The 144,179-nt window shown below is 39.2% G+C and overlaps 2 protein-coding genes and 2 pseudogenes across 4 annotated transcripts; 2 read left to right on the forward strand and 2 right to left on the reverse strand.

Moving 5' to 3' along the window:
* Positions 1–20,918: 20,918 nt before the first annotated feature.
* Cep126 (centrosomal protein 126) lies at positions 20,919–74,256 on the reverse strand. 2 transcript variants are annotated; one of them, XM_021173292.3, is made up of 11 exons: positions 73,902–74,256; positions 70,240–70,359; positions 60,720–60,865; positions 56,657–56,768; positions 48,173–48,371; positions 44,166–46,269; positions 39,774–39,886; positions 36,427–36,499; positions 31,365–31,562; positions 23,912–23,976; positions 20,919–21,399 (listed from the first exon to the last, which is right to left on the reverse strand). In XM_021173292.3, exons 1-11 carry the CDS (start codon positions 74,012–74,014, stop codon positions 21,337–21,339), a joined length of 3,306 nt encoding a protein of 1,101 aa, XP_021028951.1. In that variant the 5' UTR covers positions 74,015–74,256; the 3' UTR covers positions 20,919–21,336. The 2 variants fall into 2 exon arrangements, with proteins under 2 accessions (XP_021028951.1, XP_085700525.1); XM_085844399.1 differs by having other exon boundaries at positions 20,919–22,785.
* LOC147001956 (uncharacterized) lies at positions 74,037–81,451 on the forward strand (annotated as a pseudogene). The gene is made up of 3 exons (XR_015048905.1): positions 74,037–74,361; positions 75,273–75,412; positions 81,371–81,451. The product of XR_015048905.1 is annotated as an uncharacterized LOC147001956 (transcript).
* Positions 81,452–82,075: 624 nt separating this feature from the next.
* Positions 82,076–116,760, forward strand: Angptl5 (angiopoietin like 5). The gene is given in 15 exon segments (XM_085844400.1): positions 82,076–82,183; positions 92,028–92,080; positions 92,082–92,146; positions 92,149–92,166; positions 96,595–96,698; positions 97,401–97,494; positions 108,099–108,131; positions 108,134–108,198; positions 109,652–109,771; position 111,135; positions 112,134–112,178; positions 112,181–112,314; positions 113,234–113,237; positions 116,452–116,713; positions 116,715–116,760. Coding segments are annotated over 15 exon segments (1,152 nt in total).
* On the reverse strand, positions 93,961–94,447 carry LOC110302505 (destrin pseudogene; annotated as a pseudogene).
* Positions 116,761–144,179: the final 27,419 nt, after the last annotated feature.

The following is a 144,179-nucleotide window of genomic DNA, read 5'->3' on the forward strand; positions in this document are numbered from 1 at the left end:
TTTTAGAAGGGCAGGGGATGCTGTCCTGAAATCCCAGGACTTGGGAGGTAAAGACAAGGGAATCAGAAGTTCGAGGTTATCCTTGGGTACTCAGAGAACTGGATGCCAGCTCTGGGTCACATGATACCTTACCTTAGGAAAAAAGTGAAAATAAAATAAAATAAGTTGGTCTTTGATTTTCAGGGAATACCTTTAAATAAATAACAGTCTATATATGTTTAACTTACAAAATACATTTAATTTTAAAAATTGTAGTTTTTATGTTTTATTTTATTTTATGTATGTATGTATTGAGACTTGTTGTATAGATCTGGCTGGCCTGGAGCTTGCTCTGTAGACCAGCCTGACCTCAAACTCACAGAGATCTACCTGCCTTGCTCTCTGGAGTGCTGGGGTTAACAGATATACCACCATGCTCAGCTAAATTGTATATTCTTATAGTTTAAAAAAAATACCATAGTATTTGGGTGATGTGTGTATGTGTATGCCATGGCATGCATATGGAAGTCAGAGAAAAACTTTGTGGACTCAGCTCTCTCCTTGCACATTTACAGTTCAGGGATTAAACTCAGGTGTTCAGGCCTTTACCCTCTGAGCCATCTCCTGGCCCTGACTTTAAAAAATTTCACGTTAACTCTGTAGGTAATGCATTAAGTATAAATTTACTTTATAGGCTGTAGTTAAATTTCTGATTTTAAGGTTCAGCCGATCTGCCTGCCTTTCTACCTAACTGATTACAGAGATTGTGACCAACAGGTTCTAAGTCTGTTTCCCCAAGAGAGTTTGTGTGTGTGTGGTATGTGTGTGTGGTGTATATGTGTCATGTGTGTATGTGTGTGGGGTGTGTGTATGGTGTATATGTGTCGTGTGTGTGTGTGTGTGGTGTATATATGGCATGTGTGTATGTGTGGTGTGTGGTATATATGTGTCATGTGTGTATGTGTGTGTATACACATATGCATGATTTCTGACAGAGCTTGGTGTCTAGTGCAGCATGAGTTGAGCATTGACATTATTACCGATTAGATTTGGTTAGTGAAGCCCCAGCCTGTTCATGGTGGAATGTATTTGTGGATAAAAGTTGGGGTTAAACCTGACTGCTTTCAGTTTTGGGAAGACAAATTTCCTGGGAGGAGTTAGGGCCCCAGAAAGATGTAAACAAGTAGAGGCTGGCTGGAACCTGTCTCTTCCTTGACAGGAATGCTGGCTGGCTTTCCTATCAGTTTCAAGCTCTGCAGGGCTGTCAAACAGAGTGGCTCTTTCAACTTCCTAATGGTTGGATATAACAGCTTACAGTGGCCTTTCTTTGGGTTCTATAAAAACTAGATTTAATTGCAGAATCCCAGCTTTTGGTTTACATTTGTTTAAACAGAGTTTACAAAATGATATAAAGCAAGGTGCCCAATATCCTGCTTATGCAAATTTCCAGCACTTTGGAGAGGGGCCGGGCCAGGGAATGTGTGACTAAGCAGGGCAAGGGACTATTGTTCCAGATGCACACACCAGGAGTTCTAGTCCTAGTGAACTCGGTGGGGAGATGGAGATAGTGAGCACAGGCATGGGTGAACACCAGAAGATAACTTTGGGAATCTGTCCTGGACTTTTCTCTTGTATCAGGCAGTAAGCGCCATTTCCTGCTGAGCCATCTTGCCAGTCCAGGTGGCTTTCCTCTTTCCTTTGTAGCAAGATCTCTTGCTCCACAGGCTAGCCTCGGGTACTCAGGTACGGAGCTGAGGATGTTTGAATTTCTGATTCTCTACCTACATCCTGAGTCCTTCAGTCAAGGGCATGAGCCTGTTTGCTAGGTTTTACATGGTCCTAGGGATTGACCATATGACTTTGTACATGCTAGATCATCAGGCTACCAACTAAGTACTAACTACACCACATGCCATCTCCAGCACATGATTTGTTTAGACTTTGTGTGTGTGTGTTGGGGGGGGGGGTGTCTCATGTCTCTCAGGTTGGCCTTGAACTCACAATGAGTTGAGCCAGTCATTAAACTCCTGATCTTCCTGCTCTGCTTCTCAAGTGTTAGCGTCACAGATGTGGGTCATCATGCCCAGTGGAAAGGTGACTCTTGATTGTTAGCTTTTCAATATGGATAAACTTAGAATATGTAGTTAACTCAGAAACTCTTTGTTAGTACTCAGAAGAAAAGAAACCAGCTTGCTTCTTCTATCAGCTAATACTCAAATGTCATGCCTTGCTCAGCCATCACCAGAGAAGCTTTTTCATTCAGACCTTGGAACACTCAGCTCTAAATGAGATGTCTCCATTAAATCCCTTCCCTCAGTGCTCAGGGAACCCTGTGGAAGAAGAGACTTTAAGAGTGTAAGAGCCAGAAGGGATGGAGGACACCAGGACAACAAGGCCCTCTGAATCAACAGGATCAATACACATATGAGCTCCCAGAGACTGAGACAGCATGCACAGGGCCTGCACAGGGTTACATCACATGGAGTCCTTGAGCTGAAAGAAGTAGACACATGCTCCCATCTCCAACCCAGTCGCTATCTCCAATTGATAACCACTTGCAAAAGGAAATTTAGTTTCCTCCAATGGAGTCCTTTTTTTTTTTTAGATTTATTATTTTATTTATTTATTTTACATGAGTACACGGTAGCTGTCTTCAGACACACCAGAAGAGGGCATCAGATCCCATCACAGATAGTTGTGAACCACCATGTGGCTTCTGGGAATTGAACTCAGGACCTTGGGAAGAGCAGTCAGTACTCTTAATTGCTGAGCCATCTTTCCAGCACCTCCAATGGAGTCTCACAGAGGAAACAAAATACTTTTTTTTAATTTATTTACTCATTTATGTACTTTATTTATTTATTTATTTATTTATTTATTTATTATATGTAAGTACACTGTAGCTGTCTTCAGACACTCCAGAAGAGAGCATCAGATTTTGTTACAGATGGTTGTGAGCCACCATGTGGTTGCTGGGATTTGAACTCAGAACCTTTGGAAGAGCAGTTGGCTCTCTTAACCACGAAGCCATCTCTCCAGGCCCCAACAAAATACTTTTAAGGGTAGACTGAATGTCCATCAGTGGATGTAAACAGACAATGAACTCAGTGGCATCTTGGGAGACTCCTTGTCTCACAATGTCACGTCTGAACTCTTCCTTTTCTAGAAATTAAAAAATCTATCTGTCTATCTATCTATCTATCTATCTATCGTCTCTCTTCCCTCTTTTTAAAAAATATATATCTTTTTACCCTACAGGTCATATATATATATATATGTATAATGTATATATATATATATATATACTCCCAGTTTAGTGTGGTTATGGGATTCCTGAGTGTATAAATAAGTGAGGCTCTTTTTCTGTGCCTCCTCTTGGACTTTTCCCTTTTGTTTGTTTAGTCTAATTGTAATGTATTAGTTTTATCATATCATATCATATTATATATCGTATTTCCATGGAGGCCTGTTTGGTTTTGTTTTGTTTTTGTTTTCTGAGACAGGGTTTCTGTGTAGCCCTGGCTGTCCTGGAACTCACTCTGTAGACCAGGCTGGCCTCGAACTCAGAATTTTGCCTGCCTCTGCCTCCCAAGTGTTGGGATTAAAGGCGTGTGCCACCACGCCTGGTGCACCTGTTTGTTTTCTAGTGAGAGATAGAAAAGGGGTGGATCCAGTTGGGAAGGAGGTGGGGAGAAGCTGGGAGATGTAAAGGAAGGGGAAATCATGATCAGAATGTATTACGTGAGGGGGAAAAATCTATCTTTTCAATAAAAGGAAAAAAAATAACTCTGCTAACTGAAAAAGGGAAAAGGGTGATTTGGGCTCAAGTTTTTATGCAAATTTAGAGCAAACAGCTCCATGGCTTTGCACTGTATATGAGGTCAGTGGCAGAGGGAGCTATTCACCACCCCAACTAGGAAGCAAAAAGCAAGAGACCTAGGCTCCATAACTCACTCTAAGGGCAGGCATCCCGTGGCCTATTGAGCCTCATTTCCAGAAGGTTCTCAACTGTGTGTCAACCCTGGGACTGAGCCTTTAAACATGTAGAGGGCAAGCATCAAAGCCAGACCAATAAGGATGAACTGGCTCGCAGTGTTTGGTTTAGTGGGATTTTTTGCTTATTTTGCTTTTTTTGTTTTTGTTTTGTTTTGTTTTTGTTTTTGTTTTTGGACAAGGTCTCATGTAACTCAGGCTGGCCTTGAATTTGTTGTATAACTGAGGATGACCTTAAATTCCTGATCTTCCTGCCTTCATCTTCTGAGTACTGACTGGGATTACAAGTTCATACCATCAAGTAGTCCACCAACTAGGCTACTTTGCCAGCTACTTTGCTAGGCTACTTTGACCTGTAGGGCACAAAGATATATATTTTTAAAAAAGAGGGAAGAGAGATGATAGATAGATAGATAGATAGATAGATAGAGATAGATTTTTTTTTTTTAATTTCTAGAAAAGGAAGAGTTCAGACGTGACATTGTGAGACAAGGAGTCTCCCAAGATGCCATTGAATTCATTTTCTGTTTAAAGCTGAGTTTGGTTAAAGCCCCATCTTGTTAATAGTGACAAGCTGCCTAAGCACATGCCTCTTGATCTCCATCCTTTAAAACACCAGGTGTTGTTTTCTCATTTGGAACTGTGACCATATCGCTAAAGCTCAGGTGTTGACTGTTCCCCAGGGCCTCCTGTATGTGTGATATTTATCTAGTTTCCTAGTCAAGAAGGTGCAGCTGCTTTCAGGCCACAGCAGAACAGGTTGAGAGGAGCCAACCAGACAAGTCTCTTTACAGATCCCAGATAACAAATTCTTGACATTTTAAAAGTTATTTATTTATTTATTTATTTTTCCAGAAAGGGAAGGGCTTTTGCTGGTATGTTTGAGAGATTGTTGTGTTGTGAAATAAAACGTTGTTTAGAAAGTTTGTTTTGTCAAATAAGCTCATGTAGGGTCCTAGAGATGAGTGTTTGGCTCATCTTTTTGGCTATATTTCTAAGCCTGTAGCTCACTGTCAATGTTACTTTAAATCCTTGTGTGGCAAAGATGCTAAGGAATAGGAAGCTGTATTTGGTATTATTTCTTTTCTCATCTGTTGCTTTCTCCCTGTACCCTTCTATCCACAAAGCTTTCTTTTCTTTTCTTTTCTTTTCTTTTCTTTTCTTTTCTTTTCTTTTCTTTTCTTTTCTTTCTTTCTTTCTTTCTTTCTTCCTTTCTTCCTTTCTTTCTTTCTTTCTTTCTTTCTTTCTTTCTTTCTTTCTTTTTAAGAGTTGAATAGAGTTTATTTAGGGCATGGAAAGGGGAGTTGAGAAGGGAGTAGAGACAGAGAGTGGGAGGGGGCAGGAAAAAGTGGAGAGAGAGGGGGAGGGGCAAGGGGAAAGAGGGAGAAAGGAGTCAGGGAGAGAAGAGAGTCAGGGAGAGAGAAGGGACAGAGCCAAAGATATAAGATGCTTGGGTAAATCCAGGCTCCTGTGATCTAAGTAAATCCATTGCCTCTAATTCAGCTAGCTAGTTGAGATGGTATGTTTTGAGGATTCATGAGTTGATAATACATGGAGTGTACTTAGATCAGTCTCAGCACATAGTAGGCACTCAAGTGCTAGCCATTATTGTTTACTGAGCCGTATTATTGTAAAGGAGACTGTTATTATCTGCAGAGTAGTCTTCTAAGAACTGATGCGATAGAAAGGAGATGGTGCACACACCACAGTGGGAGTTACCACTTACATAATAATCTTCGGGTTTGGGTGTGGCTCACTGTTTGAGTATAGTGTGTGTTTAGCAGGCACGAGACCCTGGGTTAAGTTCTGAAAACATTATCTTGCCTTCAGAACAAGCAGCAACAACAGAGTTGTTGTTATTTGTTGGTTTGTGTTTTGAGATAGGATCTTGTTATGTAGCCCAGACTGGCTTTGAACTTGTGGCAATTCCCTGCCTCAGTATCCTAAGTGATGGTATTATAGAAACCAGCTTTCACACCCAGCTGGGTGTATTAGAATTTTGAAATTATGCCAGGAAATTAGCACTTTGGCTTCTGCCCACCTCTTCATCCCGACCAGTGCTACACTGTCTTTCTTGTTCTGACTCTGATAACACTGGCTTCTTTCATTTCCCAGACTGCAAGCTCTGGGGAAAGGACACTTCCTTCTGTTTTTGCTCAGTGATGGAGCCTGGCCCCTTAAGGTGTCTGGCCTAGAGGCTGGAAGCAAAGCACAGACTTGAAGGACAAATTCAGACTTGGTTTTTGCTCTCTGACTTGAGTCATACATGCCTGCTTTGGCTGCTGCGACATCTGTTTCTCTCTCTGGCCTGAGCATGCCTCTTTTGTAGAGAAGCATTCCCTGATTGCCTCCTTTGAATTAACTGTCCCTTACATACTCCTCTACTACCAAGAACTAGAAAACTAGAACCTGAGGTGAGAAATTTAGGTTTCAGAAGCCCATACCATTACCACTCAGATCTCTCTCCCTTCTACCTGTGGATCAAGATCTAAGATTTTAGCCAGTGCTCCAGCATGCCTGCCTGCTTGCTGCCATGCTCCCCATCCTAATGGCCACAGACTATAACTTCTAGAACTGTGAGCCACCTCCCCCCAATCTCTTTTGTAAATTGTCTCTACACACCTACAGAAAAGTAACCAAGACACCATCAATAGGCTAATTTTTAAATCTGGGACTTCTATCTTTCATCTACCATTACCTTCTTACTATCTGGCATGGGTGTCTAGTCAGCGTCTCCATTTACATGGTCAACATTAGCTACCTTCCCCTTCTGCTTCTCCATCATTTCTCCAGTCCACCACTTTACAGTTTGAATCCAAAATGTAGGAAAGGGGAGCATGGCCTGTGTTGCAAGACCATGTCTCAAAACCAAATCAAACACCCAAAAAACTAGGCATACTGGCTTACACTTGTAATCCCAGTACTCAGAAGCCAGGAGCAAGATGCTCTGCAGAATGGAGGAGCCATGTCTAAAAAACAATAATACAACAATACAAAGCTGGGCATGGTGTCCCAAACCTGTGATTACAGCGTTTGGGAAGCAGAAGCAGGGGGATGACCAAAAGTTTTAGGCTAGTCTGATCTACACAGGGAGTGTTAGGCCAAGCAGAGCTACGCAGCACATTTGTATGTGTAGGGCTGGTTTGGTGGCTGGGCAGGTAAGGACTCCTGATGCTCTGATCACTAGGCATGTGCCATGACTTGAGTGCCCATACATGCCCACACTCATACACAAAACACAAATGGAACTTAAAGAAAGGAACAATGATAAGCACATAAAATAAACTGTTTCTATAACATTCTAAACCTCCTCCCTTCTCCTGTCTTCTCCCACTCTGATCTAGGACAAACCTAAGGTATTTCCTGCATGAAGGACGATCTGACTGACCTCTCAATCTACATTTATTTCATAGCCATCTCTCTGCTCAGAGCAGCCTCACATACCCACTAAAAGATCTTGTCACTCTGTTTAAAATTTCCTAAAGGATCATAGAACTAAACTATTTGAAAAAAGAAGCACGAGCTGGAGAGATGGCTCAGTGGTTAGAACATAGGTTGCTCTTCCAAAGGACCAGAGTTCAATTCCCAGCAACTCCATGGCAGCTCTCAACTGTCTGTAACTCCAGTTCCAGGGAATCTGACATCTTTTCACAGACAAAACACTAATGTACATGGAATAGATGTGTGATTAGAACAGATGCATCCGTGAAGATATAAAATGGTTGGGAAATAATCACATTAACAAGATCATTATAATTAGATATTAAGCCCCAAACCACTATGGGATCCTGTTGCTCCATTGTTTTATATTGTCCAGTAAATATTTGATCCAAATGTCAAGAAGAAAGGTGAGGAGCAGTGGCTTGGTAGTTTGAAAAGACACTCAGCCCAGAGGCTACATGGAAGGAAAACAGCATATAAAGAGAGCTGACACCTTTAGTCACCAGGGAAATGCCAATTAAAACAAATTTCATCATCACTTTGCTTACCGTTGGTCCAACTTTCCATCATTTCTGAACCGGACTATAAATCTACATTATCTCTCTTGGTTTTGTTCTCATTTATTTCCATTAATTAACTTATTTATTTTACATCCCAATCGCTGCCCCACCCCTGTCACACAGTCATCCCCACATCCCCTCTCCTTAGAGGGCATGGAAGCCACTCTTCTGTCCCCTCCAGGCACATCAAGTCTCTGAAGGCCTAGAAGTATCCTTTCCCACTAAGGCCAGACAGGCACCAGTTTTAGGGACAGCCTCCACTCTAGTTGTTGGGGGACCCACATGAAGCTGGAGCTGCACATCTGATATATATATATATATATATATATATATATATATATATATATTTATATATTGTATGTGTGTGTGTGTGTGTGTGACTAGGTCCAGCCCTTGTATGCTCTTTGGTTGGTGGCTCAGTCTCTGGGAGCCCCCCAGGGATCCAGATTAGTTAACTCTGTTGGTCTTCCTGTGGAGTTCCTATCTCCTCTGGGGCCTTTGATCCTTCCCCCAACTCTTCCATAAGGCTTTCCAAGCTCCATCCAATGTTTGGCAGTGGGCCTCTGTATTTGTTTTAATTACTGGATGGAGCATCTCAGAGGACAGTTATGCTAGGCTCCTGTCTGCAAGCATAACAGACTATCATTAATAGTGTCAGGGATTGGTGTTTGCCTTTGGGATGAGTCTCTAATTGGGCTAGTTATTGGTTATTCTCTTAGTCTGAACTCCATCTTTGTCCCTGCATTTTTTATAGATAGAACATATTTTGGGTTAAAAGTTTTGTGGGGTTGGTGTCCTTATTCTTCCACTGGGGTTCCTGCCTGGGTACAGGAGGTGGCCACTTCAGGTTCCATATCCCTACTGCTAGGAGTTTCAGCTAAAGCCACCCCATAGACTCCTGGTAGCCTCTCCCATCCCAGGTCTCTGCCAATTCCTAGAGATGCCTTCACCCCCACCAGCTGCTGATTATTTTTTTTCTAAAGATTTATTTTATATACAGTATATAAGTACACCGTAGCTGTCTTCAGACACACCAGAAGAGGCCATCAGATCTCATTACAGATGGTTGTGAGCCACCATGTGGTTGCTGGGGATTGAACTCAGGACCTCTGGAAGAGCAGTCATTGCTCTTTACCGCTGCAGCTGCTGATTATTATTTTTGTTTTCCTTTAGAAAGTATTTTATTATCTATTGTGTGTGTGTGTGTGTGTGTGTGTGTGTGTGTGTGTGATGTACTCAAATGTGGAGTTAGAGAACAACTTGTGGGAATTGGTTTTTATTTTACTGACTGGGTTCTAGGATTTGAACTCAGGTCAGGCTTGGTGGCAAGGGCTTTCATCAGCTGAGCAATGCTCCTCCCACCACCACCATTGTAGCCCAGGCTCACCTTGAATTCTCAGCTATCCCTCTGCCTCAGCCTCCTAAGTGTGAGGTTTTTCTTCTATTTTTGTGTTTATTATAACAGAGTTTCCTTATCACAGATACATGACCCTGTTAAAAGACCTTGTCACATCTCTAGTTGAAGTGTCTTACCAGACCCTAGGCTTAAATATAAATGCTAGGCAGTTCAGTGAAAAAAAAAAAAGATGTCTTTTCAAACGAATGGATTGATTAAATGTGAATAAATAATAGATAACTTTGAATCATATGTGTCATATACAAAACAAACTCAAAATATACTAGACTTAGATATAAAATCTAAAATTATGAAACTTCTGTAAAAAATATGTGAGAAAAATCTTTGAGTTAGCAAAAGTTTCTTAGATTAGGCCCCAAACCATAAACCACATAAAAAGAAAGGTTGTTCAAATTGACTTAATGAAAAGCTAACACTGTCTCTTTAGAAGACACTATCCAGTGATTTAAATTGAATATTCTTGGTTGGCAGTTTCCTTCCCAAGTGCTCCAAAATGGAAGCAATATTCAGTGTATGTTTGTATGCTTGTGCACATGTATAGTATTCAGGCAGAGGCCAGAGGTTGATCTTGAGTGTCTTTTTCACCTGTGCTTTATTGTATATATTTAGAGGCAGAATCTCTCATCTGAACCTACAGCTTGCCAATTCTGTTAGTCCAGGCATTCAGCTTGCTCTGAAGATCCCATATTTACCTTGTCAGTTCCTGGATTAGAGGTAGGTCATGACAGCCACTTGATCTACGTTGTCTTAGTCAGTGTTCTATTTCTGCACAAACATCATGACCAAGAAGCAAGTTGGGGAGGAAAGGGCTTATTCAGCTTACACTTCCACATTGCTGTTAATCACCAAAGGAAGTCAGGACTGGAACTCAGGCAGGTCATGAAGCAGGAGTTGATGCAGGGAGGGATGTTTCTTACTGGCTTGATTCTCCTGGCTTGCTCAGCTTGCTCTCTTATAGAACCCAAGACTACCAGCTCAAGGATGGCCCCACCCACAATAGGCCCTCCTGCCTTGATCACTAATTGAGAAATGCCTTACAGCTGGATCTCATGGAGGCATTTCCTCAAGGGAGGTTCCTTTCTCTATGACTCCAGCTTGTGTCAAGTTGACACACAACACCAGCCAATCTGTAAGTGGATCTGAACTCCAATTCTCATGCCTGCAGAACAGTTTGCTCCCTGAGACATCTCCTTAGTCCTCCACCTGGCTTACATACTGGCTAGACTGGCTTGCCAGGGATCTTACAGGCATCACCAAAATGTTCAGCCTTCTGTGTTGGCGCTGGAGGTTTAAAGTCAGGTTCTCCTGTGGGGAATTGCAGGCTGGTCTCCAGTTGAGCTGAGGTCTGAACCGCGTGAAGGGTGATAATTCACCTACATGACATGGTAGTCGTTCCCTCATGCTCCTGGAACTCTGGCTCCTGCCTAAGTTACCGCCCTCCACAGCCCTCACAAGAGAGGCATGGCTAGAAGTAATGTAGGCAATGGCCCAAGCTTCTGGCCTTCAGACTAAACTCCTCCCCAGTTACCTAGCAACAGTGAAGACCATAAAAAGGGCTGTTCAGACCCACTCGCTCTCTTATGCTCTTACTTCTCACTCTCTTACTTGTCTCCCTCTTACCCTTCACTCTCACCCTCTCTCCTCTTTGTCTTTTCTCCTCTTTTCCTCTTTCTTTCTCTTTAGCTCTCTCTCTCTCTCTTTCTCCTACCTTCTCTCTTTCCCCCTGCCTTTCTATAATAAAGCTCTAAAACCATAGAGAGTCTCTGCTCATCAAGATCCACTGCACTCACTCTGGTCAGTGTTGGGAACCTCTTCCCTCATCCCTCTCTCCTATAACCCTGGTGGCTTTAGCAAAGTAGCTCCAAGGTTTCCAGGTAGGGCTGCCCCTTGGCCACCCCCTGAAGAGCGGGTCAGAGGCTTGGATGCCCATCCAGGGATGAGTGGAAAGTGTATGGCAGCTCTCCCATGCCTGACAGACCAAAGAATAGGTGAAACTCTGGTGGTGTATGGGTCTCTCCTCCCCTCACTTCTCCAGGGCCCCCCTTTTAGTTCCCAACTTGTGAGGCAATCTACTAATTGAATGTACCTGATAGTTTATGTCAAGTTGACACAAGCGAGTCATCAGAGAGGAGGGAGCCTCAATAGAGAAAATACCTACATAAGATCAAGGTGTAGGGGCTGGTGAGATGGCTCAGTGGGTAAGAGCACCCGACTGCTCTTCCAAAGGTCTGGAGTTCAAATCCCAGCAACCACATGGTGGCTCACAACCATCCGTAAGGAGATCTGACTCCCTCTTCTGGAGTGTCTGAAGACAGCTACAGTGTACTTACATATAATAAATAAATAAATAAATCTTTAAAAAAAAATCAAGGTGTAGACAAGCCTGTGGGGGCATTTCCTTAATTAGTGATTCATTAGGGGGTGCCCAGCCCATTTTGGATGGGATCATTTCTGGGCTGATAGTCCTCAGGTCCTGCCTCAGGTCCCTGCTCTGTTTGGATTCCTGTCTTGACTTCATTTGCTGATGAACAACTATATGGAAGTGTAAGCCAAATAAACCCTTTCCTCCCTGAGTCGTGGTGTTTCATCATAGTGATAGTAACCCTAATAAGACACTGAGCCATCTCCCCTGCTCTCCTAGAGGACTTTTTATTTAAGCTCTATCCCACTCAACATTTTCATCAATGACTTGTATGAAGTTGAAGAACATATACTTATGGAACCAAATAGAAAGCAGTTTGCTCTTGTTTGGATACAGAATGTTCCTCGGGGGTCTATATGCTAAAGGTTTATTCACTAGGCTGGTTGCTAACAGTACATGGTGGGAGGCCTTCCAATTACTGAGGGCATATTCTCAAAGGAAACAGTGGGACCCCAGCTCCCCTCTTCCTCCCCTTCACACTCTGGCCATCAGGTGTACTGCTTTGTTGTATAATGTTCCTGCTGTGCTGCTAACCTGCCACCAGAGGCCTAATACAATGTGTTATCTGTAGTCATGGCCTGACACCTCAAAACTGTGAGCCACAATAAGCTTCAAACTAACACATACCTTAGTATCCTCAATACAAGGAAATGGTGAACCCCAAGAAATTCAGGAATAAATACTTTGAAAAATTATTTTTAGAAAGGATCTCATGTTGCCTAAGTTGGCTTCAAACTCATCATGTAGCCAAAGGTGATCTTGAACTTATAATCCTCCTGCCTCCTCCTTAGTTCTGGGATTCTAGGCAGGTGCCATCATATCCAATTTTGTTTGGTGCTGGGGATCGAGCATAAGACCTTGTGCTTACTAGGTAAGCATTTCACTAACCAAGACCCAGGCCAGGAATATACAACTTTGAATGATGAATGTGGTGGCTGGAGAGAGGTTTCTGTGGCTGCCTACTTGCTGCTCTTGCAGAGGACCCAGATTCAGTTCCCGGCACCCACATGGTGGCTCACAATCAACTGCTTGCTACTCCAGTTCTAGTGGACCCAATACCCTTTTTTTGGGGGGGGGGACTTTGGGGGGTAGTAGGTTATTGTTGGAATTTCCAACCCCAATAAGCCCATATAAAAATATATAATCCAGTTATTTTAAACTATAAGCCTAGATTGGGCAGATATAACACTATACCAACTTATTCCCCAGCTATAAGACCCCCCCCCCACTTGCAGTTTCTCCTGGTCATGTGGTTTTGGTCCATCATGGTTTCCTCTTCCTCTATCCTCTCTCCTTCCTCTCTTGTCCTCTTCTCTTTCTCTACCTGCTCCCACTCTCAAACCTCCAGTTCCATCTTTCACCTCCACTGCCTAATCATGGGCTCTAGCCTTTACTGACCAATTAAAATGGAGAGAAGGTTCACATGAGATCATTCTGAATTCACAATGGACTGCTTGGCAGAGCCAACCACTCTTGAGGATACAAAATTAACATCAAAATACAAACAATATCAAAACAACCCACAACAGTAGGCATCCATGTGATATATATATATATATATATACACACACACACATATATATATATATATATATATATATACACATATATATATACACACACATATATATATATATATATATATATGTATATATATATATACACATTGCCCTCAGGCAAAACACTCATACATGTTTAAAAAATTTGTATATTGATTGTTTTCCACAGTAATTCATTCTGGTGAGTCCTAGAGTGCCTAAGTAGACTCTTGAAGGAGTCAATGCATTGAAGATTTCATTTTCCTTATAACTCAACAGAAAAATTAAATAAAAGTGCTTCAATGTAAACATCTAAACTCCCAGGCTAACTCACCTCTATCCTTGTGGTTTGCTTCTCAGGCATAAGCTCCCTGCCCACCACCTCCGGTATACTGAAGTGTCGGTTTTCTAACCAGACCACAGGAACACTAAAGTCAAAAGAGCAGGACCTGATTTTCAGGAAGCCAGTGTGAACGCCAAATGAAAGAGTCCAGAAACAGATATTACCATTATCACTAGAAAGTGAAACTAGTGCAAAAAACCAGAAACTTTTCTGCTTTCTAAGCCTCCCTTCCCTTTCCAGGTCTTTTGCTCTGTGTTCCTGCAGTATGCACATAGTTTCTTACCTCTAACACCTTTCTTCAACCGCTGACTCTGCTGTTGTGTTGGTGCTCAAGATTTCTGTGCTGCCACCTCTTGTACTCTAGATTTTTCCCATCTTTTAATTCTTAAACTGGACTTTAACTGGACTTTGTGTCCTCGTCTTGGATTTTTTCTGAGGATGGTGTCAATGTAGGATGTCACTTCCGGATTTCTTCTGAGGATCACTGACTCACCGTGACTCTACTTCACTCAGATGACAAGCTCCAGAGATATAGAGACCATTGGCAAATGGCTGTTTTATGCTCTGGATCATTGCTATCAGTTGTCTTATTGTCTTTAAATAGACCCTTCTCTGAGGTACTGTGTGTACTGCCTCTCCATCATTTCCAAGTAGTTAAGACCTAAGAGGAGCTAGGGTGAGCTCTAAGAGGGGGTATGAGAGGCTAGACTCCCTGGTAGACAGATAAGTGGCCATAGTTTCCAAACAAATAACAAAAAACCAAAACCCAGAGAGACAAGGGAAATGATCTCTGATGACAAAGACTTGTTGGAATCTGGACTTATATTTTGCTTGAATAAAATGCCTGATCACTGGTTAAGAGTACTGGCTGTTCTTCCAGAGAGCCGGAGTTCAATTCCCAGCAACCACATAACCTTCTATAATGGAGATGGAGTCTGATGTCCTCTTCTATCATGTAGACATATAGGAAGACAGAATATTCATACACATAAACAAATAAACCTTTAAAAAATCCATAGTTGAACGGACACTATTCTTTCTAGAGACAAGAAAAATCAGTCTTTTCCTGGTTTATCCAATGGAAAATTATAAGTTCCAGGCAGTTCTTTTTTTTTGGTTTTTCGATACAGGGTTTCTCTGTGTAGCCCTGGCTGTCCTGGAACTCATTCTGTAGACCAGGCTGGCCTTGAACTCAGAAATCCACCTGTCTCTGCCTCCCAAGTGCTGGGATTAAAGGCATATGCCACCACCGCCCAGCCAGGCAGTTCTTGAAGGGACTGTAGATACACATGATTGCTTTCAAGTCCAGGTACCTTTCCAAATTCATTAAGTACTGGAACTGATGTTGGTATCCCAGAGAAGCTAGTGTTTCTGTGCTTGGCATTCCATTATTCATCAATTATTCATCTGAGATAAACAAAGCTAGACATGAATGTGGGGTTGAAGGTATATTTTCAGCTCCCCAAAATGAACTAAAGAGAACAGCATGGGTGAGACAGAGCAGTTTATAGTGGGAACATCGTAGAGCACGGGATTTCCACAGAGGCAACTCTCTTGACCCAAAGAGATGGCTCAGCAGGTGAAGTGTTTGCTACACAAGCCTGAGTTCCCTGGAGTTCACATAAAGGTTGAATGAGAGGGTGAAATTGTACAGATTGTCTTCTGACCTCTACACTGCTGCTAAGGTAAGAGTAGGCCATAAACCCATACACACACACACACACACACACACACACACACACACACACAAACGAGGGAGAGGAGAAGGGGGAGGGGGAAGGGGGGAGGGAGAGGGAGAGGGAGAGAGAGAGAGAGGGAGAGAGAGAAAAGCTCAGTATCTGGTTGATACTTCCTTTGCAGCTGTTGTATTTTTCATGTAGGATGCAAGATGAATGCTGTCTCCCAGAACAGCACCTTAGGCTTTGTATCTACAAAAGTATTTTTTAGGGAATTGAATGAAAAAGCTCCAGAAAGTTTAGAGTACTAAACTAGCTTATGCTTAAAAATGCAAACTATTATTATACTGCCATCATTGTCATCAGTGTCGCCTGGCTCCATTATTCCATCATTCTTTGTGTGCAAGCAGTACCTCTTCCATGGCAGGTCCAGGCCAGCGACTGGGGTGGAGGCATGGTGTCATGGGAATGTCACCATGTGAAATGGGAATGTTTCAGTCCAGGTCCGGGATAAAAACAATGCTAGGTCTATAGAGGACATGAACATCCTCTTTAGTTTTTTAAATCAAAGATTAAAAAAAAATCATTTATGTGAATCTCTGTGTATAAATGTTTCGGTGTATATCTGTGGAGGTCAGGAGAGGGCACAGATTTCCTGGAGCTGGAGGTACAGGCAGTTGTGAGCTACGCTGCACGGGGTTGAGAACTAGCCAGAAACTTAACTGTGTTCCATCTCTGGAGCATGCACTATGGACAGAGAGAACTGACTCCTGTGAGTTGTTCTCTGTCAGCATATGTGCTGTGGAAAGCTTTCTTTCTCTCCCTCCTTCCTTCCTGCTCCCTACCATAAAAGTGGAAATATGTAATAAGTTTCATTTCAAACTGCCTCATGTTTCATCTTCGAATTGCCCTTTCTAGACAAATAAATTAAATTAAATAAGATTAAAAAAGAGTTAATATGCTTCCCTTAGGCCTGTACTTCAAGAGGCCTTTCTGTTGGATCACAATATACACGAGCAAATAATGACCTCAGGTGTTCATTTAACTCCTGTAATAATGCACAAAGAGAACCCTAGAGTGTCTGAGAAAATCTCTACAAGCCTACAACTATATAAGGATGAAGAAATTGGCTTATGAATATGGATAGAGACCTTGGGCTTCAGCTCTGTTTCCAAATGACCAATTTGCAGCACCTCTTTCCTCTCCTAGAAAGACTAAGAAAACAATGCATGTTAAACAAGTTTGTCCAGGATTCAAGGCCAAAGTTCTATCTGCAGGGAGTGTAGATACTGTTGTTAGCAGAATTCAGTGGTAGAAGGGTCATTGAGAAGGCTCTGTGGGTAAAGCACCTGAAAGCAAAGGCCTGACAACCTGAGTTTAATCCCTGCATGCAGGTGTGAATCCAGATGCAGTGGGTGTGTGCATCTGTGATCTCAGACTTCCTATAGGGAGTTTCTTAGTTAGAGTTTCCATTGCAGGGAAGAGATACCATGACCAAGGTGACTTTTATAAAGGACAACATTTAATTGGAACTGGCTTACAGGTTCAGAGGTTCAAGCATCAAGGCAGGAAGCATGGCAGTGTCTAGGGAGTCATGATGTGAGAGGAGCCAAGAGTTCTACATTTTGATTGGAAGGCAGCCAGGAGAAGAAGGGCTCTCATGTGGCTAGGAGGAGGGTTTCTAAGTCCATCCCCACAGTGACACACTTCTTCTAAGGTCACACCTACTCCAACAAGGCCATACCTCCTAATAGTACCACTCTCTGGGCTCAAACCATCACAGGGAGACAGATGAGACAACCAGTGGAAGCCTGTGTGCAAGTTAGTTTGTTGGGAAGTAGGAGAAGCAACAGGACAGATTCTGTCTCAATAGGCAGGAGGTGAAGACCAGCTCTTGAACTGATCCTTTGACTTTGATGTGAACATCATCAGATTTGCATAATTGCATTCTCTCTCTCCCTCTTCCACTTTCATCTCTGCCTCTCACACACAGAAATAAGAATTTTAAAAATCTACTGGGAAAAAAAATTCCTTAGTAAAAGAAATATAGGGTGCAAGAGCAAGTACAATACAGCAACTTCCTCCCTTTTTCCCTCTCTCCCTCTTCTCCCTCTATTGATTCTTTGTGAATTTCACATCATGAAGCCCAATCCCATGCATCTCCCATTTCCTCATATCTGCCCTCTGCCCCAAAATAACAAAAACAACAAAAGCCATCTCGTCATGAAAGCTGCAGTGTGCCACAGTGTGTCCCACAGTACACACTTTGCCCAAACAGCTTTACTGACAAATGTTCATTGCAATGAGTCTTTGGTTTGAAGCCTCTGGGTTCTGCTACACTATCAATACTTCATTCTCACTGAGCTCTTTTGTCTCTATCCGAGTCCATAAGTCAATTTCTTCATCCCATTTTTCCCGTATCATGGAGATCCTGCAGCTTTGGATTTGCAGAACCAGCCCCTTCACTTGCTTCAGTAGTTCATAGTTGGGGTGGGACAACTCAGAGCCCTGGATCTGGGCCTGGGTGGAAGCTGAGTTGGTCTGCTTGCCAAGTCTCTCACTTTGCCCAGGGGCAAAGTGGGTGTGTGCATCTCAGGAGAGGCCAGCTTTCCTGAGTATGGTGGCCATCAATGGGCAGGGCCACCTCAGCACAGGGCTCAGGCAGCATCCCAGACCAGGGACATCCACATGGCCTCTGGTGGTAACATGGGTCTTGGATATCACCACAGACCCTGGTTGTGATAGAACCATGGACATGGCTCTCAGTGGCAGCCCAGGCCAGAATGTTATCATGGCTTCAGGTGGCAATACAGGCTACCCAGACCAGTCTGTGTTATCGTGTGTCCCCACTCCAATCTTGTTGAGTCAGCATGGCTCCCAGGGAGCAACATGGTCTCTGGCAGCAGCCCAGACCACTGATATCCAGATGGCCTTTGGTGGCAACCTGGGCCACAGACATCAGCACAGACCCCAGCTGTAGTATGGCCATGGACCCAGACATGGCCCTTTGTGGCAGCCCAGCCTGGACATCTCCACAGCCTCAGGTGGTTGCGTTCCATTAGCCACATCACCATGAGACAGCTAATAGGAAAATAAAAATGTCAGATCTGTTTTTGCTTTTTTAATCCCTACCTTCTGGCTCTCATATACTCCATCTCAGGACTTGAACCATTCACACAGCTAACCTGACCCTTCTAGACTAAAAAAAAAAAAAATGTTCTGTGTTTTTATTTGACCCAAATCTATAACTTTTACTAGGTCTCAAAGGCATTAGTCTACTATGTTGTCTTAGAGACACCTGATAACTACTTTTTCTAAAATATAGATTTCAATACAATGGGACTACTACTGTACATTCTTCTGAAAACTAAAATTCACATAAGCTTCAGGGAATCAAAAAGTTGTAGGATTTGGATCCACCTGCCACAAATCAAACGGATTCCAGATAAATATATTTGCCTGTTCTTAAAAATGGGATTTTCCCCTTGGTCTTGGGATTCCTTACTTTCCTCAATTGCTAGACAATTTTAACTTCTGTTCCTAGTCTACATTTGACTTAGCAGATTTTCACCTGGCTGACAGACTCCATCTAGGGATCACGTTTGGAACTGCTGAAATGCTCCATTGCCCAGCATTTTCAGCCTTCTTGGTCCCCTATGACAATATCCTAATGCTGTCCATTGTCCCGCCTAACAGGCTTTAATGCTAAGTCAAAAAGGAAACCTAGACCCATGCTGAAAAGGAATCTGTTTTGTGATCTTGACAACCCCAATGGCTATGAAAGAAGATGGGATCCAATCCTGGATTCATCACTCTCATCTGAAGCACCCCCACAAGCCCCAAACATCAGGATCTGGACCATCAATGGGTCATCACACAACATCTGCAGGACCTGTTTAAAAAAATCAGACTTTTACCAGACGCTGGAGACTAGTTTTCTCTTTTGTGTTGCCCCAGGCTGCTGAGGCACATGCTCCAGGACAACACATACGAACTTTGATTAGAACTACAATTGGGGCCTCATTATTAGTATTTCTGCCTATGGTCCCCCCACTCTCACCTTTGGCTTGTGTAAATTGTTTGGGCCAATATGGAACAGGCACCCAAAGACTGCAAGCATTGTGTTCCCTCATTCTCTAGGTCTTCTGGATATGGGATCCAGAGTATGGGAAAGAGTTTGGTTGCCCTTCAGGTATATGCTTGTCCCTCAGATGAAGACTGAGGATGGAAAACAGTTTGGCAACCCTTCCTTGTCCCTCTAATGAAGACCCCAACTGTAGGGGACAAGATGTGTACTTTTGTGCTTCACAGGGCTGTGAAACATTAGCTCCCTGGGCCACTGATAAGGATAATCATATTCAGTTACAGAGGATGGAGAGTCAGTCTAAAAAAAAAAAACCCTAAATAACCCAACCCCATTCAAACTGAGATAAAAAGTGGTGTAACTAATGTACTGGAAAGACTTGGAGACCCTGTCTTTATGCATCTGGTAGTGACCCTGGGATGATGTTCATCATCCAGGGATTCTAGGCTACCAGTAACAGGACCTTAGACACCATCGGTCCCAACAAAGAGTGAATCCGTCTCCCTGACCCAGGAAAGACAGCCCCTAAGCAAGAGCAAACCACCCGGCAATCTTTCTGCTATTGCCTGGCCAATAGGCCTCTCCCCAATCTTCGCCACTTTTCCCTCTACCCCATGAGTTCTTCCTTTCCCCTTGGGAACAGAGGAAACTGGGTACCTAGACTCTTTAGGTCATTATTGTACTTGTACATCTATCTCCTAAGTATGCTATTATTATGGTGAGGGAGGCTGGGAACACCTAGGGCTTCTGCACTGATACCAGATGGCCAGGGCAGCTCCAATACTAGTTTCTTCCCTAATACAATGGGCACAGCAGGGTCTTCTAATATGGGAGCAGCAGCATTTATTAAGGAAGATCAAATTTTTTTTGAAGATCAAATTTTTAAATACTTAAGTTTACAAATTGAACAAGATTCCTGGACCCTGACAGACAAGGTCTTACTATGTAGCTTTGATTGCCTAGAACTTCCTATGTAGACCAGGCTGGCCTCAAATTCACAGACACCCACCTGCCTCTGCCTCCAAAGTGCTGGATTAAAGCACCTGGTCCTGTCATACATAATTCTATAAATCCTTCTGATTTAGTTTTGCCTTTGTTTCAACTATCTATCTATCTATCTATCTATCTATCTATCTATCTATCTATCTATCTATGGGTTTTTTTTTGTTTGTTTGTTTGTTTTTCGAGACAGGGTTTCTCTGTGTAGCCCTGGCTGTCCTGGAACTCACTCTGTAGACCAGGCTGGCCTTGAACTCAGAGATCCACTTGCCTCTGCCTCCCAAATGCTGGGATTAAAGGTGTGCACCACCACACCCAGCTTCAGCAAGAACTCTTAAATGTCAAAAGGCATCTCTCTAGCCCCTACTTTGAATTTTTATGTCAGTTTTTTGGGAGACTAATAAATAAAATGAATATGCAATCTAGTAAGATTATGGTAACATAAAAAGCAGAGATCCTGTAAAATCTTAAACAAATAGCTTTATTATTTATGGGGATGTTATTAATAATAAGTTTCTTATATACTTGTACAAAATTTATTGGAACTTCAGAAAACAAAGATTCACTATCATCCCTAATACATAATTTGAATAATAAAATAGTCTCTTATTTTTAAATAGAGAAAATTTATATTCAATAGCATGCTTATTGAAAACAATGAAATATTTCATTCATTAAAAATGTATCAAGAAAATACATAATAAAGTATAATTTGTAGCATAAATATAAGCTAGTAAATTCATTTTCATTAAGTACATTATGATTTACTTTTATAAGCATAAAAGTCTAGTATTTTAAATCATTAATAAATGCAGAGGTACAGAACTTATTTACAGGAATTCTCAAACATAATGATTCCACTAATTGGTGACTATCACAGCTTATCAATATTTTCTTTGCACTGTGGATCCAACCTCAGGAGACAGACTTGCCCTTGGCTGGCTGCTCTGTAAGAGAGTTCAGAGGGTTCTCTTAACTGTCATGTCTGCAGATGTTCACAGGTCATTCTCTTTTCAGATCATGACTTTTAAGAAGACTAAAACTCAAATCAAAATTGTACATGCATCAATTTCAACGATGGTGTATCCTGCTCTTTGTAGGGCATCCTATGGACAGTAATAATTCACAATTTTCATATTTTACTATTGGTAATATGTGCCTTGAAGGAATTTCCTTTGAATGTGTGAGTGATGTGGTTCTGCATGGGCAGATGTGCTCGTCTGCATGTGCACTTGCAGGCTCCAACTTAATTATTATTATTCTTTTGAGACAGGGTCTTTCCACTGAAACGGAAGATCACCATTCTGGCTGACTGAGCAGTGGAGCCCTAAGGTCTGACTGTCTCTGAGCCTAAGGGATGATCCAGAGACCTTTTTATGTGGGTGCTAGGGATCTGAAGTCAGGCCCTCATGCTGCACAGCAGGACTTTACTACTGAGCCACTGAGCCACCTCTCCAGATCCTTCAGAGTAGCTTTCTGACGCCAGGTGTGGTGTGCACCCTATAATCTCAGCTCTTGGGAAGTGAGAGGCAGTGGTGTCTCAAAAACCACAATACAATGCAGAGGAACGCTTTTGTCATCTGTTCTTTCCTTCCTTGTTTGTTTATAGAAACACTCGAAAGTCATATAAAATTCTGGGGTTGTTTAACATATATTTTAGGCCGAAGAAATAACTTGCTTCTTAAAAATTCATTAAATTCATTTTATTTTAAAACTAAATAAGATACTCAAAAATGAAAATTCTAAGATTTGTAGGGTTTTTTTGTACTTCGATAATTTACACCTAAGCAATTGTAGGGCCTTGGTGGTCTCCTGACGACTCCGTTATATTGCACAGTTCACCTGCTGCCTCAGGAGCTCCCTTCTTTTTCTAGCTCTGCCCTACCAGAGTGCCAGATGCACAGAAGAGCCCGAGTTGGGAAGACTGCAGAGGGCCAACATGGAGAAGGCTTGGGCTGAAATAGCCTTTCCAGATGGAAGCTTGCAGTCATGTCCTGAAGAATAACCTGGAAAAAGGCAGGTAAGGTGGCAAGAGCAATGGAGACCCCAAAGAGTGCCAGGATAGAGGACAAGTTCTCAGGGAGCAACAGGGTGAAGCTGCAGAGACCAGAATGCCTCTTTCCGGCATTAAAACAAAATTACAATTTTGCCTGCTCTTGGGATGCTTCCTCTTATTAGGTTGCCTTGTCCAGCATTGGTGTGAAGGCCTTTGCCTTGTCTTATTGTATCTTCTTTTGTCGTGTTTGGTTGTTGTCTCTTGGAGATCTCATCTTTTCTGAAGGGAGACGGTTGGGGAATGGATCTGAGGGAGAGAGGAGGTGGGAGGGGAGGAGCTAGGAGAAGTGGAGGGAGGGGAAACCGTGGTCAGGATGTATGGTATGAGAAAATCATCTATTCTAAATGAAAAAAAAATCACATTAGTCACATGGTGGTTGCTCATGCCTTTAGTCCCAGCATTTTTGATTCAGAGGCAGGTAGATCTCTGAGTTCGAGGCCACCCTGGTCTACAGATCAAGTTTTAGGACAACCAGGGCTACACAGTGTAACCCTGTCTCGAAAAACAAAACAAAAAGACACTAAAACAACATTTGGAGCTAATGTAGCCAGATGGTTACCCATTGTTAGTGGATTGGACCCATCCGGATAGAACTATTGTTCACAGATCACTGCAGTTAAGCATGGGTAAATGCTAAAAACTTAAAGCATTTGTGTTACAGATTTGATCATTAGGTCATTAACTGACATTTCTCTATGGAGCCAGATCCTTTGAGGAAAAAAAAATGTATTTAAAATGTGATATAAACAAAGTCTCATAATGAAGGAGCCAAAGTAAAGATATTTAGAATTTTCAAATTTTGGATCCATTAAATTTTTATTAGGAAGGAAAAAATATCACTGGAAATATCAAATTAGGCAATTAAAAAAACTTAGGGAAAACACAAGCAAGTAGGGAACAATGGAATGCCAACAAGGCTGTTCCAGAGCTGTGCCTAGGTGGTGGTGGTGGTGGGGCATCGGCAGCTTCCTCTCCTCACTGTAGGCCTGGCTCAGAATGAGCACAGGCGCATTTTACACAAGAGGCAGTACTGAGAAATATAGACTTTGCACAACTTTATTCCTTTCTATCAAGATTTCAGAACCGAGGGCACTGTTATCTTTCAATGGTTCTTGCATGTGAAAAAGATTTATTTTTTGTATACGATGTGACTGAGTGTTTTGCCTGCACACATGTATGTGCACTCATGTTCCTGTGAGGTCAGAAGAGGGCATCTGATCCCCAGGAACTAGAGTTACTGATGATTGTGAACCACCATGTAGGTGCTAGGAGTTAAACTTTGGTCCTGTGCAAAAAGAAGTGTCCCTGACTGCTGAGCTACGTCTCCAGCCTGACTCTGAAGGTTCTTATTTCTATTAATATTCACATAAACCAACCAAAGAAAAAACTTAGGAAATACTTACCAGAAGTGGTATTAATTGTAAAGTATTTTTGATGGAAGGGTTTTTGCGAATTGCTTCTTGTACATCTGAAACATCATACCATGACACAAAAACAATTATTTATGCACAGAGAATCACTGAAGAATTAGTAATGAAATTCTGCTGAGTCAAATTATTGAAAACTGAATATATGACTCAAAATTAAGAGCAATTTGATTGGGAACAATTATATAAAACTGAAGGTGAGTTCAGTTCCCAAAAACCACATGGTGGATATCACAACCATGTAATGAGATCTGGAGCCCTCTTTTTGTGTATCCGAAGACAGCAACACTGTACCCATATACATAAAATAAATAATTCTTAAAAAAACCTAAATAATTTGTTCATATTTTTTTCTTTCTCCCCCTACCTCCCCCTCTCCTCCTCCTCCTCCTTCTTCTCTTCTCTCTCTCTCTCTCTCTCTCTCTCTCTCTCTCTCCTCCCCCTAGAGATAGGGTTTCTTGGTGTAGCCCTGGTTGTCCTGGAACTAACTCTGTAGACTAGGCTACCCTTGAATTCAAAGATCCACACCTGTCTCTACTTCCTGGGATTAAAGGCTTCTACCACCATGCCTGGGTTATATTCATATACTTCTCAAATACAGTAAAGTACAGAAATTGGTATCATTATAAATGATATGGTGATCTTGTATCCCTGGTCTCTCAGAGACCAGTCCACATAGGAGAGTGCACTCGCCATAGAAGCAACAGAGCCTCTTGGACAGGGTCCCTTCCAGCTTTCATCTTTAGCCACGAGGCAGAGCTGAGACCCAGACCTCTGTGCACCTTCCCCTCCAGAGGAGAATCAGCCTCCAGAGAGAGCTCTGACCCTGGGACTCAGGCAAGATTGCCATCTTGTATCCTGGGTCTGTCAGAGACTAGTCCATGCAGGAGAGCGTGCGGGCTGCAGAAGCAACAGAGCTTCTTGGACAGGGTCCCTTCGGGCCTTTATCTTCAGCCAGGAGTCAGATCTGAGCTCCAGACATCTGCCCACCTTTCCCACCAGAAGATAGCTTGCCTGCAAGCACTGGGACACTAGTGACCACTGGGACACTAGAGAGAGTTGGACTCCCAGGAGTGCTGACAGAGGGTAACAGAATCACAGGAGGAAAAAGATCCAGCCAGAGACAGCTAGAATATCTAACACCAGAGATTACCAGAGGGTGAAAGACATCTGTTTCTGTTAGTAAGAATCTTACTAACAGAAACCAAGACTACTCGGCATAATCAGAACCCAGTACGCCCATCACAGTGAGTCCTGGATACCCCAACACACCCAAAAAGCAAGATTTGGATTTAAAATATCTCATGATGCTGGTAGAGGATTTTAAGAAGGGCGTTAATAACTCACTTAAAGAACACTACTAAACAGGTAGAAGCCCTTAATGAGGAAGCACAAAAATCCCTTAAAGAATTACAGGAAAATACTGCTAAACAGGTAGAAGTCCTTAAAGAGGAACACAAAAATCCCTTAAAGAATTACAGGAAAACACAACCAAACAGGTGACAGAATTGAATAAAATCATCTAAGATCTAAAAATTGGAAGTGGAAACAATAAAGAAAACCCAAAGGGAGACAACTCTAGAGATAGAAATCCTAGGAAAAAAACCAGGAACCATAAATGAGAGCATCAGCAACAGAATACAAGAGATGGAAGAGAGAGTTCTAAGGTGCAGAAGATTCCATAGAAAACATGGACACACCATTAAAAAAAATGCAAAATGGAAAGATCCTAACTCAAAACATCCAGGAAATCCAGGACACAATGAGAAGACCAAACCTAAGGATACCTAATAGGTATAGATGAGAATGAAGATTTTCAACTTAAAGGGCCAGTAAATATCTTCAACAAAATTATAGAAGAAAACTTGTCTAACCTGAAGAAAGAGATGCTCAAGAAGCTTACAGAACTCCAAAAAGACTGGACTAGAAAAGAAATTCCTCCCGACACATAATAATCAGAACAACAAATGCACTAAATAAAGATAGAATATTAAAAGCAGTAAGGGAAAGAGGCCAAGTAAGATATAAAGGCAGACCTATCAGAATTACACCAGACTTCTTACCAGAGACTATGAAAGCCAGAAGATCCGGGACAGATGTTATACAGACCCTAAGAAAAAACAAATGCCAGCCCAGGCTATTATACCCAGCAAAACTCTCAATTATCATAGATGGAGAAACCAAAGTATTCCATGACAAAACCAAATTCACATAATATCTTTCCATGAATCTAGCCCTTCAAAGCATAATAAAGGGAAAACTCCATCACAAGCAGGGAATTGACATCGTAGAAAAAGCAAGAAAGTAATTCTTCAACAAACCTAAAAGAAGATAGCCCCAAGAACAGAATCGCAACTCTAACAACAAAAATAACAGGAAGCAACAATTACTTTTCCTTAATATCTCTTAATATCAATGGACTCAATTCCCCAATAAAAAGACATAGACTAACAGACTGGCTACATAAATAGGACCCAACATTTTGCTGTATTCAGATAACCCACCTCAGGGACAAAGACAGACACTACCTCAGAGTAAAAGGCTGGAAAACAATTTTCCAAGCAAATGGTCTGAAGAAACAGGCTGGAGTAGCCATTCTAATATCGAATAAAATTGACTTTTAACCCAAAGTTATCAAAACAGACAAGGAGGGGCAGTTCATACTCATCAAAGGTAAAATTTTCCAAGATGAACTCTCAATTCTGAATATCTATGCTCCAAATGCAAGGGCATCCACATTCATTAAAGAAACTATAGTAAAGCTCAAAGCACACACTGTACCTCACACAATAATAGTGGGAGACTTCAACACCCCACTCTCATCAATGGACAGATCCTGGAAACAGAAACTAAACAGAGACACAGTGAAACTAACAGAAGTTATGAAACAAATGGATTTAACAGATATGTACAGAACATTCTATCCTAAAACAAAAGGACATATCTTCTTCTCAGCACCTCATGGTACCTTCTCCAAAATTGACCATATATTTGGTCACAAAATAGGCCTCTACAGATATAAATATATTGAAATTTTCCCATGCATCCTATCAGATCACCATGGACTAAGGCTGATCTTCAATAACAACATAAATAATAGAAAGCCAAGCCGGGTGTGGTGGCGCACACTTTTAATCCCAGAGGCAGGGGGATATCTGAGTTTGAGGCCAGCTTGGTCTACAAAGTGAATTCCAGGACAGTCAGGGCTATACAGAAAAACCCTGTCTGGAAAAAAAACAAAACAAAAACAAAAAACCCAAAAACCAAAACAAAAAAAAAGAAAGCCAATATTCACATGGAAGCTGAACAACACTCTACTCAATGATAACTTGGTCAAGGAAGAAATAAATAAAGACTTTTTAGAGTTTAATGAAAATGAAGCCACAACATACCCAAACTTATGGGACACAATGAAAGCAGTCCTAAGAGGAAAACTCATAGGTCTGAGTGCCTCCAAAACTAGCAGTTTGACAGCACATATAAAAGCTCTAGAACAAAAGGAGGCAAATTCACCTAAGAGGAGTGGATAGCAGGAAGTAATCAAATTTAGGGCTGAAATCAACCAAGTGGAAACAAAAAGAACAAAACAAAGAAACAACTAAACAAGGAGCTGGTTCTTTGAGAAAATCAACAGAATAGATAATCCCTTAGCCAGATTAACTAGAGGGCACAGGGACAGAATCCTAATTAACAAAATCAGAAATGAAAAAGGAGACATAACAACAGAACCTGAGGAAATCCAAAACATTATCAGATACTACTACAAAAGGCTATAGTTAACAAAACTGGAAAAGCTGGATGAAATGGAAAATTTTCTAGACAGATACCAGGTACAAAAGTTAAATCAGGATCAGATTAACGATCTAAACAGTCCCATAACCCCTAAAGAAATAGAAGCAGTCATTAATAGTCTCCCAACAAAAAAGCCCAGTACCAGATAGGTTTAGTGCAGAGTTCTATCAGACCTTCAAAGAAGACCTAATTCCAGTTCTCCTCAAACTATTCCACAAAATAGAAACAGAAGGTACTCTACCCAATTCATTTTATGAAGCCACAATTACTCTGATACCTAAACCACATAAAGACCCAACAAAGAAGGAGAACGTCAGACCAATTTCCCTTATGAATATCGATGCAAAAATACTCAACATTCTTGCAAACCGAATCCAAGAACATATTAAAAAAATCATCCATCATGATCAAGTAGGCTTCATCCCAGGGATGCAGGGATGGTTTAATATACAGAAATCCATCAACATAATCCACTACAGAAACAAACTCAAAGACAAAAACCACATGATCATGTCATTAGATGCTGAGAAAGCATTTGACAAAATCCAACACCCATTCATGATAAAAGTCTTGGCTGTTTCTTTTTTTTTTTTTTTTAAAGATTTATTTATTTATTATATGCAAGTACATTGTAGCTGTCCTCAGACACTCCAGAAGAGGGTACCAGACCTCGTTACGGATGGTTGTGAGCCACCATGTGGTTGCTGGGATTTGAACTCTGGACCTCTGGAAGAGCAGTCGGGTGCTCTTACCCACTGAGCCATCTCACCAGCCCCCATGATAAAAGTCTTGGAAAGATCAGGAATTCAAAGCCCATCCTTAAACACAATAAAACCAATATACAGCAAACCAGTATCCAACATCAAACTAAATGGAGAGAAACTTGAAGTAATCCACTAAAATCAGGGACTAGACAAGACTGCCCACTCTCTCCCACCTATTCAATATAATACTTGAAGTCCTAGCCAGAGCGATTAGACAACAAAAGGGGATACAAATTGGAAAGGAAGAAGTCAAAATATCACTATTGGCAGATGATATGATAGTATATATAAGCAATCTTAAAAATTTCACCAGAGAACTCCTAAACCTGATAAACAGCTTCAGTGCAGTAGTTGGATATAAAATTAACTCAAACAAATCAGAGGCCTTTGTCTACACAAAGAATAAATAGGCTGAGAAAGAAATTAGGGAAACCACACTCTTCACAATAGTCACAAATAATACGAAATACCTTGGTGTGACTCTAACTAAGGAAGTGAAAGATCTGTATGATAAGAACTTCAAGTCTCTGAAGAAAGAAATCGAAGAAGACCTCCGAAGATGGAAAGTTCTTCTATGCTCATGGATTAGCAGGATTAATATAGTAAAAATGGCTATCTTGCCGAAAGCAATCTACAGATTCAATGTAATAACCATCAAAACTCTAACTCAATTCTTCACAGAGTTAGAAAGGGCAATTTGCAAATTCATCTGGAATAAAAAATGCAGAATACCAAAACTATTCTCAACAATAAAAGAACCTTTGGTGGAATCACCAATGCCTGATCTCAATCTGTACTACACAGCAATTGTGATAAAGACTGCATGGTGCTGGTACAGCAACAGAGTGGTAGATCAATAGAATTGAAGACCCAGAAATGAACACACACACCTATGGTCACTTGATCTTTGACAAAGGAGCTAAAGCCAACCAGTGGGAAAAAGACAGCATTTTCAACAAATGGTGCTGGTTCAACTGGCCGTTATAATGTAGAAGAATGTGAACTGATCCATTCTTATGTCCTTGTACAAAGCTGAAGTCTAAGTGGATCAAGGAACTACAAATAAAACCAGAGACACTGAAACTTATAAAGGAGAAAGTGGGGAAAAGACTTGAAGATAAGGGTACAGGGGAAAAATTCTGAATAGAATAGCAATGGCTTGTGCTGTTAGATCAAGAATCTTCAAATGGGACCTCATAAGATTGCAAAGCTTTTGTAAGGCAAAAGACAGTGTCAACAAGACAAAAAAGGCCACCAACAGATTGGGAAAGGATCTTTACCAATCCTAAATCTGATAGGGGGAAAATATCCAACATATACAAAGAACTCAAGAAGCTGGAGTCCAGAAAATCAAATAATCCTATTAAAAAATGGGGTACAGAGATAAAGAATTCTCACCTGAGGAATACTGAATGGCAGAGAAGCACCTGAAAAAATGTTCAAAATCCTTACTCTTCAGGGAAATGCAAGTCAAAACAACCCTGAGATTCCACCTCACACCAGTCAGAATGGCTAACATCAAAAATTCAGGTTACAGTAGATGCTGGTGAGGATGTGGAGAAAGAGGAACACTCCTCCATTGCTGGTGGGATTGCAAGCTGGTACAACCACTTTGGAAATCAGTCTGGTGGTTCCTCAGAAAATTGGGACATATTACTACCGGATGATCCAGCAATACCTCTCCTGGGCATATACCCAGAATATGTTCCAACTTGTAACAAGGACTCATGCTCCACTATGTTCATAGCAGCCTTATTTATAATAGCCAGAAGCTGGGAAAAACCCAGATGTCCCTCAGCAGAGGAATGGATACAGAAAACGTGGTACATTTACACAATGGAGTGCTACTCAGCAATTAAAAACAATGAATTTATGAAATTCTTAGGCAAATGGATGGATATGGAGGATATCATCCTGAGTGAGATAACACAATCACAAAAGCACACACATGATATGCACTCAATGATAAGTGGATATTAGCCCAGAAACTTAGAATACCCTAGATACAATTTGCAAAACACATGAAACTCAAGAAGAAGGAAGACCAAAGTATGGATACTTCGTTCCTTAGAATGGGGAAGAAAATACTCATGGAAGGAGTTGCAGAGACAAAGTTTAGAGCTGAGACAGAAGGAAGGACCATCCAGAGACTGCCCCACCCAGGGATCGATTCCATAAACAACCACCAAACCCAGACACTATTGCATATGCCATCAAGATTTTGCTGACAGGACCCTGATATAGGTATTTCTTGTGAGGCTATGCCAGTGGCTGTCAAATACAGAAGTGGATGCCCACAGTCATCTATTGGATGGAACACAGCGTCCCCAATGAAGGAGCTAGAAAAGTACCCAAGGAGCTGAAGGGTTCTGCAACCCTATAGGTGGAACAACAACATGAACTAACCAGTACCCACCAGAGCTCATGTCTCTAGTTGCATATGTAGCAGAGGATGGTCTAGTCAGCCATCATTGGGAGGACAGGCCCTTGTTCTTGGGAAGATTATATGCCCCAGTACAGGGGAATGCAAGGGCCTAGAAGTAGGAGTGGGTGGGTTGGGGAGCAGGGCAGGCTGAGGATATAGGGTACTTTCAGAGAGGAAACTAGGAAAGGGGATAGCATTTTAAATGTAAATGAAGAAAATATCTAATAAAAAATAAATGATATGGTACATCTGCAATAATCTGAAATATTAGCAATACTCTCACTTTTAGATGATTTATTAAGGTGGTAATTTAGATACATTTGTATTTTTACTTCAAAGTTTTAAACACTTAATAGTAAAATATTATAAATAGAAACATAATAATAATAGATATATATGCTAAGAATAAAGTACTATTTTCTTATAGGAGCTGCCCTTCCACACTTACAGTATAGCCGTTCATCGAGGTGATGGAGAGACTCCAGGATCTTCTGCTCTTCAGCTGATAGGGCACAGACATTGGTTGGTTGGGACAGATTTGGTTTCTGTAGCTGCTTGCTGTTTATGGCAGTCAGAATTTCATCTTCAGGCACTGAAGAATCCATGAGGTTTTCTGCCACCAAAAACTCAGAAGTACTATCTGAAACTATAGAAACCAATGGTTATTCTTCGACTACTTTGTATCTTTGGGACCAGTCCTAATATTGACTTAGTGGAATTACATCTATATGTATAATGTCACAAACAGAAGTCAGCAAATATTCTGTTACTGCTATTTAAGTATTTATTACCTTTTTTTCTAGGATTTAAACTTATTTTACTTTTTTAAAACTATTTTTTCTTTTCTTTCTTTTTTTGTAGAGATTTATTTTATGTATATGAGTACACTGAAGCTTTCTTCAGAAACACCAGAAGAGGGCATAAGGTATCTCATTACAGATGGTTGTAAGCCACCATGTGTTTGCTGGAAATTGAACTGAGGTCCTCTGGAAGAGCAGTCAGTGCTCTTAACCACTGAGCCATCTCTCCAGCCCTTATTTTACTTTTAAATTAAAATAAAATTGTATCATTTTCCTCCTTCACTTTCTTTCCTCCAATCCCTCCCATGCAGTGCCCTTATTTATGGCCTCTCTCTCCTCTTTCTCTCTCTCTCTCTCTCTCTCTGTCTCTCTCTCACACACACACACACCCACACACACACCCCCACACACCCACCCACCCACATTAATATAACCCTGTGAATCCACTTAAGTGCTGCTTTTCAGGGCTGACCACTTGGTATTGTAAAGTCAATTATGGACTCATGTTGAGGAAAGCATTTTATTTGCCCATTCTTTGTTTAGGGGTAGGGTGCTGTGAGATTTTCAGCCTTCCATGTTATCCTGTTTATTGGTGGTGTCCCTGTCCAAGTCTTAGGCAGCCATACTGTTGGCATAATATTTATTTTTTATGTATGTGATGGTTTGTATATTCCAGAACCAGGGAATGTCACCATCTGGAGGTGTGGCCTGGTTGGAATAGGTGTATCACTGTGGGTGTGGGCTTAAGACTCTCATCCTAGTTGCCTGGAAGTCAGTTTTCTACTATCAGCCTTTGGATGAAGATGTAGAACTCTCCTCTGCTTTGCCTGTGCCATGCCTGCCTGGATACTGCCATGCTCCCACCTTGATGATAATGGACTGAACCTCTGAACCTGTAAGCCAGCCCCAATTAAATGTTGTTTTTATAAGACTTTCCTTGGTCATGGTGTCTGTTCACAGCAGTAAAACCCTAACTAAGACAATGTGTATGAGCGTTTTGCCTGTATGTATATCTGTATACCACATTCATGCAGTGCTTGATGAGGCCAGAAGAGGGTGTTACATCTGATAGTGAGTGTCCATTTAGGTGCTAGAATTGAACCTGGATCCTCTGAAAGGGCAGCCAGAATTTCTAATCACTGAGTCATCTCTCTGGCCCAGTGCACATTTTAATTTTCAGGATTCTCTATATTTGGAATTTTCTACTCCAAGTGAAGAAAATATTGGCACATACTTTCAATTCCAGCACTCAGGAGGCAGAGGTAGGCAGATCTCTATGAGTTTGAGGCCTTCTTCTTGGTCTACAGTTTAAGTTCCAGATGTCACTGCCACTGCTGCCACCACCACCGCACCACCATTACCAAAATAACAGGAGTCAACAAACACTGCTATCTCTCAATATTAATGGTCTCAATTCTCCAATAAAAAGACACAGACTAACAAAATGGGTCCAAAAGCAGGATCCATCCATAGCATCCAAGAAACACACCTTAACATCAAAGACAAACATCAACTCAGGATAATGGATTTGAAAATGATATAACAAGCAAATGGGCCTAAGAAACAAGCTGTGTAGCCATTTTAATATCTAACAAAATAAGACTTCAAACCAAAACTAATCAGAAGAGATACAGAAAGATAGAACTTACTTATCAAGAGGACACCGAAACTCTTAACATTTATGCCCCAAATAAAAGGGTACCCAAGTTCATAAAAAAAGACCATTATAGCTTATAGCACATATTGACCCCCATACACTGAGAGTGGGAGACTTCAGTACCCAACTATTGCCAATGGACAGGTCATCCAGACAAAAACCAAATAGAGAGATGATAGCGCTAACAGATGTTATAAGCCAAGTAGGCCTAATATATTTATAGAATATTTCACTCAAAGACAAGAGAATATACCTTCTTAGTAGTAGAATACCATAGAACTTTTTCTAAAGTTGACCATATACTTGGACACAAAGCAAGTCTCAACAGATACAAGAAAACTGAAATAACATCCTATGTTCTACGTGACCACCATGGATTAAAACTGAATATCAAGAACAGAAACAATACAAAGCTTACGGTTCATGGCAACAGAACAACTCACTATTAAATGAGTCATGGCAGAAATCAAGAAAAAAATGAAAAACTCTTTAGAGTTAACATCAAAGACAAACATCAACTCAGGATAAAGGGTTGGAAAAAGATATTACAAGCAAATGGGTCTAAGAAACAAGCTGTGTTTCTTAGTCAAACTTATGAGGCATAAAAAAGGTGGTTCTAAGAGGCAAGTACACAGCACTAAGTGCCTACATAAAAATTTATACAAATCTCACATTAGTAAGTTAATAGCATGCCTGAAAGCTGTAGTACAAAAAGGAGACATCATACCCAAAGGGAGTAGATTGCAAAAAGTAGTCAAACTCATGGCTGAAATCAATAAAATAGAAAAACAAAACAAAACAATGCAAAGTATCAATGGGATGAGGTAGTTCTTTGAGAAAAATCATTAAGACTGACAAACCCTTATCCAATTAACTAAAAGGTGGAGAAAGAATATTCAAATGAACAAAACTAGAAGTGGAAAGGGGGGCTTAACAACAGAAAAAGGAGAAATGCAGAAAATCAAAAGGACAGACTTTAAAAACCTGTATTACACCAAATTGGAAAATCTAAAAGAAAGGGATGATTTGTCTTAATACATACCACTTAGCAATGTTAAATCACAATCAGATAAGCAATTTTAATTGTCCTATATCATCTAGCAAAATTAGAGTCAGTAATTAGCAAAAAAAAGCCTAGGGCCATGGTTTTTGTGCAACATTCTGTCAGACTTTCTTTTCTTCTTCTTTTTCTTAAGATTTATTTATTTTATGTATATGAGTACATTGTCACTGTCTTCAGACACACCAGAAGAGGGCACCAGATCCCATTACAGATGGTTGTGAGCCACCAAGTGGTGCTGGGAATTGAACTCAGGACCTCTGGAAGAACAGTCAAGTGTTCTTAATCTCTGAGCCACCTCTCCAGCCCCTGTCAGATTTTCAAAAGAGAGTTAATGCCAATAGTTCTCAAATTATTCTATAAAATAGAAACAGAAAGAACATTCTACAATTTGTTTAACAAGGCCAGAATTACTCTGATAGCCAGCATAAAGACCCAACAAAGGAAATTACAGACTAATTTACTTATGAACATAGATGCTAAAATTCTCAGTAAAATACATGGGAACAGAATCCAAGATCACATCAAAAAGGAGAAATTCACCATGGTCAGGTAGGCCTCATCCCAGAGATGGTTCAACATATGAAAATCAGTAAATGTGATCCATTGTATAAACAGACTGAAAGATAGAAATTACATGATCACATTAGGTGTGGATAAGGCTTCAGACATGTCTGACCCTTTATGATACAAGTCCTGGAGAGATTCAGGATACAAAGTGTATACTGCAGGATCATGAAGACAGTTTAGAGCAAGCTCACAGCCAACACACATAAAATATCTTGCAGTAACTCTAGCTAAGTAAGTGAGAATTGTATGATAAAAACTTTATGATATTGAGACATCAGAAGATGGATTGGTAAGATTAAAATAGCCCTTCTGTATGTATGTATGTATGTATGTATGTATGTATGTATGTATGTATGTATGTATGTATGTATGTGTCTTAGTCAGGGTTTCTATTCCTGCACAAAATGTCATGACCAAGAAGCAAGTTGGGGAGAAAAGGGTTTATTCAGCTTACACTTCCACACTGCTGTTTGTCACCAAAGGAAGTCAGGACTGGAACTCAAGCAGGTCAGGAAGCAGTAGCTGATGCAGAGGCCATGGAGGGATTTTACTTACTGGCTTGCTTCCCCTGGCTTGCTCAGCTTGTGTTCTTATAGAACCCAAGACTACCAGTCCAGGGATGGCACCACCCACAGTGGCCCCCAAACCTCTTGATCACTAATTGAGAAAATGCCTAACAGCTGGATCTCATGGAGGCACTTCCCCAACTGAAACTCCTTTTTCTGTGATAACTCCAGCTATGTCAAGTTGACACAAAACCAGCCAGTACAGTATGTATGTATGTATGTATGTATGTATGTATGTATGTATGCATGTATGCATGTATGCATGTATCCATCCATCCATCCATCCATCCATCCATCCATCCATCCATCCATCCACCCACCCACCCACCCATCTAGACCAGGCTGGCCTTGAACTCATAGATCTGCCTGACATTGTCTCCCAAGTGCTGGGATTAATGTCACCACCTCCTGGCAGACTTTTCCTTTTTCAAAAATTTATCATATTGCTTATATTTTATTTATATATTTTGTTTTCTTTTTAACCTATAGGTCATTGAGTATATATTTTGGTTTCTAGTGTTTTTTGGATTCTTGAGTTTGCACATGAGAGGGTCTCTGTTTCTTGCACCTTTTCTTAGGTTTTTCTTTGTTTGTTTTGTCCTATTCCAATGTGTTAGTTTTTGTTTTATCTTATTATTTTGTATTTTGTTACATTGTATTTTATTATTGTCCCTTTGAAGTCTGTTTGTTTCCTAATGTGACACAGAAAGGGGGTAGGTTCAGATGGGAGAGTAAGTTGGGAGGAACTGGGTGAAGTAGAGAGAGGGGACTGTAATCAGAAAATATTATGTGAGACAAAAATCTACTTATAATAAAAGGTGGGGGGGGGTAAAGGAAATGCATACAGTAAAACATACCTTCTTCAGTCTTGACACCTCTTGAAGCTTGTATTTGTTCAGTTGTACTTGGTGGGACATTTTGTCCAAAATGCTATAAAAATAGTTTAAATAAAATATAATTCCACATTTAAAATTCATTATATGTTCATGGTCTTTAAAGACTTTTAATTGTTGGTATTTTTAGTTATCACTGTTCATATAAGTTGGAACAGAAATCAAGACCTACTGGGTTATAGCCTTTTCATGGTGAGTAAATATTTTCAAATGTCTTATGTCAATATAAGATTTCAGCTTGTAGGGGGCTGGTGAGATGGCTCAGTGAGTAAGAGCACCCGACTGCTCTTCTGAAGGTCCAGAGTTCAAATCCCAGCAACCACATGGTGGCTCACAACCATCTGTAACGAGATCTGGCGCCCTCTTCTGGAGTGTCTGAAGACAGCTACAGTGTACTTACATATAATAAATAAATCTTTAAAAAAAAAAAAAAGATTTCAGCTTGTAGTGCTCTCTTGGATAGCAATAAGAGTAAAGAGCGCTGGGTAGCAATCAAGTGTCAGAAATAACGAACTGTTAAGAATCACACTGTACTGTACAGCTGAGCCATTGTTTTTAAGTGCCAACCCTTCTGAGTGTGGCTGATGCTGATGACAGTAGAGTCTCTACAGCCTGGAAGCAGAAGCAGCAGCTTTTATGCTGCAGAGAATCTGAGCCTACCATCAAAAAGTACGCCATCCCACACAACCTGGAAAGAACCTACCTGCCTGCTGAAAGCAGTCTGCTGAAAGCAGTCTGCATTGGAGTCTACCTGCAACTTGTGACTTACACTTAGCTTTTGTCTGAAGACTACATGACACAGATGGCTGCAACAGGCTCCCTGCCTGAGCTCCATTTTATGCTTGAGACAACTAGGACTGAAAAACCCACAGTAAATGGCAACTGTGATGTTTCAGTTTCATCTTTTTTTACATTCTTTGCACAAAGAGTTAGGCAAAGACGGGATGCTAAAACACATTTCCGAATACATGGTGACAAGGACCACTGCTATAGCAACTGCATATTTCATCAGTCTCTAGAATAAAGAACAAAACCAAACAAAATAATAACAATTTTCAATTTTAAACCAATTTTGATCCAGAACACTCATGTAGTGGAAGGGTGGCTAGACCATGTGAGGCGTCTAAGGCGTCTAAGGCGTAGTGACAGGCATGTGAAAGGGGAAGTGAAGCTTTGAGGATGGAGGAGAAAATAAACTTGCAAGACAGTAAGGTAGGATGTAAAAGGAAAGAAGGAATATAATAGCACCCAGAACAGTAAAAATAATCCAGAGGGTACTAACTTTAGGCATTTAAAATTTGTTCATTGCTTTGTAATTTTAACAACTATACATTATTTTTAAATTTGAGATTTTTCTTTCTTTTTGAGACAGCATCTCACTATGTAGCTCTAGCTGGACTGGAACTCACAGAAATCCACCTCCCTCTGCCTCCCGTGTACTAAGATTATAGGTGCGTGATACACCTAGCAAATCTGATATAGCTTAATAAAATTTTAAAAAGGATAATGTATTACCTTTATATATTTTGATATGATTAGTGGAATATGGAAGTTCAAAGAGAAAAGATTTACTAGTTGTTACATTTGTAATCTAGAAGGTATATTCATATTTATTACTAAGCTATAAGAATATATTGATAACAGGACCATAATTTACATAATGTAAACTAAATGGCTTGCTTTGCTGATAAGGCTAGATCATAGTTATTATCTATATTAATCACCTTATGCTTATGAAAATTAATACTTCTTAGGTTGTGGTGTGGTTCTGTGTTTGCCTTGCGTGTCAGAAGCTCTGAGTTGATCCCCAGCATTGGGAAGAAGTGTATAAAATACTCCCTATATGAATGGTAAGACCAGCAACTTCTGCCTCAAAATGTACATTCTTCACAGGGCACCTATTTCAGTTCTATAAAATAGTCAAGAAGCCTGGCAGTAGTTTACAGCTTTTTAAATTCTAGCACTAAGGAGGCAGAGGGATCTCTGAGTTTAAGGATAGCCTGGTGTACAGAGTGAGTTCCTAAACAGCCAAGGCCACACAGAGCAACCCTATCTCAAGAAAAACAACAACAACAAAAAAACCCCCAACCCCCCAAAAAAGAAGTGATATAGTAGAAGCTCCAAGTAAAATGCTTTTTACTTACTTGTTTCACATTTCTCAATATTCTAAAATCAATCCTTAATAAATCCCTAAAGTGTCATTTTAGACTATACTTATTCAACCCTAATTTAATTTCCATATCATATTCAAATTTTTGGCTTTTACTCAAGATCTCTGTTCCAAAAGCCATATTAGGTTTTGTTGAACTGTTCTTTGAGACAAAACATATGTAATTAAAAGTCTCTTATAAAAGGTACCTAGATGAAAAATGTCTTTTTTAAAAAAATATTATACTACACATAATATTACCATCCTGCCTATTTAATGCATATTTAAATAACTTTAAGGAATTTTGTTTCAAATGGCCTTTCTATAGAATTAAGTTAAATGATACTTTTTTTTTTTTTTTTTTTTTTGGTTTTTCGAGACAGGGTTTCTCTGTGTAGCCCCAGCTGTCCTGGCACTCACTATGTAGACCAGGCTGGCCTCGAACTCAGAAATCCGCCTGCCTCTGCCTCCCGAGTGCTGGGATTAAAGGCGTGCGCCACCACGCCCGGCTGATACTTTTTCTTATTTAGAAAAAAATGTGTATATTTTGTTTATGTGTGTGTATGTATGTATGTATGTATAGGTATTTTGCCCAAATGTATATCTGTGTACCACTTGTGTGCCTGGTGCCCCAATAGGCCAGAAGAGGGCTTTGGATCTTCTGAGACTGGAGTTAAAGATGGTTGTAAGCCACCATGTGGGTGCTGGGAATTGAACCTGGGTCCTCTGGTAGAACAGTCAGTGCTGTTGATAGCTCTCTTGCTCCAGCAATAACCACTTAAAGATGGTTAAAAGCCTTCATGGTAATTGATCATATGAATTCATTCAAATATAGCAAATGAGTATAACACGCTTCCAAGACTGTATCATGAATGGCTTTGGCTATATTCACATTTATGTTGGGTTACAGTTTACATTAAGAACATCTATCTTTTTTTTTTTAAGCTTTTATTTATTATTATACATAGGTACACTGTAACTGACTTTAGATCTCATTACGGGTGGTTGTGAGCCACCATGAGGTTGCTGAGATTTGAACTCAGGACCTTCGGAAGAGCAGTAAGTGCTCTTACCTGCTGAGCCATCTCTATGAGCCCAAGAACATCTATCTTTTAAGTAGTTTTCCACTACTAAACGAGAATTTTGCTAAGACCATACTTACAGTTATTTGCTCGGTGTACGTCATTCCTATAGATCCAGAGGTTTTCCTTTTCTGTTCTAACAGCCTTTTCCATTTATTTTCAACAATTTGCTTTCTTCTTCTAACAGTAGAATCTTAAACAAAAGTTAATATAAGAAATTATGAAAATTGAGTAGGTATTATGTATCTACTCAAAATTTCAAGTTACTGTCAAACAATGCAGAAAGTTCTGTGTGTGTGTATATATATATATATATATATATATATATATATATATATATATCCTCTATGTGGTCAGCTGAGTTTATTAAGCTTCTCTAAGTTCTATACATGAGACATTTGCAAGGATGCATTTATCACAGTTCCTGCTAAGGAGCAGAATATGAGGAATTCCATGAAGATACACAGACATGTTATTGGTATATAGGAAGAGCATTGTAGGATTCCAATTTACATTTTCAAAAAATCAGAAATGAAACTTTATTCATGGCACATTATTTGTCAGCAAGGCAGAGGTACACTGTATAGTAAATTCAATTACCTTGAAAGAAGTCCCCAGGGCAAGAGGTTGTCAATGGCACTGACCTTCATCTGCGCTCTTCCCGTTTTAGCAGTGCACTAGTGTGCCCAGGGAAGTGGATTTGTGCACCTCAAGTAGTACCTAAACAGGTTTTCATTTGTGATGTCTTAGCATTTGATGAGATGTGGGTACATGGGTGCTCCTCACATCCTATTTATGGTGAGGTGTTGGGGACATGGGACGTCATTTTCCTGTGCTTTTGTACGACTATTTAACCAAGACCTCATTCTTACAATGCCAATCCCCAAAGATGATGCAAATAATTTAAGGGCAGGAGAGTAAGAGTCATGATGAGTTGACACACCCCTCATTCTTGTACAGTTCCCTCACCAGTCTTGACAGTGCAATGTCACTGTGTCTACTTCAGATTTTGTGTCATAAATTTAGAAATTATAAAAAAGTAGAAGAGTGAACCTACCTTAAAGTATACCTTGCTATGAGATATGAGGTGATGATATTTTACTAAAATTCTCATAAATGGTAAGACAACGGAAAACTGTGCATTGAAACATGATTAATGAGAGCAAAAGCATGTTATAGTTCAAAATAAAATGATATTTACAATTATCTAAAATATATTGTGATGTAACTTTTATATACACATACACAATTTGTTGGTCTAGAATTGTTGGACCATAGGATCTACATATGCCCAATTTTTGTAGATATGAGAATTTTTAGTTCATATAAAATTGTACCAACCATTGGTAATGTGCCTAATTTTAGCTACTCAGATGTATGCAGCTATATCTTAAAGTCTAAGTGTACATTTGCATGTTTATTGTCCACTTGATGGCTTTTATTTATGAAAAGCTAATTCTAGTGTTTTGCTTTGTGGTTTTGTGTGTATGTGTGTATAGGTCAGAGGACAACTACATAAGGATTAAAAGTATATGATATCATACTTGTTGCATTAAACTTTTTAGAATTAGATTTATTCATTTTATTTTCTGGTGTTTTGCCTACATGTAAGTACCACCTGTGTACTTGGTGTCCATGGAGGTCAGAAAAGGATACTGGATCCTCAGCAACTTGAGGTTCAGGTGTTTGTGAACTACCATGTGGGTGCTGGGAATTAAACCCAGGTCCAATGCATTTAAAAAATTTTTTTAGATTTATTTATTTATTTTATGTACACTGTAGCTGTCTTCAGACACACCAGAAGAGGGAACTGAATCCAATTATAGATGGTCATGAGCTACCATGTAGTTGCTGAGAATTGAACTCAGGACCTCTGGAAGAGCAGTCAGTGCTCTTAACCACTGAGCCATCTCTCTAGCCCATACAACCAGTTCTTTTGATTGACAAGCCATCTCTCCAACCTTAATTTTTTATTAACATGGGTTCTAGGAAATGAAGTCAGGTCCTCAGGTTTGCAAGTCAAGTTCCTTACTGTATGCGTTATCTTCCTAGCCCAGTGATGATCTTTTTGATGAGCTATCTGTAGTCTGCACTTGTTTAAGTAAAGACCACTATTAATATTGCTGTGACAGTATTTTGTACATGAAGTTTCTTTGAGGCAGACAATCTAGATAATTATGGTGGGCTTTGATTCACTGTGGATACTGGTACTAGCTGCTGTGCAGTCATTTAGTTTGTTCTTATAACTTGTCCTACAAATGTCAGATTTGCTTAGCTGAGCTCCATATTAATTTAAATCAATGCTTTGAAACAGACCTCTTTATACCTTTTTCCTTGGTACAGATTCTCTAGCTTAGACCTGGATGATATTTTTACATTTATTATAGTCTTTTATACATTTTGCCTATGAGTCTTGATTAGTTCAGTGCATCACAAATATCTTTTCCTATTTGGTGTTGTGTCATTTCCACCTGCTGATTTTTTTTTTGAAGAAAATCTCCAATTTTAATGTACAAGTATCATTCTTAATAGTTTATAGTTTTTGCACAGAGTAAAAAAAACTCATATTATTCTAAAATATGTCTAGAGCTTTTTTATTTTTCAAATTTAAATCTACAATTTACATAGAATTTATTTTTTTATATGAGTGAATGAAGGGTAACTTTTACTGACTGTATATAGTAACCCAACTGAATGACAAAATGAACCCCCTTTCCCTGGTATGCATTGCCAACTTTGTTAAAAATCAAGCAATTAATTCTGTGAGCCCGTATTCTATTAATGATACTAATATCCTTCTGCAGTCACCACACTGTGTTAATTATTGTAGCTTTAGGTACAGAATCTAGTAATCAAAGTTTTAAACTTTGTTCTTGAGATTGTCTCAGCTATTTTTGGTATGTGCATTTAATAATGTAAATATTAGAGTATGGCAATTTTCACAGAGCCTGTTAGAACTACATGGCCTCAATATGTATGCATTTTCTTCTCCACTCCGATCTTTTTTCATTTCTCTTTATGGTATTTTTAGTCTTCTCTATAGGAGTCATTAAAGTCTTTACAGTCAATTATTCTCATAGGCTTATATTTTAAATGTTACTTAAGAGATACCATTATTAAAATTTCTAGGTCTGACCCTCTGAAACCCTAAAACATTTTGATTATTATTCTAATTTTGTTTAAATTGCTATTTCCACCCAGCTTTGTATTTAGTATGGGCTCCTGTCCTGTCTGTGGAGTAAAGCATGTTTATTTATCAGTAGCAGGCAACACTGTGTTCTCTGCCACTGTCTCTTCCCACTACGTTTCTTTTGGTTGACATCCTTTGCCCCTGAGGTTTAATTTTACCTTTATCTGAGCCCCTTCTAAGTAGGCTTATTCATTATAAATTTTTGTTCATGTTCAGATGAGGATAGATATAATTATTTCACGGTAAGGAATTAGCCTGTGCTTTGGAATATGATTCCATGTAATGTTTTTCAGTATATATTGCTCTTCTTGGCTTTATAACTTCCACAATCATTTTAATAATCTTTATCAGTGTTTTTCATTTCTCAGTCTCTCTTCATTATTCACAGCCTTCAGTCTTGCTTCCATACTCATTCTCCTAACACTCAATTGACAAAACAGAAGCCATGGCAGCCCTCCCAATTCTTTCCTAACCCACTTGCAAATCAATCTCTCTCCTCCTCCCCCCCTCTCACTTTTATCTCAAAAGAAAGAAGTGTGAACAATGTGCTGTTCACACTATCCATTTAGGCCCATGTGCAGAGGACAGAAATGATCTCAGTAGAATAGAAGCAAATGAAAAAATTCCCATAGAACAAAGATAACACCCTTTAATGTATAAGCCATTTGAACAACTCTTACTTTTCTTGATTACTGTAGAGTCTGATTTATCATATTTTCTTAACAACTGTTTATCATAGGGTTTTAGTTAAAAATGAAATACAGGATTTAGAGCCACTGAGATCTGAATTAAAATATCAATGATGGTTAAAGAGAATGTGAAAAAGAAATCCATCATTATTTATTTTATATTATCTAATTTGATACATTCAGTTTTTAGAGATATTGCAAAATTAATGTTAAACCACGAGAAACTTTCAGTGAAAGAAATTTAAAACCTAGATTTTTTTTTAGAGAAGTACTTCAGAGATTTAGGTTACATTCTTTACATTTGATTTTCTATCTACTAATATAGTTTGTATCCATCTAATTAATGAAAAGTCTTGGGGCTAGAGAGATGGTTCATTAGTTTAGAGCCCTTGTCTTTATTATAGAAGATTGGAGTTTGCTGGCATTTATGGTAGGTGGCTAACAAGAATCTGTAACTCAAGTTGCATGGGGATCTGACCCTCGCTTCTGTTCCAGGACAGCCAGAGATATACAGAGAAACCCTGTTTTAGAACTGCCTCCCGCTGCCAAAAAAAAAAAAAAAAAGAGGTATGAATTTTAAATTTTATCCTTACCAGTGGTCCTCTCATTTTGGTGTCCATTGATTTTTTTTCTCCATGGGAGAACTGATTCTTCTTCAGTATTCCTATGAGTCAAAGACTGGTAGCTTTCTTCACAAACAGGACTTCGATGGGTACAATATACTGCTCCGTCTTTCAGGAAAGCTGTGCCATTTGAATTGGCTTTTGCTAAGGTTTGGCACTCAGAAGAGTAAGGAGTTGGTAGAGCTGGACTCACAGCAGGGAGGTTAGAACAGGTGTCTGAGAACAGGAGACTACTTTCTTGAGTCCCCTGGTTCAAATGGTACTCTGTTGGAAGCACAGATGTTGAACTTAAACAGCTCTGTGTCATGACATTTTGAGAATGTTCAGGTATGGCTGATTGACATGGAGACACTTGCATATTTTTACCACTTTTAATGTTTGTTGGCGGTTTAGGTGGAGGATGAGTTATAATTAGTTTACCCTGAGTTTGGGCCACTGTGTTGGCTTTGCTTGAAGTTTGTGGCTGGCTGACAGTGGGTTTTCTGTTCTGTACAAGTCCTTTCTGGACCTTTGAAGACCCTGTTCTTCTAGTGCATTTTATTCCTCTCTGAGGCTTAGTCTTTTGAGTCTTAGAGTCACTCGCATGTACAGGGGCTTTGCTGTCTCCTCTTCTGCAGGCCGACCAGGCTTGTTTGGCAAAGCTAAAGCCTAAAGAAGAGTTCAAAGGCACACTGTCTATTTCATATCCTCCTAAATCAGTAGCATTTTCTGGGACAGAATCAGCCTTGGCTTTCTTTCCAGCAGCAGAATGTACAGGACACTCAGGAATACTTGTCAGGTTGTAGGTGCCACTGTTGGTGTGACAGCGCTGTAACCACCGTGGAGCCATTCCTGCTCTGTTCCTCACTGGGTGGCAACCATCTACACCATTTTCTAAGTTAGCACTTTCATCAAACCACCGCAGCTTTTTACTAGTCTTTGATATTTCTGCACCTTTCCCTTTCTGTTTTGTTAATTCAATACTATCTCTAACAGTTTCTGCCTTTTGGTGTCTAAACTTAAAACCTTGATTCATAACTAATGCTCTCAAATAATTATGTTCATATCTGGATTCTTTCTTTAATATACTCTTAAGCAGCCGCACCCCATTTTGTTCATGGACACTGTGTTTTATGCTGTGCTGGTCTGGCAAGTCACAGTCAGGAGCGCTGTTACCCAGTGGTGCTGATGGGCCACTCTCTTTTTGTTTTCTATCATTTGAATTAGAATTTTGAAGTGCACAGGGGGTCTGAAAATTGTGTGAATATAAATACTTTTCTTTATTACAGTTAAGATGGTTTATCTTTTCATGTTCCATATTTTTCAATTCATCTAACTTATCAGAGCACTGTACAGGGTCAATTTCTTTTATTTGTGTGTTGTTCTCTGCTAAAGGCCCACCTGACTGTAAATTAGGTGATAAAACTGTTACAGATGAAGCAGGAATTGAAGCGGTTCTGCTTTCCCAAGTTAACTCAGAAGGTCTCTCTTGGATGGAGAATGAAGCTGTTTCCTGGGTTAGAGATTCTGGAGTAGTCCAGGCTCGACTGACTTTAAATGTTGGGCTCTCCATTTGTGGCGGCCTCTCCCTTTGGACTGCTCCTTCAGTGGGATCACTTGTCCTCACAACATTGCTTTCAGCAGTGTTTTCTCCTTTTTTATCTAGTGCAACTACGGATGGACTGCACACAAAGACCACTGAGTCACTAGTAGTTCTTGTGGTTCTTCCCACAGTTCTGCTCAGAGCAGGTGGATTTTGTTCTTTACTATTTAAACATTCCCACGAGGGCAGAACATTAGATTTAATTAAAATATCTGAAAAAGATGCAACAGGCTGAGTATTTTGAGCATCTAAGTTTGTAAGCCAATTGTTTATATGCTGAGTTTTAGAGAATGACAGTTTATCTTCATCAAAGCAGTTTAAATGAGCTGCTTGTAGATTTGCTGACTTAAGGGGAACAGAGTTCTGCTGGGTTGACGTGGAAGGCTTCATACTAAGTGTGATGTATATTTCTTCACGCTCTCCAGCCTCAAGACTGTCTATACTTGAGAGAGTTTCAGAATTGGTTATCTGATTGACTTCATCACAAAATTTCTGAGGAAAAAAACAACAACAACACTGTTTTGTGTTGTAAACTCACACCATTATTACTGAGTTTAATCCTCCTTGACACAGCAAATGATGTGACTAAATAGTATAGGTATAATATAAGCTTCACCTTTGCAGCACACCTCATGGCAGAAAGTACAAAAGTAACAAGTAACACCTCCTTTCATTTCAACTCCCAAACTAACTGCTCAACTGTTCTGGCCACCAAGATAGCTTAGAAATAACTGCTATTCCATTTAGGGTATGAAGTTCCTTCATACTAAATTAATTCTGAAAAATACTTGTTTATAAATTATATATTCTTTCTGAAACCTTCATTAGACTTAAAGAGACTCTTAAAAATTCTTTGACACAGCAGCCATCAATTACCAGCAGCTCTTAGGCTAGAATGTGTCTTCATGAATCCTTCCCTCTTCCATGCTGAGATTGTGGTGATCCTGGAGAGACTACCCATAGTCCAGTTGGTCACTCTACACAGATGCCCACACAGGCCTCACTGAGTGCAATCAGTGGGTTTAAACAACAAAGCACGCCGGGTTGGGAGAGAAAAGTGGTGGTTGTTAGGAATAGGGGAGGAATTAGAAGGTCAGGATTATGAACACTTATTAAAGTCTCAAACAATAAAGAAGAATTAAAAAATAAAAAGAAAGAAAATGAACTTCTGTGACCCTAATGTGAACTTTCTGTTGGGAGGAAATATATACGGTTTATAAAGGTTTGGAGTAAAGTTTTCAATTCTGGTTTTATGTAGTAGACAAAGATCTTCGTAAAATAAATAAGGGTGGACCATCTAGAGACTGCCATATCCGGGGATCCATCCCATAATCAGCTTCCAAACGCTGACACCATCGCATACACTAGCAAGATTTTGCTGAAAGGACCCAGATACAGCTGTCTCTTGTGAGACTATGCTGGAGCCTAACAAACACAGAAGTGGGTGCTCACAGTCAGCTATTGGATGGATCACACAGCCCCCAATGGAGGAGCTAGAGAAAGTACCCAAGGAGCTAAAGGGATCTGCAACCCTATAGGTGGAACAACATGATGAACTAACCAGTACCCCCCAGAGCTCGTGTTTCTAGCTGCATATGTATCAAAAGATGGCCAAGTCGGCCATCAGTGGAAAGAGAGGCCCGTTGGTCGTGCAAACTTTATATGCCTCAGTACAGGGGAACGCCAGGGCCAAGAAGTGGGAGTGGATGGGTGGGGGAGTGAGTGGGGGACTTTTGGGATAGCATTGGAAATGTAAATGAAATAAATACCTAATTAAAAAAAATATGCTAGGGAAGTTCAGAAGTTTAAGGATAGACTTTTAAATAGTGAGTTTGAGGCCAGTCTGGGCTAAACAAGATCCCGTGTCAAAAGAAAATACCAACAAAATCTATGCCAGGGCCTTGATGTCTCAATTCCCAAATGAGGTCCATGGAGTGGTCTTAAACTTATTTTACATATTTTTATGGACGTATGTGAATTTATGTTAAAAAACTTTGATTTTAGGGGCTGGAGAGATGGCTCAGTAGTAAAGAGCACTTGCTGCTCTTTTAATTAATAACCTAATATCTATATGTGTTATAATTTTAGGTCATTTTAATAATATAATCTCAAATAATAATACTTATATTACACCATACCTTCAAACACTTGTTATGTTTGTCAGAAAATAACATCCACGAAGCATATATATATTTTTTAAATGCATGGAAAAAGAAGCAGCAGGAAGAAAAATGGGAAAAGGACAGGAAAAAAAATACCCAAGTTTTCTTTTAGCATCTGTGATGAAGTTGTGCTGACTCATCTGCAGTACTTTTTTTTTTTTTGCCTCCTTTTGGCGAACACTGAGAAGTAGGGCAGGGTGATTACTACAGACTAAAAGAGTTATAGTTCATACTTGCAAGTCACTTAAATGTTGATTCTCTAGGAGTTTCTGTGTCTCCTCCAGTTTAAGCTGGAACACATTTTTGTTAGTAGCTAGGTTTGCTATGTTGTTTTCCTTTATTTCTTTATTACGATTAATTCTGCGTACGAGATGTTTTTGAAGCTTGTGATCATTTTTTGACAATGTTGAAGGCAAGGAAGAATCTATAGCTCTGTGAAGAAGATATGAAAAGATTTAGTACATTTAATTGAAATTAACTTATTTCTTTAAGTATATAAATGATACAATTGTGTACTATGTAATGTGTCCAGATAATTACATATAAGGATATTGGAGAAATATATAGATATATTGTAATGGGACTTAAAGGCAATGAGACCAGAGTACCAGGAAAGAAGAACATCACATAAGGATACTCATTCATTCATGACTTTACTATATTCTTTTTTTTTTTTTTTTAATCACTTGGGCTGGGGTAGAAATCCTGAGAATTTGTAGCCAGTTTTCGTTTCTCTAGATTATATTTTAATATTACTAGCTTTTGTTCTTGGTGTGGTGGCCAGTGGGCACTACTATCCCTGAAAGAGCTGGCTGAGACTCAAGCACACAGAGACTATGAACGCTGCTTTGTCAGGTTAGGTATGAATGTTCTCCTTATATGGGAGAGTGGCACTTCCTCAACCATGAACATAAACCACTGTTTTCAGTTTGTTTCAGGAATATAATCAGAAATATAAATATATTTTTTTATGTTATAGAAGGAGTGTCTTCAATGTCATTTACTTTTAGTGTGTCTAATCAGGACTCTACCTTCTTAAACAATGTTATACTGCCAGGAAACTCAGGGCACCTCTTCTATTGGTTCCTTTGTGCTTCCTGGAAACTCATAGTTTGTTATATTTTAGTATGTACATCAAGTGAAAATCTAAGTCCTCCAAGGATAAGATGGTGATGAATGATAGAGAGAGTGACTCCTGTACTAGGGGCAGTTGTATGAATCCCAAGGACATTTATTACCAACTCAGTTATTTCTAAATAAATCAGGATAAACATTTTGGAGGTGGATATTGCCACATGTGATGTATAACTATCTCCAATACCATATCTATCTTTATTTAGACAGAGCAGAGTTGTTGAGGTCACTGACTACTACATTCCTGGTTATTCCTTTGTTATCAGCAGGAGCTCAGGGCGGTGAGAAGGCATTTAGTACACGTTCTTGAAGAGTGATGGCATGTTTGTCTTTTTTTTTTTTTTTAAATACTTTTCTACTTTTACATCATCTTTCCCCTTTAGTCACCCTTCCCAAACAAAATAACGAAAGGTCTAATAAACTGAATTTATTTACCTTTAAAGTTGTCGTCTCTCAACTTTTTCTTCTCTATTCCTTTCTTCTCTACTCCACTTTCTTCTCTCCTCTTCTCTACTTTCTTCCCCCAGTGAGGAGGATTGAAGGGATGGATAGGAATCAAAGGAGATGGGGAAGTAGAGATCGAGATAGAGTGAAGCATGGGAGGAAAGGAAGAAGAAATCATAAAAGAGGAGGAAGAAGGCACTGGAGAGGGAAAAGCCAGATAAGCTGGAGGCAAACAGGGAGAGGGATATGAATGCAAGGGAGAGGGCAAATGAGGGATAGATGAAACAGGTAAGGGAGGGGAGGTGGAAGGAGAAGGTGAAGAAGAAGGAGGTATGGATGAAGAGGAAGAGACTGCTCCCAAGGATGGAGAGGATGTGAAAGTAGAAGGTGACGACGGCAAAGAAGAGGATGGAGAATGACAGGGAGGTGGGTGGGAGAGAATCAAGGCAGGCAGATGGTCTACAAAGGCCTGGCACTGATTTGACAATGTGGCTTGTGGAACAGATTTCTGAACTGACTGACAAGTATCAAACCTGGAAGAATGTTCAGGCAAAGGAGTGATACAAGAGAGGGGTGGGGCTGGTTGACTTGGATGCCTGGATAAACTGGAAGGTTTCAAACCAGGGAGAGTTTCCAAGGGGCTTGGGGAAGCAACCAGTCGAGCTGGAAGGGAACGGCGTATAAGTGCGGGCATTAGAGTTGCTTGGGTAGAATGCTGTGCTGCAAGCAACTGTTTGGGTCTGAAAGTTTTATAAAATAACCTGTTCTGTGAGTCAGGATCAGGAATGTTGGGAGAACTTTGGGATGGGGGACATCGAAGGACAGGTGGCCCAGAAGGAATAGGGTCTGGTAGATTAGGGAAATTGTTAGAAAAGCTAGAAGTAACTGGGGTTGGAGGGTGAGGGAGATATCTGATAGGATAAGATAGTAATGGGGCTTGTAAAAAGGTCTTTGGAAGAGTAGAGGGGACAGATGGAAGGACACAGGTCTTGGGAGTGGGAAAAACAACTGGGTAGCTAGGAAGACTTTGGGGATGATGGGGTAGCAATGGGGCCCGTGAGGCAGACCGCTGGCCAGAGAAGTAGGGATCAGGATTGGAGATAGCTGGACAAGCAGGAATGGATCTGCATAGGTGGGAAAGTATTTGGACAGGCAAGTAGAAAGAACCTCATTAAGATTTAAAGAATCTTATTACTGGGCTGCCTGTAGGGTTTTGATTGATTTTATCCTTTGGGGTTCATGCTTGATCTTCCACTGGTCAGTCACATTCCTCACACTGACTAATAGAAACATGTATACAGATGCTTCAAGTTCACCTGTCCTCTCCTTTTCAAGTCTTGATGCACAGATATGAGCTGAAACATCTAGTTTAGACCTCTAGTGTGAGGAGCAAAGGCAGACATCTCAGATGTACTGGTGGTTCAGAAAGACTGTCTTATCACAAATACATGGATATTGGAGATAGGTATCTAACAAAATTGTTTTGTTAGTTTGTCCACCAGAAATGCCAAACAGATTAGCTTTGTGATAAGAAAATGGTTGTGATGGAAGGTTGATTATTTCTGATATTTTAAGTTAGTACCTTGTAAATATTTTTATATCTCATTATTACCTGAAGTAGTTCCTACAACTGAGTCTCATATTTAAATTGAGGCTTAAGCATTAGTCTCCACTTTTCCAAACAAATTTCAGTTTTTGATGACAACATTATCATCTTAAAATATTTTAATTTACAACTAGCATTTTCTATACTAGAACCACCTCTTGGGCTGAGACTATGACTAAGTGGCAGAGCTTGTGCAAAGGCCTACTCAGTACCCAGTACCACAACCACTGCTCTACCACACTTCTATCACTTTATTTCTGAACCCATTTTAGGTTTATATTCCATTGAAATGTATTTCTAACATGAAAATAGCTTAAAAATCTTTGTATAAACATTTGCAATAAATTTATTTACAAAAAGTCAACTAGTAATCACTAATAGTCTAAAATTTCATACTTATACATGGCATTTATAGTTTATAAAATACTTAATATATTTAATACTGGCAGTTATTTGGGGAGGACAATCCAACTTTTTATTAGTTAGCCATAGCATTTTCTCTCATAGATTATATTTATTTGCTTTTCAAATGAAGACATGCTATATATGTACACATACACACAGGTAATCATAAAGTCACAGTCAAAGTATATTATAAAAATACGAAAACTAGCTATTTTGATACAAAATAAAGATTATTTCTCAGAAAGATAATACTTAGTTATACTTATTTAGTACATAACTATTTAGGATATAATACTTAGTTATTTTAGTACAGATTTGCTAAAATAATAACATAATGCTTCAGAAAAATTGAAATTATTTTGACAGTTTAACCCTTCTAAGATTGTAAACAACTGCACATTGCTGAGCAAAAAAACCAACCATGCTTTCATTCATTGTACAAAAGAGGTGTTTTTAAGATGGAAAATATCTGATCAGCACAGAATACTAATTGAACACAGAGACAAACAAGCAAGCAAACTGGAAAGTGTAGTGTCTCTGTATAAAAATACTAGAAGTATTTAGAAGTCAAATTCCCTGTGAACCCAATTGCCTTGGCTGATAGATGTCATCTTTTGTCCAGACAAACTTTCCCATAATATTCTAAAGTCATACTGCCTTTATGTTTCCAACTTTGGTTCTTAACATATTTCTAGCTTGCTTCTCTTCAATGTGTTGCTTTGCTTATGATGAACAACTTAGCCCAATTACTGTAAAAGAGAAATGTGACCATTGTATTTAATGACTTTTGTTTTCTAGCTATCATCTTTTTATAGTTCTCTGGTTGTCCCTTTTCAGGCTCACTCTTTGTTTTTTTTTATTAGATATTTTCTTTATTTACATTTCAAATGTTATCCCCTTTCCTGATTTCCCCTCTGAAAACCCCCTATCCCTTCTCCCCTTCCCCTGCTCACCAACCCACCCATCCCACTTTCAGGCTCACTCTTGAGGCCAGCCTTTTTGAAGTTTTGAATTTGGAGACCTTCTTCCTACCCTACCAGAACTCCTCTTGTAATCTGTGTAAACTGATTGTGATATTCTATTTGTATACGCCTGCAAAGGGTTAACATTATCCTTTTATCCTTCTTAATGGGCTAGATCAGTATTGGGGGTACCTTTCAAAGTTGTTTCTTTGGGAAATGGTTCACCCACTGTAACTGCATTGCTCTACAGTGATGCTGTCATTTGTAGGAGGTATAGACTTAGCAAAGACTAGCTTTCAAATGCTTTGTAGCCTTCCAAGAGGATGTTCCTATCCAAGGACTCTGTCATGTTACCATATGGCATTCTGATTGATTGCTTAACTCAAGATCACCACTGATAAGATACTGACTAGTTTTATTTTTATCTGTGATGGCTGTCACATGTGTATTCATGACTTAGACTTTCTAAATACCCTATATTTAAAACTTATAGCATACCCTCCTGTGGTGGTTTGAATATTTTTGGTCCAGGGAGTAGTACTATTTGAAGGTGTGGCCATGTTGGAGAAGGAAGTGTGTCACTGTGGGCATGTACTTTAAGAGCCTGCCATGTTCTTGCCTTGATGATAATGAACTGAACCTCTGAACTTGTAAGCCAAACCCATCTACATGTTGTCCTTAAAAGAGTTGCCTTGGTCATGGTGTCTGTGCACAGCAGTGAAACCCTAAGTAAGACACCTATCTTCCTTTCAACTACTCTCTACCTAAACCTGTTGATTCTTCCTTCACAGCTATACTCTTCTTTTTGTGGCAAAATGCTTTACCTGAGATCTACCACCTTATCTTCATCCCTAAGTTTTAATAAATGGTTTTACCATCTCACTCTATTCACTGATGATGAAACCCTGTCTCTGGAACCATTCTTGAGTCTTCTCCATCTTCTATTTCCTTCCTTGGCAGCTCTGAAGAAGTCATTTTGATTAACTAGATTATCTTGATTTTCCACTATTAGTCTGCCCCTATTAATTTGGCAAAACTTCTAAACATATTGGGACCTTGCTCCAATTCTTTCACTACTTATTTCTAGAACATATTACTTATCAAAGCCTTTCCTGGTTTAACACTTGGCTTCCTTTCCTACCAATGTACTTCACTGTACATATGTATATACCTCACTGTACATACATATAAGACAAATTAATTACACTGTAAGAACTGCTTGTTTTTGTTGACTATCTTACTCATTTGTATAGCTTCAGGCCAAGTTCTGCCCTCAGAGAGTTTACTTTTATCTATGATATTTCCCCCTTATTTCTGGAATTCTTCTAACATGTACAGCACTATAGTTCAGTATACTGAACAAAACTATAATCTGGTTTGGGGAACAAAAATCCTCAAAAAAGTTAAGTAACAATAAAATCACAACCTTCAGGTTATCTCTTCCTAGTCCTCTTTGTCTCAATTTTGATTAAAAAAATTAACATTTATAATTGGACTCCTATCTTCTGATTAAAAAAGTTTAAGTAAAAAAATTTAAAATATTAACATATTCTCCTTTTCAGTGAAGTTCTTTGTAAAACCCTTGCAAATAAACATTACACGTCAAAATTAATCAAACATAGTCTATACAACTTTATGAACTTATATCCAGTTAGAATTGCCATTTGAAATGGAAATTGTGAAGCTTCACATTAAAACTTATATTTTTAGTATTGAATATTTTACACACATATCCACCACAAAACCAGAACTTTCATGATGAAATTAGCACTAGAAAACAATTAGTTTTATGATATCCTTTTCATAACTCATATCCATCCCTGCATTTACTCCTTTCTAATCACCTTATATTTAGCTGTTTTCTTTTCTTGTTATACCGTACCCACGGTATATTTGTTTACATATATGTATTATTGGTTAGAGAGACATATGAGAGAGGACATGTGGTTTATTTCTTTTTTTTTTCTTTTTTAAAATTAGGTATTTTCTTCATTTACATTTCCAATGCTATCCCAAAAGTTCCCCATACCCTCCACCCCCACACACTCCCCTACGCACCCACTCCCACTTCTTGGCCCTGGTGTTCCCCTATACTGAGGCATATAAAGTTTGCAAGACTGATGGGCCTCTCTTTCCAATGATGGCCGACTAGGCCATCTTCTGATACATATGCAGTTAGAGACACAAGCTCTAGGGGGTACTGGTTAGTTCATATTGTTGTGATTTATTTCTTTCTAAGAATGTGTGACCTCACTTGATAATGTACATGTCCATCCCTTTTCCTGTACATTTTAACTTCATTTTTCTTTAGAATTGAGTAGTATTCGTGTGTGTGTGTGTGTGTGTGTGTGTGTGTGTGTGTGTGTGTGTATTTTCCCCACTCATTTGTTGGACAACCACTCTGATTCCAATTCATTGCTTTAGTGAATAAAGGAGCAATAAACAAGGGCTAACCATATCTCTATGGTGGCATATGGTGTTGTCTGGGTATATGCCCAGGAGTGAAATAGCTGGTTTACATGGTAGTTCATTTTGTACTTTTTTTTGATAAGTCTCCAAACTTCTACTCAGCATATTCTCACCTTTACCTTGGCTATTTTTATTTTCTTTATGCTATTACACCAAACTTATAATGTATTTTTTTCATGAAATATTGTTTTCTTTCCTCCTTTTCTTCCTCTCTCCTTTATCCATTCTCTCATTATGCACAATAATCTATAATAATTATAAAAGTATGTTTAAAAATGATTTTGTTTATTTGCTTAAAATTCTCTTAAAACTTCAGAAATAAATGCATATTTTATTTGTTTTAAAATCACAAATTTTTTTTTTTTGTGTGTGTGTATACACACATACTAGAGAATGCATGTGGAAGTCAGATTATACTTTACCCTGAATATATATATCATTGCTTTGTTACATGTGATCACCATTCTGTCTAAAAGTGCCATTCACCATTTGTCCTGATTAACACATATTTTCTTCAAAGCTTGGCTGAAGCATTCCTTTTTAAATGAGATTCTTTAAAATAAAGAGTAGTTCTTTTCTAATAAATACTGAAAGGATTAAATTATGTTTTTGCTCTAATCAAGAGAATTACTGACCAGAGAAATTCTAAAAATGAAATAATATTTTGTATAGGTAAAATATTAACAAAATTTACAGCCTGAAATATTAACAACTTCCTAAGTATTCTGATTATTACTATTATTTTGATGTAAATCTATGTATTTTGTGTGGTGCTGGTGATCCATCCTGCATTACATGGTGAGGCAAATGCTCTCTACTGAGCTACACCCACAGTCTCAGAGCTTTCTACAATGCCATTTTACTTCTTTTTACGGTTATATACTACAGATTATATACGTATTTTAATTAAAAATGAGGTCTTTTTTTTTTTTAATTTCATATGCATTGGTGTTTTGCCTGCATATATATCTGTAAGAGGGCGTCAGATCCCCTGGAACTGAAGTTACAGAGAGTTGTGAGCTCATACAGTGCTGGGAATTGAACCTAGGTCCTCTGAAAGAATAGCTAGTGCTATTAGCCACAAAGACATCTCTCTGGCCCCAAGGAATTGCATGTTTTACAGTGTATTCCATACTGCTTTTCAATGCTTCATCTAGTTCTCTGCATATAACATAAAAAATATTTGGAAAAAATGAAAAATATATTTATTGGAGGAAGCCTAGTGATTGGCTAGCCCATGCTGCTCCTTTTAATAGTCTTTGCTTAGGAAATGCTGGAGAGAACCAGAAATAAAAAGTGTGGTTTTTATTGAGACAATAACAACAAAATTCTAAGTGAAGAAAAAAATACCACTACAACTGCAAAATCTTTTTTAAACTAAATTTGTATCAAAATAATCTAAACAATTGTATCTCTTTAGTATAGACAATAAACATCAACATATTAAAACAGTGTTGATATTTTTCGTAGAAAATGATTCATTATTAGCAGTATTTATACTACTAAAGTATAAGACACCAAATTACAATTCTGATTTAATATTTAATTTGTGAAAGAAAACAAAACAAATTCTAAGACAAAGATAAGATGCAACCAATGAAAAAGATGACAAATTCATCAAGTATAAAGCCGTATGGTTATTATATAAAAGAGCTAACAGCCTAACCACTTTAACATAGTTATAATAAATTACTCACCGCCAATTTGTTGCTGGCCTGTGGGAAAGAGGAATGTTTACTTCTGATTTTAAGTTGGACTCTTGAATTTGTTTTAGGGCCTCTTCTAATGGAGGAACTGGATTTTGAAAAACTAACAGAATAGTAAAAAACAAAGAAAAAACCAATAAAGAATCATTCTATCAACAATGGTTTCTTGCTATATAATTTTATTGGCCAATAAAATATTTCAAAGCTCTTTTACAATATACTTACAATAGGATATTTTAAATTTGACATGTTAAGTTGTAAAAAAGAAACTGTTACTTTGAGATTTTCATCATCAATTCTATAACAATATTTATTTAAAAATATGAAACTTTGAAAAATGTGTAGGCACACACATATATATAAAAACTCAGTATTTGCTTTCATGGTCTCAAAAATTTTATGACAAATGCTAAAATATTCACATGAATAAAATTTTAAAAATCAGCTACTATTTGAGCAGTTACAGAGCTTATTTTAAGGATGTTTTCAGTATGCTCATCCTGCCTGACACAGGTGCTGTTTTAAATTTTACAGTTGAGAAGCTAAGGTAGGAAGAAGGCAAGTGATGCCCTCCGAATCATCTGCTATATAGACACTACCCCACACTGCTTTGTATACCTTTCAACTATCTTGTTTTCTGTATACATCCACTTTCAAAGCCTTCAAGTATGCACTTTGGTACTCAACATATTCTCTTTTCCTTACTTTTAATGTTCCCCTCACTGTCTCTAAAGAATGCTGCCTCTCTGAGGCAGCCTATGGAGACATTATGTTGCACGTATCAAATGCTATACATAGTTCTTCAAGCCTCCAGGTAGAACAGATGATTTTCTAGCTCTAACTCTTCATGGAAACCTAACACTTAAAAAAAAAAAAAAACCTTTTTGGACTGGAGAGATGGCTTAGTGGTTAAGAGCACCAACTGCTCTTCCTAAAGGTCCTGAGTTCAAATCCCAGCAACCACATGGTGGCTCACAACCATCTGTAACAAGATCTGATGCCCCCTTCCGGAGTGTCTACAGTGTACTTACATATAATAATAAATAAATCTTTAAAAAAAAAAACCTTTTTACTTTAAAACATTCATGTCAACTACTTCCTCACTACTCTATTGTCTGTAATTTTTTCCAAAATGATTAAACAGAGCCAGTATACTATTACACAGGAGTTAATTCAAACTTGAACTCTAGACACAAGAGAAGGTAATGGGGTGAATATGATAATATATACATGTCTGAAAATATCAAAATAAATTAGTGACATATAATGAAAATATGCTAGTATACTACTCCATATCTAGCAGTATATTGCTATTTATTAATGTGTATTATGTGTGATGCTCTCTGCCAAGTTTCCAAGGCACTGTTTTCCTTATATCTTTTCTTCTCCTACATTTAATAATCCTATCAATTGTGATATCTGAATAGATTACTTCTTATGTCTATATACAGTTACTGCTCAAATGAGAAATTTAACACCTTTTCCCAACATTAAGTCTCCTCCTAGCCTTTTAACTTCAGTATGTTTCTGCTTCCACCCACATTCCATGTTGTCACTATAGTTACACTTCTTATAAGCATATCTCAATGTGAGAGGCCCCTCTATTTTATATATTTGTTAGGAGTAGAAACATACCCAACACTGAGAAAGTTCCAGTTTTCCTTACAAATAGAGTCAAACAGATAAAAACACATGAACGAGGCCTCTATTAAGGGGGATTCATTGGCATAACTTTATATTTTCCTCTTTTTTTTTTTTGGTCTAGAATATCAATCTTGTAGTTGGTGAACTAGCAGCTACCATTTCCACAAGAGTAAAGATAAAAACCATGTAGAAATTGGTAGCTGAACAAAATTAGAGTCTTTGTTCTGAAACTTTACAACCATGGAACCAGCTCTTGACCCTGACTTTAGGACTCACTCTAGGAGAGGAAACCATGTTTTGGTTTCTTTTGATTATGTCAGTGTTCTTTGCAGTTCCTGTTTATACTAAGATTCCTTACTGACACAGAAATGACTTACTTTCCAGTTAGAAAATGGCATTTTGTCTAGAGATGAGCTTTTTAGTATGGCATATAGAATTCTTCAGGAGTTGGCTCCAACTTACTTTTTTTAGTCTCAAGTTAATATTTTTCTCTTCTTACCACCCATCTGAAACAACTTATGTTTCAGATACACTGAAAGACACATTTCATTTGTATGAACTGTTCCTTCTGTCTGGACTACTCTTTACTGTTTTCTTTGCCTGGTAAGATAGTGATTCAAGAGTCATGTATGTTATTTTTCTAGAAACAATGACTTAGCACCTTGACATAGGTTTAGCATTCTTTCCTATGTTTCACAGTAGTTATACATTCGGTTATTGTACCAATGATACTGTTTAAGTTCTTATCCAAAATAGGTCATGGTTTTTAGTGTTAAGAGTACAATTACATATTTCTGTAGTTCAGTATAGCTGGAATCAGATTATAACACAGTACAGCATATGATAGCCGGGTATACAATGGTACTGTCAGCTCTCTTTGTTTAGTGAGCTTTGATATATTGTTAGTTCTGCCTTGCTACTTAAGGTCTAAAAACGTGGATGTGATATGAAACCATAAATCATATTTACACTTAAAATTCTTTTTAAAATATGGAATATATAAATAATAATTATTTAATATTAATAAGTGAAACATTAAGTTTAATATGCACATAATGAAAGAAAGAAATTGAATTCAAGGCCCATGATTCATATGGCTCATGATGACTAGTCAGAAGGTTTTACAGGCCTAAGACAGAGACCAGCCAGGCTGGCACAAAGGCTGTTAAGTCATTCCAGGGACTGGCTGGCCATAAAAGATAAGAGAGGCATGCAAGGACAATCTCCGGACAAGCCCAGTTGAGTAATGGGCCATCTGGTCTGGTCTCCTTATGATATGGCTTGAGTTTAACCAGATGCTCTGCCCACAAAGATAAGCACCCTCCCTCTAGAGTTGCTGTGGTCCTGACCCGAACTTACCGCTTGCTGATGTTTAAACTGTTCAATTGTGTGTAACTACGCCAATTTCCCCATCCCCCGACTTTTTTCCTATATAGACCCCTAACTTTCGAGCCTCAGGGTAGACTCCTCTGTCTCCTGCGTGAGATACATGTTGGCCTGGAGCTCTGTCATTAAACTGCCTCGTGTGTTTGCATCAAGCCAGTCTCTCGTGATTCCTTGGGTACGTGCACTGTCTCGGGACTTGAGTGGGGGTCTCCCCACTGGGGTCTTTCATGTATATGCATGCTCACGTGTGTAGGTATAGATGTGTGTGGGTGCAAGTGTGTAGGTATAGGTGTGTGTGTGCTAGATTGTGGGTGTAGAGGCTGGAGGTTGATATCTGCTTCACTCACTCTCCACTTTGTTTATTCAGGAAGGGTCTATGAATTGAATCCAGAGCTTACCAAGACTAGCTAGTAGCTTGCTCTAGGGAACCCCCGTCTGTGCTTCCTAAGTGCTGTGAGTATAGGCTGCTCCCACGGCTGCCTGTCTTTGACTTTTAAGTGGTTCTAGGTATGTAGACTCATGCCTCACAAATGCTTTCTTTATCTACTCAGCCATCTCCTTGGTCCAATTATATTTAAATTCTTAATTGGTTGTGGATCTTAGACTATTGAATTGTATTACTTTGTAGACTTTTTGTTTGCCAGTCTTTCAAATAAAAATTTGAAGCAGACTATGAGTAAAATGCCAGAATAACTATGCCACTCAATTCCTGTACCCAATTGCTAAATTTTCTGTTAAGTACTTACAAAATCAATTTTAAAAAGACAAAACATTGTGAACTAGTGTGAAGTTGAAAGAAATTTGTGAATAAATAGAGAACTTACCAATGGAGCCAACACAGTATTTGCCAAATTCAATTTAAATCAAATTCCTGTTTTTCATTTGGTTAAAATGCTTGTTACTCAAACAGCACACCAGGCTGTTCCTACTTTTTAAAAAAATGTAAAATGTCATTGTTTACTTGATCTAAATTTGATTACAACTTCCATTTTTATTCTTAGAATTATTCCAGAAATGAAGGTACCTGCTCTCCTTCTCTGAGAAACAGGAACGTGGGCACGCTGGAATTTTTCAGTAACTTCTTCAAACTTTTGCTTCCTCTGCTGCAGGATCCGTTCTCTAATTTGATATTCTCTTTCTTCTTGTTTTTGGCGTTTCTCTTCGAAAGCTCTAGATTTAACATATAAAGGACATGGAAGTGATAGACAGGCAGCTGAACAAACCAGAATGGATGTCTGAAATCACCACCATTAATGAAATATCAACATTTTCATTTGACTAAACACAGCAAATTTCAGATTTTTTAACAGGTCATTGGCTGAATTTCCATGTCCTTATAAAATGGAGTTTCAGACCATCATTCAGACTTCTTGTAACTAAAAGAAGGCCTTGTAGGGTGGCCTCATTCTGACTTCAGTCAGGCCTGCCAATATCCCCACCTGCTGTGGTAAAAGCCTTTTCTAAGAGCCACACTGTTTTTGGTATTCACTAGTGAGAGAAGCAGCCTTGCAAATTAGGGGGAAGGCAAGGAAATGACTTCTTCCCACTTTACATCAAAGTTTAAAATTGGCTGTCATGTAAGTCTTACCTGTGCTAAAAATACAATTTTTATTAAAAAGTTGGTTTTGGCTTCTTTTATAAATATGGAACCCAGAACTTTTCAGCAGACAAAGTTACAAACATCTGCGCTATAAATATCTAGTTTTAAAAATTATTGTTATTGTGTGTGTATGTAGGGGTGTGGAGGTCAGAGGCCATCTTTGTGGCGCTGGGTTTTACATTCATTCCACTGGGTTTTGGGAGGTCAAACTCAGGTTTTAGAGTTGTGAGACAAGCATCTTTACCTACTGAGCTAGCCTGCCTGCCCCAGGCCCCCACTTTTCTTAACTTTCCCCTTTATTTATAAGGCTCTTTATTATATTTTCTCTATTTTAGTTGTACTACTTTAAACAGTTAAATTTTGTTCTTGAAAAATGTGTTTGCATTATTCACAAAGTATTTGATAAGAAGCAGGACTGCAATGCCAGCCTGGCACAGGTAGGAAAGTTTTCAAAGGCACTACTTTGTTGTGTAGGAACTTGGGGGACAGCTGGTTGAACTCTTTTAAAGTTTTTTCTGTTCCAGATTACCACTGGCCACTATTAAAGGTCTACTTTGTCTATGTAACTGGTCATCTAGAGAACTACAGGATTGGGGGACAGCGCCTTAGGTTTCCAAGGGATGGTTTACAACCATTTACAATGGGATCTGATACCCTCTTCTGTCATGCAGGCATACATGCAAATAAAGCACTCATATATATATAAGTAAATAAGTCTTTAAAAATAGGTAAACATCTTAAAAAATACATTTCTATGCACATCATTATATAATGAACAGCCCCCCAAAAAATCACACACACACACACACACACACACACACACACACACACACATTTTAGGGATAAACACAACCAAAGAGGTAAAAATGTCTTATATATCAAGAACTACAAAATACAGATGAAAAAATTCCAAAGGAAGGCTAATCTACATTCATGGATTAGAAGATCTTATATCACTGAGATGTCAGTACTGCTATTTACAGATTCATAGCTGACAGACTGCTATGAGAGTGATTCTGTGTGACTTCTCAGGCTATATTTGAAATTTTACAGCATTTAACCTGCTGCTTGGGAACACTCACTTTAGGAAATACCAGGATGTAAACATTATTTTTGATGATCTTAAGATCACCATGTTGAGATGCAGCCGAGGCTAGCTAAAGAGACATAGCTAAAGGCAGAGAACTGTCTGATTAGCTTCCAGCAATATTGGCTAATCAAACCCTAGTACAAAGCAAGTGTCTGAAGAAGCATGATGAATTTCAAGTTCAACAGAACTTTAGATCTTCAGAATCAAAGATAAAATCTGAGTGCAACAGCATTATCAAAGGGAGAATCAACAGCTACATAGTCAACACAGATCATCGGAATATACTGTTTATGTTAGCAAGTTTTAGAGGGAGTTATACAGTAGCAAATGAGCCATGGAGTAAGTCCAAGCTGATTGTTTTAAAGCCATTTAGCTGTTATTTGACCAGGGGATAAAGATTATAATGTAAATTCCTTACTACCTTTGTTTCATTTGTTTTTGCTTTTGGAGAGATCTCACTATGCATCTTGGCTGGCCTGGAACTTGTTATGTGACCTGTCTGGATTAGAACTCAGAGTGATCTACTTACTGTACTTGGTCCTATTTACTTCTTTGTACATTTAAAAATGAAAACTCACACTCATTAGTTCTATGTGACATTCTGATTAAAACAAACAACACTAATTAGAAAGTCATATTTCATTTCTCCCTGGAGACATGACATTTAAGCTAGACAGGAGACAGTCATGAAAATTATGGAGAAAGGAAGCACTCTAGCAAAAGTAACAGCAAGCCAATGCTCAGTTAGGAAAAGAGACAAAAACAGACTTCCTGCACGAGAAAGCTGAGAAAACACAACCAACTTAGTAGTGAGGAATGGTAGATTCTTAAGGTAAGAGGTGGTATGCTCCTTGCTGAAATATAAAGTTATTCTAATAGCAAAAATACCATTTCTACTACTTTATATCATTCCACAGTGGTCCTGTTCTCTGTATTAAAATGTGCCCAGAAAAGAATTTCACATCCAAGACTATAGAAAATATAGTCTGAAGTAAATGTGTTAAATTAAAGCACTGACAGAATATCTAAGACCAGTAAGCCAATGCTTCTGCTCTTGATCTCTGTGGTAGGCCAGATGATAAAGTCTTAATAAGTCAGTGTAGCAATGCTTACACTACAGTTCTCTCCTTATTCCATCAGGAGTTGCGGAGTTTCATTTACTTGGTGATGTGTCAGGAACTCAGATAAATGCAGTGGGAATGAAGGAACAGATGGTGAAAGCAAGGAAGAAGACTTTGCTACCTCTGTAGAATTTAGACTCGGAAGAGTGTGTTATCATTACCCACTATCTCTGGGCTGAGCATTTTTCAGGAGACACAGAGTCTGCCTTGGTGTCTTCCATAGTGTCTGTTCAACATGTGCAGTTCTGTCTCATGAAATGTGTACAGCATCTTAGCTCAAAGTGAGCGACCTCATTAAGTACAGCCATATGCCCAGCTGTTTGTTTTGCTTTCCCACGAGTCTACCACTGAGTATCATTTACTCCTGCTGGAAGTATTCCTAGGAACAAATAACGCGCCATGGTAACCGTTTTCTGTAGCAACATAGTAAGCAGTACCAGTAAAAGTGCCTGAGGCCCCAAGAGATAGTATATGGAACTGGAGAGGTTGCCTTGTAATGCTTTTCTTTTTCAGACGGGGATAATTATACAGTTTAAACATGATACTTTAAAACTCTGCCATATTTTGAAGAGTTAGAAATGAAAAACTAGGGATGAAAATGAAATTGGAAAAAGTATTTTTTCTAGGATAAAATATATCAAATGCTGGTATTAACAGCCCATGAGGAAGAAAGTCAAAAAGCTATCCTGAGTTTCCTACGTGTGGAGAGCACATGTTTCACATTACTAGCCCTGTTCTTGGTAAGATTGAAAATTATTTGAATTCCTAAATCTGTACTGAAATTCCTATCTTTTCAATGGGTTTTCGTCCACTTGGCTAAAAATACAAACAAAAAAAGATATTGGTGGAGAAAACATTCAAATATAGAACACTCATATTCTGATTTATCAGAAAGAATAATGCATATAATACAAAGACAATGATTACTGCATTTTTCTAAAAGTTGTGATGTCAGCCAAAAATAAGAGTTTAACTATCAGTTAACTAAAGCTCATAGCTATTAATCCTAAGATTAAGATCCTTAAGTCCTAGTTACATTTATTCTTAGGCTCAATTCTAGCAAATATTTCCTATGCACTAGACCATAATGTATTAAAAAAGGGCAATGGCACTTCCATAGGAGACCTACTAACATTAGAGAGATGCTACTCTGGGCAGATAAGGCTTAGTTAAGCACTGATGTGAAGTCACCCAATGAAACACTTCTGAGAACATGCTTCTATTGTTGAGTGGTGCTCTACCTACCTTCCTACCCACCCACCCACCCACCTACATATCCATCCTCCCATCCATCCATCCATCCATCCATCCATCCATCCATCCATCCATTTATGTATTTATTTTACAAGAAGAGTCTGAAAGGTGAAGAAGAGGAAGTTGATTGGCTAGGACTTTGAGACCTGAAGAACAACATGGTGATATGTTCTAGAATATATAAAGAGCTTAAAAACTTATCAAAGCCCAAGTAACTCAGTAAAAAACTTCAGAAAATGATCTGACTATACACTTCACAAAATGTGGAGATAAATATCCAATAAATACATGAGAAAATGCTCAATATTATTAGCCATCAGGAGAATAGATGTCAAAGCTTCAAAGAAATGTCATCTTGCCCCAGTAGAAGAATAAATTATAACATGAACTGGTAATAGGACCAGGGTCTGTGATGTGAAATGAGGGGAGATGATGGAGGATCAGGGGAAGAGTAGAACTGTGACTGGTGGAGATGATGGAGAACAAAGGGGGATGTGCATGACCATTGCAAGCTGCATATGTGTGTGTGAAGAAACAAAACCCAATGTGACTAAATCAATATGCAAATAGATAATGGTTAAAAGAATTAGAGGAAAAAAAACATGAAAAGAACAGACACATGCAAACAAGTACCCAAAGTATACTCTACACCACTAGCCAGTCACTAGGCAGCTATCAACTTAAACCATGCTATACAGAATAGCTAACACAGAAACAGTGAGAGCAGCAAGTAAGGCTACATACAAAGTCTGGAAGCCACACTGCTGTGGTGGAAAAAGGCTATAAGTATGTAGAGGCCATACAGACGAGTCAGTGATGTACTCCTTGCCATATATTCCAGAGAAATAAAAATTATGTTTATATGAAAATTATACATGAATTTACAGTTTCTATCTACACCACCCCTAACAAAACTATCACACACACACACACAACACACACACACACACACACACACGCAAACTAAAACAACCAACCATCATCACTACCACCACCACCAGTAATAACAACCTCTTAACAATTTGAACCCATCATGTTTCTGGTACGAAATGCTACCCAGCAATACCAGTGAATACCACAGAACTGTTCTGAGAGGGAAAACATAAGTTCCCAAGGTTGCGTATTACAATTTTATTTGTTTAACAGTGTAAAAAATGAACAAAACTAAAGAAAACCGCAAATGAAGACCAATCGATAAGGGGGTAGGATGGGTTGTAGCTATGAAAGGGACACATGAGTGGCCTTTGTGAATTGGCCATGTGAATGTCACTTTTCTGTTTTTGATATCATACTATAATTTTGTAAAATGCTGTCATTGGAGGAAACTGGGTTAAAGACATATGGAAAACCCATAATTGCTAAAAAATTTGCAACTACTTCATAAGAAAGTATTGAGTACAAATTTAAGTATCTTGTATAGTTGTTATTGGCGAAGACAGATTGTATTTGGTATTTTAATTTTCCATTTCAGCATTTTTAATTACTGAAGCTAAAATTGTATTATTTCAGTTAAAAAAAAGAGTTGAATTTCTAAAAAGTTATTATAGTGAACAGTGGAGAAATTAGAAAATCTTCAATAGAAGAATTCACCAATGTGACCTGTCAGAGGCCACTTATTGTACACTGCTTGTGTGAATGAGGAAAAAAAAAAGGAATACATCAATATTGAAAAAGTTGATAATTAAAAGAGGACAGTAAAGCAGAATAGCTCAAGTACAATCAATACAGTAATATAGCAGCATAGGAGATGTCAAGCTATACCTGTGAGTCTAAGGTACAAGATCAAACTCCCTTTATTAATGTGTACAATGTGTATAAAAGCTTAAAGTGTGACATTATTCTAGAAAGATTTACATTAAAATATTAAAGAGTTTTCCTAATCGGTAAGAACTCTGAACACCTTCTTTGTAAGTGTCCCTGACTTCTGCCCCTCTCTGCTCAGCTCCAAGCCCTCATCCATGCTCATATGCCCACTCACTTGCCTAGAGTCTAATAGTTTTTCACCTGTTTTTTGGTCTGTTTTGCTTGCATCTGCTGCTTCTTTGGTATAATGAACTAAGATATAAATTTGATCATTGAGCATCTCTAACTTTGCTTTGTTGTTACAACCTAAAGATAATGTCTTTATAATCTAGCAAGGGCAAATTCTCTTTACTTTCTTTAGATTGCTATACATACTATCGCCTAGTTTATGAAATAAACTATCTCCTGTCATCTGATACTCATCCACATTTTCCCACATAACACTTACATACATCTTCTGTCACATTTTTTAATATTAGACTTTCCTTCTATTCTGCGTACATAAAGCACGGTTCCTCACCAGTCAGAATGACTAGGATCAAAAATTCAGGTGACAGCAGATGCTGGCGAGGATGTGGAGAAAGAGGAACACTCCTTCATTGTTGGTGGGATTGCTAGATTGTATAACCACTCTGGAAATCAGTCTGGCGGTTTCTCAGAAAACTGGACATAGTACTATCGGTAGATCCAGCAATACCTCTCCTGGGCATATACCCAGATGATGTTCCAACTGGTAATAAGGACACATGCTCCACTATGTTCATGGCAGCCTTATTTATAATAGCCAGAAGCTGGAAAGAACCCAGATGCCCCTCAACAGAGGAATGGATACAGAAAATGTAATACATTTACACAATGGAATACTACTCAGCTATTAAAAACAATGAATTTATGAAATTCTTGGGCAAATGGATGTATCTGGAGGATATCATCCTGAGTGAGGTAACCCAGTCACAAAAGAAGTCACTTGATATGCACTCACTCATATGTGGATATTAGCCCAGAAACCTAGAATACCCAAGATACAACTTCCAAAACACAGAAAATCAAGAAGGAAGACCAATGTGTGGATACTTCATTCCTCCCTAGAATAGGGAATAAAATACCCATGGAAGGAGTTGCAGAGACAAGGTTTGGAGCTAAGATAAAAGGATGGACCTTCCAAAGACTGCCCCACCTGGGGGTCCATCCCATAATCAGCCACCAGACGCAGACACTATAGCATATGCCAGCAAGATTTTGCTGAAAGGACCCTGATATAGCTGTCTCCTGTGAGGCTATGTCAGTGCCTGGCAAATTCAGAAGTGGATGCTCATAGTCTTCTATAGGATGGAACACAGGGCCCCCAATGGAGGAGCTAGAAAAAGTACCCAACGAACTGAAGAGGTCTGCAACCGTATAGGTGGAACAACAATATGAACTAATCAGTACCCCCAGAGCTCGTGTCTCTAGATGCATATGTAGCAGAAGATGGCCTAGTCGGACATCATTGGGAAGAGAGGCCCATTGGTCTACCAAACTTTATAAGCCCCAGTACAGGGGAAAGCCAGGGCCAAGAAGTGGGAGTGAGTGGGGAGGGGAGCAGGGCGGGGGGAGGATATAGGGGACACTTTTGGGATAGCATTTGAGAAGTAAATGAAGAAAATATCTCTCTCTATATATAAAAAAGCACGGTTTCTTTCATGTTCCTTGGCTAACATGTGGCTAACTATTCTTCCAAGAGCCCTTTCTTGTCCTATAGTCCATGAGATGTGCTTCTGTCTACTTCATAGAAGATTCAACCGAGTATTCAGTTATCTTTAATTATTATATTATTAATGACTTGATAGTAAGAATCATGCTTTTCCTTTTTCTTTCTTTCTCTCTTTCTTTTTAAAAAATTACTTGGCTATTTTATTTATTTACATTTCAAATGTTGTCCCCCTTCCTGGTCTCTCCTCTTCAAACTCCCTATCCCATCTCCCCTCCCCTTTGTCTCTAAGAGGGTGCTCTCCCACCCACCCACCATTCCCGTATCACCCTTCTAGCATTCCCCTATATGTCTTTTATTATTAATCCTCTAGAACAAGAGTTTTTAGAGATTCCCTAATCTATGACATGTTAAACAGTTAAAGATAACTTCCCAGCTTGATGCCCCAGTGTAGGGGAATGCCAGGACAGGGAAGAGTGAGTGGGTGGGTTAGGGGGGTTTTCAGAGGGGAAATGAGGAAAGGGGATAAAATTTGCAATGTAAATAAAGAAAACATCTAATAAAAAAAAAGAAAATTTATGTGGAAATGTATAGCCATTTGGAAATTTTAAGAAATTGGTAGCAATGATATTAAATAAGAATTTTTTTTTTAAAAGATAACTTCCCAAGATAACTGAAAAAAATGGTGGGTACTTAGCCTCTGTCCAAAGGAAAAAATGCTAAATACTAAAATCCTTTGATATCACCTTGAGCAAAACTAGATAAAATCTATAATCATCTTTACTAACTTTTGTCATGTGCCTTATAATGTCTTCAGGAGTCAGAAAGTAACAGAAAAACAGAAATATATGAACAAAACTAAAATAAACTTCATTAAATAATTTTAACATTGTTAGAGAAAGAAAGGATTAAGCTCAAGAGAAATACAACATAAGAAAAAAAAATTACAGGTAAACAATTTTGTATTCCCCAAGTGGGACTTGCAGCATATGCCCAATGATGAAGTTAATAAGCTCCAGGGATCTTCTACTATCATAGATTACAAGAATATGGATAAGGCTATAATAAAAAAATTAAATAATGGGTAACCACTCTGACTAACAAAGTTGAATAACAAAACGTTATTAGATCTAGATATGGCACAGTGGTCAAGACTAGGAGGCTAGGAGCTGAGGCTAGGAGCCAGTGTGGCTCACAACAGTGTGGTAACTGCAGTTTCAGGGACTCTGACAGCTCCTGGTCTTTGTGAGTGCATGCATGCATGTAGTTCTCTTACATACTTCCAGGCAAGCACTCATACACATGAAATACAAACGACAACAAAACCACTATCTTTAAAATTTTAATAACTAAAGTCCTAAAAATGATTAAGAAGTAGTTGGATAGTTTTCATTTTACATCATTTTAGTTTATAGTTTCCACAGACAGCTTTTTTTGGTAATGATTTATAAAATTTGATTTATATCAGTACTCATCTCTCCCCTCTTTTTAGAATTGAATGGAGGAGGGTAGCAGATAAAAATTACATAAGTTGAATAGTAAATTAAAGTCAAGTTATAGTCTATTTGTAGTTAAATTTCTTGTTCTGTATCAAGAAAAAACTGTGAGCCGGGCGTGGTGGCGCACGCCTTTAATCCCAGCACTCGGGAGGCAGAGGCAGGCGGATTTCTGAGTTCGAGGCCAGCCTGGTCTACAAAGTGAGTGCCAGGACAGCCAGGGCTACACAGAGAAACCCTGTCTCAAAAAACCAAAAAAAAAAAAAAAAAAAAAAAAAATAGAAAAAGAAAAAACTGTGATGATCACAATCCATAAACTAGAATATAGACTTGGTCCTTCAGGCAGAAAAATAAAATTTACAAAATTATGAGACTATCATTTGTTTTATAAATAAACCATGGTCATGACTCAAGTACCTCAAATCAGAGAAACTATTATGTTAGAATGAATTTGCATTTTTATACTTCTGAACAAAATACAACTACTTACTTTCTTCTCCGGTTTGACTCCATGAAATATTTACGTGCTCGATTCCGACATAGTTTTTGTTGCTGTAGTAGTATCTGGCGTTCTTCTTCTAAATTTTTCTCAAGATGGATTTTCATATCTCTAGTGATGCCATTTAGTTAAGAACAACAGTTTACATATTTAGTGCATGTCAAGACTGTCTGATATAACTAGAGCCTCATCGTAATAACATCAAAGGCTCTGTGGGACAGCTAATCCGTGTACATATTAGTGTTAGTATATGTCCAGAAAATGTGAGATTAATCTCTTTATATACAGACACACACACACAACTTGGCATATGAATTTTAAGGTATCTTTCACTTTCCATGAGGGGAAAGTAAATTAATTTTAGAAATCACAAACTTAGATAATGAAGATCCATATTTTTGTTCATTATCCAGATATTTGGATAGTTACTAGTAAAGTATCTTCCTTAGGTTTATATGTAAGGAAATGAAAGATTTTAGTAACATGGAGTAGATGAATTAAATGCTTCAATAAATCCTTTAGTCTACAGTGTGAAATTTATATGCAAATATCCACAATAAATTATAATGTGATTAGCTCCAAAGATCCCTGTTGATGGCTTATGGGAAGACACAAGGACAGACATGCGCCATTATGTGCTTATAAAGCTTTCCTGGAGGAAACTGAGTATTTTGGTGATCCTAGTAATTTGAAGTTTACATATAACTAGCCATTCCTTAAATTGCACTGACAAGATTGGCTTTCCCAATTTATGTGGGTTTTGATTGTTATCAAATTTATCACAATATTTTTGTATTTTTCATGACATTGAAATTTAATAAATGATCAATTTAATGGTTCTTAACCTTCATAGTGCTGCAACTCTTTAATATAGTTCCTTATGTGGTGGTGACCCCAATGATAAAATTATTTTTGTTCTACTCCGTAACTGTAATTTTGTTACTGTTATGAATTGTAATGTAAATATCTGATTTGCAGGATATCTGATTTGCAACCTCTGTGAAAGGGTCATCTGACCTCCAAAGGGAGCATGACTCTCAGGCTGAAAACCACTGACTTAACTGTCTAGCACCCCACATAAGACCTAGAAATGAGTGAGATTACAGCAAAGTTACAGATTGTAGAGCATGAATACTTGCCTATTTTATAGGAAACAGCTGGTTAAAGTTTCCCCAAAGGCTGAGGGCCAAAGCTGGTTTGTAAATGTAGACTTACAATAAATACATACAATAATGTCAGGGTATATATGATTTGTTAATTCAAAATGTGTTAATTTCAATAGTATTTTTCATCAATATTATAAAGAAACTCTATTATCTATTTCAGAATAATCAAATGTATATGAACTCCTGTCTGAGACTTTACCGAGGGAGTTTGTTTGTAACAGTTTTGTCGTTTGTAAACTTTCTTCCCTCATAGGCTAGAGTTCATTTTGCCTTCATTTCAACTAAAATCTGGTACCACATCAATACAAACTCAAAGACACACATGTAACATTTTTAAAGGTGCCTTCTGAAGGTTTTGTAAACATGATATAAAAGGGAAGGAAATATGGTTTTTAACTTTATTAGGACCAGACTTCAAGAAGATGATTAGCTTTTAAAAGTCACAAGTCATCAGTAGAGGTAAATACAACTTTCTCCTTTCAAGAGAACATTGTAGGAAGGGCAAGCTTAACTTACTTTGTGTCAGTTGACAAGGGCAGGGGAGACTGCATCAGATGGGAACTATTTTCTTCAATATGTTTAAAATCTTATCCCAAGAACATACAGAAAAATTACAAGTGTAATGATGTCCTGACACCAATATATTTCCAAATTTATCCAGATAATCCTACTACATATAAAATCTAGTTCCTACATTAGCATATATACTATATGGCATATATAGTAGAACAGTATGATCTTGCTTACTACACTATAAAGAATGTTTGTTTTTCTATCATCTAAAAAAATGGTATAGAAGTTTTTAGATAGATGCTTAATTTTTTTGGTATGCATTATCAAAACAATTCACCCTAACATCTACTCCAAAGAATGTAGTTTTTATATAGTTACTATTACAAAATAAAGAATATTATGGGCATCCACTTCCTCATTTATTCTTTCTCCAATTAGGTTATCAACCCAAGTAGCTATCATACAATGCATTTTCCTTGTCAGATCTAGTCAAACCTCTTCCTTCTGCCTCCACTTAAAACTTTTTCACAGTCTCTTAGAACTTTGACTATAGCCGTACTTTTAAATTTTGTCCCTTTACTCCTACTTGCTCTGCTTAATGTTCTTATCACATAAATTAAAAAAAGGTTTGTCATTAACGAAAATAACAGGAGAGAGGGATGCTTTGTCACGAGCCATTTCCTTACATCCTGATTTAGAGACAAATTAGGATAATGTAGTAAAAGTTCAGTGTATAAAAAGATACAATGCCAGACAAGTGGAGGTGGTGCAAGCCTTTAATCCCAGCACTCCGGAGGTAGAGTTCAAGGCCAGCCTGGTCTACAGATCGAGTTCTGAGACAGCCAGGGCCACCCACCTCCCCCCCCCCCGCCCTCCCCCCGCCATCACCACCACCCCCCAAAAAACAATGTCAAAGGTGAAGAGTTGAATTCATAAGGCAGTAGCATTCACTTCAGAGCACACTCTAAGAAGACAGTTTGTGGAAGTAGCAAGAGGAAAGACAAGAAGACAAAAGCTAGCAGCTGCTACTGCCTATGCTACTGTTCAGAACTCAGAATGACCCAGGGATGGAAGACAAGTTCCCAAGGAGAGAGTATTTGGGCATTAATGGAGCCCTAACGTACCTGCATTCTTAGAGCCCATAGGAGGGTCAGCCGAAGAGGAGACCCTTGGTGAAAACTCATGATTTGCTGTTAAAACTGTTAAGAGCATGTCCTAGCAGAAGGTGGGACCTTGGGCTAAGGAAGTGGAGGGAGGCTGGTAGTGGTGGAAGGGACTCCATTTCCTGAGAAAAACATGACCAAACATCATCACCACCAGCCAGTCTTCTGAGACTATGAAGGGTAAATTCTAATTATCATAATGCTCTCTGGAAGAATAAACCTGCTTTATGTACTTAAAAAACAAAGCGTATTGGTATTTCCACAATGTTTATGTTACCAACAGTAACATCAAATTGAAGTTCAACGATTTCTCAGGGAAAATCAGAAATAATCCAGATTGTCAAGATTCGGGCCCCCTGCTTTTCCTTTCGTCTGTTTGACAACACAGTGGCCAGAGATGGGAGACAAAATGATCAGAACGAACTAGGGTTCTCCAGCTCTGGGAGGGGTGTGCGGCTAACAACTAAAACGGAACAGCCCAACATTTTAGTTTCGGGCAATTTCTCTTTCTAAGGAGCACGACTAAGACGTCTCTGTAAGTAAAGGGTATAACGCTGTAATTCAAAAAGGCGAATCTTCGCCCGTCCAATCAGGACCGATGCATTTAAAAATCCACAAAAATCTGACAGCCAAGTCGAAGTGCGGGTGTGGGAAGGAGGGGGAAGAGGTCACAAAGTAGGAGACAAAAGTGTAACTTCAGGTTGGGATGGGGTGGGGTGAGAGCTGCTAAAGCAAATATCCGCACTGAAAATGACTTGCCAGTTTCCATGCCTTGCCTGCGTGCTCCAGGGGGAGGGCGTGGAAAGGATACAGGTAAGCGCCCGGTCTCGGCCGCCCGCCGCCGTCACGGGCGCCCGGCGCGTCGGGGGGTCCGGCGCCCACGCCTGCGCCTGCGCTCTGGGCTCCGGGCCTGCCCGCCAGCATCCTTCACCTCAGCGCCGTCCGCATGGCCGCTCGGCCTCCCTCGTCCTCTCCTCGGCGTTCCGGGCAGCGCGTCTCCCAGGCCTCGCGTCACGGGCGTCGCAGGCTCGGCTGCGGCAGTCCTGGCTTCGCAGCGGCCTCGGCGACAGTGGCGACAGCAGCGGCGAGGGCGGCGACCTCGCAGGGCGACGGCGGAGGTGGTGGCCGCGACCCCGCCGCAGCCATCTTGACAACCAACCGACGCCGCGTCCTTCGCGACGGAAACTAGGCGGAACGCGGGGCGGGGCTGCGAGGGGGAAGCGACCAATGAGGGGCCGGCTCGCTCAAAGGGGCTGCCGAGGCGAGCTGAGGTAAACTGCGGCGAGCCGAGGTTAAACCTAATTGCCTCCTTAGTTGGAGGCAAGCTAAGGAAAGCAAGCTAAGTACACTGAAGCACACTGAGGTGAGATAAAAAAATAAGCCAAGGTAAACTGAGGTAAACAAAAGTTGAAATAAACGGAGGCAAGCGGAATTAAACGGGTACGCTGAGATGAGATGAGGTAAACTGAGGCAAGCTGCGCTTAAACTTAATTAAGCAGAGGCAAGCTGAGGTAAACTGAGGTACACCGCGGTGTGGTGAGGTAACTTGAGGCGAGCTGAGGTTTAAATGAATTACTCGATCAAGCTTAAGCAAACTGAGATTACACCTAATTAAGCAGAGACAAATTGACACAAGTGGAGGTACACTGAGGTAAGATGATGCAAGCTGAGGTTAAAGCGAGTTACCATTTACCAAGGTAAAATGAGGTAAGCTGAGTTATACTGACTTAACTAAAGTAAACTGAGGTGAATTGAGGTTAAACTGAGATGTACTGAAGTAAACTGAGGCAAGTTAGGGCAAGTTGAGTTGGGCAGATGACTCGCAGTTGTGAGAGAGCATAGCTGAACTGTACTTTAGAGCTTGATTCGGCTCTTCCCTTTTCTGAGTGTTTTCTTGAGAGTATTAACAGATGAAAGACAGTGAATGGAAAATTCCTAGATACGGGCAAATATTACAGACAGTCTGGAAATGATTATTTGGGGCATAATTTGTTAAGTATGGAATCCTGCGGTGAACTTTTAGATGGTGAGATCTTTCCCATTATCATTCTTTTCAAAATTACTGTCCCTTAAATAGGAGGTTAAAAGGAAGAGGAGGAAGAGGAGAAAAAGAAAGATAAAATGCTTTGCAAAGTGGAAATTTTCTTTCCTCACTTGCTCTCATCCATTTCTTGATACTTAGGCCATTTTCTCTCTGCTGCCCCACTTCACTTCAAAAGATCGTTATGGTCCTTGATTGGCTGCCAGAATCTGAAAATGGACCATCACAGCAAAAATGGCCTGAAAAGAAGTCCAGATTTAGCTTAATAATCTCCTGGGAAGGTATGCCAAAAGAGATCTGTGTATTGAAATGGCTTCTGTATAGAAAATTAAACAGTTTTGAGCCACTAGGTTAATAGCTATATAAATGAAAATCTGGACCAAAACTGGGCCTTTTTGTTGGAGCCCAGTGTAAAGACATAAAATTTGACTGGATCTTAGATTTACATTTTATTTTTGTGTATAAAAATTTCCAAATTGCTAGCAGAATGTACAGACCAAATAAAGATCACTCACCTACCATTCAACTTTGTGAACTTAAAGCAATTCAAATAATAAACTTTCCAATTGAAACTGTTTAAAACTGGCTATTTTAATAATGGAGATATAATAATTCAAATTGGAATGTGTTCAGGGGACTGAACTTTTTATTGTGCTACAAGTCCAGTTTTGATTTTAAATGTAAAGTGCTTATCTTATTCAATATCATGCCACAAGGACAAAACAAAGCATAATCCTAATGAAGAAAGGAAAATTATACTTGGACAACTAGCTATGTTGGCATCGTTTTGAATGCCCTAGCCATAAGCATTGGCCTTGATTCTATTCCCAATGCTATCATTAGAACTCGGTCTCACCAGGAGTAGTTTGAACCTTAGCAAAGTAGGGCACTGCAAAAGGCAAAGAAAACTGAAAAGGTTGTGGTTGTTATGTGCATTTTAGCTTTCCTCAAAGTTTTGCTTAGATTGTATTATTTAGTAAATGGAAAACACAAGCCACATAACTGTATTTTTGCATGATATATTAATTACTATTAAAAGCCATGGTTTCATATCAAGATGGTGTTGTCCTTGTAGTCCCAGCACTTGGGAGATAGGGACAGGAGGACCAGTAATTCAAGATCCTCTTCATCTATATAGTGTATTTGACAGTGGTCTAATACCTGGAAACCTATCTAAAAAAACCCACAAAGAAAAAAAGAAGCATGATTTATTAATCATTTACAAATGCTTGTTCATAGAATTATTTTTCATTTAAGTTTTGCTTTACAAAGCTAACTAAAAATAAAAGAAAAAATTAACTTAAGGTTACTATCTATTATTAAGTTACAGGTTTGTTAACTTCTAATTCTTTATCTTCAAAATATTAAGCAGGTTTCTATATCCTATTTAACAGATTTAATCCTAGATTCTAAAAAGCATGGAGTTGGTAAGCAATATTTTAAAGATGAAATACTTGGATAATTGATAATTTTAGGATTTTTATATTTTTATATTATATTTAGGATGTTTATATTTATTTTTCCAGGAAAGGTGATTATGATTTAAGTAATAAAGAATAAAATGGGCCAAGAGAGGGTTTAGATAGGAAAATGCTTGTAAACCGAGGAGTTGTATTCAGATCCTCAGCACCCACAGAAAAAGCCAGGTGTGATGTGCTATAAGTCCTGGCACTGGGGAAGTGCTGGTGTTGGGAGAGTGGAGACAGGTAGGTGCTTCAGGCTTGCTCACCAGCCAATCTAGCTGCATTTGCAAGCTCTGGGTTCAATTAGAAACCCTTGTTTCAAAAACTAAGGTGGAGAGTGCTGGGAGATACCTGACACTAACCTCTGACTTCTATAGACATTTCTGTGCACCTGCGCTTGTGTATAAACACATGCCAAACTCATACATGAAGAACAAAACTAAAACACCAGTGTTTTGTCATAAAAGACATGCATTAAATATAACACTTAATTCTTTTATATTTCCTAGCACTACAAGTTACTTATTAAGGATGTGTATGCACCTATGTGTCTATCTATGTATCTATCTCTCACATCTCATCTTCTATATACCAAGTACTTTATAGTTACTGGGGACTTAGCGGTGAATACAATTTCAAAACAGGCCTTGAGAAATGCCTCAGTATGTGGAGACCACATACTGCTCTTGAAGAGGATCAGAAACACCTGGTGGTTTATACACCCTGTAACTCCAGTTCTTATACTGTGTGGGCACCTGCACAAAATCCACATAATTAAAAAAGTAAAAAACAAACAAACAAAAAACAAAATAAAATTTGAAAATGCTATGGATCTGAAGTTTTTATTGAATTTTCACCCAAAACTACTTTAGAAAAAAAATGTAGTTGTGGAGATAGAGATAGATAGATAGATAGGTAGGTAGGTAGGTAGATATCAGTGTAAGTCAGGCTGCTCAAGAATGGCCTCTGAAAGACGGGAAATTAGGTTTGAAATAAGGAAGGAGATACTCTGATATCTGGATGATGAACATAAAGAAATATATAACCTGAATTTGGTGGGTCTTACAAGGGCCTAAAGTAGAGCCAACTTTTATGGCAGGAAGGCCATTTGGGAGTTTTGAGTTAATATTGCTACCTTTTTTTTTTTTTTAAAAAAGAAAGGATCCCTGTGGTTGCTATAGTTCAGAAGACAGGACTAGAAACAAACAGGAATAGCCTGAACACGGGTTGCCTTGTGGAAGTGGACAAGGGACTTGGGTTATGATTGCAGTCATAGATGACAAGAAAGGTTTGAAAATTTGAAGCTTCAGCCAATAAGTTGTGTTGATAGATAGATGGTTATAGCAAGTGTGAGAAAAAAGTCACGTATGACCTTCAGGGCGTGAATGATGGCTTAGCAGGTAGTCATTTGCTGCCACTTCCCATGACCTGAATGGAATCCACATGGTGGCAGCACAGAACCAAGTCCTCAGAGTTGTCTTTTGGCCTCCACAGAAATGCATGGCCTCCACCATGCATGCTGCATGGTGTACACACACACAGAGACACACACACAGAGATAATAAAATTAAAATATGACCTTCAGATTTGGAATCATAAGCATGTGACTTACTATAATGGGGAAGAACTGTAGGGGTAGGGTAGGGCCTTATCAGCCCCATCTATGCTGGAATGTTGAGCCAATCAATCCTGTGTGAGCTGTCCTAGTGCTTTGAAGCGAAACTAGGGTTAAAGAAATTAATAGGAAGCTTCAACTTCATTAACACTACCTCATAACTGTTAATAATGTTCTACTTACAAAAGGATCCAAACAGTGGAATACTGTTCTAATTAATAGGAAAACTTTAGAAAAATTAAACTTAATAGGGTTTATTGAGCAAAGAGTAACTTTTGAATTAGGCAGCCCTCAGAATCAGGAGCAGTTCAGAGAGCTTCAGGCAGCAATGTAGCCACAGGCTTTTATACACATCACACATAAACAAAATAGAGATGTCTGACTGGCACATCTAGGCATTTAAAAAAAAAGTTAAAAATGAAAGATTTATTTTTGCTTGCATGTATGTGCACCATGTGTTTAGTAGTACCTTTGGAGGCCAGAAAAGAGCATTGGATCACAGTATCATGGATGGTTGTGAGTCAACAGTTGAGGTTCTGTGAACCAAACCTGAGTCCTCTATAAGAGCAACAAGTGCTTTTAACTGCTGAGTTAAAACTCCAGTACTAGCTAGGCATTTGCTATATTGCTCATGGTTTAATTTGTTAGATATCTGCTATTGGCTGAAGCTGAGTTGAGCTCAAACTAACAGAGGATAAGTTGTGGTATTGTAAATAGAGGAGTTCTCAACGTATGAATCAGCCTTACCAGTGACTCCTGCTTATTCTATCAGCTGTTGCCAAGTAGTAAGTCATGCCAACTTGCCTACGATGGGCAAGGATTTGTGCTTTCACTTTGATCTTGCCTGAAAATATTTTTTCCCTGTTTTCTGCAGAAGAATTTTTTCCCCACAAAGGAGAATTTCCTGAGGTTATCTCTGGGAAAACTTGGGAAGAACAAAATATTTAAGTTCCATTTGATTTAGAGTACTAAAGATCATCTCTTCTTCATTCACTTTCATAGTAATTTAACTAGAGGCTTAAAATTAAAGGTATATACTGATCTACCAATGCTGAGTCTAGTCATACTGTCAATAGTGTTGGAACAGTGTGTAGAGAGGGTAAGAATAAAAAAGTGGCACTGCCACATATTTGATTGCTTGTTGCTTCTAGCATAGAGTGGTAAGTGCAGAGATATATTTTCCTAACTTAATCCACTCAATGATTCCAGTTCTATAAAAGACAAAATTGAGCTATTACAATATTGGGGAAATTCCTAACGGCTCAAGAGTAAGGGAACCGTGAAATCAAGATAACAAACCAGGCAGTCCACACTTCTAACCATCTTCGTTGCTTTGGTAGGAAACCCCGGAGAAAGCAATTTCAGTAATTAACAGATAAGAGTGTTTGGGTTTACACAGTTGGTAGTGAGGAAGTAAAACCAGAAAAGAGGTCATTAGTTTAAGATATTTCTTTATTAAGTAAATATTTGTGTACCTATTGTACCACCACGTCAAAGAGAGCTGCTTTGATTCTAAAAGGAGGGGGAGAAGCTAACATCTCAGATGAGAAGCCCAGGCCCAATGGAAGTTTACTTTGCCTTTTATTTGTAAAATTAGTGAAGTCTTAAGCATGTTTCAAGAATGAAAAGAAGAAGCCACTGTAAAGGGAAAAGTTAAGATGTATACATGATTTTTTTAATTTAAAAAATATTTTAAATTCACCCTTTTAAAAAAAAGATTTATTTTATTCATAAGTGCTTTGCCTATACATATATGTGTGTACCACATGCATGCCTGGTTCTTGAGGAAGTAGTGAGCCTATAATTGGGTGCTGGGAATTGAACCCAGGTCCTTCACAAAGTATAATTGCTCTTAGTTACTGAGCCAACTGTCCAAGATCTCTTAAATTCATTTTCTGACAATTCCACATCATTGTCATTGATCAGATCAACTCCTCCAACATGTGGGAACCTTCACATTTTTTTTTTAAATAACCCTTAGTTCAATTATTGCTGTCTGTATGATAAACTACCAGCAGCCAAATCTCTGAAGAAAAATCACTTCCCTTCCCTAGGAATCATTAATAGCCAGTAGCTGGTTTTTTTAGCTATTGGTGAAGTCTAATAGGTTCTTTCCCTATCCCTGCTGGTATTTTGACTGGCTTGATCCTGTGTGTATAACCACAGCTGTTGTGAATTCATGACTATAATGCCATGCTTTGTCTGTAAGACAGCATTTGACAGGATTCTTCCCTATCCTCTGACTCTTACCATACTTTCTGCTTCCTTTTCTGTGATATTCTTTCAGCCTTGAGAGGATTGACATAAATGTACCATTTGGCCAGTTGTGGGTCTCTCCATTGACTGCTACTGCAAAAAGAAGCTTCTCTGACCAAGTTGAGATACCAGCACTAATATATGGCTATACAAATAAATATTTTTGAACGCAGTTTGGCATGTCCACTTAGCAAAACTAAAGGACAAGATCCCCTACCCCAGAGACTCCTCCAGATATGAAGTTTTGACCAGGTTTGCAGTACCAAGTATGAATTTTCTGTGGAGCTAGCCTCAAATCCAAAGCAGTTGGGTACCTTTGTAATGCCATGTCACTATTGTACCTGTGGATACATCTTGCCTGGCCGGTCAAGGTTGTAGCATGCAGAATACGCACACTGGGTAGGTCCACTGAAGACTTTTCTGCCCTAGAGGAGCACATAGCACCTTCTAGTACTATGAAATCTAGCCAGCAAGAGAGACATTTCCAGGTCAGTACCAACTTGATTTTTCTATGCCTTGAAATCAAATGTTTTCAGCAATATGGTTTGATCATCCAGTTTTGGTAGGAAGCTAAGAACAGTAGCAATAATCTATGTTGTTTTGTTAACTGGGAGTACCATGATCAATAACTCATAGGAAGTTATCCCATGCCTGGCATTGAGATTTTCATTTATTAACCTATGTCTTCTGGGTGAAACTTTACCCACCCACTGATGATAGCTTTGTTCAAACTCCCATTTTTAAATGTTTTTTTTTTTTTTTTAAATTGGCCTACAGTCTAGTGGGTTTTCAAAGACTTTTTTAATATTTCCATAATTTTGGTTAATGCACTAATACCACCTTCCCCTAATTCTGCCACCCCCACCCCAACTTAAGCCTTTAACTACCCTTCTCTAATTTCCCAGAAGGCTCAAGGACACTACAAGAAAACCTATAGAATCAACTAACCTGGATCCACAGGAGCTCACAGAAACTGAACCACCAACCAAAGAACATGCATGGGACAGACATAGCATATATATATATATATATATATATATATATATATATATATATATATATATATATATAAAATCAGATATGCATCTTGGTCTTCATGTGGGACACTTAACTGGAGCAGGGGATGTCTCTGATTCTGATACCTGCCTTTGGGCCCCTTTACTCCTATTAGGCTGCCTTGTCTAGCCTCAATAGGAGAAGATGTGCCTAGTTTATTATAACTTGATATGCCAAGGCTGGTTGATCTTCATGGGAAGTCTCTTCTCTGAGGAGGAAGGAAGGGTGGTATGGGAGAGGGGAAATGAGAAGGAGGGACTGGAAGGAGGGGAATCTTCAACCAAGATGTAAATAAAAGATAAATAAAAGAATTAGATGGCCTTATAGGATGCATGGGTTTGTGCTGTAGGTATGAAGCAATGGGAATGATTTGTGTCAGTTAATATGTGAGCTGTCTTCTTTTTTTACTGAGCAGTGTTGTTTTAGAGTGAGGGCTTGGAAGATAGTACGTACTGGCATGTATTTGTGCTGTACAACTTCCAGAAAATTTTAACTGATGACTTTCCACAGAGAGCTGATATTTGAGGAAATGTTTTTATTAATCCAAGAAAATTATGATGTATACATCCCATGCATCACTCTTGCTCTTAAATGTATGTATTTTCATTTGTGGAGAAGGTGTACATGACAGCTGTGTTCATCATTCTATGGAAAGAATTTTAGCAATATTATTTTAGCTTAAAAAGCCATTTTAGCTTTCAAGATATAATAGAACAAATACAAATTATAAAACAAATTTATGGAACAATTAAAATTTCATTTCAAAAGCTAAGGCTTCTTAAATGTTACATTTTTTCAAGATAAGAAACTAAATTTAAGATCACTTTTAAAGAAAGTTCTCAAAGATTGTTTAAAGACATTTTAATTAATTGGTTCCCTATTATGTTTGGTAATGAAACATCAGACAGGTAATAAAAATCACTCTTTATATGTCGCGTCCACTCTCGACCAGCAAGAACGACACAACCACCAGTCCTTCTAACAGCAGTTTATTCAGCAAACTTCAGTCTTCATCTCCTTTCTCTCCATCTATATCTCCCCTGAACCCTGGGCCTCTCACTCTTATATACTCTCAGTTCCCATCCACTCACAGCAGGCCACGTCACCTCACCAGGTACGCAGCTTCAGCTAATCAGGGCAGCAGGGGCATATCTCCACCAAAATGGATTCGCCAGTACCCTGGTGCACCTGCGCAGCTCTCACGATGATTGTGGCTTATTTTCAGGTGTATGAGGAAGTCAGGTGCAAGTCATAAGACTTAGCTGCAGTCCATGGCGCCTTCTTGGGACTGCTGCCACACCCACTCCTCACATTTATAGAGAAAGATAATATGTAAACTTTGACATTTCAAATGAAGCCCTGTGGGTAGTTAAACAGGATGTAAGGATATCTTATCTAAAACCAAATCAGAGTGACAGCTTATATAGAGTATGTAATGTAAGGAATAGCAGAGGATTTGAATACCTGTAGATTTAAGTGTTGGTTTACATTTTTTAATGTCAAAAGTGTATTTACCTCCCCTTCCTTCCATCCCTCCTGCCCCTTCTGGTTGGTCCTTGCTTCTGGGGCAGACCCCTAGTTGGTCTGCTCTTGTAAAGATTCCATATCCCAATCAATCCTAGAAGACCTGCTGCACTCAGAGCAATTGAGGACCCTCTGCACTCAGAGTAGTTAGACCCACTGTACTCAGAGCAGTTGAGAAGTTGAGGACCCTCTGCACTAAGAGCAGTTGAGGATCTGCTGCTCTCAGAGAAGTTGAGGATTGGCAGTAGTCAGGTCAGTTGGACAACAGCTTGACTGTTCCATGGAAGACCCAACAGTCTGAAGGCCTCCCAGGAGATCTACTGCAACCAGTGCAACAGATCAGCAGCTTCTCTACTCCTGTGAGAGCCCCCAGTTGGAAGGTCCCATAGGTGGTCTGATACAGCCAGGGCTTTAAGCCTACCAGGAGACCTGAAGCAACTCAGGGACAAAAGAGGCAGACTTCATACAGTCACCCAGATCAACAAACACCAGGGATATCCAGATGGCAAAAGGCAAGTGCAGGACCATAAACAACAGAAGCCAAAATACATGAGCATCATCAGAACCCAGCTCTCCCAACACAGCAAGCCATGAATACACTAAAAACACCTGAAAATCAGGAATCTGTCCTAAAATCCTATCTCATGAAGATAATAGCATTCTTTAAGGAGGATATCAATAACTCACTGAAAGAAATACAGGAAAACACATATAAACCAGGTGAAGGAATTGAATAAATCAATCCAAGATCTAAAAGTGGAAGTAGAAACAATAAAGAAAAGATAAATGGAGGCAAACCTGGAGATGGAAAACCTAGAAAAGAGGTCAAGAATTACAGATGTAAGTATTACCAATAGAATACAAGAGATAGAAGAGAGAATTTCAGGTGTAGAAGATACTGTAGAAGAGATTGACACAGCTGTCAAAGAAAAATTCAAAACATAAAAAACTCCTAATCCAAAGCATCCAGGAAATTCAGGACACAATGAACAGACCAAATCTAAGAATAGTCAGAATAGAGGAGAATGAAGATTCCCAAGTCAAAGGACCTGAAAATGTCTTCAACAAAATCACAGAAGAAAACTTCCCCAACCTAAAGAAAGAGATGGATATGAAGGTATAAGAAGCTTATAGAACACCAAATAAATGGGACCAGAAAAGAAAATCTCTTGTCACATAATTATCAAAACACTAAATGCACAGAGCAAAGAAAGAATTAAAAGCTGCAAGGAAAAAAGGCCAAGTCCCATACAAATGTAGACCTACCAGAATTACACTAGACTTCTCAACAGAGACTATGAAAGTCAGAAGAGCCTGGTCAGAGGTCATGCAGACTCTTAAGAGAACATAAATGCCAGCTCAGGCTACTATACCCAGGAAACTCTCAATCAACATAGATGGAGAAAACAAAATATTCCTGGACAAAACCAAATTCAAACAGTATCTATCTATCAACCCAGCCCTACAGAAGATCCTGGAAGGAAAACTCCGATACAAGGAAGATACCTGCACCAAAGAAAGAACAAGATATTAAGTGTCTCACAACAAAGTCAAAAGCAGAGATCCACAAGCACATAAAACCACCTACAAAAACAAACATCAGGTACCATCAGTCATCTCTCTTTAATATCTCTCACTATTAATGGACAACTCACTTATAAAAATATATAAGCTAACAGATTGGATATGCAAACAAGATCCATCATATGAGAAACACACCTCAACAACAAAGACAGACACTATCTCAGAGTTAAAGGATGGAAAAGGGTCTTCCAAGCAAATGGTCCCAGGTAACAAGCAGGAGTTGCCATCCTAATATCCAATAAAATAGACTTTCAACCAAAAGTATCAAGTGTGATAAAGAAGGACACTTCATATCCACCAAGGGGAAAATCCACCAAGAAAAGTCTCAATTCTGAACATTTATGCCCCAAATGCAAGAGCTCACAAATTCATAAAATAAACTTTGCTAAAACTCAAAACACACATTGAACCCCACACAATAATATTTGGGAGATTTCAACACCTTACTTTCACCAAAGTACAGGTCATTGAAACAGAAACTAAACAGAGACACAGTGAAACTAAGAGAGTTTATGAACCAAATGGATTTAACAAATATCTACAGAACATTTCACCCTAAACCAAAAGAATACACCTTCTTCTTAGCACCTCATGGTACCTTTTCCAAAACTGACCATATAATTGATCACAAAACAACCTTCAGCAGATACAAGAAGATTGAAATAATACCATTCATCCTGTCAGATCACCATAGCCTAAAAACTACAGAAAGCCCACATACATGTGGAAACTGAACAACTTTTTACTCAGTGATAACTTGGTCAAGGAAGAAATAAAGAAATTAAAGACTTCCTGGAATTTAATGAAAATGTTCACACATCATGCCCAAACTTATGGGACACAAAAAGAAGCAGTGCTAAGAGGAAAGTTCATAGCACTAAGTGATTTGGTAAAGAAACTGGAGAGATCTTACACTAACAACTTAATAGCACACCTGAGAGCTCTAGAACAAAAAGAAGCAAACTCGCCCAAGAGGAGTAGAAGGCAGGAAATGCTCAAACTCAGGGCGGGAAATCAACCAAATAGAAACAAAGAAAACAAAACAAAGAATCAGCTAAACCAAAAGCTGGTTCTTTGAAAGAATCAACAAGATAGATAAACCCCTAGCTAAGCTATCTAAAGAGCCAAGAGGCAGAATGCAAATTAATAAAATCAGTAATGAAAAGGGAGTCATAACAACAAAAACAGAGGAAATTTAAAAAATCATCAGATCCTACTATAAAAGCCTATACTCAACAAAACTGGAAAATCTAGATGAAATGGATGGTTTTCTAGACAGATGCCACATACCAAAGTTAAATCAAGAGCAAGTAAATTATCTAAACAGGCCCATATCACACAAGAAAATAGAAGTCATTAAAAACCTCCCAACCAAAAAAAGCCCAGGGCCAGGTGGATTTAGTGCAGAATTCTATCAGACCTTCAAAGAAGACCTGATACCAATTTTCCTCAAACTATTCCATAAAATAGAAACAGAAGGAACACTACCTAACTCATTCTGTGAAGCCACAATTACTCTGATACCTAAACCACATAAAGAACAACCAAAAAAGAGAACTTAAGACCAATCTCAGTTATGAGTATCGATGCGAAAATACTCAATAAAATAATTGCAAACCGAATTCAAGAACACATCAAAACCACCATTCATCACAATCAAGTAGGCTTCATCCCAGGCATGTAAGGTTGGTTTAAAATACGAAAATTCATTAACATAATCCACTATACAAACAAACTCAAAGAAAAAAAATCACATGATCATCTCCTTAGATGCAGAAAAAGCATTTGAGAAAATACAACACCCCTTCATGTTAAAAGTATTGGAGAAATCAGGAATTCAAGGCTCATACCTAAACATAATAAAATCAATTAACTGCAAACCAACAGACAATATCAAATTAAACGGAGACATACTTGAAGCAATCCCACTGAAATCGGGGACAAGACAAGGATGCCCACTATCCCCATATCTATTCAATATAGTACTCGAAGTGTTAGCTAGAACAATGATAACAAAAAAAGATCAAGGGGATACAAATTGGTAAAGAAGAAATAAAGGTATCACTATTTGCAGGTGATATGATAGTATACATAAGTGACCCCAAAATTTCTACCAGAGAACTTCTCCAGCTGATAAACAACTTCAGCAAGTTGTTAACTCAAATAAATCGGTAGCCTTCCTTTATAGAAAGGATAAACAGTTTGAGAAAAAAAAATTAAGGAAACAATTCCCTTCACAATAGCCACAAATAGTATTAAATATCTTGGGGTAACTCTAACCAAACAAGTGAAAGACCTATATGGCAGTAACTTCAAGTCTCTGATTTTTGAAAGACGCCAAAAATATACAATGGAAAAAAGAAAGCATCTTCAATAAATGGTGCTGGTCTAACTGGCTGTCTGTATGTAGAAGAATGAAAATAGACCCATATTTGTCACCTTGTACAAAGCTCAAGTCCAAGTGGATCAAGGACCTTAACATAAAGCCAGATACACTGAATCTAATAGAAGAGAAAGTGGGAAAGAGCCTTGCACTTATTGGCACAGGGGGAAATTTCCTAAGCACAACTCCAGTGGCCCATGCTCTAAGATCAAGAATTGATAAATGGGACCTCATGAAACCGGAAAGCTTCTGTAAGGCAAAGGACAGTAAGACAAATCAGCAACCTACAGATTGCGAAAAGATCTTCACTAACTCCACATCCAATAGAGGACTAATATCCAAAATATATAAAGAACTCAAGAAGTTAATCACCAAAAACCAAACAACCCAATCAAAAAAATGGGGTATAGAACTAAACTGAGAATTCACAACCAAGGAATCTCAAATGGCTGAGAAGCACCTAAAGAAATGTTCAAATGTTAGTGATCAGAGAAATGCAAATCAAATGGACCCTGAGATTCTACCTTACACTTATCAGAATGGCTAAGATCACAACCTCAGTTGATAACACATGTTGGAGAAGATGTGGAGAAAAAGGAACACTCCTCCATTTCTGGTGAGATTGCAAACTGGTACAACCACTCTGGAAATCAATCTGGAGGTTCCTCAGAAAATTGGAGATAGATCTACCTGAAGACCCAGCTATACCACTCTTGGGAATATACCCAAAAGATGCTCCACCAGGCCAAAGGGGCACCTTTTCCACTGCGTTCATAGTGGCCTTATTTGTGACAGCCAGAAGCTGGAAACAACCTAGATATCCCACGACAGAAGAATGGATAAAGAAAATATGGTTCATTTACACAATGGAATACTACTCAGCTATTAAGAATGAGGACATCCTGAGTTTTGCAGACAAATGGATGGAACTAGAACATATCATCCTGAGTGAGGTAACTCAGACCCAAAAGGACATGCATGGTATATACTCACTAATAAGTCGATATTAGCCAAAAAATACAGAACACACAAGATACAGTCCACAGAATTCAAAAAGTTCAACAAGTTGAAGTGTCTAAGTTCCACTTGGGAGAGAGAAGAAAGCTATCACAAGTGCGGGAGGGAGAGTCCTAGGAGGGAAAGTGGATAGGGAGTGGTGGGGTGTTGGGGGGGGGGAGGGAAATCTGATCTAGTATTGGGTGAGGGAAAAGGACTGAAGCCCTGAGGGCCAACAGAAAGAATGTAAGTAGACAACCTCAGGAAATAGGAGGTTGCCCCCCCCTCTCCGCCCCCAGAATGCACCAGAGACCTTTGAGGCAAGAGACTCCCAGGACTCAAAGGGAGGGACCATAGACAAAATGCCCAACAGTAGGGAGAGGGAACTTCTAGAGCTCACCTCCAGTAGGAAGACAGGACATCAAGTGAGGAATGGGGTTCCATGCCACCGTCACACCTCTGACTCATAATTGTTCCTGTCTGAAAGAATTACAGGGATGGAAATGGAAAGTAGCTTGAGGAAAAGAAGATCCAGTGACAGGCCCAAAGTGGAATCCAGCTCAAGGGGAGGTCCCAAGGCCTGACACTATTACTGAAGCTATAGAGAGCTCACAAAAAGGGATCTATTGGTCAGTCTTCCACTAGCAGCCTTTGGATGAAGACGTAGAACTCTCAGCTCAGCTCTGCCTGCACCATGCCTGCCTGGTTACTGCCATGCTCCCACCTTGATGATAATGGACTGGACCTCTCTGAACCTATAAGCCAGCCCCAATTAGTTTTTTTTTTTTTTTTTAATAAGACTTGCCTTGGTCATGGTGTCTGTTCACAGCAGTAAAACCCTAACTAAGACAGAAATTGGTACTGGGAGTGGGATATTGCTGTGATAGGCATGACCATGCTTTTATTTGAAAGAATGTGGATTTTGGGACTTTGGATTTGGAAGGCAGTGGAATGCTTTAAATGGGGCTTAATGGGTCAGCCTAGTAGGAATATGGAAGACTTTGTTGATGGGAGTGATTTGAACTGTGTTGACCTGGTCCAAGAGATTTCAAAGGAGAAGAATTTCAGAATGTGGCATAAAGATTGATTTTGTGATATTTTGGTGAAGAATGTAGTTACTTTTTGCCCTTGTCTGAAAAGTCTGCCTGAGGCTAAGGTGAAGAGACTCAGATTAATTGCATTGACAAAGGAGGTTTCAAAAAAGCCCAGCAGAGACTTGTTCTCTGGTTAAGTCTTATGAAGACAAGTTTGAACAAGCCTAGCAAGCTTAGAAAGAAAAAATATAAAATATATGGTTCAAGTACTAAAGGGGTACCAGGAAGTGAAATGGAGCAAAATCCTGTGTTGTAGAAGATAACAGAATAAGGGTGTGGGACCTTGGGGCAAAATCCTACCCAACTAAATTTAGATCCAGGCATGGTGGTATATATCTTTAATTTCAGGAGACAGGCATGCTGATCTCTGTGTTCAAGGTCAATCTACAGAGCAAGATCCAGAACAGCCAATCTTAGGTAGTGAAGGAGTTGGAGAACAGAAGGTTGGTGATAATGTAATAGAACAAGGGGGCCATGTTCCAGCTCCTGCAAGCAGCAGAACTCTGCACTTTCAGCCATGTGGCTCTGGCTTTAAAGTGAATAATAGAAAGGGCTACTTGGACAATCAATGCTGGCTAGCTGGAGCTAAGAAATTGGTGGTGATTAAGAAGAGACCAGCGTCACTGAGGTGAAATCTTCTGGGAACTGTTTTCTTCGAGCACATAGAAGCTATGTTCCAGAGATAGCCAAGGTTGTACCTTGTGCTGCAGCTGGACTTGGTAATGTGTAAGAGCCACCCAGGTGGTACTGGTTTTGAAGGCATGAAAGTGTCATGAAGAACAGCTGAGGCTTGGCACTGTGAGAGGTCATGGAAGGCCATTGGAGAAGGTATATCGTCAGCTGTAGTTGATGGCCCAGGACTGAAGGGGTCATGCAAAGGAATTGAGGCTTGGCACCCTGAAGAGAGCCTATGATAGGCTATTGGTGAAGCCTAGTTGGAGTGGAACACCCCAGTGTATTGAAGATGTCAGTACCACGGGATGATCACCAAGAACAGCAGCCTTAGTGGAGTAGATCAACCTGAGCTTAGAGTGCTACAGAGGGCAGAGCTGGAGAAGTAATGCCAGCCCTTAGGAGGAGTCCAAAAGATCAAGTGGAATCCCAGACACTGAAACAAGAAGCTGTAACATTGAAATTGCTTTGGAAACACAAAGTTGTTAAAGATGCTAGAGCCATGGGATACATGCTGAGGAAAGCTGCTAACAGGAAGTGGAACCAGCCCAGGAGAAAGCAGTTTGTTGCAGTCAACAAAGATGAAAAAGGAGTGGAGATCTGAAGACTGCTTTGACATCAGCCATGGAGATACAGAGTTACTGGTTACTGCCATGCTCCCACCTTGATGATAATGGACTGAACCTCTGAACCTGTAAGCCAGCCCCAATTAAATGTTATTTTTTATTAAAAAAAAAAAAGGGATCTATCATGACTGCTCTCCAAAAGACCCAACAAGCAACTGAAAGAGTCAGATGCAAATATTTGCACCCAACCAATGGACAGAAGCAGCTGACCCCCGTTGTTGAATTAGGGAAGGCTAAAAGAAGCTGAGGAGAAGGGCAACCCTGTAGGAGGGCCAGCAGTCTTAATTAATCTGGACCCATGAAATCTTTCAAACACTGCACCACCAAACAGACAGCATACACCATCTCATATTAGGCTCCCAACACACATACAGTAGAGGACTTCTGGGTCTGTGTTCATTCAGTGATGATGCATCTAACCCTTAAGAGACTGAAGGGCCCAGGGGTTTTAGAGGTCAGGTGGGGTGGGGTTTGGGGGCATCCACCTGGAGACGGGGTAGGGTGGGCTGGGGAGTAGTTGTGGAACATAGAGCAGTTGGAGGGTGGATGGGGGGATTGGGAATGGAATATGGAGTGTAAAAATTAATTAAAAATAAAACAAAGTAAAAAAAAAAAGACCAAATGGAAGTCAGAAAAAAGAAGTATATTTACACCAAAAAAGTGTTTTGCAACCAAATAAATTCCAAGATTCTCTGGTTGGAAAAAGAAAAAAAAATTCTAAGGCAGCAGCACAGATACTAATAATTTAATTCTTTAATATACTAAAATTTAAGAGCCTTACTGAAAAACAGAATATCTATAATACATTAAAAAATCAGTTCTGTCCTGTCAGTTATTATGGAGGCACAGACAAAGAGCAAGAAATTTAGAATAGTCTGTGTAGCAAAATATAAGTTCTTTACAAGGGCAAATATCTTTGTCATATACTTAGTTATATACTAGTCTCTCAGTGTCTAGTAAAGAGGATAAACTTGTTACAACTTTCAATAGGGCTGTAAAATAGGTACAATTTAATCAAAGTATGTCTTGATATTGAAGAGACTAATTGCATGCAAACAGAAACTTTCTTAATGTGAGGTGTTATATTTTTAATGATATGTCACCAAGTTTTGCAAAGCAAAATTCCATATTTATAATTTTATCAATGATAACATTAAAATCTATGTTATTTTTTTCAAGTCTTTAACTATTTTATGTGAAAACAAATCTTCCCACACATTTCTCTACAGTCTTAAAGAGTTGGTAGCACTTGGTTAGAAGTACTGGATCACCTGAGGGATTTTCTTAGCCCTTTTCCAGGGGATTTTATGTCCTGTCACATTCAAGTGTGTTGAAAATATAGGTTAAACTGGCAAGTCATGGTAGTAGCAAACCCTAAGCATGTATGTCTGGAGTTCAAGAAGACAAAGAGACAATGCAAGTACTGACGCAAACCAGAGTTTACCTTAAGGGCTATTTGTGGGAATTTAAAACAATTAGTTCAGCTTATATTTTAAGTGATCATCTTCATTGTATATTCCAAATTTTAATATTTTTTTCTACAGTCTTCATGCTGTGTAGAAGGTCTGGCAGCATAGTTTATGCCATCACTCATGCATTTTTCTTGTTTCTGTTTTATAACCTGAAGGATTCTCTAGTAGGTAACAATGTGGAAGATAAAACTAAACTCAAAGAGAAAAGTCAATGATACTGTGTACAAGGAGGATTGTAGAGAGTCATGTGATGCTAAGACCAAAACAACTCAAGAAGAAAACATTTTATGTGCAGTAAGTATTAAAAATTAACTCAGGTATAAAGAGATCAAACTTTGACAGAGAAAAATATGCTTTAGTTTGTTTGTTTGTTTGTTTGTTTTAGGTTACAAATGCTTCCTTTATTATATAAGGCCAGCATTGCTACTAAGTTCAACTGAGTGTGTATCTCTACAGTATTCAGTGCCATGCCTGTGACATTATCATTTCTAAAAGTTGTTGGGCAGTCCTGTGTCATCCATGGTACCTGCTTTAGTTTCACACACAGCTGATAAACTGCTCTAGGGATTTGCATCCTACCAGGCCCCAGAGGAAACATAATCAACACCCTTCTACAGTCTACTGTACCAGATGCAGCAGTTTTGAAGAAGAAATTACAGATCAAAAGCATCTTGGTTTATCAGTACACTGCTTTGTCATTTTTCATTAATAAAGTAGATTGCAATGAAGCCCTAATATTTTGCAGATTGCAATGAAGCCCTAATATTTTGCAATATAATTAGTTGTTACAAGACACTCAACATTCTTCTGAGGCTATACCATGATTTCTAAGACAGAAAGTCACACTAAGCCGTGTCCCAGCCCAGGGAGCCTCTTGTTGCAGGTACAGGATGCTTCCTGCATTCCAGCACCATGCTCTGGTGCTTTGCAAGATCAGCGTGAATTTTAAGCAGACACGAGTCTGAAACAGTCTCATGACACATCTGATAGAAAAATTTTAAGACTGCCTGGCTTAGTCTTACTGCTGTTAGTGTATGTTAGGTGTTGTATACATTATAAAGAAAATTATATCTCATTATTTTGTTTAAGTAAGGGAAAAATAGAGAATTTGGGTCAAAATTATACATAGATTACAAACACTTTTCTAAACAAAAGAGACAAAGTAATTGCTGAGGTTAGCAAAGATTAGTAGTTCTCGTCACATTGCCTTGTACTGTTTTGTGAACTGTGTCATTAAAAATCCTGAGCTTAACAAAATCTTTACAAGTCACCTCATGAAAATAGGCATTTGGCACCCATGCAAGGAGTTACAGAGACAAAGTTCGGAGCTGAGACCGAAAGAAGGACCATCCAGAGACTGCCCCACCCGGGGATCCATCCCAAAAACAACCACTAAACCCAGACACTATTGCATATGCCAGCAAGATTTTCCTGACAGGACCCTGATATAGCTGTCTCCTGTGAGGCTATGCCAGTGCCTGGCAAATTCAGAAGTGGATGCTCACAGTCATCTATTGGATGGAACACAGGGCCCCCAATGAAGGAGCTAAAGAAAGTACCCAAGGAGCTGAAGGGTGTGCAACCCTATAGGAGGAACAACAATATGAACTAACCAGTACCCCCAGAGATTATGTCTCTAGTTGCATATATAGCAGAGAATGGACTAGTAGGCCATCAATGGGAGGAGAGGCCCTTGGTCTTGTGAAGATTATATGCCCCAGTACAGGGGAATGCTAGAGCCAGGAAGCGAGAGTGGGTTGGGGAACAGGGGGAGGGAGGGCATAGGGGATTTTTTTCAAACTAGGAAAGGGGATAGCATTTGAAATGTAAATGAAGAAAATATCTAATAAAAAAAGGAAAGAAAATAGGCATTTGGCCAATAAGAATTTAATTCCACACCAATGAAACTTTAGAGGCTAGATTTATGTAGGGTAGTGTTTGCAGACACTCTATAATTTTTAGTTTACTCTAAAAGATGACAAGACAAATTCCTCAGTGGAATACTGGCCTAATATATTTGCTTTACTTATATAGTGAAATGATAGTGTTAACTATGGAAGCTTTCAATTCGTGGCACTGACTCATGATCTACACAGGAGATCCTTCATAAGCTACAATTAAGGAGCCATACTTTTCAGCAGTACTAGTCTGATTGAGGTCTTCTGGCCCATTTGCTTGATACTCATGCTTTATACCTGGAAATTTCTTTTTGATGGCATCTTTCAAGCTTGCATAGATCATTTTACTTTTTAGAGGTGCTAGTTCTGGTGCTCACAAGAACATCAGCTCTTCTTTCTTGGATTCCTTGGTTTCAAAGCTGGCATCATACAAATCATAGCAACAATCTTTTTCAGGAAGCATTCCAACAAAATGCTTGAAAGGATCAGTTATGGTGACACTAACATCTCCCACCAAGATCTCTTTGCCTTCTTCAATGACTATGCACTTTTCGTCTGCACTGAGACAGAAAATGACAGCCTTCTTTCTTGATTTCTTCTGGTGTGGAGCACTTCTGAACTTTCATGTTGTAGAAAATGCAACACACTTTGTCTGGAACTTGATCTCCTGAGGCCATGTTCGCAGGGGTGGACTTTGGGAGGAGAGATAGGAGCCTGACCGCAAAGTCTGTGCACCTTCCTCCTCTGGGTAGCAAAAGCAGGAAAGCAAGTGCCATGCCTTAGTTTTATAAGGGTTATTTTATATTCTTGTCACCTAAGGCCAGATGTTTTATGTAATAATTACATACTTAATAAATATTTGGTAAGTCAGTGGAATCTTCCTTCCAGGGAGTCTATTAGTATCTACACACTACAGAAAGAAGGGCAAACCAGAGGGCTCTGATAAGAGGGATACATTAATTTACTAGGGACTGTTTTACTCCCTATATCTGATCCCTGGAAATTTCACTTTAGTTTTTTTTTTTCTAGTTTATCCACCCCACTGAGGCTGTTTCTAAAAACAAACATATTATTACTGAAAATCACAATAACTAGTGCAATAAACATAGTATAAATGTAGTCATTTGAAGTAGAAAAGTGTTACAATTAGGGTTTTAGTCAATGTAATTGTGCTGTAGTCATGGTGCAGGAATTCCTATCATTTATTACATACATGGGGTACAGGGAGGAAAGACAACTGGTGTAGGGGAGCTGATGATTGATCCAGTTCCTATGGACAGTTAAATGCAAGTCAGGGAGTGCAAAAAGCTGACCAAATGTGGTTAGTTTCTGTGTAACATAAGTGTCCCAAGCTCTAACCATGAATTCACTTTGTTCCCATAGGACAGATATGGAAATTCAGGGGAGAACTAAGAGAAAGCAAGAGACTAGAAATATGAATGAGAGATGCAGCTGGATGAAATAGACTCAACACTGTTAGAAATTATTAATGCCATTCTAGTGCTAGTGTAAATAAGCATAGAAATACTTACCTTTTCAAAAGGCATCTGTGAAATATGGGCCCTTTTGGTAAAGAGGACATCATTACTGTTGTTGTCACAGGTGAGAATCTCTCAGTCTGGGAAACAGTCATAGTTGATGTTTATTTCCTGGGTCATCGTAGTTTTATTGTTGTTGATATTTAAAATATTTTATTTTTATGTGTGTGTGTTTTGTCTACATGAGTGTATGTATGTGTACCACATACATGCAGTACCTGAGGAGGCCAGAAGCTGTTACATCCCTTGGAATCTAAGTTAAAGCTGGCTACAAACCACTGAGTCCTCTGCAAAAGAAGTCAGTGCTTTTAACTACTGAGTCATCTCTCAGGGATGGTTTTTGGTGTTAAAAATATTAGACACCTATAGGGTTGCAGATCCCTTTAGCTCCTTGGGTACTTTCTCTAGCTCCTCCATTGGGGGCCCTGTGTTCCATCCAATAGCTGACTCTGAGCATCCACTTCTATGTTTGCTAGGCCCAAGGATATCCTCACAAGAGACAGCTATATCAGGGTCCTTTCAGCAAAATCTTGCTAGTGTATGCAATGGTGAGAGGCCCATTGGTCTTGCAAACTTTATATGCCTAAGTACAGGGGAAAGCCAGGGCCAAGAAGTTGGAGTGGGGGTGGAGAGTGGGGGGGGATCATGGGGGACTTTTGGGATAGCATTGGATATACAAATGAGGAAAATACCTAATTAAAAAAAGGATAAATTAAAAAAATATTAGACACAATGACAGGATGGCAACATGATCTCAGATGCCTGAAGAGAAAGTATTTGTAGTGTTTGTGCAGTCTTTTTAAAAATAAGGAATAATGAATATTTTCAATCAAAGGAATCAGTCAATCAGAGGGAAATGTATTATGAAAGTTCAGACAGAAACTAACCCGAATCTTAATGTTTTTACATTTATTTACTTATTACTTTATATTTAGTGTGTGTGTGCACCCACATACTGGGACACACATGGGGTCAGAGTACAATTTTCAGGTGTCAGATTTTCCCTTCTACCATGTGGGTCCTAGGAATTGAATTCAGGGTTTCAAATTTGTGCCAGGTACTTTACCCACTGAGCTATATTTCTGGTCTCTTAAACAAATAAAAATTAACTAAAATATATAGTTATACATTTAGATAAATTGAGATACTATTCTCTATCCCAAATCAATGAAATTCATGATTTTCCCTGTAACATTTTATTATAAAATGTTACAGGGAAAATCATTATAAAACATTATATAACATTGTTTTATATAACAATGTAAAAGTCATTTTTTCTCATTAAGAAAATCTGCAGAATTCTATTGTTTTTTATTCAAGAAGTACTAAAAACCTATTAAGAAATGTAATGAGTGAGCAACAAACATCTTTGAATTACTTTTCTCCTCAGGTATGGAATTCTTTTGGCATTTCATTGCATTGCGTGTACACATTGACATAGCTGGCTGGAAGTATAGTCATTTTATTTTATGCATTAATGTTCAGCAGCTATGATCTGAGAAGCAGTGTAAATATTGCAATGAAGCAGCGGCCTTCCTTCAAGGGATAGTGAGAAAACAAATATGGAAAAGTAGAGATAATCTGAATTCTGTCAGAATGATATGGGAAGCCTCTCACAAGAGAGAGCTTGTGAGCTGAGCAGTGAGAGATGAATAAATGAATAAAGGTTGGGTAAGGAGGGGACAGCATTCCTTTCACAGGGCACTGATGAGTTGGTACAGGGGTGAAAGGGCTACTGAGGTTGGGAATGTGTAAAGAATTCTGACTGAAAGAATAAGGAACTAAATCTTACTACACCATGGGACATTGAGTGTAAGAGCAAGGAAACATCATTCCATTAACAGCTGGTGTAGAGGATGAGTCCAGAAGACAAAAAGGAGGCAGTAAGAAACCCAGCAATTCTTCAGGCACAGTAAGAACAGAGCAACAGGGGCAGGAACACTATTGAGTGAACAATTGCTATTTATGTTTTTGTGGTGTTAAAACACTAAGAATCCAATTTAGAAGAAGAGAAGGCATCCCTTTGCAGGCTTAGAGACAACATTTATATAATTTAGTTAAGTATAACCTTGCTTTGTGTGTCTGTGTTTAGATTAATGAGCTCATGAATCAAGTTCTCCTTTTGACTACAGAAATTTTTAGAAAACAGCTGGATCCTTTTCCTCCTGGGGCTGTTCAGTCACATGGTAAAAGTACTCATATTTCAGCTTTCACACTTCTGTTTTAATACTCAACAATTTCTGGACAGCTTGGTGCATTGAAAAGCTTTTGAACACACCGATCACAGTTTCTTAACAGCCTGGAGGACTGGTATCTGCCGTTAACCCAGTTACACCATGTGTCCTTGCCTAGGCTGAGAGACTTTTCCACTGTCTGAAGCCATAGCTATAGAGTAAGATTCTGCATCTGCTGATGTTCGAGTAACTGTAGATGCTTTGTCCTGAGCGTCCCACCATGGCCTTTTATTAATAAGTATTTTTCACTCAGAAGAGAAGTTTCAGAGCTCCCCACCCTCATGAAAAATGTTTTGTTTTTTTCTCACATATTTCAAACTGGGATATAAGAATTAAAAGGAAAAAGACATTTAATACAGAAATAAATATAAAGTTAACTTAAAAATGGAACTTATACAAGTCCCTTCCGGTTGGTGCCAGACCCGGGTCACCTTGGGTGTGAACTCGGCGGATGGTCCCACAGTGCCCAGAGGACTCTCCATACGATCCTAGGATCACTGGTGAGTGAACCACAACATCTGTTCCAAACTAGTTGTGATGGGCCTGTGACAGCAGGAGCAAGGACACAGGAGCCCTGCCTGACCAGAGGCTCGGGTTCCTTCTGATCAGTACTTGTGTACCTTGGTTTTGAACAAACCAGACAGCTCCATGGTACTCAGAGGAGACACTACTTCCAGACACTGTAACATGCCCAGGATCTTAGGATTCCAGGGTCCCAGGATAACAGGAGCTGGGTCACACTATTAGGGTCTCAGAGGAAGCTTGAGTGTCAAGAACTCTGACACACCCAGAATCTCAGGCTCACACGAGCCTGGAATCACAGGATCACAGAGAAAGCTGGACTCTGAGAAGTCCTGAATCAACTGGGATTATAGGAAGGATTGGCTCCAATCAGATATATTGAGGGCAGCAAGCACTTGAGATAATCAGATGGCAGGAAGCAAGTGTAAGAAGAGAAGCAAAAGAAACCAAGGTTATTTGGCATAATCCCAACCAAACTCTCCCACCATAGCAAGTCCTGGATACACCATCACACCAGAAGACCAAGACATGGATCTAAAGTCACTTTTCATGATGATGATGGAGGATATAAAGAAGGAAATATAGGAAAACATAGGTAAACAGCTAGAAGCCCTTAAAAGAGGAAACAAAAAAATCCCTTAAAGAGTTACAGGAAAACACTACCAAACAGGTGATGGAATTGAACAAAACCATCCAGGATTTAAAATTGGAAGTAGAAACGATGAAGAAATCACAAAGGGAGACAACTCTGGAGATAGAAATCCTAGGAAAGAAATCAGGAACCATAGATGCAAGCATCAGCAACAGAACACAAGAGATGGAAGAGAGAATCACAGGTGCAGAAGATACCATGGAAAACATGGACAGAACAATCAAAGAAAATGTAAAACCCAAAAAGATCCTAACTCAAAACATCCAGGAAATCCAGGACAAAATGAGAAGACCAAACTTAAGGATAATAGGTATAGATGAGAATGAAGATTTTTAACTTAAAGGGTCAGTAAATATCTTCCACAAAATTATAGAAGAAAACTTCCCTAACCTAAAGAAAGAGATGTTCATGAACATACAAGAAGCCTACAGAACTCCAAATAGACTGGACCAGAAAAGAAATTCCTCCCGACACATAATATTCAGAACAACAAATGCACTAAATAAAGATAGAATATTAAAAGCAGTAAGGGAAAAAAGGTCAAGTAACTTACAAAGACAGAGCTATCAGAATTACACCAGATTTCTCCCCAGAGACTATGAAATCCAGAAGATCCTGGACAGATGTTATACAGATCCTAAGAAAACACAAATGCCAGTCCAGGCTACAATACCCAGCAAAACTCTCAATTACCATAGATGGAGAAACCAAGGAATTTCATGACAAAACCAAATTCATACAATATCTTTCCACAAATCCAGTCCTTAAAAGGATAATAAAGGGAAAACTCCAAAAAAGGAGGGAAACTATGCCTTAGAAAAAGCAAGAAAGTAATCCTTCAACAAACCTAAGAAAACATAGCAGGAACAGAATCCCAGTTCTAACAATAAAAATAACAGGAAGCAACAATTACTTTTCCTTTATATATCATAATATCAAAGGACTCAATTCACCAATAAAAAGACATAGACTAATAGACGGGCCACACAAACAGGAAACCACATTTTGCTGCTTACAGGAAACCCACCTCAGAGACAAAGACAGACACTACCTCACAGTGAAAGGCTGTAAAACAATTTTCCAAGCAAATGGTCCAAAGAAAAAAAGCTGGAGGAGCCATTCTAATATTGAATCAAATTGACTTCCAATGCAAAGTTATCAAAAAAGACAAGGAGGGGGCACTTCATACTCATCAAAGGTAAAATCTTCTAAGATGAACTTTCAATTCTGAATATCTATGCTCCAAATGCAAGGGCAGTCACATTTATTAAGGAAACTTTAGTAAAGCTCAAAACACACGTTGTACCTCACACAATAATAGCAGGAGACTTCAACACCCTACTCTTATTAATGGACAGATCCTGGAAACAGAAACTAAACAGAGACACAGTGAAGCTAACAGAAGTTATGAAACAAATGGATTTAACAGATATCTACAGAACATTTTATCCCAAAACAAAAGGATATGCCTTCTTCTCAGCACCTCATGGTACCTTCTCCAAAATTGACCATATAATTGCTCACAAAACAGATCTCAACAGATACAAAAATATTGAAATTATCTCATGCATCCTATCAGATCACCACGGACTAAGGCTGATCTACAATAACAACATAAATAATAGGAAGTTAACATTCACTTAGAAGCTGAACAACACTCTAGTCAATGATTCCTTGGTCAAGGAAGAAATAAAGAAAGAAATTAAAGACGTTTTAGAGTTTATTGAAAATGAAGCCACAACATACCCAAACTTATGGGGCACAATGAAAGCATTCCTAAAAGGAAAACTCATAGCTCTGACTGCCTCCAAAAAGAAATTAGAGAAAGCATACACTAGCAGGTTGACAGAACACCTAAAACTCTAGAGCAAAAGGAAGCAAATTCACTCAAGAGGAGTAGAAGGTAGGAAATAATCAAACACAGGGCTGAAATCAACCAAGTGGAAACAAAAAGAGCTATTCAAAGATTCAACCAAACCGGGAGCTGTTTTTTTGAGAAAATCATCAAGATAGGTAAACCCTTAGCCAGACTAAATAGAGGGCACAGGGACAGTATCCTTATTAACAAAATTAGAAAGGAAAAGGGAGACATAACAACAGAACATGGGGAAATCCAAAACACCATCAGATCCTACTAGAAAGGGCTATACACAACAAAACAGGAAAACCTGGATGAAATGGACAAATTCCTAGACACATACCAGGTACCAAAATTAAATCAGGATCAGATTAATGATCTAAACAGTCCCATATCCCGTAAAGAAATAGAAGTAGTCATTAATAGTCTCCAAACCAAAAAAAAAAAAAAAAGCCCAGGACCAGATGAGTTTAGTGAAGAGTTCTATCAGACCTTCAAAGAAGACCTAATTCCAATTCTCCTCAAACTATTCCACAAAATAGAAACAGAAGATACTTTACCCAATTCATTCTATGAAGGCACATTTAGTCTGATACCTAATCCACATAAAGACCCAACAAAGAAAGAGTACTTCAGACCAATTTCCCTTATGAATATCGATGCAAAAATACTCAATAAAATGATCACATATGGAATCCAAGAACACATCAAAATGATCATCCATCATGATCAAGTAGGCTTCATCCCAGGGATGCAGGGATGGTTTAATATATGGAAATCCATCAACGTAATCCACTATATAAACAAACCCAAAGACAAAAACTACATGATCATCTCCTTAGATGCTGAGAAAGCATTTGACAAAATCTTGATAAAATTCATGATAAAAGTCTTGGAAAGATCAGGAATCCAAGGCCCATCCCTAAACATAATACAAGCAATATACTGCAAACCAGTTGCCAACATCAAACTAAATGGAGAGAAACTTGAAGCAATCCCACTAAAATCATGTACTAGACAAGGCTGCTCACTATCTGTGGTCTCCCTTCCCCCAGCCTGTAACCTGCTTGCTTAAGGGTAGAGTTTCCTGCTCATTTGTTCTGCCACGCCCACTGCTGGACCCTGTCGCTTTGCTGCTTGGAGCCACACACGTGTTCATCCTGCTACTGGACCCTGAGTTACTTGGCGGGAAATCGGGTTCCCTCCCCCTTTCTTTATAACTGAATGTCGAAACTAGTAAAGGGGGGCTTTGAACATGAAATCGTCTTGGCCTCGTTCTTTCTCCCTCCCCGTCTAGTATCCTCTCTTTTCAGCTCGAACTGCCATCATCAGTTAAACCATTCACGTTGCGGACTGCTGGTCGGGCCGCAACAACTATCTCCCTGCCTATTCAATATAGTGCTTAAGTCCTAGCCAGAGCAATTAGACAACAAAAGAAGATCAAAGGGATAGAAATTGGAAAGGAAGAAATCAAAATATCACTATTTGCAGATGATATAATAGTATATATAAGTGATCCTAAGAATTCTACCAGGGAACTCCTAAACCTGATAAACAACTTCAGTGAAGTAGCAGGATATAAAATTAACTCAAACAAATCAGTGGCCTTTCTTTACACAAAGGATAAACAGGGTAAGAAAGAAATTAGGGAAACAACACCCTTCACAATAGTCAAAATAATATGAAATACCTTGGTGTGACTCTAAGTAAGGAAGTGAAAGATCTGTATGATAAGAACTTCAAGTCTCTGAAGAAAGCAATTGAAAAATATCTCAGAAGATGGAAAGATCTTCCATGCTCACAGAGTGGCAGGATTAATATAGTCAAAATGGCTCTCTTGCTGAATGCACTGAATGGATTCAATGCAATCCCCATCAAATTTCAGCTCAATTCTTCACTGAGTGAGAAAGGGCAATTTGCAAATTTATCCTGAAAAACAAAAAAAAAAACTAGGATAGCAAAAACTATTCTCAACAATAAAAGAACCTCTGGGAGAATCACCATGCCTGACCTGAAACTTTACTACAGAGCAATTGTGATAAAAACTGTATGACACTGGTACAGCGACATACAGGTAGATCAATGGAATAGAATTGAAGATCCAAAAATGAACCCACACACCTATGGTAACTTGATTTTTGACAAAGGAGCTAAAACAATCCAGTGAAAAAAGGGCAGCATCTTCAAGAAATGGTGCTGGGTCAACTGGTAGTTATCATGTAGGAGAATGCGAATTGATCCATTCTTATCTCCTTATACAAAGATCAAGTCTAAGTGGATCAAGGAACTCCACATAAAATCAGAGACTCTGAAACTTATAGAGGAGAAAGTAGGGAAAAGCCTCCAACTTATGGGCACAGGGGATAAATTCCTGAACAGTACAGCAATGGCTTGTGCTGTAAGATGGAGAATCATCAAATGGGACCTCATAAAATTGCAAAGCTTTTGTAAGGCAAAAGACACTGTCAATAAGACAAAAAAGCCCACCAACAGATTGGGAAATGATCTTTACCCATCCTAAATCATATAGGGGGCTAATATCCAATATATATAAGAAACTTAAGAAGATGGACTCCAGAAAATGAAATAACTCTATTAAAAATGGGGTACAGAGCTAAATAAAGAATTCTCAACTGAGGAATACCGAATGGCTGAGAAGCACCTTAAAAAATGTTCAACATTCTTAATTATCAGAGAAATGCAAATCAAAACAACCCTGAGATTCCACCTCATACCAGTCAGAATGGCTAAGATCAAAATTTCAGGTGACAGCAGATGCTGGCGAGGATGTGGAGAAAAAACAAACACTCCTCCATTGCTGGTGGGATTGTAAGCTTGTACAACCACTCTGGAAATCAGTCTGGTTGTTCCTCAGAAACCTGGACATAGTACTACCAGTAGATACCAGCAATACCTCTCCTGGGCATATACCCAGAAGATGTTCCAACTGGTAAGGACACGTGCTCCACTATGTTCATAGCAGCCTTATTTATAATAGCCAGAAGCTGGAAAGAACCCAGATGTCCCTCAAAAGAGGAATGGATACAGAAAATATGGTACATTTACAGAATGGAGTACCACTCAGCTATTAAAAACAACAAATTTATGAAATTGTTAGGCAAATGGATAGATCTGGAGGATATCATCCTGAGTGAGAGAACCCAATCACAAAAGAACACACATGATATCCACTCAGTGATAAGTGGATATTAACTCAGAAACTTAGATTACCCAAGATACAATTTGCAAAACACATGAAAGTCAAGAAGTAGGAAGACCAAAATGTGGATACTTTGTTCCTTCTTAGAATGGGGAACAAAATACCCATGGAAGGAGTTATGGAGACAAAGTTCAGAGCTGAGAAGGAAGAAAGGACCATCCAGAGACTGCCCCACCCGGGGATCTATCCCATATAACCACCAAACACAGACACTATTGTACATGCCAGAAAGATTTTGCTGACTGGACCCTGATATAGCTGTCTCTTGTGAGGCTATGACAGTGCCTGGCAAATACAGAAGTGGATGCCCACAGTCATCTATTGGATGGAACACAAGGCCCCTAAAGAAGGATCTAGAGAAAGTACCCAAGGAGCTAAAGGTGTGGGCAATCCTATAGGAGGATCAACAATATGAACTAACCAGTACCCCTACATAACTGTGTCTCTAGTTACATCTGTAGCAGAGGATCACCCATCAATGGAGGAAGAGACCCTTGGTCTTGCAAAGATCATATGCCCCAGAACAGGGGAATGCCAGGACCAGGAAGTATGAGTGAGTGGGTTGGGGCGCAGGACAGCGGGGTGGGGGGTATAGGGGGATTTGGGGATAGCATTTGCAATGTAAATGAAGAATATATCCAAGAAAAAAATGCAAAAATAATGTAACTTATTTATTTCTACATGCATTGCTTCTAATAATGGTGAGTCTTACAATGATGAATTCATATAAAAATTCCAAGCAAATAACCGTTTCTAAGCCTCAAATATATGTTCCTAGGTTTTTTCTTCGAAGGGCGAGGGAACAGGCAGAGATTGAGCCTCTCCTTGCTCTTGTTATGAGGAATAGCAATCTTTACAATGACTTACTCTACCACCTCTTCTCAGTGGTAGCAAAGTGTAGCAGAGCATGAACTCCCATGTCAGACTGGCCCTGAATCTGCATGATGCTGTGTCATTGCTATTAGTTTCCTCATCAGTAAGTTGAAAGTCCTTATCTGTCTTCCTCATTGCAGTCAGCAATACCAGACAGAAAACAACTCAAAGAAGAGAAGGTTTATAATAGGGCTCACAGTTGGAAATCCACTATACAGTGGTGAGGAGCCTTCGCAGCTGGAGTGTTAGGCAGCTGACCACACTGCATCTGCATTCAGGAAGCAGAGAGAAGAGTGCTGGGGCTCAGCTTGCCTCCTCCCTTTTTGTCAATTTGGGATTCCAATTCATGAACATGGTGTCACCCAACTGCAAGTTGCATCTTTCTTCCTCATAACCTTCTGGAGACTATCTCATGTACACATCCCTAAGTTTTGAATTAAGGTACCTCTAAAGCCAGACAAGTTACCATGAATTCTAGTTAACTTTTGCAGTCTTACAGATTTGCTGTGAGGGGTGAATGAATAAATCACAAAAAGTTCAGAAAATTTGTGTGATGCACAGCAAATCTTCATTCTCATCCATACCTATTATCCTATTATCCTTAGGTTTGGTCTTCTCATTTTGTCCTGGATTTCCTGGATGTTTTGTGTTAGAAGGTTTTTTATTGTTGTTGTTGTTTTTTTTTTTTTTTTTTTTTTTTTGCATTTTCTTTGATTGTTGTGTCCATGTTTTCCATGGTATCTTCTGCACCTGAGATTCTCTCTTCCATTTCTTGCAGTCTGTTGGTGATGCTCGCATCTATAGTTCCTGATTTCTTTTTTTTTTTTTTTTTTTTTTTTTTGGTTTTTCGAGACAGGGTTTCTCTGTGTAGCCGTGGCTGTCCTGGCACTCACTTTGTAGACCAGGCTGGCCTCGAACTCAGAAATCTGCCTGCCTCTGCCTCCCGAGTGCTGGGATTAAAGGCGTGCGCCACCACGCCCGGCTAGTTCCTGATTTCTATCTCCAGAGTTGTCTTTCTTTGGGTTTTCTTTATTGTTTCTACTTCCATTTTTAGATCCTGGTTGGTTTTGTTCAATGCCTTCACCTGTTTGGTAGTGTTTCCCTGTAATTTTTAAAGGGATTTTTGTGTTTCCTCTTTAAGGAATTTTACCTGTTTATCTTTGTTCTTCTGTATTTCTTTTTTTTTTTTAAATTAGGTATTTTCTTCATTTATATTTCAAATGCTATCCCAAAAGTCCCCTATATCCTCCCCTCCCTTACTCCCCTACCCACCCACTCCCACTTCTTGGCCCTGGCGTTCCCCTGTACTGAGGCATATAAAGTTTGCAAGACCAAGGTGTCTCTCTTCCCAATGATAGCCGACTAGGCCATCTTCTGCTACATATGCAGCTAGAGACACAAGCTCCAGGGGTACTGGTTAGTTCATAGTGTTATTCCACCTATAGGGTTGCAGACCTTTTAGCTCCTTGGGTACTTTCTCTTCCTCCATTGGGGGCCCCATGTTCCATCCAATAGCTGACTGTGAGCATCCACTTCTGTGTTTGCCAGGCACCAGCATAGCCTCACAAGAGACAGCTATATCAGGGTGCTGTAAGATCGAGAATTAACAAATGGGACCTCATAAAGTCTCCTGTATTTCTTTAAGGGAGTTAATAATGTCCTCCTTAAAATCCTCTACCAGCATCATGAGATATGATTTTAAATCTGAATCTTGCTTTTCCAGTGTGCTGGGTTATCCAGGACTCGCTGTGGTGGGAGTACTAGGCTCTGATGATGCTGAGTGGTCTTGGTTTCTGCTAGTAATATTCTTATGTTTGCCTGTCGACATCTGGTAATCTCTGGTGTTAGATGTTCTAGATGTCTCTGGCTGGAGCTTGTTCCTCCTGTGAGTCTGTTAGTCTCTGTCAGCACTCGTGGGAGACCAGCTTTCTCCTGAGTCCTGTGGTTCCGAGCACTCCTTGGAGGCCAACTCTTCTCTAGCAGGAAAGGTGCACAGAGGACTGAGGAGCAGCTCTGCCTCCTGGCTGAGTATGAAGGTCTGATGGGACCCTGACCAAGCTCTATTGCTTCTGTGGCCCATGTGCTCTCCTGCGCTGACCTGCCTCAGACTGACCCCGGTTAGAAAATGGTGATCACACCTGAGTCCTGGGGATCTGAGTGCTCCCTGTAGGCATGCTCTCCTCTCCAGCTTTAACTTTTGTAGACAGAGTATCCACCGGACTTGCTTTATTTCTCTTTTGGTGAAGAAACTGACTTCTTCCATCTTTTTGTTATTTACATTGGTGAACAAGTATGTATTAATTATAGTTAACCTCAAATTTTGTCCTCCCTACTCATCCTTAATATATTAAAGATAAACTTGAGCTAACTTAGATTCATTGGAAAAGAGAACACATAATTATACAATAAGTAAGTGTTGATCTCAAATGAGACTTTTAAAGATTTTATTTTTATTTATATGTATATGTGTGTGCCAGTGTGAGTTTATGCATATCACATGTGTGTAGGGAACCAGAATGTGGGCTCTTCTGGCACTGTAGTTACAGACAGTTGCAAGCCACCATTTGCGGGGCTAGGAACATATCCTAGATCTCTGTAAGAGCACGTGGAGCTCTTAACTATTAAGCTATTTTTCCACCCCCAGAATATGAGACTTTTAAACACTAATCACTAAAAGTGATGCTATTTGTGAGGATTTTGTAGCCTAAATTCTTTAATTACTGTTTTTTCATATATTTTTCTCTTGAATTCTAAAACTGTGGTCATTTTTCATGACATCACACTAGAAGTTGTAGTGAAAGAACCTAGTGGGGAAACCCCCACTCAATTCCCGAATCGGTGCGCACTCAAGGAATCACGAGAGACCGTCTTGATGCAAACACACGAGGTAGTTTAATGACGGAGCTCCGGGCCAACACGTATCTCACACAGGAGACAGATGTTGTCGACCACGAGGCTTGAAAGCTAGGGGTTTTATAGAAAAGGGTCTGGGGCTGGGGGAGGAATTGGCGTGGTTTCACATGATTGGTTCATTTAAACATCAGCAGAATGATTACACATCAGAAAAAGAGTACGTGCAGGTCAGGGTGTCAGGAATTCTGAGGGCCGGGTGCTTATCTAAGTCAGCAGAGCATCTGGTTAACATTTAACCCAGGTCAGAAGGGCGGGAGATAGGGAGGTGCCCGGCCAGTCCGGACATTCTTGTATGTCTTCTCTATCTTTATGGCTAGTTGGTTCCTGGGATGATTTTATAGCCTTTGTTCTTTGCTCTAGGCCCAAAAAGCTCTCCTAACTAGCAAATGGCACGAGTCATGGACCTTGAATTTTAATTTTCTTTCAGTAGCAACAATTTCAGCAATCATTGTCAATTTTCTGCTATTAAGTGATTCTCTTGGGTAAAACTGAATGTGCACTACCTTTTATTTTTCTAGGTATGGATTGCACTGATATTAAAAATCCAATTGGCTGTCCTTAAAAACCCCTAGTGGTTTATATATAATCTTTCCAGAAGTATCCTGCTACCTATTTGAGGTAAAGTTTTCCCTTATTATATAGAATAAAGTAAATATCAATATAACCTAATTAATATTAAATTTACAATTATTTTAATATTTATTTTTATTTGTCTTGAAATTTTAAGTAAGCTAGTAATATTTACAGTTTCAAAGTTTGGTTTCCTTTACATTTTCTGCTCAGACCATGAACTTCAGTTTCCTATCTAAGTTTCCATAATTACACTATTTATAGTAAATCTACTTGTTGCAAGGTTTTATGTTACCCTTATGGAGGCAGAACTCTACAGTATAAATTCTTGCTTTAATTTACTATGGAGACTAGACAATAAAGATGTGTTGTAACTTGGGGCTTTCTGAAATACTTTTACTTTTCTTTCAACTGGTGGCTATAGTTTCTTTTGACGATACATAATTTAAGAAAAATATTTTACTGGAGCATAAGGAATGTTGACAAACTGATCCATGCTGAATTTGGATAATATGAATTATATTTTGTTCATTTTTAGTACTTGTTTGCTTGTATTCTAGTAGAAACTTATTGCACAGGATGGAAGAGATATATGTGTGTGTATACATTATTTTTTCTGGGTACTTTCTCAGTGTATAAAAGAATATGATCCTTGGAGTTTGTCAATAGTCTATATTGTACAACAACAACCTTTTTTATTTTCTAAATAGACATACCAATTTCTTTTCTCTTGAAAATTCTATTAACAAGATGTCAGAAAAATTGGGAATTAAGTGGGAAGTCCTTTTAAAACCATCTTAGTCACTCTGCCTACACGCCTATGGCTGTATGTGAATAGTGGGAGGAGGATTGTTTCTCAGTCTGCGGCAGCTGTGCAATCACCTCTCCTAGGAGTGTGTTGGTGCCAGCCTCCCTCGCGGTGCTTTCTTTTTTCTGCCTCTGAGTGGGAAGTTTCTGATAGAGGGAAGTAGGTTGATTTCTCCCCCTGCCATTCCTAAGTAACCTAGCAGGTACATTTCACACAGTTTTAACTGAGGCACCTATGAGCACCTGCTGACTGGGCTCAGATCATGCCTTTTTGTCTTGAAATGTCAATCTGAACACCAGACTAAGAAACACTAGAGTGTTCCAAAATGAGAAACAAGAGGCAAGCAGGCAACCATATTTAACATGTTAAAAGCCAGCACTATAACTGAAAGAATAAGGTCTTTTGCAAAGTGAGCCATCTCTCTGCCATATCATAGCAGCACTATTATCCCTGAATGTATTGAGGAATAAAGAAATACTACAAATAGTTACTATGAGCAGTTGTATCTTTTAAAAAGTATCTTACACAGGGCTGCAGTTATGTTTATTATGAGTTTAAGTAGTAATATCTTTAGAGAATTAAAAATATGAATGCATGGTATTGAAAACTTTCTTGTGTTTGTCTGAGGGTTATGAATGAGTTATATAATGTCAGATAATGAGAACAATGGTGTGTTTTCCTGGCCCATAGTAGGTAACTTGCGACATGGATTTCAGAGGAGGAGGATGAACAGTGCTTCAGAGAAGGCTTGATGGGACAACCGACTTCCAAAGGCTGGGCTGTGATTACCTGGATGGATTTGGAGACCTTTAGGTAAAATTTTATGTATTTCTGTTTTACCTTTTCTCCTCCTTTCTTGTGTTTTATGTTTAAATTGTACCAGCATTGGTAAATCTATATGAACATAAGAGTGGTAAATCTTTGTGAACATAAAATATGATTTAAATTCTATATTCTTATGTCAAGTTATTAAAAAAAATTCAGTTACAGCCTAGAAGTCTGGGCTGGAGACATGGCATAGCAATTATGAGTACTGGCTGTTCTTCCAGACAACTTAGGTTCAATTGCCAGCACTCACAACTGTCTGTTACTCCTGTTCCAGGGGATCTAAAATTCTGTTCTAGCTTTCAAGAGCACCAGGCGTGGCCGGGCTTGGTGGTGCACACCTTCAATTCCAGCACTTGGGAGGCAGAGGCAGACACACATTCATGCAAAAGACCTATAAACATACATTTTAAAAAGATATAATTTTCTTAGGAGATAAATTGAAATGTTATTTGAATGAAAATTCTCAGTTGGATATTTATTGTATGTACCCAGTAGTTCTGGCAGGTGCATCCCAATTGTTCATAGAATGAAAAATTTTAAAAAGGGCAGTCATAGACTTAAAATACAATAAAACAAGTAGAATCAAAGTATATGACCTTGATTTAGTAATAGTTTTATAAAATTACATTCAGTTCAAAGCAAACAAAGCATTTAAACTAAGTGTAATTTCATAAAACTACTGCTATAAAAAGTAATAGTTCCTTACTGCTCTGGGTGAATTGTAAATCATATATTGGCAGTGTGGCAACATCACTTCTGATAGCAAACAGAAATGCCAATATTTCTGAACCCTTAAGATTTTGCGTTAGTTGAAATATCTAAAGTTGTTTTTGATATTCTTTATGCTATTATAACTATAGTTTTTATTGTAATTTTAAATACCTAATGTCCCATAATGCCATCCAAAGATTTGGTAAGTTGTGGTTTTAGGCATACCAGTGATTTCAGAAGACATTTGGTCAATTGCGACGTAACCACCAAGCTACAGGCAGTTAGTATTTGCTTTTTGTCAGTGTAACCTCTGGTTTTCCTTTGAGTACATCCTCTGTACTCAAAGAACATTACACATGTCAATACCTCGTGATTATTTCTATGGTGAGATGGTAGGGGTTTTGACTAAGAAAATCTACAGGCAGATACTTTTTTCAAACTGAGACTGTTAAATACTTAGTACAATTAAACTATATTGGGGAGTTAATAAAATGTGCTGTTAACTCTTAAACATGAGATTGGAGTGGAGATGAAGGAAGCTTAAAACATATACAGACCATGCACCTAAAAGGCCCCCTGGGAGCCCAGCTTACAGTGTGGCTGCTTTTCTTGTACTTATTCATTTCAGTTCTAGTAGGGTGGAAAAGAAGTTCATATCTTAGTCATAATGTCCTGAGCTTCAATACTGTCTGTCTCATTATGTCCTAACCCTCTGAAAATTTATATCCTGCAATTTCATAATTTAAGTAGGTTGTATTTTAGGCATTTCCACATTTGCTATACTCCACAGTGGATATGGGGAGATTGAAAGCTAGTGGTTATAATGTACATGCAAGAAACACAATCTGAATTAGGGAATTCTGTTAATATAATCCACCTTAGAGCTATAGTTGTCTTAGAAATATTGACTTAAATCTGGGGAGGCCTCAGTGTGGCCACATTTTGTTTCTAGGTAGATAGATGGCAAGCTGCTTTTGAACAAAGAAATATTTATTCATAAGTATTCTCCATGGTAGGAAAAGCAACTTTAGCTGGATGTTTTGGGGGGATGTTTCTTTGGAAGAAGCTGATTTGGGGTTTAAAACTCCTACATTTATAGGGTCACATCGTTTGTTAGTTGTTATATGATTTCAACAACTTTTCTTCTGACATGTCCTGATGGTAAAACTTGATTTTTTTCTTTAGTCTTTAAATACACCTTTAAGTTGAATTTGGGAAATAAAAATGAATCAGCCGGGGCTGGTGAGATGGCTCAGTGGGTAAGAGCACCCGACTGCCCTTCCAAAGGTCCGGAGTTCAAATCCCAGCAACCACATGGTGGCTCACAACCATCCGTAACTAGATCTGACGCCCTCTTCTGGTGTGTCTTAAGACAGCTACAGTGTACTCACATATAATAAATAAATAAATCTTTAAAAAAATGAATCAGCCTGGTTCTGTTCAGTCTAGTGAACTGACTAGCAATTATTAGCAAAATAATTAAGTTAAATACCAGCTGAGGTGGGCCAAGTTGCCCATGAAAATGTTACTGGTGAGTCTCCTCAGTTATGGAAACACTGAAGATCATTCATATGCACTAATAAGAAATTGTTCTCATCTGAGAGAAATGTATTAAAACAAAGTATTTCTTTTACAGGAGAATTTTCGTTAGGACTGAAAAATATTTTTTACATAGTAAACCAGAAGATTCTAGTTTTATGCTTCATGTGGCCCTGGAATCTGAAGACGGCACACTTGGTTATGCTTCACAGGATAGTTTTTAGCTAGAGGATGAAACAAAAAATTTAAAAATACACTTATGATGATATTCAGGAAATGTTGATAAGTTTTTAATTACTAAAATGATAGAAAAGCCCAGTATTACATAAAGATAGAAGTAGTGTAAGAAATACATGGATTACATACAGATGATGACAATAGATTACAGAATAATATATGAGTCAGAAAGTCTGTTGTGGACACTGTTTGCTTAGTGACCTTGAAGAGTTTTATGTCCTTTGAAGAGGTTGACTGGTACTCCTGTGGCCCTGTGGATGGAGATCCTGGGGGCAGGGTGGGTAAGCAGCATTTCTAGTTCATGTTCAGGGAGTCTGAGCTCATTATCAAACCTTCTAACTTTGACAGTGAAATGTCTGGCCTGTGACCTTCAGTGGATCACACCTCTTCCACTCAACCCTAGTCCACAGCAACACTGACATGAGTTCTTTTCATTCCCCCTTGATGCATTCATTCATGCATGTCCACAGTTTTAACTCACTAGAATGTCAGAATACTTGGTGATACAATTGTGTTTTGCTGCTGAATTTTTAAAGACACTGGGTTCATTTTCCTGTTGTTCCTGGTTGTATAGTTGTTGGTTATCTACATTAGTGCTAGAAATTCACAATGAATGCTATATATCCCTTCACTATCAACTGGTTATGGTACAGAGGAAAACATAAATGACATTGAAAACACAGAAGACTGATGGATCTTTAGATTTAAAGAGAATGCAAGAGTGATTGCAACCAGGAGATTTGGTTGCAATAAGAGGAAGGGCAGGTTTCAAAATGAGGCTAATGGTAAAGCTTGAAAATGGACATTTCTTCAGAATCTCAGCCAGTTACTTCAGACCAGAAAGATAGTCTGGCATCCTGAGGACTGCAGACTTGGTATAGGAAGAAAGAATGGGCTTTTGGCAAGTGAATATTGGCAAATGGGGCAGCTTGTGTCACAGCATAGAAGAGGAGATGGCAGGCAGGTGGCTGCGTGGTATGGCTGGAGTTCATGGCATATTAGGGATCTTGGCCTTGAAACATTAGGAAAAAATTAAAATTCAAGTATTGATAAATATGCAAAAACTTAAAGGGTTAAATATAAGTTTTTGTGTGTGTCTTACCTCCAAAACCACAAAGAATTGCCTCAACATGGAGCATGCCATATCAGAAAGCTTCTGTGGAGTTTTCCAAAAGATGACTATGCTTTTGTTAGAGGATTGTGATGGTTTGTATATCTTTGGACCAGGGAGTGGCACCATCTGAAGGTGTGGCCTTGTTGGACTAGTGTGACCTGATTGGAATGGGTGTGTCATTGTGGTTGTGGGTATAAGATCCTCACCCTAGTTGCCTGGCAGTCAGTCTTCCACTAGCAGCCTTTGGATGAAGACATAGAACTCTCAGCTCCTCCTGTGCCATACCTGCCTGGATACTGCCATGTTCCCACCTTGATGATAATGGACTGAACCTCTGAACCTGTAAGCCAGCCCCAATTAAATGTTGTTTTTATAAGACTTGCCTTGGTCATGGTGTCTGTTCACAGCAGTAAAACCCTAACTAAGCCAAGGATGCTTTATCTTTATTATAGTGCTCTTAAATTTCCCATAGTCATTAATTAGCTTTCAATTGTTGATCACATGATACAGTTAAATTAAGGAAAGGAAAAGGTACAGATATACGGATAAAATGTGACCAGACACAAATTTGGCATTGAGCTTGGGGAAAAATATAAATATGAATTTGAACATTTGAGCAAGACTATTATTTCATAAGAAGTTGGAAAGGGCTAGGGAGATTATTCAGTCATCAAGTATCTACTACACAAGAACCTAAGTTCAGATTCCTAGAGCTTATGGGGAAAACTGGGTAGCACAGCATAAACCTGTAAGCCCAGCCTTGGAACATGGGGTACAGGCATTGAGACAGATAGATTCTTGTTCCAGCTGTCCTAGCCTATTGAGTCAAAAGTAAAGTGGACAGTGATCAAGAAAAGAGACCTTAGGTACATGCATGTGTGTGTGTGTGTGTGTGTGTGTGTGTGCGTGCACACGCACGCGCCCACGCACCCCCCACCCCCAGAGTACAAATATTCCTGATAGTAAAGCTTGACAGAAATTTCTGTGGGTTCTCAGAGACAGTAGCATTGTAAGTTTGTCATTGGGGTGACTAAAATTTTTAACAGCAACAACTTACAAAAGCAAAGAATTATTTTGGCTGACAGCTTCAGAGCTATGAGTCCCTCAAGGCAGGGAGTTTGTGATGGAGGAGAGCAATTTACATCATTTTGATGGCTAAATAAAGAAGGGGAATACAAGAAGGGGCAGAGGCAAGACAGCTCTAAAGTCATGTGCCAGTGACCTACTTCCATCTGTACCTCCTCATTATCATTTCACCATCTCTCAGTAATGTTTCTGTATGATGGATCCAGCAAAGGAACCACCCACTCATGAGGGCAGAGCCCTCAGGATGTGACTCTCCAGAAATGCTACCCTAGGCCCACCTAGAAGTGTGCTTCATTACCATCTATCTAAAGATAATGAAGGTCAGTTGTCAGTCACAGTGTTAAGTTCTGAGAGCCACACTCATAGTAAATATGCTGGGTAAGTTCTAATGACTTTTTCCAGGAACAATGTGTGTGTGTGTGTGTGTGTGTGTGTGTGTGTGTGTGTATTTAAAAAGAGTGATTAAGTATAATACACTGAGAAGTCATCTGGTGTAGACTCTCCTGACGTTGATGTTGGCAATGGAGACTATTCATGGTCATAGAATTTAGCATTGCTCCCTAGTTGAATTACAGATTTTAAAAAATGCATTGTATTACTTATTTTGTGCATGTGTATGTGTACAGACATATACTTCCCACAGTGCATGCATTTAGCTTAGAGGACAACTTGGGGACTCGTTTTTCTTCTTTCTTTATGTTTGTTCTGGAGATTGAATTCAGGTTAAAAGGCTTGGTAGCAAGTGTCTTTCTCCATTGAGCCATTTCTCCAGCTGCTTGGGTGAACTTCTGGAAGGTATTGCACAGCATGGATGCTGAAAATTATATTGCCTTTGCAGATGTGCATATTTCAGTGTGTGTTTTGTGTGCCATAATGTGCAGAGTCAGAGACTTCACTAACCAATCGAGCTGTGTTTCAGATAGATCACACTAATGGAACTCTTTAGGCTCCCCAAAATACTTAAGTAAAGAGATCTCAAACATTCAGAAGTACATGACAAAATGCAGGAGTTAGCTTCCTAGATACTTTACATAACTTCTCTTTTAGCTGATTTTTCAAAGATATTAGTCAAAATCCTCATGCAGGTAAAATATAGGTATGAGTCCACTAAGACTCTTTTTCAAGTAAAATACAACTCCTGAGCCTGTAGTTTAGTTATTAGCTGGAATGTCTTTGCCAGGAAACTTAATCCTGGAAGGGATCTGGTGGACATCAGGCATGCTATTCATACAGTTGTCCAGTGTAAGCTCTTTGAAAATGAACAGTTTACACAGAATGTGAAGAACCATGATGAAAAGCACATAAGACATGCCACAGGAACACTCTACCCCCTAAAAGAAAGTGTACCATGTTGCAAATACAGATGTAATATTTTTAGGGGTAAATGGTTTATTTTCAGCTATAATTGTCTTTCTAAATTGAAAGCCTGCTGTGGGGGAAGAACAGAAGTCTCAGTGGTTAAGAGTATTTACCACTGTTCCAGGAGACTAGGTTCAATGCTCAGAACTCACATGGGGTTTCTCAAATGTCTATTATTCTAGTTTCAGGGAATCTATCACACCTGTACCCTCTATGAGCACTCCATGTATTTGGTACACAGACAAACATGCAGGCCAAGCAACTACATACATAAAAAAATAAAAACATTAAAAACCTACTGTGTAACAAAAAGAAAACATATGGTGTGTAAGTTGTTTTCTTTTTAAAAAAATTATCAGTTAACATGCAGATCACTTTCAAGTATGACAGGCACATGTACCATAATTTGATTTTGTGTGTATAGCCAAAGCTTCCAAATTGGTTGGTCTGTTCATTTAAAGATACTGAAAGATAAAGACATCTCAAGGTTTTAGCACATTGTGTGAGATTGAAATCTGTTTCTAGATACAGTATTTCTGTATAACTATATAATAATTGTTGCTTAAAATCATAAAAAATTCTCTGAATTCATTATTTGAAAATAATCCATTTTATGCAGGTAATGAATTCTGGGGCTTCAGAGAAGATGATAATCAGAATTCAATGCCTTTCGGCACCTCAGATGTTGATAACATTGTGTGCCACCCTGCTTGCCTGGTCAATAGTCAGTCAGTGAAGAGCAGCAGTCACTTGCATAAAGATACTGGCTGGTGGTTCAACCAATGTGGTCTCACAAACCTAAATGGCATCCATCACAGTCCTGGCAAACTTGGTGCAACTGGAATTCACATGGATCAAAAAACAGCTCAGTTGTCCAGATTAAATCTCAATGAAAATCAGAAGAACTTACAACCCAAATTTTAAGTAATTTTATTTTAAATTGTAGTGCAATTTCTGTAATTATTTTTGAAAACATGTAAACATTTTTTACATAGATCTTTTTTAAGCTAGAGTTTAATATTTTAGCAAGAAGTTGGGTATAGATGGCATGTTAGTGTGATGGTTTAACCAGTAAACTTCAGTTTTGTAGCATTTTATAAAAGCAAGCATGGCATATCATGGTGTATTTCCTATTTGATTATACTAACATCACGTGATTGTTTGCAAGATGCATAGTGTTTTAAAAGGAACTTGCCTTCTCTTTTGAGCATATAAATTATAGTAAGTTGTTAGGAAAACTGAGGAGAGAATCTTAAATACTTCTATATCCCTATGCTTGTTTATGTAATTTACAGTTAACTCCTGCTGAAGACAGTTACAAGGAGAAACTTATTAACACCACAAGGTTAAAATTTTTACCAAGTGCGGGCTCTCTGCCAGCAGGTCTAGGCTGAGAGGAGAGAACCCAGTCTCTCTGGGGCTGAAGTGGGATGGTGAGTGTTGCAACTCAGATCTCCTGCCATTTGGAGAATAACCACCCAGAGCAGAGCCCGGAGTCTGTACAAGCAGGAACTCGGTTTAATTGTATCAATCCTTTTATTTATAAAGAGCCGAGAGAGGAGGTGTTTTTTTTTAAATTTTTATTTTAAAAATTTATTTATTTATTTATTTGGTGAGTTGAGGTGGCATAGGGGGAGGGGAAAGGAGACAAAGGGTATTGGGTGACTGAGCCAACAAAGTTATTCTACATCAGCAGTAGCTAGGCAAAGGCAGGCTCAAGCAGATCCTGCTGAGTCACTCCAGTACTGAGACAGTTTTGGGTTTCTCCTCAAAGCCCAGACCAGGGCCAAGTGATACCACAATATTTTAAAACTAGTAAGAATTTGCTGCTAAAATAATTTATTATTCATATTTTATCATGAATAATAATTTTGCTTTTATTTGTAGTATATTTTCTATACATATATCCTGATCAGTTACATTCTAAAACACTTGTATTTTAAATCCTTTTAATTTAATTTTATTTTTTTAATGAATGCTTTCTGTCATTTTTAATTTTTTTTAAAAAATACTTAATAGATCAGCCATGCCTAGAACTACTATATGGCCCATGGTGTCTTAGAACTAACTCACCATACAACTTAGGCTGGCCTGGAACTTGTGGGCAATCTTGCTTCAACTTCTGGAGTGCTAGGATTATAGGTATGATCTATCACATTTGGATCTTGGCTTTTTTTTAAACTAAGTACATGAACTGTAAGTGAGGTACCCAGAGAACATGATGAGGTAGTGGTCTAGACATTCTTGGGAGAAGTCTCATTTCTTCATGTATTCTAAGTTAACAGGATATGGATGGTAAAGATACTGTGAAGAAGACAGCAGGGAATATTCTGGACCAGGCATCAGTTAGTGATGAGTGAGGTATAGGGAAAACAGAAAAGGGCAAACTATTCTTTTCATTTGATATAACACAATTCAAGAACTTCCTTATAAAATAGGCACATGTCAAGAGTAGCAGCTAACCTAATACATCTAATCAGTAAACAGAATTGGATCATTTATTATTGCAAAATTTACACCTGTTTTACATATTTGCACAGAAGCTGAGAAATGAGATCATCCATACTTTGTAATATAAATTGATGCAACCTTGCTAAAGGAGTAGTCAGAGGAAATAGCTTATCTTGATTTTATGTATCACACCTATATAAATGGTTATGAATATCTGATCAGAGATGACATTTAGGTATCCAACATGACATATCATGCACGGATTTCAGTTCTTAGAAAAGTACTATGAAATTAGGGTGATCAAGGCAGTTGAACTATGTGTAGACACTGCAATATCATCTATGTTAGTGATCTGGAATTCAAGCACAGATTTCACCTCCTTGTCCTTTCCACTGAAACTCTTGTGAGGTGGGTGATGCAAATGCTCACATATGTCAAGTACTGTTCTAATCTGCTTCCCACCATGCTGTGTTACCATTCATTGCATGTTCTGTGTAAAGAATACATTGATCCTTAAGTCCATTATGAAAGAACTTTTTATAAAAAAATGTTAATTTTTTTGTTAGATATTTTCTTCATTTACATTTCAAATGCTATTCCCTTTCCTAGTGTCCTCTCCAAAAGTCCCCTTATACCCTCCCTCCACCCTGTGAAAAAGTATAACATAACGTAACCTTTGTGACTCAATGCTCCAAGGTATGCTAGTCATAAAACAGATAGCGACATTCCTCCACCCACCCGCTTCCTGGGTTCAAAGAGTGTTCATTCAAAGAATGTGCTATTGTTAGGGGCTCGTAAAAACTGTCTTGAGAGATAACCCAAACAATTACCAGGTATTCCTTGTGACTCTTTTGACTTTGCACTTCCTTGTGACTCTTAACTGGTATCTTTGGTATTTTCCAACAATGCCCTCCCCACTTCCTTGAGTTGTGGTTTCTTCTTTTAAATACCCCCTTACCCAGCTACTCGGGGTGCCACGGTCCTCTACCCCTGCGTGGTGTATGACTGTGGGCCTGAGAGAGCTCTTGAATAAAAATCCTCTTGCAGTTTGCAGCAAGACCGTTTCTTGTGAGTGATTTGGGGTGTCACCTCTCCTGAGTCAGAACGTGGGAGAGTCCTCACGTTGTGGGTCTTTCACCTGCTCCCCAACCCACCCACTCCTGCTTCCTGGCCCTGGCATTCCCCTGTACTGGAACAACTTTTAAATGATGTTGTGAAGGAAGAGTTTAGAAAGGCATGTGATTGCTGCAGACAGACCTCACTTGAGTCCTCGATCCACAGACGAAACGTGGGTTCCGGTGGTTACAGGTGAGCAAGGAGTTGGCGAGGAGGGGAGTGACAAACAGATACGGACACAAGGGAGTGTGTGTATCTGAATGCCATTTGTCTCAAAGCAAGCACCAGTCTTATAAATGACTTTTACACAAAACAGAGGAATGCATACAAAAAGCTAACAGGAACCAACTGGGATAAAAATCAATGTTAACAACTGGGATCAAAAGCAGCCCCACCTAAGGTCAGCTTAATCTTAGAAGCCAGTGGCAAGGGCTTTATGCTACTATAGTCTATCTAAGTATTTACTTCTTAGACCACAACCTTCCTTCTTCTTCCTTCTAGGTCATGGTAAATTCTTGCATATGGGAGCAACTTGGCTGTTCTTTTAAGTATCTGTAGGGACTCTCCTTTTGTCAGAAGAACTCACCAACTTTCTTCTAATATGCAATGTAGTCTGCCACACCTGACTGTAATGAAGATTCTAAGTATACTGTGCTAAGCTTGCCCTGAGATTTCTAATTCTATGTAGTAGATAGTAATACCTGATTTCTTTCACTATCTCTCTTACAATACTAGAGGCAATTCTGAATGTCACCGAATAGACAACATTCTTACTGAATTCCAAACCCAGGGTCAGCTCAAGGATTACCTAGGGCATTGGTGAAGGCCAGGAAGCAAAGTTCAATTTTGCTTAGGTATTTGGCAAGTCATTGCTTGAAGACACCTGTAATAAAACAATACTGAGGGAAAGCACACAGATCCATTCACAAGGACATTATTCAAGCATTCATTATACAGGATGCCATGGTTCCAGGAGACTAAATTTCTGTGAACTTTTCGCCTCGTGACTATGTCCAGGTTTCTAAACCTGTCATGCGAGTCACTACTGGAGTAGATGTAGCAATTCCCCCTTTTTTATTTTTTAGACGAAGTTCCAGAATGTCCCACCTTGTCGTAGCTACAGATCTCAGGAGAACTCTAAAAATGAGTGGAAACACAACAATTACTAATAAAATAATGCCAATAATAATAGCAAGCAAGATTATATATTGAATCCAATCCAAGGGATTCAATGCACTTAGGTTATTCTTTAAATCTCTGGCCAATTCATCAATGTTCCAAGTATCCAAATGGCTTCTGCTAATATCTGAGATTTCTGCCTTTAACTGCTCCATGTCATGAGAAATATCAGTATCTCTCCATCCTCCCTGAAAATGAGCTTTAGTCATTTCCCAATCAATGGTTGTATTACAAGGTAATGGCGTGACAGAAATATATTGAAATGAAGCATGATATTTAGTAGCTAACTTAACCTTAATATTTGCTATATCCTATCTCATTGTTAAAACTACTTCTAAAGCGTTAACCTTTGCCTCTAATTTCTAATCTATAATATGTAGCTCTGACAAAGCTATGGAAATATTCCTATGCATCTCATTAACAAAATAAGCAGTATGTAGCGGCTGAACTAAAGCTGTGGGAGATAATGCAAAAGAATTTAAAATTGCAATTCAAGCAGTAATCCCTAAAATCAGAACTGCAACAAATCTCTTAGGTCAAATAAGCTCATTTAACCTTTTCAAAGTTTGCATCCTTGAATTCTCAAACCAAGGATCATTTCCTAAGTCTACAGGCAGTAAAACATAAGCAGGTCTCTTTAACAAAATCATAACAGCAGATCCCTTATCTAAATTAGCATCTACACAATTAGTTAATTGACAAGAATTACAATGAATGTGAAAATACTTGTAAGACTGGTGATCTTAACTCTTAACAAAATTACCCAATAGCATAGCATATGGGTAAGGAACACAAGCTTTCACCGCTATAGGGGAGTTTGAGCTTTGGGTTTTTTGGGCGCACGCCTTTAATCCCAGCACTTGGGAGGCAGAGGCAGGCGGATTTCTGAGTTCGAGGCCAGCCTGGTCTACAGAGTGAGTTCCGGGACAGCCAGGGCTACACAGAGAAACCCTGTCTCGAAAAAACCAACCAACCAACCAACCAACCAACCAACCCCCCCCCCAAAAAAAAAAAAAAACCCAAAATCAAATTAGCAGCAGCAGCAGCAGCAGCAAAATCTAAACAAATCTGGTTGAAGAACAGTAGTATTCTTGCTTGTTCTCTGTATCAGTCCTTCTGCCTCATGAGTCAGCTTCTTTAGTTGTTTCTAAGTTGGCATCAGAGCGGCTCTCATTATTGTAGTCTGTGGCAGAGATAGGGAGAGTCTCTTCACTGTGCTTCCAAATGTCTGCTTTCCCTGTTACTTCCTTTTGTGTGTGTGTGCCCAATACAGCTTGCCTGTACCATTGTAAGGGCACTCAGCAACTCACAGGTCAGCTTGTCACACGAATCATTATGGAAGCTAGCATGCTCCTGCAGCATTCTGTGGAAGAAACACAAACATGTCCTCTTCCTCATATTAAGTATCTGAATAGGTACCATGCCATGTGCCAGTATGTAGATCCTTTCACTTTACCTAGGCATAAGCATGCCTGGTTGTAGAATACCAAAAGGCACTCACTGAGCAAGGAGGTTTTTGGCATCTAAATTTTAGCGTCATAATAGGATATTAAAACTTTACTTGGAGATGAAGAAATATGATTCTACATTAAAATTCTCTTTGCCAAAGAATTGTTGTGTGCACATCGAGTAATAATAACTAGAATATGCAGCTAATATTTGATTACCACTAATTATAATTGATAACAATTTATCACAGAAGTTTCATCGATTTTCTGTAAAGCCTTTTGTTTCTCAGCAGTGAATTTGAATTTCACTTGATAGCATCTAAAACAGGCTTAAGTCTTCCTGCGGTGAGTTTAATGTGAGGTCTTAGCCAATTAACATCTCCTGGAAGGTTTTGAAAATAATTTGTAATAAGCAAATCATCTTTTCTTTCTTAAATTTTCTTGTACCACAATTTTTCTAGGGTAACTAAGACACTGAATATTAAAAAGATATTGTATCTGAATCATTTTTGGAGCCACAGGTACTTCCCAGAACTTTAAAGTTCATTATGTGATTGCAAAGATTTGAAGTAAACTTCCCTTTAGAAGCATTAGCTAATAAAATATTTCCATTTGGGCTGGCGAGATGGCTCAATGGGTAAGAGCACTGACTGCTCTTCCAAAGGTCCTCAGTTCAAATCCCAGCAACCACATGGTGGCTCACAACCCACCTGTAATGAGATCTGACGCCCTCTTCTGGTGCATCTGAAGACAGCTACAGTGTACTTGGACATAATAATAAATAAGTCTTTAAAAAAATTTTTTTTCCATTTAAGAAACAATATACACTGAAAGATTCAAACTCTTAACTTCTTGTATTGAAGCAGAGACAATAAAAAATTTTCTTACATAATCTAAGGCTATATTAGCCATACCTAGAGGCAAAATTTTCTAGTGATTACTTTTATCATGGACAGATGTTGTATTTTGTCAAATGCTTTTTCAGCACCTAAGGGGATGATCATGTGGTTTTGTCTTTGAGTTTGTTTATGTAGTGGATTACATTGATGGATTTATTTATATTAAACCGCCCCTGCATCCCTGGGGTGAAGCCTACTTGATCATGATGGGTGATTGTGTTGTTGTGTTCCTTGATTTGGTTTGCGAGAATTTTATTGAGTGTTTTTGCATCGATATTCATAAGGGAAATTGGTCTGAAGTTCTCTTTCTTTGTTGGGTCTTTGTGTGATTTATGTATCAGGGTAATTGTGGCTACATAGAACGAATTGGGTAGAGTACCTTCTGTTTCTATTTTGTGGAATAGTTTGAGGAGTATTGGAATTAGGTTCTCTTTGAAGTTCTGATAGAATTCTGTACTTAACCCATCAGGTCTTGGGCTTTTTTTTTTTGGATGGGAGACTATTAATGACTGCTTCTATTTCTTTAGAAGATATGGGGCTGTTTAGATCGTTAATCTGATCCTGATTTAACTTTTTATTTATTTATTTATTTATTTATTATTAGATATTTTCTTTATATACATTTCAAATGCTATCCTGAAAGTTCCCTATCCCGTCCCTCCACCCTGCTCCCCTACCCACCCACTCTAGCTTCTTGGCTCTGGCATTCCCCTGTACTGGGGCATATAAAGTTTGCAATACCAAGGGGCCTCTCTTCCCAGTGATGGCCAACTAGGTCATCTTCTGCTACAAATGCAGCTAGAGATATGAGCTCTGGGGGTACTGGTTAGCTCATATTGTTGTTCCAGCTATAGGGTTGCAGACACCTTCAGCTCCTTGGGTGCTTTCTCTGGCTTCTCCATTGGGGGCCCTGTGTTCCATCTTATAGATGACTGGGAGCATCCACTTCTGTATTTGCCAGGCACTGGCATAGCCTCATACGAGACAGCCATAACAGGGTCCCTTCAGCAAAATCTTTCTGGCATATGCAATAGTGTCTGTGTTTGGAGGCTGATTATGGGATGGACCCCCAGGTGGGGTAGTCTCTGGATAGTCCATCCTTTCATCTTAGCTCCAAACTTTGTCTCTGTAACTCCTTTCATGGGTATTTTGTTCCCTATTCTAAGGGGGAATGAAGTATCCACCCATTGGTCTTCCCTCTTCTTGATTTTCTTGTGTTTTGCAAATTGTATCTTGGGTGTTCTATGTTTGTGGGCTAATATTCACTTATCAGTGAGTGCATATCTAATGACTTCTTTTGTGATTGGGTTACCTCACTGTGATGGTTTGTATATTCTTGGGCCAGGGAGTGGCACCATTTGGAGGTATTGCCTTGTAGGAATAGGTGTGTCACTGTGGGTGTGGGCTTAAGATCCTCACCCTAGTTGCCTGGAAGTCAGTCTTCCACTAGCAGCCTTTGGATGAAGATGTAGAACTCTCAGCTCTGCCTGCACCATGCCTGAATGGATACTACCATGCTCCCACCTTGATGATAATAGACTTAACCTCTGAACCTGTAAACCAGCCCCAATTAAATGTTGTTTTTATAAGACTTGCCTTGGTCATGGTGTCTGTTCACAGCAGTAAAACCCTAACCAGGAGTCGGGTATTGCTGTGATAGGCTTGACCATGCTTTTATTTGAAAGAATGTGGATTTTGGGACTTTGGACTTGGAAAGCAGTGGAATGCTTTAAATGGGACTTAATGGGTCATCTTAGTAGGAATATGGAAGACTTTGTTGCTGGGAGTGATTTGAACTGTATTGACCTGGCCCAAGAGATTTCAAAGGAGAAGAATTTCAAAATGTGGCATACAAACTTTTTGTGGTATTTTGGTGAAGAATGTGGCTACTTTTTACCCTTGTCTGAAAAGTCTGCCTGAGGCTAAGGGAAGAGACTCAGATTAATTGCATTGTCAAAGGAAGTTTCAAAAAGCCCAACAGAGACTTTGTTCTCTGGTTAAGTCTTCTGAAGAGAAGTTTGAACAAGCCTAGCAAGCTTAGAAAGGAAAAATATAAAATACATGGTTTGAGTATTAAAGGAGTACCAGGAAGTGAAGTGGAGCAAAATCCTGATAACATTAAGGGAGTGGGACTTTGGGGCAAGATCCTACACAGCTAAATTTAGATCCAGGCATGATGGTACACACCTTTAATCCCAAAAGACAGGCATGCTGATCTCTGTGTTCAAGGTCAATATCCAGAGCAAGAACCAGGATAGCCAAGCTTAGGCACTGAAGGATTTTTGAAAACATAAAGCCAGTGATAATGTAATATTAAAAGGGGGTCAGCAGAACTTGGCAGCTTCAGCCATGTGGCTCTGGCTCTAGAGTTAAGAATGGAAAGAACTACTGGGACAATTGATGCTGGTTAGCTGGAGCTAAGAAATTAGCAGTGATTAAGAAAAGACCAGCGTATTCTAAGTTTCTGGGCTAATATCCACTTATCAATGAGTACATATCATGTGAGTTCTTTTGGGATTGGGTTACCTCACTCAGGATGATATCCTCCAGATACATCCATTTGCCTAGGAATTTCATAAATTCATCCTTTTTAATAGCTGAGTTGTGTAAATGTACCATATTTTCTGTATCCATTCCTCTGTTGAGGGACATCTGGGTTCTTTCCAGCTTCTGGCTATTATAAATAAGGATGCTATGAACATAGTGGAGCATGTGTCCTTAATACCAGTTGGAACTTCTTCTGGATATATGCCCAGGAGAGGTATTGCTGGATCATCCGGTTGCACTATGTCCCAATTTTCTGAGGAACCACCAGACTAATTTCCAAAGTGGTTGTACCAGCTTGCAATCCCACCAGCAATGGAGGAGTGTTCATCTTTCTCCACATCCTCGCCAGTATCTGCTGTCACCTGAATTTTTGATCCTAGCCATTCTGACTAGTGTGAGGTGGAATCTCAGGGTTGTTTTGATTTGCATTTCCCTGATGATTAAGGATGCTGAACAATTTTTCAGGTGCCCCTCAGCCATTCAGTATTCCTCAGGTGAGAATGAAGACCAGAGTGTGGTCACTTTGCCCCTTCTTAGAATTGGGAACAAAACACCCATGGAAGGAGTGACAGAGACAAAGTTTGGAGCTGTGACGAAAGGATGGACCATCGAGAGACTGCCATACCTCGGGATCCATTCCATAATCAGCCTCCAAATGCTGACACCATCGCATATACCAGCAAGATTTTGCTGAAAGGACCCTGATATAGCTGTCTATTGTGAGGCTATGCCGGTGCCTGGCAAACACAGAAGTGGATGCTCACAGTCAGCTATTGGATGGAACACAGGGCCCCCAATGGAGGAGCTAGTGAAAGTACCCAAGGAGCCTTTAGGGGTCTGCAACCCTATAAGTGGAACAACAATATGAACTAATCAGTACCCCCCAGAGCTCGTGTCTCTATCTGCATATGTAGCAGAAGATGGCCTAGTCGGCCATCACTGGGAAGAGAGGCCTCTTGGTCTTGCAAACTTTATATGCCTCAGTACAGGGGAACACCAGGTCCAAGAAGTGGGAGTGGGTGGGTAGGGGAGTGTGTGTGGGGGAGGGTATGGGGAACTTTTGGGATAGCATTTGAAATGTAAATGAAGAAAATGCCTAAAAAAATATTTAAAAAAAAAGAAGAGACCAGCGTCACTAAGATGAAATCTGGGAAGTGTTTTCTGCGAGCACATAGAAGCTGTGTTCCAGAGATAGCCAAGGTGGGACCTCCCACTGCAGCTGTATTTGGTAATGGGAAAAAGTTACCCAGGTGGTACTGGTTTTGAAATCATGAGGGGGTTATGAAGAGCAGCTGAGGTTTGACACTGTGAGAAGGTCATTGGTGAAAGTGCAGCCTCAGTTGTAGTTGATGGCCCAGGACTGAGGGGGTCATGCAAAGATTTTGAGGCTTGGCACTGTGAAGAGAGCCTATGAGAGGCTAGGTGAAGCCTAGTTGGAGTGGAACACCCCAGTGTATTGGAGATGTCAATACCATGGAATGATCACCAAGAACAGCAGCCTTAGTGGAGTGGATCAACCTGAGCTTAGAGTGCTACAGAGCACAGAGCTGGAGAAGTGATGCCAGCCCTTACTTAGAAGGAGTCCAAAAGATCAAGTGGAATCCCAGACACTGAAACAAGAAGCTGTTACCATTGAAATTGCTTTGGAGACTCAAAGATGTTAAATATGGCAGAGCCATGGGATACATGCTGAGGAAAGCTGCTAACAGGGAGTGGAACCAGCCCAGGAGAAAGCAGTTTGTTGCAGTCAACAAAGATGAAAAAGGAGTGGAGATCTGAAGACTGCTTTGCCATCAGCCATGGAAATACAGAATTTGGAGTATGTCCAGCTAGTTTGCTGTCTTGCTTTGAGGATTACAGTTAAGTGATTGGATGAATCTCAGAAGAGATCTTGAACTTTGGATTTTTAACATTGTTGAGACTGCTATAGACTATGAGGACTTTAAAAGTTGGACTAAATACATTTTGCACTATGCTATGTTTAAGTATTTCCCCCCCTCCCCAGACTCATGTGTTTGAACAAATCTATGGGGGCTAGGGAGTGGAATGTAATGGTTTGTATATTCTTGGGCCAGGGAGTGGAATGTAATGGTTTGTATATTCTTGGGCCAGGGAGTGGCACTATTTTGAGGTGTGGCCTTGTTGGAATAGGTGTGTCACTGTGGTCGTGGGCTTAAGATCCTCACCCTAGTTGCCTAGAAGTCAGTCTTCCACTAGCAGCCTTTGGATGAAGATGTAGAACTCTCAGCTCTGCCTGCACCATGCCTGAAGAATACTGCAATGCTCCCACCTTGATGATAATGGCCTTAACCTCAGAACCTGTAAGCCAGCCCCAATTAAATGTTTTTATTAGACTTGCCTTGGTCATGTTGTCTGTTCACAGCAGTAAAACCCTAAAAAGACACTCACTAAAGATGATATCCTCTAGATACATCCATTTGTCCAATAATTTAATAAATCTGTTGTTTTTAATAGCTGAGTAGTACTCCATTGTGTAAATATACCACATTTTCTGTACCCATTCTTCTGTTGAGGGACACCTGGGTTCTTTCCAGCTTCTGGCTATTATAAATAAGGCTGCTATGAACATAGTGGAGCATGTGTTCTTATTACCAGTTGGAACTTCTTCTGGGTATATTCCCAGGAGAGGTATTGCTGGATCTACTGGTAGTACTATGTTCAGTTTTCTGAGAAACCGCCAGACTGATTTCCAGAGTGGTTGTACAAGCTAGCAATCCCACCAACAATGGAGGAGTGTTCCTCTTTCTCCACATCCTTGCCAGCATCTGCTGTCACCTGAATTTTTGATTCTAGCCATTCTGTCTGGTGTGAGGTGGAATCTCAGGGTTGTTTTGATTTGCATTTCCCTGATGATTAAGGATGTTGAACATTTTTTTCATGTGCTTCTCAGCCCTTCGGTATTCCTCAGTTAAAAATTCTTTGTTTAGCTCTGTACCCCATTTTTTAAATGGGATTATTTGAATTTCTGGAGTTCAGCTTCTCGAGCTCTTTGTATATGTTGGATATTAGTCCCCTCTCAGATTTAGGATTGGTAAAGATCCTTTCCCTATTTGTTGGTGGCCTTTTTGTCTTATTGACAGTGTCTTTTCCCTTATAGACGATTTGTATTTTATGAAGTCCTATTTGTCGATTCTTGATCTTACAGCACAGGCCATTATTGTTCTGTTCAGGAATTTTACTTCTGTGCCCATATCTTCGAGCGTTTCCCCCACTTTCTCCTCTCTAAGTTTGTGTCTCTGGTTTTATGTGGAATTCATTGATCCACTTAGACTTGAGCTGTGTACAAGGAGATATGAATGGATCAATTTGCATTTTACTACTTGATAACTGCCAGCTGTGCCAGCACCATTTGTTGAAAATGCTGTCTTTTTTTCCCTAAATGGTTTTAGCTCCCTTGTCAAAGATCAAGTGACCATAGGTGTGTGGGTTCATTTCTAGGTCTTCAATTCTATTTCATTAGTCTACCTGTCTGTCATTGAACCAGTAGCATGCAGTTTTTTTTTTTTTTTTATCACAATTGCTCTGTAGTACAGCTTTAGGTCAGGCATGGTGGTTCCACCAGAGGCTCTTTTATTGTTGAGAATAGTTTTTGTTATCCTAGGTTTTTTGTTATTCGAGATGAATTTACAAATTGCCCTTTCTAACTCGGTGAAGAATTGTGTTGGAATTTTTATGGGGATTGCATTGAATCTGTGGACTGCTTTCAGCAAGATAGCCATTTTTACTATATTGATTTTGGAAATCCATGAGCATGGAAAATCTTTCCATCTTCTGAGATCTACTTTGATTTCTTTCTTCAGGGACTTGAAGTTCTTCCTTTTATTTTTATTTTTTTATTTTAAAGTCTTCATTAAAATTTTTTTATTAGATATTTTCTTCATTTACATTTCCAATGCCATCCCAAACGTCCCCTATACCTCCCCACTCCCTCCCTCCCCCCCCCTCCTCTACCCACTCAATCCCACACTTGGCCCTGGCATTCCCCTGTACATGGGCATATAAAGTTTGCAAGACCAAGGGGCCTTTCTTCCCCATGATGGCCGACTAGGCCATCTTCTGCTACATATGCAGCTAGAGACTCGAGCTCTAGGGGGCACTTATTAGTTCATATTGTTGTTCCATCTATAGGGTTGCAGACCCCTTCACCTTTTCCGAACTTTCTCTAGCTCCTCCTTTGGGGGCCCTACGTTCCATCCAATAGATGATTGTGAGCATCCACTTCTGTATTTGCCAGGCACTGGCAAAGCCTCACAGGAGACAGCTATATCAGGGTCCTTTTAGCAAAATCTTGCAGGCGTATGAAATAGTGTCTGCGTTTGGAGGCTGATTATGGGATGGACCCCTGGGTGGGGCAGTCTCTGGATGGTCCATCCTTTTGTCTTAGCTCCAAACTTTGTCTCTGTAAATCCTTCCATGGATATTTTATTCCCTATTCTGGGGAGGAATGAAGTATCCATGTGTTGGTCTTCCTTCTTTATTTTCTTGTGTTTTGGAAGTTGCATCTTGGGAATTCTAGTTTTCTGGGCTAATATCCACTTATCAGTGAGTGCATATCAAGTGACTTCTTTTGTGATTGAGTTACCTCACTCAGGATGATATCCTCCAGATCTATCCATTTGCCCAAGAATTTTATAAATTCATTGTTTTTAATAGCTGAGTAGTACTCCATTGTGTAAATGTACCACATTTTCTGTATCCATTCCTCTGTTGAGAGACATCTGGGTTCTTTCCAGCTTCTGGCTATTATAAATAAGGCTGCTATGAACATAGTGGAGCATGTGTCCTTATTTGGAACATCTTCTGGGTAAATGCCTCGGCGAGGTATTGCTGGATCTACTGGTAGTACTATGTTCAGTTTTCTGAGAAACTGCCAGACTGATTTCCAGAGTGGTTGTACAAGCTAGCAATCCCACCAGCAATGGAGGAGTGTTCCTCTTTCTCCACATCCTTGCCAGCATCTGCTATCACCTGAATTTTTTTTTTTTTTTTTTTTCGAGACAGGGTTTCTCTGTGTAGCCCTGGCTGTCCTGGCACTCACTTTGTAGACCAGGCTGGCCTCGAACTCAGAAATCCGCCTGCCTCTGCCTCCCGAGTGCTGGGATTAAAGGCGTGCGCCACCACGCCCGGCTCACCTGAATTTTTGATCCTAGCCATTCTGACTGGTGTGAGGTGGAATCTCAGGGTTGTTTTGATTTGCATTTCCCCGATGATTAAGGATGTTGAACATTTTTTAAGGTACTTCTCAGCCATTCGATATTCCTCAGTTGAGAATTCTTTGTTTAGCTCTGTACCCCATTTTTTAATGGGGATATTTGAATTTCTGTAGTCCAGCTTCTCGAGCTCTTTGTATATGTTGGATATTAGTTCCCTATCAGATTTAGAATTGGTAAAGATCCTTTTCCAATCTGTTGGTGGCCTTTTTGTCTTATTTACCATGTCTTTTGCCTTACAGAAGCTTTGCAATTTTATGAGGTCCCATTTGTCAATTCTTGATATTACATGACGAGCCATTGCTGTTCTGTTTAGGAATGTTTCCTCTGTGCCCATATCGCCAAGGCATTCCCCCACTTTCTCCTCTGTTAATTTCAGTGTCTCTGGTTTTACGTGTAGGTCTTTGATCCACTTAGACTTGAGCTTTGTACAAGGAGGCAAGAATGGATCAATTCGAATTTTTCTACTTGATAACTGCCAGTTGTGCTAGCACCATTTGTTGAAAATGCTGTCTTTTTTCCACTGGATGGCTTTAGCTCCCTTGTCAAAGATCAAGTGACTATAGGTGTGTAGATTCATTTCTGGGTCTTCAATTCTATCATTGGTCTACCTGTCTGTCACTGTACCAGTAGCATGCAGTTTTTATTACAATTGCTCTGTAGTGCAGCTTAAGGTCAGGCATGGTGATTCCACCAGAGGTTCTTTTATTGTTGAGAATAGTTTTTGCTATCTTAGGTTTTTTATTATTCCAGATGAATTTGCAAATTGCCCTTTTTTATCTTAGTGAAGGATTGAGTTGGAATTTTGATGGCGATTGCATTGAATCTGTAGACTGCTTTCAGCAAGATAGCCATTTTTACTATATTAATCCTGCCAATCCATGAGCATGGGAGATCTTTCCATCTTCTAAGATCTTCTTTGATTTCTTTCTTCAGAGACTTGAAGTTCTTTTCATACAGATCTTTCACTTCCTTAGTGTCACACCAAGGTATTTTATATTATTTGTGACTATTGTGAAGGGTGTTGTTTCCTTAATTTCTTTCTCAGCCTGTTTATTCTTTGTGTAGAGAAAGGCCATTGATTTGTTTGAGTTAATTTTATATCCAGCTACTGCACTGAAGCTGTTTATCAGGTTTAGGAGTTCTCTGGTGGAATTTTTAGGGTCACTTATATTTACTATCATATCATCTGCCAATAGTGATATTTTGACTTCTTCCTTTCCAATTTGTATTCCCTTGATATCCTTTTGTTGTGGAATTGCTCTGGCTAGAACTTCAAGTACTATACTGAAAAGGTAGGGAGAAGGCGGGCAGCCTTGTCTAGTCCCTGATTTTAGTGGGATTGCTTGAAGTATCTCTCCATTTAGTTTTATGATGGCTACTGCTTTACTCTATATTGCTTTTATTATGTTTAGGTATGGGCCTTGAATTCCTAATCTTTCCAAGACTTTTATCATGAAGGGGTGATGGATTTTGTCAAATGCTTTCACAGCATCTAAGGGGATGATCATGTGGGTTTTTGCTATGCACACTCTAGTGAAGTCTGCCTGGCAGGCCAAGAGACCTGGAAGCACTCACGAGGCAAAGAGTTTAAAGGAAACTCAACCTCCTGGAACCTTGGCATTCTCATAATCCGTATACTCATACCCTACCCCCAAGTTAGTCTGGTGTATGGATCCACATGCTCTCTTTTAGTATTATTTTATTATAAGTGCCTTTACTGATTGAATTCTAATATAGGTAACCCTTTGCCAGTGGTCCAACTTGGAATTCAGTAGGAATTCAGCAAGAATGTTACCTATTCAGTAACATTCAAATTTACTTCTAGTAGAGAAACTAATTAGGCATTGCAAAGAACAGAGCCTAGGGTCAGGGTGGTCTGCAGAGTGTTTACTTGAGACAATAGCCAGTCTTACCCAGACAAGGGAATTCACAATGGCCCAGTGAATAGGTGGGTTTACCATGAAAGAGTTAGGGAATCCCCCTGAGACAGGTTTCTTCACTAGGCCAAAGAAACAGTATAAATCAGGCATTTACTAAGAATCCCTGGTGGTGGGCTTAACAATAGACTAGCATTACACTTGGCTCCCTTCTTAGTGGCAGCGGCCTGGTCCCAGCTTGCTTTTGATGCATACATTCCTTTTGTATTGTGTCAATGTAACTTGGTGGATGTATCTCGCCTGGTTTCTTGTTGCTCTTCTGTATAAAAAGTTTGATGCTCTACTTGAAAAATTACATTCAGATTCTGCACAATCTCGTGCGTTGATTCTGTCTGTCATTCTTTCGACGACCACCTGCAACCAGAGACCTGTTCTATGCAGACAGGGACCAAGAGGGCCTGCGGCAGTTTTTGTCTTTGAGTTTGTTTATATGGTGGATTTTGTTGATGTATTTCAGTATATTAAACCATCCCTGCGTTCCTGGGATGAAGCCTACTTGGTCATGATGAATGATTGTTTTGATGTGTTTTTGGATTCAGTTTGAGAGGATTTTATTGAGTAAATTTCGATTGATATTCATAAGGGAAATTGGTCTGAGTCTTCTTTCTTTGTTGGTTCTTTGTGTGGTTTTGGCATCAGAGTAATTATGGCTTCATAGAATGAATTGGCTAGAGTAGCTTCTGTTTCTATTTTGTGAAATATTTTGAGGAGAATTGGAATTAGGTCTTCTTTGAAGGTCTGATAGAAGTCTGCACTAAACCCATCTGGTCCTGGGCTTTTTTTGGATGGGAGACTATTAATGACTACTTCCATTTCTTTAGGGGATATGGGGCTGTTTAGATAGTTAATCTGATCCTGATTTAACTTTTGTACCTGGTATCTGTCTAGAAAATTGTCCAATTTATCCAGGTTTTACAGCTTTGTTGACTATAGCCTTTTGTAGTAGGATCTGATGATCCTTTAGATTTCCTCAGATTCTGTTGTTATGTCTCCCTTTTCATTTCTGATTTTGTTAATTAGGATACTGTCCATGTGCCCTCTAGTTAGTGTGGAAAGGGTTTATCTATCTTGTTGATTTTCTCAAAAAAAAAAAAAAAAAGAAAGAAAGAAAGGAAGAAAGAAAGGAAGGAAGGAAGGAAGGAAGAAAGAAAGGAAGGAAGAAGAAAGAAAAAAAAAAGAAACAAAACTAACAGCTCTTGGTTTGGTTGCTTTTTTGAATAGTTCTTTTTGTTTTTACTTGGTTGATTTCAACCCTGAGTTTGATATTTTTCCTGCCATCTACTCTTCTTGGGTGAATTTGCTTCCTTTTGTTCTACAATTTTTAGGTTTGCTGACTAGCTGCTAGTGTGTGCTCTCTCTATTTTCTTTTTGGAGGCACTCAGAGCCATTAATTTTTCTCTTAGGAATGCTTTCATTGTGTCCCATAAGTTTGGGTATGTTGTGGCTTCATTTTCATTAAACTCTAAAAAGTCTTTAACTTCTTTATGTCTTCTTTGACCAAATTATCATTGAGTAGAGTGTTCTTCAGCTTCCATGTGAATGCTGGCTTTCTATTATTTATGTTGTTATTGAAGATCAGCGTTATTCCCTGGTGATCTGATAGGATGCATGGGATAATTTCAATATTTTTGTATGTCTTGAGGCCTGTTTTGTGACTGATTATTTGGTCAATTTTGGAGAATGTACCATGAGGTGCTAAGAAGGCATATTCTTTGTTTTAGAGTAAAATGTTCTGTTGATATCTGTTAAGTTCATTTGTTTCATAACTTCTGTTAGTTTCACTGTGTCTCTGTTTAGTTTCTGATTCCAGGATCTGTCCATTGATGGGAGTGGTGTGTTGAAGTCCCTCACTATTCTTTTGTGTGGTGCAGTGTGTGCTTTGAGCTGTAGTATAGTTTCTTTAATGAATGTGGATTCCCTTGCATTAGGAGAGTTCATCTTGGAAGATTTTACCTTTGATGAGTATGAAGTGCCCCTCTTTGTCTTTTTTTTCCATAACATTGGGTTGGAAGTCCATTTTATTTGATATTAGAATGGCTACTCCAGTTTTTTTCTTTGGACCATTTGCTTGGAAATTTGTTTTCCAGCATTTTACTCTGAGGCAGTGTCTGTCTTTGTCTCTGAAGTGGTTTTCCTGTATGCAGCAATATGTTGGGTCCTTTTTTGTAGCCAGTTTGTTAGTCTATGTCTTTTTTATTGGGCATTGAGTCCATTGATATTAAAAGATATTAAGGAAAGATAATTGGTGCCTCCTTTTATTTTTGTTGTTAGAGTTGAGATTTTGCTCTTGTGGCTATCTTCTTTTAGGTTTGTTGAAGGATTACTTTCTTGCTTTTCCTCAGGACTAATTTCTCTCCTTGTGTTGAAGTTTCCCCTTTATTATCTTTTGAAGGGATGGATTCATGGAAGGATATTGTGTGAATTTGTATTTTTTTTTTTTTTTAATCATGGAATGCTTTAGTTTCTCCATGTATGGGAATTGAGAGTTTTACTGGGTTGGCATTTGTGTTCTTATTCTTTCTTTCTTTCTTTCTTTCTTTCTTTCTTTCTTTCTTTCTTTCTTTCTTTCTTTCTTTCTTTCTTTCTTTCTTCCTTCCTTCCTTCCTTCCTTCCTTCCTTCCTTCCTTCCTTCCTTCCTTCCTTCCTTTCTTTCTTTTTTTTTTTCATTTTTTTTTTTTCGAGACAGTGTTTCTCTGTATAGCCCTGGCTGTCTTGGAACTCACTTTGTAGACCAGGTTGTCCTCGAACTCAGAAATCCACCTGCCTCTGCCTCCCAAGTGCTGGGATTAAAGGTGTGTGCCACCACCCCCTGGCATGTATTTGTGTTCTTTTAGGGTCTGTATAACATCTGTCCAGGATCTTCTGGATTTCATAGTCTCTGGTGAGAAATCTGGTGTAATTCAGATATGTCTGACTTTATACGTTACTTGATCATTTTCCCCTACTGCTTTTAATATTCTATCCTTATTTAGTGCATTCGTTGTTTTGATTATGTGTCGGGAGGAATTTCTTTTCTGGTTCAGTCTATTTGGAGTTCAGTAGGCTTCCTGTATGTTCATGGGTATCTCTTTATTTAGGTTAGGGAAGTTTTCTTCTATAATTTTGTGGAAGATATTTACTGGCCCTTTAAGTTGAAAAATCTTCATTCTCATCTACTTCTATTATACATAGGTTTGGTCTTTTCATTATGTCCTGGATTTTCTGGATGTTTTGAGTTAGGATCTTTTTGCATTTCTCACTTTTTTTGATTGCTGTGTCCTTATTTTCTATGGAATCTTCTGCACCTGAGATTCTCTCTTCCATCTCTTGCATTCTGTTACTCATGCTTGCATCTATGGTTCCTGATTTCTTTCCTATGATTTCTATCTCCAGAGTTGTCTCCCTTTGGTTTTCTTTAGTGTTTCTTCTTCCATTTTTATATCCTGGATGGTTTTGTTCAATTCTTTCACCTGTTTAGTAGCATTTTCCTGTAACTCTTTAAGAGATTTATGGGTTTCCTCTTTAAGGGCTTCTAGCTATTTACCTGTGTTTTCCTGTATTTCATTAAGGGAGTTATTTCTTTCCTTCTTAAAGTCCTCCACCATCATCATGATAAGTGACTTTAGATCCATATCTTGCTTTTCTGGTGTGATGGTGTATCTAGGACTTGCTATGGTCGGAGAGTTTGGGCCTGATTATGCCATTTAACTTTGGTTTCTGTTGCTTCTGTTCTTATGCTTTCCTCCTGCCACCTGAGTATCTCAAATTCTTGCTGCCCTCAATATATCTGATTGGAGCCTGTCCTTCCTATAATCCCAGTTGATTCTGGACTTCTCAGAGTCCAGCTTTCTCTGTGATCCTGTGATTCCAGGCTCCTGTGAACCTGAGATTCTGGGTGTGTCAGAGTTCTTGACAGTCAAGCTTCCTCTGAGACCCTGAGATCCTGGTGTGACCAAGTTCCTGTTATCCTGGGATCCTGGAATCCTAAGATCATGTGCATGTTACAGCCACTGGAAATAGTGTCTCCTCTGGGGACCATGGGGCTGTCTGGTGTGTTTGAAACCAAGGTATACCAGCACTGATCAGAAGGAACCTGAGCCGCTGGTCAGGGAGGGCTCCTGTGTCCTTGCTCCTGCTGTCACAGGCCCGTCACAATTGGTTTGGAACAGATGTTGTGTTTCACTCACCAGTGGTCCTAAGATCATGTGGAGAGTCCTCTGGCGACTGTGGGATCGTCCACCAATTCTTGCCTAAGGTGACCCAGAGGTGGTGCTGACCCGAAATGCCTGTATTAGATTTCTATACTACCCCTGACATTTCCCTTAATTTAATCTGTCTCTCAAAGTATTTTCTCCATTTTCTTTGTCTTTCTTTTTCCTCCCAACTTGATACTCCTTTGCAGTCCCCTCATTTATCCATATCTATTTATTCTCTTTCTCTTTCCTATGGAGATAAATCTGTCCAGACCCCCACCTTCAGTTCCCAACCATTCCCTTACTCCCTATGTAATGTTTGTGGTTTATGAACTATACCATGATATCATTGACTTAAAATCCCATATTCAAATATAAGTGAATATATACCTTATATGTATTCTTGGGTCTGGTTTCCTCACACAAGATGATTTTTTTTGCTAGTTCTAGCCAATTAATTGCAAAATTTATTTAAATAGAATTACATAAAGTTCCACTGTGTAATTTGCCACATTTTCTTCATTTATATATCTGTTGAGGACCATCTAGGTTGTTTACATTTTCTGGGCATTGTGAACAGAGAGTAATGAACATGGTTGAAAAAGTGTCTCTGTGGATGAAGTGTCCCAGGACTGGTATAGTTGGATCTAGAGATAGATTGATTCCCATATTCCTGAGGGACCATCACACCCTTTTCCATAGTGGCTGCACACCCACTAGCAATGGATGAGTGTTCCCCTTACTTCACATCTTCACCAGCATGAGCTGCCATCTGTTTTATTGATCTTAGTAATTTTGACAGGCTTAAGATGAAACTGAGTGTAGTTTTTATTTGCACTTCCCTGATGACTAAATATGTAGGACAATTCTTTAAGTGTTTCTCAGCCATTTTCCTCTTTTGAACGTTGTCTGTTTAGATATGTACTCTGTTTTTCATTGAGTTATTTATTTTCTTGATATGTAGTTTTGAGTTCTTTATATTTTTTGGATATTAGTGCTCAATCATATGTGGAGTTAGTGAAAATCTTTTCCATTCTGTAGGCTCCCACTTCGTCCAAATCATCATTTTTGGCATGTAGAAGTTTCTCAGTTTCATGAGGCCTCACTTATTAATTGTTCATCTTAGTGCCTGTGCTAATAGTATTCTGTTCAGAAAGTTTTCTCCTATGCTGACACATTCAAGGTTGCCCCTCACGTTCACTTCTACCAGGTTCAGTATGTCTGCTTTTTTTCTTCTTTTAAAAACTTTACACTAATTCTTTGTGTTTCATGTCATGCACACCAGTCCAGCTGATCTACCTGTTGTCTCATACCTTCACTTTGCCCTTGCCAATTCATCCCAAATAAAAAAGTACACAAACAAAAACCAACCATAGAAAAACATCTCATTGTGGAAGCTGTACTGTGTCACAGTATGTCCCACAGTCTACCCCTCTGTCCACACATCTTCACTTGCAAAAGTTCATTGCAATGAGTCATTGGTCTGGTTTGAGATCTGGCTTCTGTGACACCATCATTATTAGATCCTCATTGGACCTCATCTTGATTGTCCTGTTTTTGCCCTGTGTCATGGAGATTTTGCAGCTTTGGATCAGCAGGACTGACCCTTTCACACATCTCCATGATTTGCAGATAATATTGATTTTGGGGTAGACCATCTCAGAGTCCTGGATCTGGGCCTGCCTGGTAGCTGAGCTGGTCATAGCATGGGCTCTCCCTTATCTGCACCACCAGGGTGGGTTCTCCAGGACTACTCAGTGCCAACATATATCCCGAGTTTTTGTCCCCACCGGCAGAAACACACTCAGGACAACCGGAATCTTCTGCGGCAAAGCTTTATTGCTTACTTCTCAGGAAGACCCCGACCCCAGAAAATGGAGTCGCTTATATAGCCCCCAGCCATGACGTTTCAGCACCTGATGTGGCGTGACAGCTCCTGATTTGTTGCTCACCCATCACCCCACTATTATGCCCCGAGAATGGGCAGTGACTAGGAGTGAGTTCACTCTCACACCTGCATACAAGGCTTGTTTACTAGTTAGGCACAGTGGAGGCCAGCGCCATCTTATAATGGCAATTGCTCGCCACGGCTCTCCACAGCGATTGCTCGCGGCATGGCTCTCCACAAACATAGGCAGGAGACAGGGTTTCCTCTCCTTTTCTCATGTCCTTAGGGTCAAACCCATGCCTCCAGAGGCAGCTCCACTGTGCTGCCCAGTCAAGGCAGGGTGCCCACTCTCCCAAGTGCTGCAGCCTGAGAGGGGCTGGCCCAGCTCTCACATTCTCACATCCTTGGGGCTGGCTCACTCTTGCCTTTGTCATCAGGGCCAGCTTCACTGTGTTACCCAGGTGAGGAGCAGGGTTCATTCCTATAGCCAGTGAAGGGTAGGCTAGCTCTTGTGCACTCATGCTCCAGGTCTCCTGACTACCACAGGTGATGAGGGACAAGTGGGGAGGGCATCATTCCTTTATTCATGCCACCTCATGGCAGACTAGTGCTGGTGATCCATTGGAGTCGAGTTTTGTGCAGGGTGATAAGTATTAAACTATTTGAATTCTTCTGCATGTAGATATCCAGTTTAATCAGCACCAGTTGTTGAAGATTCCCACCCCCAGGTGAATATTTCTTGTTTCTTTATAAAAAAAAAATCAGGTGTTAATAGACTTAGGGATATATATATCTGGGTCTTCAGTTGATTTAACATATGTGTTTGTGTTCAAACATAAAATTGTTTTTATTATAGCTCTGTAGTATAGTATGGGGTCAGAGGTGATGATACTTTCAGTTATTTTCATTATTCAGGATTGTTTTAATTATCCTGGATTTCTATGTTTCCATCTAAAGCTAAAAATTATCATTTCATGATTTGTAAAGAATTGTAATGGAGTTTTGATGTGCATTGCCTTGAATTTGTAGACTGCTTTTGGTAGGATGGCCATTTTTACTATATTACTCCCACCAATCCATGTTTATAGGAAATCTTTTCATGTTCTGATACCTTCTTCAATTTCTTTCTTAAATTACTTGAAGTTTTAAAAAAGTCATGTATGATTAAACTTTTACGTTTTTCTTATGCTTGATTAGAGTTATATCCAGATATTTTATATCATTTGAGTCAATTTTGAAAAGAGCCCCACCTATTGCCATGCAACCCAGCATAGGAGGAGGAAGATGACAGGCAAAACTGCAGATTGCTATGCCATCCACAGACCTGCCCTCTGGTACACAGTATAGGCAGGCAATAAACACTTGCTTGCCTTCATGTCAAATGGTATGGGTAGAAGATGTCAGTCACCCAAGGTCCCTCCAGACAAGTGCCCAGCCTGTAACAGGAACCATCACAATATGTGAGAGTTGGTGGACAGATGGGAGCGAAAGAGAAATAGAACAGCTTAAACATTATGAAGAGAGATGGAACAGGAGACTTGAGGGAAGAGAAAAGTAGCCTGCTGTGAGTGGCCAGCTCTACTGCTTGAAGCCTTGGTGTGGTCCCAACCTGAGCTGCAACCTGAGCCATGTCTGTGTTTTAAATAGGTAGTGGTAGGGGTTAGTGTCAGAGTTTGTGGCTTATATTACCACTAGCGAACATGGGGATATCCCTGGTCCCATGGATGTTCAGGGTCTGTGTAGAATTGGCCCTGCCCCTCATTGGCTGTGACTCACAGGCACCAGTACTAGGGAATGCCGACCTGTACCTCCCTCAGCAGCATATTGGAGCTGGCCCTACTAGTAGGAAGTAGAGTAATCCAGCCCTGATGGTGTGAATGAGGGAGAGCTGTCCCTAACACTACTCTGCCCTAAGGTGGAGGGGGTTTGGCCCCCTACTCTCTCACCTCTTGCCTTCTGCAGCAGTCAGAAGAACTTGTTCGAGGGTCACCATAAGAGCAGGTGAACTGTCCCTGTCTTTCATAGCTACAGCATTCTTGAGAGCAGGCCCTGCATCTTGCCTAAGCAACAGTGGAGCTGACCCTGAAGGCTAAGTCAAAGTGAGCCAACCTTGAGGGTGTGTGAGAGAAAGCGAGCTGTACCAGCCCCTCTCAGGCTGCAGCACTTGGGAGACTGGGCATCATGCCTTGATTGGACAACACAATGGACCTGGCTCTGGAGGTATGGGTGAGGGTGAGCTGGCCCCAAGTGCATGAGAACAAGAGAGCTGACACTGCCTTTTGATAATGGCTGCATTGAGTAGTCTAGGTGGAGCAGTCAGTCCTGGAGAACTTGACCTGGTGGTGCAAATAAGGGAGAGCCCATGCCATGACCAACCCAGTTAGGCCCACCCAAAAATCTATATTATCTGCAAACAGTGGAGATGTGTGAAAGGGCCAGTCCTGCTGATCCAAAGCTGCAAAATCTCCATGACACAGGGCAAAAATAGGACAATCAAGATGAGGTCCAATGAGGATCAAAGAAGCCAGAGATCTCAAACCAGACCAATGACCCATTGCAATGAATGTTTGCAAGTGAAGATGTGTGGACAGAGGGGTAGGGTAGACTGTGGGACACACTGTGACACACTACAGCTTCCACGTTGAGATTTTCTTCTATGGTTGTTTGTTTTGTTTGTTTATTTTGGGGGGAATATGAAGGGAGGATACGAGGGGACAGAGAAATTAATGGGACTGAGGTGCATGATGTGAAATTCACAAAGAATCAATAAAAGTTTAAAAAATTGCATATATATTCATAATTGGTCTGTGATTTTCTTCTTTTTCTCATTTTTATGTGTTTTGGGTATCAGGGTAACTGTAGTCTCAAAAACAAATTTTGGAACGTTCTTTTTGTTTCTATTTTGTGGAATAATTTGAGGAGTATTGGCATTAACTTTTTGAATGAATTGCTTGATGTTTGCTGAACTGCTGTGCCCTGGGCCTTTGGGTGTGTCTGTTGCTATGTCCCCCTTTTAGCTTCAATTTTTAAAGTTTGGATCTGTTCTTTTTGCCTTTTACTTAATTTGGGTAAGAGTTTGACAATCTTATTTTCTCTTTGCTTCATTGATTCTTGGTATTATGTCTTGGGTTATTTCTATTTTATTGATTTCAGCCCCGAGTCTGATTCTTACTTATAGTCTACTCCTTTTGGGTATTTGATTTCTTCTTTTTGTTCTAAAACTTTCAGGTATGCTTTTAAGTTACTAGCATGAAATCTCTCAATTTTAAAAAAGTAGGCACTTAGTGTTATGAATTTGCCTCTTAGAAGCACCTATATTGTACTCCATAAGTTTGGGTATGTTGTATATTTATTTTTATTCACTCCTAGAAAGTTTTTAGTTTGTATCATGGCCCATTTTCATTTAGTAGAGAGTTGTTCCGTTTCCATAGGTTTGTAAGCTTTTTGTTGGTTTTGTTGTTGATATTCAGTTTAAATTCATAGTAGTCAAATAGGACACAGGGTATTATATCAATTTTCTTGTATTTCTTGAGACTTTCTTTGTGTTTGAATATGTGGTCAACTTTGGAGAAAGTTCCATGAAGTGCTGAGGAGAAGGTATATTCTTTTGTGTTTGGTAAATGCCTCTTTATAATACCAGTTATCTCCAGCATTTCTGTTTAGTTTTTGTCTGAATGCCCATCTATGGGTAAGAGTAGGATATTTGAAGTCTCCTACTATCAGTGTCTGAGGGTTAATATGTGATTTAAGCAGTAGTATTTTTTTTAAAATGATATTGGTTATCTTTGTGTTTGAGGCATAGGTGTTAAGAATTGCAAGGTTTTCTTGGTAGATTTTCCTTTGATGTGTATGTAGTACTTTATTAGTTTTGGTTTGAAGTATTATTTTGTCAGGTATTAAAATAGCTACACAGCTTGCTTCTTAAGTCCATTTGCTTGGGATATCGTCTTCCCTCATTTTATCTTGAAGTGTCTGTCCTTAATTTTAAGGTGTATTTCTCAGATGCAGCAGAACATGGATCCTGTTTTTGCATCCATTTTGTTAGTCTGTGTCATTTAATTGGGGGAATTGAGACCACTGATATTGAGAGCACTGAGTAGTGTTTATTGATTCCTGTTGTTTTTGCTGCTGTCGTTGTTACTATTGGTGTTTGTACCTGTGTATGTGTCTGTTTCTCTCTTTTGATTTGGTGGTCTGGGACTTTTTCCTCTCTTCCTCCTCTTTAGGTTGGAGTTTTCTTTTGTGCCTTCTAATGACTAGATTAGTAGCTAGGTGTTGCTTAAATTTTGTTTTTATCATGGAATGTCCTATTTTCTCCATCAATTTTTATTGAAAGTTTTGCTAGGTATAGTAATCTGGGCTAGCATCTTTGGCCTTTTTGAGTCTGCAGCACATCTGTCTTGGCCCCTCTGACTAAAAGTCTCCACTGAGAAGGGTCTATTCTAATAGGCCTATCTTTATATATTACTTTGTCTTTCTCTTGCAGCTTTTAATATTCTTTGTTCTATAAATTTAGTGTTTTGATTATTATGTAGTGGAAGGACTTTTTTGTTTTGGCCCAGTCTATTTGATGTTCTGTGTGGTTCTTGTACCTTGATAGGCATCTCCTTCTTTAGATTAGGGAGATTTTCTTTTCTTTTTCTTTTTAAAGATTTGTTTATTTATTATGTATGTAAGTACACTATAGCTGTTGTGAACTTTCATGTGGTTGTTGGGAATTGAATTTGTAGGACTTCTGCTCGCTCTGGTCAACCCCTCTGCTCCAGTTGGCCCCACTGGCTCTGGCCCAAAGATTTATTATTATACATAAGTACACTGTAACTGTCTTTAGAGGCATCAGAAGAGGGTGTCAGATCTCATTACAATGGTTTTGAGCCACCATGTGGTTGCTGGGATTTGAACTCAGGACCTTCGAAAGAGCAGTCAGTGCTCTTACCCGCTGAGCCATCTCACCAGCCCCAGGAGACTTTCTTTTATGATTTTGTTAATAATATTTTCTGAGCCTTTGACCTGGGTTTTATCTACTTCCTTTATTCCTATTATTCTTAGATTTGGTCTTTTCAGTGTTCTAGATTCCTAGAATGTTTTGTGTTGGGAGTGTTTTAGATTTAACATTTTCTTTGATGGAGGTATTCATTTCTTCTATCAGGTTTTTAGTGTCCAAGAGCTCTTTTCCACGTCTTGTATTCTGTTTGTGAGGCATGCCTCTGAGATTCTTGATTTAATTCCTAAATTTTTAATTTTCAGATTTCTTTCAGATTGTGTTTTCTTTACTTTATTTCAAGTTTCAGGTCTTTTAACAGTTTTTACTCATTTTCTTCACCTGCTTGTTCCTGTTTTCATAGGTTTCTTTTCAGGAGTCATGCATATCTTTTGAAAGGATCCCTATCATTTCATGAAGGCTATTTAAAGTCTTTGTCATGTGCTTCATCTATGTTGTAATACTCAGGGCCTACTGTGGTGTGCTGCTGGCCTC

This window comes from Mus caroli, unplaced genomic scaffold, assembly GCF_978045245.1.
Source record: "Mus caroli unplaced genomic scaffold, Mus_caroli_1 scaffold_11, whole genome shotgun sequence".
Classification (NCBI taxonomy): domain Eukaryota; kingdom Metazoa; phylum Chordata; class Mammalia; order Rodentia; family Muridae; genus Mus; species Mus caroli.

Excerpts from the sequence above, each read along its gene's own strand:
- Cep126 (XM_085844399.1), bottom strand. The coding sequence starts at position 74,014 with ATGCTGGCGGGCAGGCCCGGAGCCCAGAGCGCAGGCGCAGGCGTGGGC. Across the intron at positions 39,887-44,165 it reads CCAAAATGAGAGGACCACTG|ATTCTACTGTTAGAAGAAGA; the intron begins GTAAGGATAAAA and ends CTTTTGTTTAAG. Across the intron at positions 31,563-36,426 it reads AGGTGTCAAGACTGAAGAAG|TTTCAGATAGTACTTCTGAG; the intron begins GTATGTTTTACT and ends TGGTTTCTATAG.